General features: G+C 41.0%; 1 protein-coding gene across 8 annotated transcripts; it reads left to right on the top strand.

Annotated features, from left to right (window-relative positions):
• The first annotated feature begins 30,484 nt into the window (after positions 1-30,484).
• Positions 30,485-119,936, top strand: KIT (KIT proto-oncogene, receptor tyrosine kinase). Of its 8 annotated transcripts, none has more exon segments than NM_001266095.1 (21): positions 30,485-30,637; positions 68,437-68,706; positions 71,248-71,529; positions 72,596-72,732; positions 76,246-76,414; positions 79,631-79,820; positions 82,288-82,403; positions 96,344-96,458; positions 105,052-105,245; positions 106,455-106,561; positions 106,653-106,779; positions 107,060-107,164; positions 107,248-107,358; positions 108,572-108,722; positions 110,578-110,669; positions 111,122-111,249; positions 112,320-112,442; positions 115,727-115,838; positions 115,950-116,049; positions 116,403-116,508; positions 117,654-119,924. In NM_001266095.1, coding segments are annotated over 21 exon segments (2,931 nt in total). In that variant the 5' UTR covers positions 30,485-30,570; the 3' UTR covers positions 117,783-119,924.
• Positions 119,937-144,179: the final 24,243 nt, after the last annotated feature.

Raw genomic sequence — 144,179 nt, 5'->3', positions numbered from 1 at the left:
ATTAATTGGTTAAATAATGCAGTGATTACAAATCATTTTCTGTATGCAGAGCTTTCACTAAGTAATTCTGCATGACTTACTAAATGACTGAACTGAAAGCAATGAAAGCAATGGAGTGAAGTTCACATTGTTTTTTTTTTTGTTTTTTGTTTTTTTTTTGCTATATAATGAAAGCTAACAATTATTAAAAGGTTTATTATATACCAGGTGCTTAGCTTAGATGATCTCGTTTAATTTTTCCCAACAACCCTAAGTTGTCAATACTTTTGTTTTTCCCATTTTAGAGATGAGGACACTGAGGCACAAATAAGTTAAATAACTTCCAAAAGTCTTGCAGTCAAAAGGAGCCGGAACGAGGATGTGGACTCTCATAGTTCATTTTTAGAGTTGATGCTTTTACTCATTCTGCCATAATGCTCACATATGTCTGTAAGTCTCTCAAACCATTGCAGGAAAGTTTTGACAATTTTTTCTTTAAAACATTCAGTCCCACGGATGAAATAATGAATAACTAACACTTATTGAACAATTACTATGTACAACTGCACATATTAAACCATTTAATTTTGACATTAACCCTATGAAGTTGGCACCGATATTACTGCCAGTTTAAAGATGAGGCACAGAGATGTTAAGAAACTTGTCCAAGGTCCCACAGCTAGCAAGTGTCAGAGGTCACAGCTTTGAACCCTGGGCGGTCTAGGTTTCGAGTTCATGCTCTTTATCAAGAAATATGCCCAATAAATGACTGAAAGTGTAGGGAAGCATGTAGAGTGCTGTTAAGGACTCAAGGAGTAGACTTGGCCACCAAACTAACTGTGTGACCTTAGGCTTGAGTTTCTTCATCTGAAAAATAGATGTTCTCCCTAACCCTGCCAGCTTTATAATTCCATAACTTAACATGTATGCATTTATTTATCTTTTCTTTTTTCTTTTTTTAAATTTTCTATTATTTTTTTTAGACAGGGTCTCACTTTAATTGCCCAAGCTGGATTACAGTGGCACAATTTTGGCTCACTGCAACCTCTGCCTCCCAGGGTCAAGCGATCCTCCCGCCTCAGCCTCCTGAGTAGCTGGAATTAGGTGTGTGCATTACCACATCCAGTTAATTCTTCCATTTTTTGTAGAGACGGGGTTTTCCATTTTGCCCAGGCTGGTCCTGAATTCCTGAACTCAAGCAATCCACCTTCCTTGGTCTCCCAAAGTGTTGGGATTACAGGCATGAGCCATCACACCCAGCCACGTCTGCATTTAGTAATAAGAGTCCGGAGACAACCATTGCAGTTTCAGAAACAAATTGGGTAGAAAAGATCAGTTTTAGGAATTTGAAAAGAGGCAGGAAGGATACACAGGTTTAGAGTTTCATTCAGGAGCCCTGGGATGCCGGAATCCAGAAGTGCTAAGGAGACTTCAAGGAGATGAAGCCACTTGGCAGGAGAACAACATTTTGATTCCAGCAGGAGAGCCAGCTGGTGTGGCTTATGGAGATCTGAGCAGAGGGGCCCCACAGGATTCACCTAGAACAGAGGTGCCAATGGAGAGGAAAGGGAAAAAAATTACAGTTTAGTAGACAACACTGCCATTGTGTTTTGTGAACTGGGATGTAATATTGGGGAAAGAGTAGTCACAAATCCATTATTCTTAAAATTCAAGGTTTTATTTATTTTTATTTTATTTTATTTTATTTTTGAGACAAAGTCTTGCTCTGTTGCCCAGGCTGGCATGCAGTGGTGCTAACCCTAATCCTACTCCAGGTTCAAGCAATTCTCCTGCCTCAGCCTCCCAAGTAGCTGGGATTACAGGTGCACACCACCACGCCTGGCTAATTTTTGTATTTTTAGTAGAGACAGGTTTCGCCATGTTGGCCAGACTGGTCTCGAACTCCTGACCTCAGGTGATCCACCCGCCTTGGCCTCTCAAAGTTCTGGGATTACAGGCATGAGCCACTACGCCTGGCCTAAAATTCAAGTTTTATGGTCAAGGCAGCATATAAAGAGCGCCCCTGAGGGCTTTGCAGTGGGAGAGACATGGTTCGTATCCGTCCTCCACCACTTTTTAGCTTGGGATACTGAGAAAGTGCCTTAATATTCTCCTCGGTAAAATAAGGATCATACAGACACCAAAGAGGGACTCAATAAATGCTATTTTCCATCCCAGCAGGCCAGGATGGTTTCTATCCAACCCCACCATAAACCTAAGAAAATCAAAACCCAACTAACTCCTAGCAGTGAGGAAAATCTTTGATCTTGAAGAGGACTGAAGATGTTATGTTTACTCCTGTTGCTCTTTTCAAGTTGCTGTAGATTTCTCAGAGAGCTTAGCCCTGATCTCAGAGAGGCAGGGATGGGAATACAGTGATAGGCAGCAAAACAAGCAACCCAAAATTAAAAGAGATGAACTTACTCCCAAAGGTAAGTACAGGAGGGTTCTACCAACAGCGTCGGAACAGGGGTTTCCCTTCCTCAGTCCTGTTTCCTCACCGCCACCCCAGGTAGAGTCAGCTAGGCAGATGCTGGCCAATGGCTGACCCACTTCAAGGGGCTATTCAGAGAATGATATTTGCTTATGCAACTTCTCAGGGTCCCCCAAATGGAAGAAACATCAGGCTTAACGTCACTCCAGGGCAAAAGTGGGGAGATGAGGTGTCATGTACATAGATGCATGAGAGCAAGAGGGAGACAGTGGGAAAAGTCGACCTACATTTGCTTCCTATCGTTGCTACAACAAATTACCACAGACAGTGGCTTGAGACAACACACATTTATTATCTCATGGCTCTTGAGGTCAGAAAGCTAAAATGGGTTAGCAGGGCACCACTCCTTCTAGAGGCTCTAGTGGGTAACTCGTTTCTTTGCCTTTTCTAGTTATTAGAGGCTGCCTGTGTTCCTTGACTATGGTTTTCAACCATTCCTACCTCTACTTCCTCTTCACATCTCTGACTCTGACTCTGACTCTTCTGTTTCCCTCTTGCAAGAACCCTTGTGATTCCTTTGGGCCCACCTGGGTAATCCAAGATGTCTCCCTATCTCAAGATCCTGAATTAAATCACATCTGCGAACTTCCTTTTGCCATGTGAAGTTAACATGTTCACAGGTTCTGGGGATTAGGACACAGACATCTTCAGGGTACCATTATTCGGGCTACCACACTACCTACATTTTGGTATCCAAAAATTTGGTTCATCTCCCTATTAACTTTATGACCTCAAACAAGTCACTTCTCTCTAACCTTGCCATCTATATCAGTAGCAGTATTTTACTTGATTTCTTTACTTTGAGGGTTTATGGGGCAATCCATATAAAATGTCTACCACTGAGCCTTGCATGGTGTGAGTTCTACTTCCCCTTTCCCTTCTCTACCACATGAGTAGACATTGTGGAGATGATGGTTGGAAAAGAGCACTGGGATTCTTGCCAGCTGTCACAGGCTGAATTCCTGAGAAAATTGACTTTGCAATGGAGATATGCGTGCAGAAACTTTATTAAGACCTGGTCTTAAGATGGACACCTGTACAGGGATATGAAAGAAGCAGGTCTGGGCAGAGGGAGAAGTTGGGCTGCCATGAAAATGCAACAAAGGCCCATGGGGAACCCAGAGTTGACTCAAGTTAGGACAAGGGGCCAGGCCTTTTATATCCCTCCATGAACTAGTCATTATATGTGAGTTGCCCAGAGAGGGCCATGACATTGGCCAAGGTGGCTCTCTCCCATGGAGACAATCCTGGGTGGGGGGTCTCATCCGTGACTCACACTTCCAGCAGCTGGGGGAATGCATGCCCCAGTCATGCAGCAAAGACCTGGAGAGTGTCCCATGGCATCCACTACAGCAGCTAACCCTCTTGGCTCATTAAGTGCAGATCAGAGAGAAAACAGAAGGTAATGTCCTAGCAAGGCTATATACCTCAGAGGCTCAGCGGTTTTGATCCCAAGCAGGTAAACCTGAATTCAAATCCCTTCTTCCCATTGTATGAGTTGGGGCATGCCCTTTAACATCTTTGTGTCTCAGCTTCCTCATCTCTAAATTAGAGGATTTATCTCTTAGAATTATTGTGAGGATTAAAAGGATAGTCAGTATCTCTGCACCCATGAACAGGGTGTCCCGTACATGTTAGATTTTGTGGTTAATAATATTCTCAGAACCCCTTGCCTACTCATCCTTTTTGGCTCAAATCTAGATGTTTAAAATATGGACTGGAAAGAAAAAAGAAGACTCCTACAAGAACACTCATCATGATTTAAGACATGTATCAGTAAAGACAGGGATTGGGGGTTGGAAGGTGGGAGAGGGGGTGTTAAGAGCACACAACCTGGAGCCAAGCCGCCTAGGTGAGATTCCCAGATGTGCCACTAACTAGCTGGATGACCTCGCAGGTCATTGTGAGAACTAAATGAGAGAAAGCAAGTAAATCTAGTAAGACACTACCCGACACATACTAGGTGTCATATGTGTTGTAATAGTATTCTTAAACTACAATATAATCCACAAAGGCAACATTGAGGGAAGACTCCAACCTCAAAGATTCTCCAGGAAGTTTAAAACACTCCAGACACACAAAGTGGATTCCTAAAGTTGGCTACAGACCCTCTGTTTCATCTGTTACCAGGTTAATCCATTGCTACACCAATTCTTTGGATTATGTATTTAGTCATTTACAATTACAACAGAACAGTCAAAGAGGATGATGTTTTCTACAGTTTCAGGGGGTATTGAGTGGAGAAAAGAGGTTCAGGAAAAATGATTCCAGGGATCAGCTAAAGGAATTTGTATTCCTTGAGAATCCTGCCAGCCCCCACCCCCATAAAGGTAAAATAAAAGTGTGGTAAGGTAGGTTCAAGTCTCCATGCATTATGTATCTTTTCATAATTGTTTTTTTCTACGTGAAAAATTAAAACTTGTAGGCTGGGCGCAGTGGCTCACGCCTGTAATCCCAGCACTCTGGGAGGCCAAGACAGGTGGATCACCCGAGGTCAGGAGTTTGAAACCAGCTTGGCCAACATGGTAAAACTCCGTCTCTACTAAAAATACAAAAAATTAGCTGGGTATGGTGGTGCATGCCTGTAGTCCCAGCTACTTGGGAGGCTAAGGTGGGAGATTGCTTGAACCCAGGAGATGGAGGTTGAAGTGAGCTGAGATTGTGCCACTGCACCCCAGCCTGGGTGACAGAGTGAGGCTCCACCTCAAATAATAAAAAAAGAAAATTAAAACTTGAGGAACTGAATTCAAACACCCTTACAAACCTGCCATTTGCCCCAGTATTCGCTGTCTCCAATCTTTTTTCTCAATCCATCCCTGCCTGGCATACCCATGCTGGACAGGGCTGCAGAAGATATGAATTATCAGAATAGAGCTGGACGTATACTACTGGAATTGACAGACATAGAGAACGGATTTAAGAGAACACTCTCCTCACAGATGGCCCAGGCTCCAAGCTGAGAGCACTTGCCCTAGCCACTCTCCTCATCTTGCCCTTCGTTCTGCAACAAGTTGAAAAAAAAAAAATCAGATGTTCACTCTGATTTTCCTTTTCAAATGCTCTTAATTTTCAAGCCCAGCTTCTTTGGAATACTAGGCCCAGGCTGGCTTTGTGGACTTCCTACTCCACAGAGTGAAAAAACAAGTCACAGGAATCCCAAGTCACATAGCAAGTCAGTTTTTTTTTTGGACTCATTTAAACTTTGTTCAAGATTAACTTCTCATTCGTTTTATTTGGTTAACGTTTGCTATGAAGTTTCTTCTGCAACTATGGTGTCTTTTTTTTTTTTTTTTTTTAGCAAGTAGGTAGTAGAACGCATGCACTAAGTACTTTCTTAAGAGGGGCAACTATGCTGTTTCTATCTTTTATAATCTGAGTAACTCCTTGTGACACAGGGTTTGGACATTAAGGGAGATATTTAGCAGACAGGATCACACCCCTGACTTTCATCTGTATGGACTTAAACTCAGTGAAAGTCAGTTCACAGAGATGTTTTTATTAGGCTGGAGTGGACTGTTCATTTCCTGCACTGACTTTTCATATCAGAAGACATTGTTGACTTTAAATCTTGTGATTTTTATTTCCTAGAAAAAGTCAAGAACAGCCTAACAGAGAGTCATGGGACTTGAGGAAAAAGCTCCTAAACAAACTACATCTGACATCTGTGCCCTTCTCACTATCTGCAATGTCACCATCCTAGGGCAGTCAGCCTTACCTCTTCCTGAGGTCACTACTTATGATGGCCTCCTCATTGATCTCCCTGTGTCAATGATTGCCTGATTCCTGTGTGCCTTCTGCACACACAACAGCCAGGAGGATTTTTCAAAAAGTGTGAATTAGATCAAGTCATTCCCCAAGTAAAACTCTCTAGGAACTTCCCTTGTGCTTAGGGTAACCTGAAGTTCTTACTGTGGACACGTGGCCATGTGTGGTCTGGTTCCTGCTTGTCTCTCCATCTTCTAGCCCCACTGGATTTCAAGTCCTTGAGTAGCTCTTTCAGGCCTCAGGACCTTCACGCATGCTGCTCTACTTGGAAACTTTTTCTCCACCCCATCCCTTTTTTCCAAGTGACTTTCTCCTTATTCTTGAGACTTCAGCTTAAATAACATTTTCTCAGGGAGAACTTGCCTGATTTCCTATTTCAACTAGACTTTTCATTCTTGTCATTAGTCTATTTTAGACTTTTTCAGAGCATTTATTATGATTGTCATCATTTTTACTTTTTCTTTTTTTCTGATTTATTTTCTGATTCCTGTGGTTGAATGTAGAGAGCCAAGATCATGATTTTGTCTTTTGCATTTGTACCCTTTTTGTCTAGGAAGTCACTTGGCACAAAGTTAGGGACTCACCAAATAATTGTTGAATAAAGAAACACTTTATTCTGATAGAGAAAACGGCTGCATTTTCCAAGAAGTAGTCTTATTTTTATTTATTTATTTATTTAATTTTTATTCTTGGTTTTGTTGTTGTTTTTAGAGAGAAGATCTTGCTCTGTTGCCCAGGCTGGAGTGCAATGGTGCAATCATAGCTCATTACAGCCTCGAGCTCCTGGGCTCAAGCAATCCTCCTGCCTCAGCCTCCCAAGAAGCTAGGACTACAGGTGCGTGCCGCCATGCCCACCTATTTTTAAAAATTATTTTGTACAGACAGGGTCTTGCTATGTTACCATAGCTGGTCTTGAACTTCTCCTCTCAAGCAATCCTCCTGCCTTGACCTCCCTAAGTGATTACAGGTATGAACCATCACGCCTTGCCTGCTTTTAAAGCTTTAATTTTATTAAACTCTATATGACATTCTGAAGTGTCAAAATTGTCTAGTTATAACTTTCTTTGAGATTTTTCCCATCCAACTCCTTATGTTTTGTGGTCTTGTCTATTGTGAATTCTATGAATATGAATGTAAGCTTCATTTTGTCTGCCGTATCTCTAGTATCTATAACAGCGCTTGGCATATAGTAGGTGTTATATATGTACTGATGCTACAGAAAAGCTATCCAGGATGAAATTTCTAAATTGATTTAGCACTAGGACCACAAACTCACAGGGCAGTGATTCTTAGAGAATTTGCAAACTGGTAGCCTAACGGCTAGCAGTGTCCCAGAAAATTGTATTATTTGACCTGGGTAATATTTTAACTTATATTCAATCAGTTGCCAATATATTAGAATTGGGAGACTTCATATAAAAATCCTGATGTGACTTTTCTTAAAAAGCCAGAAGATCTGGTCATATGGGGCCCTCTGTGCCATGTGCCACAGTGGAGTCAAGCTGCCCCTTTTGGAGGTGCATCTCCTCTTCATTTGCATTTTCTATCCATTTGTGTTGATGAAAGAATCATACCCTGTTACGATCATCCTGAAAATAATAGTGGGGGATTTTAAAACTAGGTAAATATAGAATTCCATCAGAAAATTCATCAGAAATGAAGAACTAACTCGGGGAATATTTGTGCAAGACTGAGATAGCGTCAGGCCTGATTAGCTCTTCAGAGATTTGTTCGAAGCGCTCTGCAAGTGGTGCAGTAGGTAGTGGCTGGAATAGAAATTATTTACCCTTGAGATCTTCTATCTTGTTAAATTCTGGGCATGGAGTAAGAAGTTAAACCAATTTCTTCCTCTCAGGAAAAAACTAACTTGGCTCATAATTATTCAAGGACACCACACCCCCAACTTCCAAAGAAAGGAGGAAACAATATAAAGGCAATATTCAAATCTACTCAAGGTCACATGCCTTGAAAGTTGTCAAACAACTAGTGCATTGACAAGTCAAAGTGCACATTCCATCAACTGAGGATGAGTTAGCAGGAGCACAGAATCACCTTCGTCACCATCACCATCATCATCATCATTATCATTTTGGAAATCTGAGTTTTAATATGGACCTTTGGAAACAAGTTGCTATAAAAGGGGTGAAGTTTTGTTTGATCAGAAAATATTTTGGCCATGTGGGCAATAGGGTCAAAATAAGAAATGATCTATGAGAACTGGCGATGAGTTATTGGCTCAAGTAAATTTAGGCTGACTTCAAAATGATAATTAAGTTTATTATAATTTTGCTTTTAGAATTTTATTTTTTGTTTCCATTTACTTGTTTTGGTCATCGTGGGAAAAAAAATAGGCCTGATGAGGGTAAAAACATCCAGTAATGCTGAATTTGATTTGGCCTAGCAATTAGATACATTCTTATAAGTGCTACTAATTGTCCCTTAAAATAAACTGGAATGTCACAGTCTAAAATTACTCATCTATTTTGAAATATAATTCATAGCTTCCACTGAAATGTTTACAGATTATAGTAAAAAATAAGAACTATCAAAATTATAAAATGTTTAAGTATAACTTTGAGGAATTTATCATTCATGATTTAATTAAGCAGTTTTTTGCAGCTGTTCAGATTCATTCCTGGGTAAAAATATCTTGCTCCAGCAGTACTACTGAAAACCAGAATTTTTCCACAACAAGGTTTGCTCTTTTTTTTCTTTAAAAATGTAAGAAAACAAGAAGTTAGGAAATTAGAAAATAATTCTTTTTAAATGTGGAAAAAATTAGCTGGAATAGTAGCACACTGCACCACGTTAACGGACCACTACCTTGGATTGGGATTAATCTGCAATTTCTGGTCCACCTGGGCCCTTAGAGTAGAGCCGCTGAGCTTCAGAATCACTGATGGAGTTAATTAAAAGCATGTGTGTCCCTGGAGCCTCTGATTCCTTCATTCTAGGTTGAAACCTGAAAATCTGTATTTTTGTCAGGTGTATCTGAGGATCACCCATATTAGGCAAGTACTAGGCTAGTTTCAGAGGATTTCGAGACACTAGAGGGACCTGAAATGGATTTGTCAACTTGTTCTTCAAACTCAAGTGAGCCTGGAACCCATGATCTGAACCAGACAAGAGCCCCTCAGTCTGATTTGGTCCTTACATTCCAATAGTCTCGGATTCAAATGCTTAATCTGAGTTGAATGATTTCAGGGGATTGGCAATCAGAAGACTTGGTTCTAGGCATCTTTTTGCTTATAACTGGCGGTATGAAATCAATCTTTTCTTTGGCATTACCATCTTGTAACTGTTATAGGTTTGTTGGCCAACGTGCAGTGATTCAACACACTAAGACACCAGGGTTTGCAGCAGAGAAAGACTTTCATCGTCGTAGGGCAGCAAAATGAGGAGATGGGAGGCAACCTCAAATCCACCTCCCTGAGAGGCTGGGGTATGAAGGTTTTAAGGGGTCTGGGTGTGTAATGGGCTAAAGTGTAAGGATTGCTGATTGGTCACAAAGTAAGAGGTGAAACTGTTGGAGAGAGAGATATAGAATCTGCATTCTTATGCTGAGTCAGTTCCTTGGCAGGGTCTTCAGATGGGTTGGTGTTTGCTGGAATTCATAGTCTGAAAAGCAATTTTGGGGAAAAAGGTCCAGTCTAAGATTCCATCTATAGGAGCAATGAAGGACCAAGTGCTCAGCGAGCTACCTGACTCTTGATTAGTAGGCAGCTGCAAGGAAGTGGGTCAAAGTGTATCAGCACAGCCTGATCAATGCCTAACTAAATCTGCCTAAAGCCTGGATTGTAATTCTCATTAACCATGTGAGGGTAGTTTCAATCTGTAAAATGAAGAAGGTGGGATAAATGGTCCCTATGAAAAGGATTACAGAGCAGGGTCCCGAGGGCATATCCAACCTGCAGACTAATTCTAGTTGGGCCTACATGGTCTTTGAAAATGAATTTCAGTTATGTTCCAAATAGGGATATCTCACCCTCTAAAAATCTGGATTTTCAGATTCTCTTGGAAAATTTAAAATTCTGGGCAACACTGGGCCTCCTGTTCTTATCTTGTAACTATGCTGGGTAGAGTAGTGTTTGTTCCCTTGAAATAGGCCATGAGTTCTTATATTCCAACAGTAGCTTCCGCTCTTTCCCAGCAGCCTGCTCATCCATTTATGTTTCCTGCTCAGCGCCTGGAGCTGCTGGAACTATTGACTTGCCCCTAGGTCAATTTCAGGGTTAAGGTTTCTGGATTCTCCAGCTTACATCTAAGAGCTGGGTCCTTTAACCAGGCCTGGCCTGATTGGCACCCTCCTTAATTTTTGAGTCTGAAAAGCAATTTTTGCTGTTTCTTTTTCAGGGTACAGTGAGTCTTTAAAGAAGAGGTGGCCCTGTGCGGTGGTTCACACCTGTAATCCCAGCACTGTGGGAGGCCGGGGTGGGCGGATCATGAGGTCAAGAGATTGAGATCATCCTGCCCAACATGGTGAAATCCTGTCTCTACTAAAAATAGAAAAATTAACTGGGTGTGGTGGCACGCACCTGTAGTCCCAGCTACTCAGGAGACTGAGGCAGGAGAATTGCTTGAACCCTGGAGGTGGAGGTTGCAGTGAGCCGAGATTGTGCCACGGCACTCCAACCTGGAGACAGAATGAGACTCCGTCTCAAAAAAAAAAAAAAAAAAAAAAAGCGGAGTTGGGGGGCAAGAGAGTAGAAGACTGAAGGAACGTGGTTGCTGCTTTTTCAGAAATGATCCAAAGAAACTAGAAAATTTCTACGTTTACAAATTCCTAAGTACAATATACCCAAGTGGGTCTTATTTGGGCCAAATGTTTGTACCATGGGTTATATGAAGTTCTAGCAAGAGCAAAGAGATTAGTTAATTGCCAGACTTTTGCAAGTTATAATGAAAATTGTATGTCACTGAGTCTAAAATCTTTGTACCAACATAATAATTGCTGGATGACTAGAATTACTGAAAGGAAGTGGCTTTTCTAGGGAAACAAAAAGTGGGAAATTTTTTTAGCTTTTTCAGAAGCATCTTAAGCCTAAAGGTGGGGCAGTTAGGGTTGAGGGATATGTGTCTGAGATGCTATTAAACTGATATAGACCTGCTTGTGAATTAATCAGATCTCAGAGTTATCAAAGGGACTGACTTACCAGGACGTGCCCTTCACACCACTTCCACTTAAACTCAAAATATGCCAAATGCAGAGTGGGTAGAGCAGATATTCTTAGCTTCCCCAAGGGAAAGTAGTGTCAAAAGTACACTTTCTGTCATCTCTTACCTCAAATCAAGCATCCCTGGTCCCCAGTAATGGGCATGATTCTGCATTACAAAAGATGGATACAATTTGAGCCCAGAGCTAGTGTATGTTACAGATACCTACGCACGTGACAAATTTTTTTTTTTTTTTTTTTTTTTTTTTTTTTGAGACAGAGTCTCACTCTGTTGCCCAGGCTGAAGTACAGTGACGGCATCTCGGCTCACTGCAAGCTCCACCTCCCGGGTTCACGCCATTCTCCTGCCTCAGCCTCCCAAGTAACTGGGACTACAGGCACCCGTCACCACGCCTGGCTAATTTTTTGTATTTTTTTTTAGTAGACATGGGTTTCACTGTGTTGGCCAGGATGGTCTGGATCTCCTGACCTCGTGATTCGCCTGCCTCGGCCTCCCAAAGTGCTGGGATTACAGGCGTGAGCCACTGCGCCCGGCCAACGGTTGAATGTTTTAAAGGAGCCCATTTTTGAGAAATAAACAATGTGTTATGTAAATAAGAGAAGGATATCATTTAGATTGGGCCTGGAAGGATGAGTTGGGTGGTGAAATGACAAGGAGCATTTAGGCAAAGGATCTGTCAATAGCAACATGTGTTTGGGGGACCCCGAGTGATCTGCTGTGATTGGAGTTGAAGCTTCTTGGATGATGAGAGAAATAAAAAGGAATGAGAATTGGCAAGAAACAAGGCTAGAAAGCTAATTTATAGCCAAACTGAGTACAGTCTTGAATGCCATACTATGGCATTGGAATAGTATTTTTAGGTAATAGTGGGTGTCATTGAATGTTTTTGAGATAGGCATCAGAAATACATTGTTTTTGTTTTTGAGGTGGGGTTTCAGTCTGTTGCCCAGGCTAGAGTGCAGTGTTGTGATCATGGCTAACCGCAGTCTTAACCTTCCAGGCTGAAGTGTTGCTCCCACCTTAGCCTTCTGAGTAGCTGGGACCACAGGTGTGTGACACCACACCTGGCTAATTTTTAAATTTTTTACGTAGAGACAAGGCCTCGCTATGTTCCCCAGGCTGGTCTTGAATTCCTGGGTTCAAGCAATCTTCTCACCTTGTCCCCACAAATTGCTGGGATTGCAGGTGTCAGTCACCATGCCCAGCCTGAAATATCATATTTTTATTTTAGAAAAATAACTCTCCCTGCAGTGTGCAGCATGGATTGGAGAGGCAAGTATGATGGAAGATGGGTGGGGCGAGGAAGAAGCAACGTTCTATTGAGGTTTCTGACTTGGGTTTGTCATTATCTTCTGCATTAAATCTAAAAAAAAAAAAAAAAAAAAATTCATATTTCATTCATTAACATTTGCTAACTGTTAATTTAAGGTTAGATTTGAATAACAGTCCTTCCAGTAAATTGAATTATTCTGTTAAAATAAAAATATATATTATTTTATTCTAATATACTCTTTCATTAAAAGCATACATAAAAAATAAGCACAGCTTAATTATTTAGGGATTCCTCTCACCCCCTTTATGAATTTCCCCTTTATGTCTTTCACTGTAGTCTAAGCAATTTTTTGGTACTTTATGAGCAATACAACGAAGTTTGGTCACTGAATCAGTAATGGGAATTCGAGGTTTGGGCTGGGGAGCTGAATGATTCTGGATATCCCTTCTCTCATTTGCTGCCAAAGCTGCAAATGTTGTAAGACATATAGAATGGAAACTATTAAGTCATATGTGGTTATAAACCAATAAGCAAGAAATCTTATTATGACAAGAAGTAACAATGAAAAAGATGCATAACCCATTGAGAAGGGGATGAAACATACATATTACTATTTCCAGCATGTTTTACATTGGTCCATTATATATGGGACCTGTTTCAGCCTCATAGAAAATGGATGATTTTCAGCAAAATCTACCAATGGCAGGCCTTTGGGGACACTGGAGGGAAAGGGAGCCCTTGTGTATAAAATGCAATTATAACCATGCGAAATGGCTTATTGTTGGGTCTGGTATTATTGTACTGCTCTGGTAGAGACATACTTAAATGTTCTATTTCTATAAACTGTGGGAAATGATGGCTGATAAAGAACATAAGGCTGTTTCATGAATTTCACATAACTTCAGACACATTCTGCCCACCGATATGCATGGGAAGAAGAATTCCATGGAATGAGAAAAGACTGAATTTGTTATTTTTTACTTTGCTAATACTTTTATTATTTTGGAGAATTACTTATAAACTTTATGCACGCCTTTATTAAGTAGGAGTGTTACTAATTATAGATTAATATTATCTTAGTAAAAATAATACAATCTCAGAATATTTTGGTTGGAAAGATGGCAAAGAGCAATTAATACACTCATAGAAATTACACTTTGAGCTAAGAGAACAGATGGAGTTGAAGACACCTGCCTCCAAGTTCCTATACTGTGACAGTGATGGACTCTAGGAATTTATGGCAGCAATTCTCTGTCATGTAATCATAAAAGTCACAGTGTAACACAAGATTATTTGCTGCTTTCCTGCCAATACAGGGCGGTCAAGGTTAAGACCTCCAGAGTCAGACAGGATTGCTCTGGAAACTGCTGTGCTGCTTACTAACTGTGTGGTCTGAAGCAACAGACCTACCTAGCCTTTCTGTAACTCACTTTTCTCGTCTGTAAAATGGAAATGACACTATTCTAAGGTTGTTTTGGGTTTTAAATGAGATAGTTCATTGAAAGCAGGATTTATCAACTTCAGCACTATTGTGATGTGGGGCTGGATAATTCTTTGTTGTGGGAGGTTGTCCTGTGCATTGTAAGATGTTTAGCAGCACCCTGGCCGCCATCCACTGAACGCCAGTTTCACCTCCCCACTCTCCTCCTCCTCTAGTTGTGACAACTGAAAATGTCTTCAGGCACTGCCAAATGTCCTCTGGTGTGCAAAACCACTCCTCCACGGTAACCAGTGATTTTAGGAATCTACCTGGCACACAGTAAATACACACAAAAAATTAGCTCTCACAATTATTATTATTTTGTATTCCTATTAAGGAGCAGTAATTTTGTACTTACAAAATCTTTGTTTCTTTTCTTGGCCTTCATGAAAATGTGTAGAAAAATGGTAAAATGCAAGGCATAGGGAAAAGATGAGCCACAAACTGTAGAACCAGCTTCTGAACAGTTTTGTTAAATGTAGTGATTATCTTTTTTTCTCATTCTCTAAGGAGAAGAAGGTGACCCCATACCTAACCCTTGGGTACTTTCTGATGTGTTCCAAATTTTACCATGCCCTGCAGATGCCTGAGTCAAGGGAATGTTGTCACCATACCAAGCCTGATGTATGAGGAAAAGAGGAAAAGATAACATGGTTAAATCACTTGCATGCTATTAATACAAGTTGCGCTCTGGTGAGCCAAGCCATCCCCGAATGTAATTTCTGTGTATTTCTTCACCTCTCACCTTCTACCATTGCTATTACTTAACCCACTGACCCAGATAGCTGCTTATTAACATTTAATACATGTTGAAGTGTTAGTGGGCTTTGAACAAAACATGAAGAAGTTTCTGATTTGCTTTTAGCTCATTGCCCTTGAACCATTACATGAGTCATTCTTTAAAGTCCTGCTCTGTCATTGCTATAACTGTGGGATGCATATTTTCTTTAAGATAAAAATGAACAATTATGAAAAAGAATTTCCTCCCTCCCCCATGCATGCAAGCTTTCATTCATTTAACAAATGTTGATGAGTTCCTATTATGCTAGACATTCTAGGCTGGAGAGGTCACAATGAACAGACATGGTGTTTATTTTCCAGTTGCTTGTAGTAGGGGAGGTTGGAGGCTGGGAGACAGGAGCACATAAGAGGGGGATTACAACACAGTGTGAGAAGTACAAAGACATTCAAGGTGTGTGTCTGTAAGCACACAGGGCACAAGTGGAACCTGTCCAAGGGCCCCTAACCAGTCTCAGGGGTTAGAAATATTTTCCCCATTTAAAAACAAATGAAAATAGAAGTATCCTCCCTCTCCTCCTAAATAAATAAATAGTCACACTGAGAAAAATACAGGATTCAATCATGTGGGAACCTGAAAGTCTGTGACATCTGAAGTGTGTAACCCTCATATATGCAAAATGCAAGAGCATTTGAGAATAGGAATGTTTAATTTGACATAAATATTTATTAATTCCTAAGTTCATTCCAGAAAATATTTGCCATAGCTAAATTGGGCAAATAGCAACTTATTTTTTTTATTTCTTAAAACATAAAAGTAATACACGAACGTGTTTGAATAAAAGTTCAAACATTACAGAAACAAACAAAGGAAGAAGTGAACTCCTCTACCTAGCCCCCTCCCCCTCATTCCTTAATGTTACCCTCCTAGCCAAAATGAGCAATTAACAGTTTGGTTCATGTCTTTTCAGAGATATATAAAGTCACATTATCAGCATCTTGGTATGATTCAACCTAATATTTAATCTAATTCAAATTATCCTACGCATATGAATTTTGTGACTTTCTCTTTTCTTTCTTTTTGAGACAGAGTTTTGTTTTAGTCACCCAGGCTGGAGTGCAATAGCGCGATCTTGGCTCACTGCAACCTCTGCCTTCCAGGTTCAAGCGATTCTCCCGCCTGCCTCCCAAGTAGCTGGGATTACAGCTGTGTGCCACCATGCCTGGCTAATTTTTGTATTTTTAGTAGAGAGGGGTTTTCACCATGTTGGTCAGGCCAGTGTCAAACTCCTGACCTCAGGTGATCCGCCCGCCTCAGCCTCCCAAAGTGCTGGAATTACAGGCGTGAGCCACCTCACCTGGCTGACTTTCTCTTCTTCTTTAACAACATATCTTTAAACTTTGTGTGAAAAAATAGAGATTAATCTTATTTCTTTGGCACATAACATCTCTAAAAGCATTATTAAAAAATACTCTTGAGAAGATAGATTAGTGCTACAGCAGAGATGCCAATGATGGAAGAGCTGCTGGAAAAATTACGAATAATAAGGGACAATTTGAAAAATAATTCCTGGTCACCTGAGGTCAGCCCAGAGGCCCAGTTCTTTCCAAAAGGCCCAGTGTACATGGTTAAGAAGCTTTTCAGTATGCAAACAAAAGAATGCCCCTGTCCCCTTCTCTCTGCTGGGCTGGCTTTTGCTGGCTGGTGTAATTTACCTTCCAGCCACCCAGCGCTCTCCAACTGCACTGTGCCGGGCTCCAAGCTGTCTGGGAGATCGGCTGGCTGGCTCCAGGACCCAGAAGCCACAGTCTGAGACTCAGATGAAGTTTTTGTAGTTAACAACAAATGTTAACTTATTTTCTGATGACTGCTGGAGTCTTGGGATATTACCTGATCCTCCTAGATTGTTGTCTAGTATAATTTTTCATAATTTGCTATTTTTCATAATAATGCCCTAAGAGGGCAATTTGAGTAGAAGTAACATTGGATTTATGGTTTAAACATTGCGTTTAAACATCCACTCTCTCCACTGTTTATTAAAACAGACAGACTGGCTAAATCGCATATCCTCACTGAGCCACGATTAGTTTTAATAGCTATAAAACTAGAATAGTAAAAAAAATATGTATCTGTCATTTATTGGGTGCCTCCTATATGCCAGGCACTGCTTTTAGCACTTTACATATATTAACTCATGTAATAGTCATCATAGCCCTAGGAGGTGGTTATGACCCTATTCTCACCCTATTTTACAGATGAAAAAATTGAGGTACAGGGAGGTTAAATAACTTGCCCAAGGTCACACAGCTAGGGAGTGTTTGAAGAGGAATGAAGAGAGAATTAGGAGTGGTTTCAGTAGCTCCACTTGGCCACCAGAGCTAGCCAGGACAAAGAGGGAACTTTCTTTTTTCCTTTAACTTTTTTTTCTTTCTTTCTTTCTTTTTTTTCTTTTTTCTTTTCATTTCTTTTTTTTTTTTGAGACAGATTCTCACTCTGTTGCCCAGGCTAGAGGGCAATGGGGTGAGCTCAGCTCACTGCAACCTCTGATTCAAGCCATTTTCCTGCCTCAGCCTCAAGCCATTTTCCTGCCTCAGCCTCCTGAGCAGCTGGGACTACAGGAACATGCCACCATGCCTGGCTAATTTTTGTATCTTTAGTAGAGACGGGGTTTCACCATGTTGGCCAGGCTGGTCTTGAACTCCTGACCTCGGGTGATTTGCCTGCCTTGGCCTCCCAAAGTGCTGGGATTCCAGGCATGAGCCACCGCACCCTGCCTTTTCCTTTAACTATTGCCCTCATATCAGATAATTAAAATTTTAGAGCTGGATGGAGCCTCAGAGATAAGAGATCGTCTGGGGCAAGCCTCTCATTTTAAGAGGGACAACAGTAAGTCCAGAACATTGAAGGGACTTGGACAAGGCTCAAACTTGCTGACATGAGTGCAGGGCAAAGATTTTGCTGACTATGGTCCTGTCATTCCCTTGGTTTTCTCCATCTGGTTAAATACGTCAACAATTTAAAACTACTGTTTATTGTGGAAAAAGTTAAACATCTAGAAAAGTATAACGAACCTCTGCCTCCTGCCTCCCAGGCTTCAGCAACCATTTGGCCAATCCTGCTTCATCTATCTTCCTTGTCACCCCTCATCCCTGCTACACTGGAAAATTTTGAAGTGACTCCCAGGCACCATAGGATTTCATCATAATTACTGAATATATCACCAAACTATAAAGACTCTATTTTTAATGTTAGTACAATGCTACTATCACACCTTAAAAATTATCTTGCTTAAAATTATCAAATATCCTGTCAGTGTTCAAATTACCCCATTTGCCACACGTATTTTTTTTTTTTTTTTTTTGTGACGGAGTCTCGCTCTGTCGCCCAGGCTGGAGTGCAGTGGCGCTATCTCGGCTCACTGCAAGCTCCGCCTCCCGGGTTTACGCCATTCTCCTGCCTCATCCTCCCGAGTAGCTGGGACTACAGGCGCCCGCCACCTCGCCCGGCTAATTTTTTTGTATTTTTAGTAGAGACGGGGTTTCATTGTGTTAGCCAGGATGGTCTCGATCTCCTGACCTCGTGATCCGCCCGTCTCGGCCTCCCAAAGTGCTGGGATTACAGGCTTGAGCCACCGCGCCCGGCCCACACGTATTTATTTTTATAGTTGGTCTGTAGGAAGCAAGTTTTGAACTTGTATTCAGTACAAGACACCGTAGAGGACACAGATATGGCTAAAAAAACAATCCCTTTGGTTCTAAACAGTAAAGTGTGAAGTTGAAAACCTACTATTAAAATGGAACAATAGTGCACTATAGTCCCATGGTGCAGAGGGAGGCAGCAGTGTGGAGGTTTGCCTGGGTCTATTCTATTCTTCTTCTTCTTTTTTTTTTTTTTTTTTTTTGAGATGAAGTCCCGCTCTGTCGCCCAGGCTGGAGTGCAGCGGCGTGATCTCTGCTCACTGCAAACTCCACCTCCTGGGTTCAAACAATTCTCCTGCCTCAGCCTCCTGAGTAGCTGGGATTACAGGTGCCCATGACAATACCCAGCTAATTTTTGTATTTTTAGTAGAGATGGAGTTTCACTATGTTGGGCAGGCTGGTCTCGAATTCCTGACCTCAAGTGATCTGCTGGCCTCGGCCTCCCAAAGTGCTGGGATTGTAGGTGTGAGCCACGAAGCCCGGCCTATTTTACTTTATTTTATTTTTGAGATAGAATCTTGCTATGTTGTCCAGGCTGATCTAGAACTCCTGGGCTCAAGTGATTCTCCTGCCTCAGCCTTCTGAGTAGCTGAGACCACAAGCATGGTCCCAGCTGGCTACCTGGGTTCCAAACCTACCTCCACCACTTCCTAACCAGGTGACCTCAAGTAAGTCACTTGACCTTTCAGTGCTTTCCTTTCCTTATCTGTAAAATGGGGCTAATGATAGACCTACCTCAAAGGGTTGTTTGAAGGAGAAATGAGATTATACAAGGAAACACTTCCATCAGCACATGAACCATCAGGATTAATTAATAAACATTAGCTAGTATTATTTCTTGATATGGCTATGGCCCATAAATAAGTCTTAAAGTCACTTGTGTAGTAAAAAGATGGGTATTCTGATCATTATACCATGAATATACAATTACGTATTATTATAATGATAATGAGAATGATGATTATTTTGGCCAGGAATTTTATTTTTAATATGCAAGTCAATACTATGGTGTTTTTCTTTCTTTCCTTTCTCTCTCTCTCTCTCTCTTTTCCTGGAGAGAGTCTTGCTCTGTCGCCCAGGCTGGAGTGCAGTGGCATGATCTCGGCTCACCGCAACCTCCGCCTCCTGGGTTCAAGCGATTCTCCTGCCTCAGCCTCCCAAGTAGCTGGGACTACAGGCACGTGCCACCGCGCCCGGCTAATTTTTGTATTTTTAGTAGAGACAGGGTTTCACCATATTGGCCAGGCTGGTCTCGAACCCCTAACCTTGTGATCCGCCTGCCTCGGCCTCACGAAGTGCTGGGATAACAGGCGTGAGCCACCATGCCCGGCCCCCTATTGGTGTTTTTCCACTGGCTTAAGCTCTCTCTCTCTCCCTGACACCCCATAATCTTCACAACTTCCCCCCAAGCTGAGGTCAAAAGCATCAGTACTTGCAGCCACATTTCCAGGGCATGTCTGTCCTAAAAGGCCTTAGGGATAGAAGAGACCTGATTCCTAAATGAAAAGGGTGGCAGCAGAGAAGTTTCCACAACCCCTATCCTGAGGATAACCATTCATCTTGGAGTGCCTAGTTTATGCCTTTTGTTCTTTTTCACTACTAGAAGTGTCCTAGTATGGATGATAAATTATATGATCATCCTACTTATACACAACTCAAAATATCAGGAGTGTTTTAAAAAACACAGCTTGTAGAGTCAGCCTTTCCTTATTTATCTCCTTCCTCTTGCCTCGGGGCCGTGCCAAGTAAATATCCCCATCTTGAGAATATCCCCATCTGGAGGCCTGTGGTCAAGCGATGATCAGAGACTCCTTCTGTCGCTGGGAATGGTTTATGCTACAGCACCTGTATAATAAAGGCCATGTTCCTAGCAGGAAGGGCTACCGAATTTTGTCAAAGGCCTTTTCTGCATCTATTGAGATAATCATGTGGTTTGTCTTTGGTTCTGTTTATTTATTGATTTGCATATGTTGAACCAGCCTTGCATCCCAGGGATGAAGCCCACTTGATCATGGTGGATAAGCTTTTTGATGTACTGCTGGATTCGGTTTGCCAGTATTTTATTGAGGATTTTTGCATCGATGTTCATCAGGGATATTGGTCTAAAATTCTCTTTTTGTGTGTATGTGTGTCTCTGCCAGGCTTTGGTATCAGGATGATGTTGGCCTCATAAAATGAGTTAGGGAGGATTCCCTCTTTTTCTATTGATTGGAATAGTTTCAGAAGGAATGGTACCAGCTCCTCCTTGTACCTCCGGTAGAATTCGGCTGTGAATCTGTCTGGTCCTGGATTTTTTTTGGTTGGTAGGCTATTAATTATTGCCTAAATTTCAGAGCCTGCTATTGGTCTATTCAGGGATTCAACTTCTTCCTGGTTTAGTCTTGGGAGAGTGTAAGTGTCCAGGAATTTATCCATTTCTTCTAGGTTTTCTAGTTTATTTGCGTAGAAGTGTTTACAGTATTCTCTGATGGTAGTTTGTATTTCTGTGGGGTTGGTGGTGATATCCCCTTTATCATTTTTTATTGCATCTATTTGATTCTTCTCTCTTTTCTTCTTTATTAGTCTTGCTAGTGGTCTATCAATTTTGGATCTAGAACTAGAAATATCATATGACCCAGCCATCCCATTACTGGGTATATACCCAAAGGATTATAAATCATGCGGCTATAAAGACACATGCACACGTATGTTTATTGCAGCACTATTCACAATAGCAAAGACTTGGAATCAACCCAAATGTCCATCAGTGACAGACTAGATTAAGAAAATGTGGCACATATACACCACAGAATACTATGCAGTCATAAAAAAGGATGAGTTCATGTCCTTTGTAGGGACATGGATGCAGCTGGAAACCATCATTCTCAGCAAACTATCGCAAGAACAGAAAACCAAACACCACATGTTCTCACTCATAGGTGGGAATTGAACAATGAGATCACTTGGACTTGGGAAGGGGAACATCACACACCGGGGCCTATTATGGGGAGGGGGCAGGGGGAAGAGATGGCATTGGGAGTCATACCTGATGTAAATGACGAGTTGATGGGTGCTGATGAGTTGATGGGTGCAGCACACCAACATGGCACAAGTATACATATGTAACAAACCTGCATGTTGTGTACACGTACCCTAAAACTTAAAGTACAATTAAAAAAAAAAGAAAATAAATGATTTGACATTTAAGAATTGCAAAAGAATTCATATGGGAAGAACCATAGACTAGAAATAATCTGGATGTGGATAATGCTGGATGTGGAACTCTGCAAGATGCTATAAAAAATAGTGTGATAGGATACGTAAGGATTTGCTAATTGGACTGGGAATTTGTGAGAGAGAGGAGTTGATAACTCTGAAGTGATTTGGAAAAGAATATTATGTCAGCATTATAATAAAATGAAAAAAATGGGTCAAAAACAAAATAAATAAGTTCATGTTGCTATTTTTCCATTGTGTTAATAGTTTCTGTCAATCAACAATGAGGGACAGGTGGCTCATGCCTGTAATCCCAGCACTTTGGGAGGCTGAGGCAGGCAGATCATGAGGTCAGGAGTTCGAGACTAGCCTGGCCAACATGATGAAAGCCCATCTCTACTAAAAATACAGAAATTAGCTGGGTATTGTGGTGGGCGCCTGTAGTCCCAGCTACTCGGGTGGCTGAGGCAGGAGAATTGCCTGAACCTCGGAGGCAGAGGTTGCAGTGAGCCGAGATCACACCACTGCACTCTAGCCTGGGCGACAGAGCAAGACTCCGTATTAAAAAAAAAAAAAAAAAAAAAAAAAAAGAATGAGAGGCAGTCCCTAATCTGAGATCATTTAGTTGCAAATGTTAAGAATTGCATAGAGATTATAAATAGTTCTGTCTGCCCAGTCCCCCACCAATCAGGAAACTTGATTTATCTTTACTCTTTCTTGTGTTAAACACATATTTACTCCTTGTATTTACTCAATCACTTAAGACTTTTGTTCTTAAGAATAAAAAGAAGGGCTGGGTGAGGTGGCTCACACCTGTAATCCTAGCACTTTGGGAGGCCGAGGCAGGTGGATCACCTGAGGTCAGGAGTTTGAGACCAGCCTAATGAACATGCAGAAACCCCGTCTCTACTAAAAATACAATTAGCTGGGCGTGGTGGCACATGCCTGTAATTCCAGCTACTCAGGAGGCTGGAGGCTGAGACAGGAGAATCACTTGAACCTGGGAGGTGGAGGTTGCGGTGAGCCGAGATTATGCCATTGCACTCCAGCATGGGCAACAAGAGCCAAACTCCGTCTCAAAAAAAAAAAAAAAAAAAAGAAAAAGAAAACAACAACAACAACAAAAAAACTAGAAAAAAAGAATAAAAAGAAGAAAATCAAGTTTTTCTCCTGCAGCAATGTAATGTAACTTCTTTATCAGATCAGAAGGAAAATAATAAAAAGTAAAAAGAGTCATGGTGTTCACTACGAGATTAACATAGATTTGGATTATACAAATTTATGACAATAATAATAATATATTGGATTTCCTGGGGCCAAAACAAATCCTGATGAAGTAAAAACCACAGGGAAAAGCCTCCAGATGCATAATTTGTCAGTAATTATGGTTTTATAAACACAGTGCCTATTGGGTGCCTGGCTTGTCTGGCTGTGTTTTGGGCAAGCCCTTTGTTTGAGACTCACGGTTGACTTATAGTACAATTTCCTCAAATAATTTATTATTTAGTAAAGATGCTGTGACGAGATTACAAATAATTGTTATATAAGCCAAAAAAAGATATATGACTTAAAAGATGTCTGAACCATGTGCTAAGGAGATTTATGGAACTCTAAAGTTTAGAAATACTCCTAAATCTGGGAAGCAACACGGATTTAGATAAGATGCCCTATTACTTTACATATGTATGTATGTATGTATGTATGTATGTATGTATGTATGTATTTCTGTGCAGTGCCTCTGTTGTAGGAAGCTCTCAGGAATGATTGTTGATAATTATGAAAAAGTTACCTATTAGTATCATATTTAAATACTCATATATATATATATATATATATATAAAATGGGACTCTAGGATTTTTAAATTCACCCTACACACTTCTCCCATTTCTCACTGGCCTTGTTCCTTCTGGTGTCTAATGTTCATTCTTCTATCTTGGCTTTAGATTGTGTTTCCATTTCCCTTTTCAAATCTCCTCCCCCCTTACCTAGATCTTCGAGATTCGTTTTTTTTTTTTTTTTTCCTTTTTCTTTTTCTTTTTTTTGAGACAGGGTGTCACTCTGTTGCCCCAGGCTCAATCAATTCTCCTACCTCAGCCTCCTGAGTAGCTGAGACTATCAGCACACGCCACCAAACTCAGCCAATTTTTGGATTTTTTTGTAGAGACGGGATTTCGCCATGTTACCCAGGCTGGTCTCAACTTTCAGGCTCAAGCCATCCTCCCACTTCAGCCTCTCAAAGTGCTGGGCTTCTGGGAAAGAGCCACTGTGCCAGCCCAAGATCTCTTTTCTCTGGTGCTTTCAGTAGAGCCTACAAACGCGCAGGGCTCCCCAATCTTCCCTTAACCTCTTTCCTCTTCCCCTCTTTCCTCATACCACCAAACTTGAAAACTTTCCAAGGAATAAATCCCTGGGCCTAACTCTTCACTTCTAACATATTGCTCAACCCCTTACATTCTGAATTCTGGCCCCACACACTGTGTATGTGTGTAGATGGGTATGTAGGTGTGACAATATGTGTTTAAAGTTACCAAAGACTTGTAGGTTTAGGGACGTGAGATATTACAGTAATTAAGCACAGGGGCTATGTCAAGGGTTCCAATCCTGGCATAGGATTCCAATTTTGTGCAAGTTACTTAACTTCCTTGTGCCTCAGTTTCCTCATTTGCAAAATGGGGAGAACAAGAGTATCTACCTGGTGGAGTTCTTGGGAAAATTAAATGAGTCAGTGTACATAAAAGAATTTAGAACTTTGGTAGACCTTGTCAGTTCTTATTACGATGACAAATTCCCACTGATGCTTTTCTGCCCTTATCTTATTTGACCTCCCTAAGAGATATGATACAGTTGAACACTCCAGCTTTCCTGAAAATCTCCTTTTGCCACAGCCGTTTTTTGCCTTTCTGACCCCTGCTTATTGGGATCCTTAAAGGAGTATTCTTTGTTTTTTTGAGACAAAGTCTTGCTTTGTCGCCCAGGCTGAAGTGCAGGGGTGCGATCTTGGCTCATTGCAACCTCTGCCTCCCAGACTCCAGTAGTTCTCCTGCCTCAGCTTCCTGAGTAGCTGGGACTACAGAGGCCTGCCACCACGCCCAGCTAACTTTCGTATTTTTAGTAAAGACAGGTTTCTGCCATGTTGGCCAGGCTGGTCTCAAAGTCCTGATGTCAAATGATCTGCTGCCTTGGCTTCCCAAAATGCTGGGATTACAGGTGTGAGCCACCATGCCTGGCCCCTTTATGGGGTACTCTTTGTCTGTCCCTTATGGGTATTTCCCAAGGAGAGGACATCTTTCCTCTGCTTTCTTTGTAATGTACATTTTATCCAGAGTGACCTCGTGCAAATCTGAGGCTGCAGTCTCCTCTCTGCAGCCTGGTCCAGTGCTGAGCCCCAGGCTTGCGGATCTAGTGTTAAGAAGTCTGGCCTGATGCAGTGGCTCATGTCTGTAATCCCAGCACTTTGGGAGGCTGAGGTGGGAGGATCACTTTAGCTCAGGAGTTTGAGGTCAGCCTGGGCAACACAGTGAGACCTCATCTCTTTAGAAAAATTAGCCGAGTGTGATGGCATGTATCTGTACTCCCAGCTACTCAGGAGGCTGAGGCAGGAGGATGGCTTGAGCCCAGGAGTTTGAGGCTACAGGGAGCTATGAGGGCACCACTGTACTCCAGCCTGGACAACAGAAGGAGATTTTGTCTCTGAAAAAGTCAGCTGGGCACAGTGGCTCATGCCTGTAATCCCAGCACTTTGGGAGGCCGGGCTCAGGAGACTGAGACCATCCTGGCTAACACGGTGAAACCCCATCTCTACTAAAAATACAAACACAAAATTAACCGGGCATGGTGGTGGGCGCCTATAGTCCCAGCTACTCGGGAGGCTGAGGCAGGGGAATGGTGTGAATCCGGGAGGCAGAGCTTGCAGTGAGCCGTGATTGTGCCACTGCACTCCAGCCTTGGTGATAGAGCGAGACTCCATCTCAAAAAAAAAAAAAAAAAAAAAAGGTCCATGAGCATCTCAAAACCAACAGGCTCAACTCCAAATCCTTGACTGTCCGCTACCAACTACCTCCATGTCTTGCTGGATGGGAGCACATGTAGCTCCACAATACTTTTGGTCACACAGGCCTATTGAGTCTTCTTAACTTTCTTATTCATCCCCTTTCACTATTCTCACCTCTGTGGACTTAATTCAGTTCCCCGTTTCTCCCGTGGATCACTGCATTAGGCTCCTTACCATTTTCTTCCTGCCTTAAGTTTTGCCCCCTTTCAAGTCACCCTTCACTGAGTTTCTTCACTGTCTTTCCAAAAACGTAAATCTTATCACAACAGGCCATAGCTTAAAGTCCTTTAGTGACTCCCCATAGCTCAGAGGATGAGGTTCTCATTTCTGAGTATTTACAGTTCTTGTCTGTGTCTGTGGCCTCGACTCTCCCCACTCCCCTCCAAGCCCCGTTTCCTTGACTGGGCAGCACTCCTTGTTCTTCCTATTCCTCACGCTGTTTCCGGCCTCTAGCCCTGTGAGTTTGTCCTTTCCACTGCTGGAACATTCTTCTCTCCTTTCCCTTTCCCCTACTCCTGATCCTTCAGAGTCTAATGGCCACCTCTCTGGGAGGCCACATGAGCTCACCGGACAGGTGCTCCTCTGTGTGCAAACATTACTGTGCATAGCTCTGTTAGAGTACTTCATGCCATGTAATTTTTGCCCCTTTATTAATCTCTCCCCTCATTTGCTGGAAATCCCATGAGGGCAGCATCTGTGTCTTGTCTAACTTGGTATCCCTGGCACCTAATATACTACATCTGACACAGAGATGTTCATTCAATTAATACTGAATGAAAGCTGGAATGAAGACCATACATTATCTCCTTTCAGACTCACAAACTGCGAAGTGGCTATTGTTAGTATAGAATCTAAACGGGGGATTGTATTAATCTATTCATTTCTTCAACTTTATGGACAAAAGACTTTCAGATGATTGCTGAAAACCAAGAAAAGCTATTAAAAAGCAAACTTGAAAAGGATTATACTCTTGGTGTAGTAATTCCAACCCTGGGTAGGAATGCATACTTAATAACTAATCAGGAGCAGGCAAGTTTTATTCACCAAGACATTAATCATCAAGTAATTTATGATAGTAAAAAAATTGGAAAAAAAAGAGAAATGATTAAACACCCAGAATTATGGTACATCCATACAACTGAACATTATACTGCCATTAAACAGTATGTTTCCAAAGGATTTTTAATGATCTGTAATAATGCTCATGTTATTTGTGAAAAAGCTGGATAGAAAACTGAAAATATACTAAGATCTTAAATTATGTAAAGGGAAAAAAACCTCACAAATAAATAGAGAGAAAAGAAAGGAACATATTAAACTCTTCAGTGATTGTATCTTGAGTGCTTTCTTTGTTTTTTATAATTTTTGATATTTTCCAAATTTTCTACAATAAGTATCTTTACTTATACTGCCAGAAATATAATAAAATATTTTCAAGTTCGAGATTTTAGCTGTGTTAGTTGTATTTGGGTGGTATTATTCCTCTTTCTTCTGTTGATGGTGCATCAGTTTTTCTTTGGGGATGCACCCCTCCCCATCTCAGGCCACTGGTGTGAAGTGGACCCCTGACCCTGGCTTCGGGGGTGGGCACATGACTCAGACATGGCCAATCAGCATACTCTATCCCTCTGGCTCCTTCCCAATGGGCACATGACTTAAGCCAGGTCAGTGAGACTCGGTTTCTCCCGTAAACTTTTATAGGAGATGTTTATGGGGGCAGGAAAGCTCTACTTCCGTTGGTACTAGTGAGCTGTAAGCCTAGAGCCGCCCTGAGTGTATACAAGGATGGCAAAACAACACAGGAAAGTATTGTTGAGGATAAAGGAGGAAAGTGTACGTGCACTTGTGCACACATGCATCCACACACACTCACCCTTCAAGTCCTGAAAACTTTGAGTCCTTGGATCTAGGAAAGTCTGAAACACTATCATCCCTGGACTTTCTGGTTATAAGAGCCAATACATTTTAGGCTTCTTTGTTTGCTTGCTTAAGTTAATTTACGCTGCTTCTATAAGTTGCAATCGAGAGTCCTTGCTAAAAGAATTATGAAAACAATGAAATACATAAAGCACAATCCCTGAACATGCCCAGGACTATCACAAAATACAGTATAGAATTAATCCATACATCCTACCTGAGATATACATTTCCATCATTGCCCATGTTCCATTGGACACTGCTGATCTATAATATAGTTCCTTATATATTACAGCACATATGTCCACTCATAGTGCCTCATATATATGCTTCCTTTCTTTATGTAACAGGCAGAGGTTATTACTAAAAACAGCTAACAACCCTAAAGGTACAAGTACTGGAGGCTCTCTGTTGTGGCCAGCATTAAAATTTTAATTCCTGGATCTAAGGAGACGTAGTGTGCCTCAAGGTTGGGTTGGGAGATGTTTTAGGGGATGGTTTTTTTTTTTTTTTTGTACTCAGTACACAAGGATTTCAATATTGTGTCAACCAATAAGGCCAAATTGGTGTGTACCGGCTGAACACAAATTCTGTTAGCAGATATTATAGTTTCTTATTTGAGTACCTATTTTCCCTGCTGGACTGTGAATTCCCCTAGGCAGAGACTTTGTCTTACTCATTTATGTAGGTCTTATGCCTACCTAGATGCTCAAAAGATATTTGCTGAATGAAAAACTGGAATGACAGTCCAACATTTTATAACTCCCTATTGAGGTTTTCTTTTTGTTTTTTTTTTTTTTTCCTGATAGAAGTTTCTTGCCTAGAATTAAATTGCAATATGGTCTCTTTTCACCCACTCTTTTGAAGATGTTATCCTCTCCAATATCAGCTGATTGAAGAAGAAAATTGTAAATTTTCTCTCTCAGGCATAATGTTGATATTTTAACTCATAGTGATTTTTTCTCAATTCAAAATGGATTTTAGAAATAAATCAAGATCCCAGAAACTTATGATTGCTTTGAGTGGTATCTTTTATCTGTCATCCTAAGAAAAACATGAGATCTGATGGCCCAGAGCACAGAGACCTTTTGTATTTCAGTTCTCCTACAGCCACATGACTCGAACCTTTTGCTGGGAGACTGGGATGTAGGTCCCCATACTTGATTATAAGGACTGTGAGGGCAGGGGCCACATCTGCTTATCTGTCTATTAATAATAGTACTCCTGGTACCTAGCTCCTCGTTGCTCCACAGCAGACACTAAATAAATGCTTGCTGAGTGAATAAATACTTAAATTTAAAGAGAGGCAATTATACACATTGATCATTTGATCATCCTCTAGTACTGATAATTTTTAAGTGATTAACTTTAAAAATCATTTTTCTTACGTCAACCTGGGTCCTCACACTATTAAACAACAGGAGAGCTTTCAACATTAAATGGAGTGGGGCAGCTGGGCAACTATAAATTTTGGATGATACTTCAGAGAAGAGTCTAGGTGTATCTGTTCTATCCCTTTTTCTCATGGGCATCTGCCACTTATTTTCCATTCTTAAGCTCTCAGGAGGGATGTCTTTTTAGTTTATCAGAATCCATAGGGAAAGCTCATCTTTCTTGGAGTAGGTCTTCAAATAAGGGTTCAAGCCCTGGGTCTTCCCTCACTACAATAATAAACATACCTGCTCTACCCTCCTCACAAAGCTGTTATGGTGAGCATGAAAAGAAGAGTCGGTGTGGGGAAGAACTATTAACCCCTATACAGATACCGTGTTGCTTTCCGTTCAAGGATCCACCATGAGACTGTGGATAAAGCACTTTCCGGGCAGTGAAATCTGGCTTAAGAGAATCATTGTACTTTTATTCTGCTCCTGGGACCGGCAAGGGCAGTTAAGAGGAACACAGGGATCCCTAGCCCTAAAACTGTCGTCTGATACAGAGGCAGATAAATCATTACTGGGGTTGGCAGCGTTGGGGGGAGAGGGGGAAATGTGTATGAAAACCTGGGCTCCCAGAGCAAACTTTGCAACGCGCCCCTCCCCACTTCACCGCCCCAATCTCCACACAAGTCCCGGCAGGGGCTTCTTGGGCGGAGGCCACGCCGACCAATAGGAACCCACTGTATTCTTACAGGTTACGAAGCAGGTGGAGAAACTGAGCAGAAACAATTAGCTAAGCCGGGCTCAGCCTTTACCGCGGTGCCACGCGCTCCTAACAGGCCTGGAGGGTAATGTCGGGGCTCAATTTCCTAACGCTCCCCTCCCCATCCCCGTGTCACCTCCACCAGCAGCGGCGTCCAGCCTCCTCCCGCCCGAACGTGCTCGAGGGACGGGCAGCCGTCCTTTATTGTCTGGGGAGCACCTGGCAGGTGGCGGGCCCGTGCCCTAACGTGCGCGTGGTGCCCAGCTTCACAAAGCGAGCGGGCAGCACCTCTTTGGTCCGGGAACGGCCTCGGGCGGGCCGACCACATCCCAGGGGTGGAGAGGTGGAGAGAGAAAGGGGCTCCGGGGTCAAGAGCTGGGAGCTAGGGCGCGCGCGCGCCCTCCTCCTCCCCGCGGGCACAGCCCCCCGGCATTAACACGTCGAAAGAGCAGGGGCCAGACGCCGCCGGGAAGGAGCGAGACCCGGGCGGGCGCAAGGGAGGGGAGGCGAGGAGGGGCGTGGCCGGCGCGCAGAGGGAGGGCGCTGGGAGGAGGGGCTGCTGCTCGGCGCTCACGGCTCTGGGGGCTCGGCTTTGCCGCGCTCGCTGCACTTGGGCGAGAGCTGGAACGTGGACCAGAGCTCGGATCCCAGCGCAGCCACCGCGATGAGAGGCGCTCGCGGCGCCTGGGATTTTCTCTGCGTTCTGCTCTTCCTGCTCCACGTCCGGACAGGTGGGTCACCGCGGCTGGCACCCCGACCGTGCGACTCCTCGGCGAAGCCTGTGCCCGGGAGGGTGGTACACGCCGGAGTGCATCCGGAGAGAGGACTGCGGGCCCTCAGTGCCTGTGCGTTCCAGTCTCCGGGGGAGACTCCAGGTGTCCCTCGGACTCTCCTGCGCCTTGCCTCGCTCACCTGCGCGAGGAGACCCCAGCTGCTAGTGGTGGGGACGCGAAGCCGGGGTTCTTCGGGAATGGGGACAGCGAGGGGAGGTTAGGCGTGAGCGAGGTTGCAGGCTGCGTGCGAGTTTGGGGTGGCTTTTGTGCCGAGGTTGCGCGGGGGGCGGAGGCGAGGGGCTCAGGGGTTCCCACCGAGCGCCTTCTCTCGCTGTGCGAGGCGCGGCCGCAGCTTCCTTTTGTTAAAAGTTGCGTGTGTGTGACCGGTGCCCAGGAGGACCTGCCTGCAGGTTCTCCGCCGCGCGGAGGGCAAAGTTAGAGAGCCCTTTCTCTCCTCTGCGGCTGCTGCCTTCCAACCGCAGGCGCTCTTTGTGCCCAGAGCTGGGGACCGACCCGCTGCCGCCTCTGCTCACGGCGCCACCCGTGGAGACGAATCGAAGCCTGCGGATTTCCCCGCCTCCGGGTTAGGGTTTTGCTCTGGGAGTGCGCGGCGTGTGGCTGTGGGGCCGGACTCCCGCGAGCCTGGAGGTGGTGGGTACGGGGACAACTTGGGCAGGGCGTGTGGAAAGCAGCCGCTAGGTTGCAGACTTTTTGCTTTCGTATATCCTGTGCTCGTCCCTTTCGGCCGCGGCGCCGTTTCATTCCTGCCACGCGCCCCGGGGCGGCTGGAGGCTGCGTTTGCCGCCTGCTCCGGGAAGGCAAGGGACAGCGTGCTGGGACTATGCGTGCCCTGATCCCGGCTGCCTAGCCGCCGGCCAGTGTGCCCGGCCTGCCTGGCGGGCTCTGGAAGCCCGTAGTCCCGGTATCTGCGACCTGTATTCGCAGGTCCTGTTTTCTTCGGAAATTTTTGAGATTAGTGACCGCCCGCCTCCCTGTCCCCGGGGAGGGGACATCTATACTTCAGGGCTGCCTGGGGGTGGGGTGGGAGATGGAGTGGAACTTTCTGCAAATCCTACTCAGTTCTTAAAGCTATAACAAAAAACCAGATATATCCGCGCGGGAACTTGGGTCTTAGGTGAAGGATTTGCCGGCTGCTGGAGCCCCTCGGTCAGATTTCTGCCTCTCGTTCCCTTTTTTCCAGGTGTCGCTGGTGCGCGCGAGTGCAGGTCGCCCAGCTCACTCCTGAAGCACTGCTCTCTCCCAGGTCATTTTTAAAACAAACCTTTAAGGTTACCTTGATGGTGTAAGGATAGAAAGTGAGTCTTAGCTGGAATCAAGCGCTTGAAAGGAAGCGGCGCAATGAACGGTTGTGAGACTGTCTACTACTGGTCAGTTTCTCTATAAAGTCTCCAGGCGCAGTCTCCCGCGTCCTGGTCTTGTAACTATTGTGAGGGCTTTCCTGTGGGGGCAGAGAGGCCTTGCATCTGGACCCCTGTGCAGCAGGAGGGGTCAGCAGGGGTCACGAGGGAGTGTTCAGATTCCCTGGAGGATTTGATCACCTAGCTTAAAACAACACATCTGGTCTTTATGTTTTTGTGCCTTGACCTTTTTAATATCAGTTAAGGTATGTGAACTAGACCCCAGTAGGAGACTAGAAAGACCACATCGAATATCTCCCTTTTACAAAATTAAAAGAATCAATGGTTTTCTTCTTCCCAATAGATTTTTGGCAAAGGGAATTTTAAGTCTGTCTCCTGGGGGGGCAGTGTGGTGTAACGACAAAGCCTTGATCTGTCCCCTGGGTTCTCCTTTTCTCTGCCATTTCTTGGCTGCGTGCCCTTGGGCAGGTTGCTTAAGGCAGGTTGCTTAAATTCTGGGGAACCCAGTGTCCTCCAGAGTACAAGGAGGCATCTGCATCATGAAGGATCCTTTGGGTCCAGAATTTTCCAATGTTCTGAGTGTAGACTCAGCACTCTTTTCAACTATTCCCCTGGTCCCTGTCTGCCTCCTTGAAATTCCTCTGCCTCTCCTGCTCACGGGGACCTCATGGAGTATGGGTGCATCTGACCGTCTGCCCCTGGCTGCAGCAAGGAGCTGTGGCTTATGCTTCCCACCCCTCAATTCCCATATATTTCTCTGTATTGCCCTTTGAGGGCTAGGAGGTGCCCACTTTGTCCTAACCGTCATTCTTCTCCTCCCCCACCACCACCCCATTATTACAGCTCCTGTGCCTAACAGGATGAAGCTGCAAGGAATGGTGAATCATACCTTCCCCGCTTCATTCCTGCAGGTGTGAGGCTGGAGTCATTCTCAGCAGCTGGACGCAAGGCAGTCTAAATTATTATCCTGCTGGAAATATCCCAAATAAATATCCCAGATAATTCATTTATCCCTATTCTGTTTTTTCCCCCACTCATCCCCATATTTTTTCCTCATGACTCTCTAAATCATGTATGCTGTGCATTTATAACATGCTTTCTAATGGGCCTTAAATTTTGTATGACATGTGTGTTATACATAGTTGTTGCTCTTCAGTTGGAAACTGTGTGCCAGGCCTGTTGCTTGGGGCTTTACCTGCTATTTCCGCTAGTCTCAATGAGCCTAGGAAGTAGTAGTATTATTACCCCTAACATTTTACAGCTGGAGAAACTGGCTAAGGATAAGCGCCAAGTCATCAGTGGTGAAGCCTGATGAGATTGGCTCTATGTGCCCAGCTCTATAACCATTCACATGATTCACCGGGATCTGTAGTAAGACTCATTCAAAAATATTTAATGAGTTTTTACTATGTGCCAGGGATTGTTGGAAGTTCTGGGAATGCAGAATGGCCAATGTCACTGCCTTCCCAATTTTGGTGAAAAATATTTAGAATTGGGTGTCTTATGAAAGGGGAGTATTTGTGGAGGGAGGATTAATTAAATTTTAGCTTGGAGGAAGGGTTGTAGGCATTTGACCCTGTGGTATGCTGGCCTTAGTTGTTAGCTGTCTCATTCTAGTTAGCGTCCCTCAGAAATGAAGGTAAGCTATTTCTAAAATGATGATGCAAGCCAGTTAAAAATTCATCTCCCACTCCAAAACATAAAAATGGTCTTGTGCATAGGTGTAAAAGAGAACACCCCCAATAATGGCTGATGCCATTGGCTATTTACCCTGGACAGCATGGTGAGAAATAACGACAATATACCATCCAAAGCCATTTTTTCTCCCAAAAGAAATTCTCGTCAGAAATGTGCCAAGTATTGTGCAGGCTTCCCTTGGAGCACATTTATGTACAGATGTTGTTGTGGTGATGAATTGTGCTGCTGTTGTTGACAGCCCTTCGAAGTTACCCTTAGGGTTTTGACTCATTTCCTCAAGTCTCTTCCAGCTGATTAAAGAAGGACACAAGGAAATGAACCTCGGTGTCTCTAGCGGAATTCTCAGAGCTAGACTGCAGTGTGGGGACCCCTTCAAAGTAGTGGTCCAGGCTGTGGCAGCATTTTCTTCAGAATGAATTTAGTTTAAGAGTTGGCAGGCTAGGATGTGGGAAGTGCTTTCTTTTGCTGCATTAATGTGTGGTAACTTTTAAAAGTTGAGATTAAATGACATTTGCAGGAATCCAAATATGCAGATTTCATGTGCAGTTTTGGTAACTTGAATAGATATTGCCACAGCTGTTAAGTCCAGAATGAGGAAGGCCTGGGGGTGAGTTAGAGGAGGTAAAAGTTTGCCTGGAGGGCAAATCCAGTGTAAATCTTTGTTGTATATAGAGAGGAATTGAGTTGAGTCGGCTTGGCGCAGCAGCTCTGATTTCTGACATTTTTTGGACATGATCATGTAGCTCATCTTTTGACCTAAGACTCTTAATAAGTAAAGAGCAGTTGTAATCTGATAGCCCGCGGAGACATGTTTTCTTTGGCCTACATGATGCTTTTCAGAAAACATTGAGGCAGTATTAAGCAATCTAGAGATTTTTTAAAATCAAGATCTCTATTTATGTCTCCTCTTTAAGAATTATAGGTCATGGCTCCTGCAGATGAGGCCTGTGCTCTTCAGGTTGCATTAGGCTCTAGGGCCTGCCATCCCTTAGGCATTTCTCACTGGGCAATGGTGAGTGCAGGAATCCAAATATGCCCCTGGAACCAGGCAGATGACAAGTGGGAGGAGCACAGGCCTGCCTACCTTGTGTTGGTCTGATGGCTTCATGACTGACAGCTCGGTGGCCTTAGAGCAAATTGCTTAACCTTTTTGAGCTTTCATTGTCCATCCTAGTTTTGCCACTTATTAGCTCTGTGACTTCTGACAAATTACTTAACCTCTCTGTGCTGGTCAATGTGTTGCTACATGTAAAACTTTTGGAATGGTGCCTCATAGTAGAGGCTCAATATGTGTTAGCCATAATTATCATCTGTAAAACAGGAATTATTATTGTCCCTAAAATGGGAATAATGCCCCCTCTTTTAAGATGATTGCCCTAAAAATTAGAGATTTTTTTTTTTTTTAAGAAAATGTCTCGCCCTGTTGCCCAGGCTGGAGTTCAATGGCGCAATCTTGACTCACTGTAACCTCCGCCTCCCGAGTTCAAGCGATTCTCTTGCCTCAGCCTCCTGAGTAGCTGGGATTACAGGCACCTGCCACCGTGCTCGGCTAATGTTTGTATTTTTAGTAGAAATGGGGTTTCACCATGTTGGCCAGGCTGGTCTTGAACTCCTGACCTCAGGTGATCCGCCCACCTCTGCTTCCCAAAGTGCTAGGATTACAGGCATGAGCCACTGCACCTGGCCTTACAGATATTTGTAAAGGTTCTTAGCACAGGGTTTGGGATGGGATAGGCACCTAATAAATGAGTGAATGCCTCAGGTATATATAGAACTTGACTACTTCTCTATGATTCTTGAGCATGGGTAGCAGTAAATATGAACTTGACAGTTTTTTTGTTTGTTTTCGAGATTGAGTTTTGCTCTTGTCACCCAGGCTGGAGTGCAATGACACAATCTCTGCTCACTGCAAACCGCCACCTCCCGGGTTCAAGTGATTCTCCTGCCTCAGCCTCCCTAGTAGCTGGGAGTACAGGCACCCACTACCATGCCTGGCTAATTTTTGTGTTTTTAGTAGAGGCAGGGTTTCACCATTTTGGCCAGGCTGGTCTCGAACTCCTGACCTCAGGTGATCCACCTACCTCGGCCTCTTAAAGTGCTGGGATTACAGGCATGAGCCACCATGCCCAGCCGACAGTTTTTAAAATAAACTTTAATTTTTTTCGTCTTGTTTTATTTAGCTTTTGATAAGAGGAAATCTCTAGTCTTAGAGATTGAATAGATCTTGAACTTTTCTTTCTCTGGGGGGGAAAAAAAACAAACTACACATCTTATAAGATTTCTTCAACACAAACATTTGTGTCTGGTACTTTTCCCATTCATCTTATGTTTTAACTGTCATGCTTACATTTTGGTTATGACACACTTGTTAGACATCTTCCCATGTATACCTTTCTGACAGGTTTTCAACATTTTTGCAAAATTTAAGGTTTAAGCCAAATTATTATTCAGGACATGTGGCATCAGTTAATTATGAGCTTGGGCTCTGAAATTGACACCCTGGATTTTTATTCCAGTTCTGCCTCTTCCCTGCTGTGTGCTCTGGGACAAGACACTTAACCTCTCCTTAAGCTTCATTTCCTTATCTGTAAAATGGAGATGATGACATAGGGCCCCTGTGAGGATTAAATGAGATTCTGCATGTAATGTGTTTAGCACAGTGCCCCTCATAGAGGAAGTGTGTGGACTCCACTATCGGGCTGATTTTCTTATGTTCCCCTTTCAGCTTTGCCTCTTAGAAAACGTTGAAAATGTGTAAATAGAATATGTAGAGTGTTTTTTTTTTTTCCATATTAAGATGAAGTTGTTACATTTAATTAATATACTGCAATTAGTGGTAATGCATATTTATATGCTTGGCCCTTTGTTTAGCTGTATTCTTGGGTTACTTTCCACCAAAAGAGATACAAATTTCTTGATAAAAGTTTAGATGGGGGGAATATCTGCAAGTGGCCATTTTCTCTAGGTGAATAAGTTCATGTAGGCAGTCGAGGAGCTTTTCCTTGACTGCTCTGTCTAGGAGTTCAAGGACCAAGCTGAACTTGGCCATTGCCCCAGGCTAGACACAGTGGTTGGTGTTCAGTAAGTATTAGTTTAACATCTTTTCTGTTCTCCAGCACTTATACTAAGTTTTGAACATAATAAATGCTCAGTAAACATTTTGGATTCAGTTTAACAGGCTTATCAATCCCCATGCCTTGGTCCTCCGTTACAGGCTGGGGGTGGAGGAGGGCCAGGGCAAGAGCACAGCCCCTGATTTGAGGTAGAATTTGGTTGTCTTACGTGCAAAGTGCTCTGGGCAGGATTTTCAAGGAGATGAGCTTAAATCTTGATGGGCAGGTAATAGAGATCAGGAATCAGTAAAAACATCCACATAGGAGATAATATTTGAGATTAATTTCTGAACCTTAAAGGAAGAGGGCAGTGTAGTTGTGGCTTCAGCTGGAAAAAACTGCAGTACATGGAGCAAGGCATTAGGATCTTACTTGAGGATTATCAAACTTTTCTTTTGGTATGATGGCTGGAGGTAGGGAATTGGCTGGGAAGGTAAGACTCCTCTTATTAGCCTCAAGGAGCATGGAGGGAATGTGTATTTAGTGCTGAGTTTGGTCTAGGTTATGAAGAAGGCTTTGAAGTCAAGGCTAAGGTGAACTTGACCGAGGAGTGGCCCCCCAGGCTTTGCTTACTAGTCCAGGGCTGCCTATTCCACCATTCTGTCCAGTTAGACACACTCCCCAACCTGTTTCAATAGTCTGATGAGGCCAGAGGCCACGCCCTGCCTTAAAACTTGGACACTCCCTTGCTGTGGGCAACCAAGACTAAGGGAGAGTCTGTTTTTATTATTCATTTATTTATTTATGAGACAGGGTCTTGCTCTGTTGCCAGGCTGGAGTGCAGTGGCACGATCATGGTTCACTGCAGCCTCCACCTCCTGAACTCAAATGACCCTCTCATCTCAGCCTCCTGAGTAGCTGGGACCCCAGGCGTGTGCCACCACATCCGGCTAATTTTTTAAATTTATTTTTTGTAGAGAGTAGTCTCGAACTTCTGAGCTGAAGCGATCCCCCAGCCTCAGCCTCCCAAAATGCTGGGGTTACAGGTGTAAGCCACCACACCTGGCCTGTTTTTTTTTTTTTTTTTCTTAAATAGTAAAACATACATAATGTGAAATTTACTACCTTAATCATCTTTAAATGTATAGTTCAATAGTGTTAAGTACATTCACATTGTTGAACACTTTCATCTTGCAAAACTGAAATTCTGTACCTATTGAAGAGCAGCTCCCCGCTCCCTCCCCCAGCTTCTGGAAACCACCATTCTACTTTGTATCTCTGAATTTGACTATTCCAGGTACCTCGCAAATGCAGAACCATACTGAATTTGTCTGTTTTTTTTTGACTGGTTTATTTCACATACCGTACCATAACATCCTCAAGGTTCATCCCTGTTGTAGTATAAGTCAGAATTTTCTTCGTTTTTAAGACTGAAAAATATTCCATTGTATGTATAGATCACATTCTGTTTACCTATTCCTCCTTTGATGGACATTTGGGTTGCAAACAATGCTGTAATGAACATTTGCATACAAGTATCTAAGGGAGATTTTTTGTGGAGACTGTTCAGGAGCGTTAAATTCACGGCTACGAGTTATGTGTTGGGGAGCTGGGGAGAAGATGGGCTCTTTAGATTATCTCTGGGTGAAGGGGTATAGGACCTGGGTATTAGGGTGCATGCTTTGGAAAGAAAGTGCCCTTAAGACACAAGAGGAGGATAAAGGTGCAGGTCTTCACTCACTCGGACTATTTATGGGCACCTTCATCAGGCACTGTTGAGACTGAGGGGAAGGAGAACTGGAATTATCATGGGTGTAGGTAACTGAGAGTAATGTTGGTACTATGGAATTAGTGGAAATAAAGCCAAGAGGAGTGGCCTATTTGAGGGAGAGAATATGATGTTGGACTCTGCTGTTTGTTCATTGATTATTTGTGAGCTGCATTTTCTTGAAACTCAGTTTCACAGACACGGAGGGAAGATGTCAGTGAAATTCTTCTTAGGGTCAGGTCTCTGTAAGAAATAAAACTAAACCCCAAAGTCACAGAACATGGTTCTATAATATTATGGTAGCATTGGGGATTATAAAGAATGGTGTGTTAACTGTGAACCAGTCATACGGTGAAAAGTAAGTTTTCATGAAAAGAAGTGTATACTAGGAAGAGAATCCTGGATTCTTCTCTGCATTAGGCCATGTTGAAGGTATGTTTTTTGTTTTTCTCAGAATAAAATGGCCATATTGGGTATAGAGGAGGACATAGAATTGATGAAAGCTTTGGAAAATAGGTCCTTTGAAGGCAACTTAAAGAAATTGGATTTATTAAGCCTGGAGAAGTTAAGGTGAGGGAAGTTTTAGTGAATGACAGTCTTAAAATATTTTTAGTGTGTGAGTGAAGAGCAGAACAAAATGAGAGTCATTTAAATTGCCCCAGAAGGAAATTGAAATTTTTTGTTTGTTTGTTTGTTTGTTTGTTTTTGAGACAGAGTCTCACTCTGTCGCCAGGCTGGAATGCAGTGGTGTGATCTCGGCTCACTGCAGCCTCCACCTCCCGGGTTCAAGCGATTCTCCTGCCTCAGCCTCCCGAGTAGCTAGGACTACAGGCTCACGCCACCATGCCCAGCTAATTTTTGTATTTTTAGTAGAGACAGGGTTTCACCATGTTGGCCAGGATGGTCTCAATCTCTTGACCTTGTGATCCACCCGCCTCGGCCTCCCAAAGTGCTGGGATTACAGGCGTGAGCCACTCGGTCCAGAAATTTTTTTTTTTAATGGGAAAATTCTTTCATTGGAAGAGTTGGCAGAGACTTTATTCGGTTATAGGGCCTTTGCTGGAGCTGTGAGGAAAACCAAGTAATTGTCATTTTGAAATGGTTCTTAGGTCCTCCCCAACTCAGTTGGTTTGATGGCCCTTTAAGGGCCTGCCTGAAATCGTTTGGGAATAATTCAGAAATGGGAAAATAACCAATCGTTTTTCTTTCCTCACTGCCTTGGCTGTGGAGCAGAGTTTCTCATAAATGCTGACTAGATTCTAACATAATCCACTACTATAGTCACAATTTCGGCTATATTGAGAACAGCCAGTAAAGAACCCACAGCCTCAAAATGGGTTATCGATCTGTTAGGTGTGGCGGGATCTAACCACAGAAGAAATTGTACTGTGTGATAGCTTAAACTGAGTGTCAAAATAAGACAAATAAAAGGAAGCTCAAGGTCTACAGAAATCCATGATTAATCACTTAGCCCTACCCTAAGAATCGCTGTGCTGGAACGCAGCACGTAGCCAGAAAGTCTGTAAGGATGAAGGACGGCTCCCAAAGTCCTTTTCTCTTGATTACTCAGGGGTGGATTGGTTACCCACCACTCTTGACTACCCTTTCCATCTGTCCTTTCCCTCTGGTCATTTTGTGGTCATGGCTCAGTGGCACGTTTGAGATCAGCCCGTGGTCCAGTGGGGAAGGTGGTAGAAATGAAATTGCAATTCAGCAGCTACTGGTTGATAACATTTTATTAATACCTGTCACTTCGAAATTGATATCTAAGATGGGATCCCTGCCTTTAAGGAGCCTAGGACCTATAGGAAGATGGTCCTGGGTAGGCGCCAATGTTACAGGATTTGTAATAAGATTTAAATGAACAATTCGGTCCTATTCATTACCATTGGTTTGGAGGACATAGGCATCACTTCTTGAATTGAATGGCCAATTCAAAGGAAGATAGGGGCCTGAATTAAATCTTAGAAGAGTGGGGTGGAATTTGGTCAAGATGTGAAGAAGAGAAGCAAAGGTTAGAGGTAGCCAGAAGGCTCTGCTCCCACTGACGGAACGTCTGTAGAGACTAGTGGGAGATGAGATGGGATAATTTTTAGAGCACCTGGATTTTTATTCTTCAATAATTGAAGTCTTTTCTGCAGTGCTATATGTGATGAGAGTTTTGTAAATCTAATCTGGCTAAGTAGTTGCCTATTCAGAGAAATAACTTAAAAATGGAAAAGTATGGATATCACTTTCGCATGTATTACCTATTCAATGTGTTCAATGTACATCCAGTATAGATACGTATTTTTAGTTGTTTTTAAGTCCAAGGCTAATTCTGCTCCCTTCTCCCTACCCACCTTCTCCACCCCAGCCAAGATTAGAGATTTTGTGGGCTCAACTTCTGATTGTGGCAGTAGATGACCTTTCATTTGCTTATTAACATATTTTAAATATTTAGCAAAATAATACACCTTATTTATGTCAGTTCATTCATTGAAGCAAAGACAGCAATAAACAAGCCTGCAAACCTTGATAAGGGGCCTGTGTGGTTTGGAACATTTTGAGATTCTTCCCCGGATCCCCCCAGTCCTGTTTTAGAAAGCTATTAGGGACACACTGGTGGCCGCCCTCCCCAACCCAGGGAGTCTGGGGAGGGAGGAGGAGGCGGCTGTTTGTGGTGGGCAGAACTCTGTCACTTAAGGAAAAGGCGTGTCTGATAGCACTTGCCAGTAGTGAATGCCTCATTCTTGACCGAGAAGAAAAAGATAAGAGGGAAAATGAAAAAGGTGAAACGGTTCTCCTTTACCTTGTATTTTTAAATTGCTTAGTGAGGCAAAATATCTACCTTCATTTGGCTTTACCCCAGGTAACTCATTTCTGAGGGTGTTAGAAAATTCTTCCAAACAACTCCGGGACTCCAAGTAATTTAAATATAATGGCCTACGTAGGTTCTTAAGCAGAGGAATTAGTTGACAGAGTTAGAACAAAGGAGAGCATTATCACAAAGAGCTCTGGAAGTTAATGTGTCTCTTTTTATTGGAAAAGAAGTATTTCTAGAACGGGATTCAATTGGCTTCTGGGGAAAATATTTACTGGAGATTTTAGAAGTGTGAAAGGTGGCAGGAGACGTTGGCTGTCTATTATTCTACCTGGCTAGTGCATGCTTAAAAATAAGACTATGTTAAAAAGATCTTGAGAATTCTACTTGGAAAGACTGAAGTAAAGATAGTACAGGTACTTTTCAAAGGATATAAATTTTGGCTCATAAAGTATTTTGAATGCGATTCTATCCTAACTTTCACAATGCAGACTTTCTTTTTGTGGCTGATGTTGAGAGAAGGTATCTGAGAAAGATTTTCAGTTCAAGAAATGGGTGATATTTATTTGGCTAATAAAACACCACAGGGACTGGTTTTTAGAATTTTTGTCATTGTTAAGCCAGTATTCTTAACCTAAAATATATTAGGATAGTTAATGAAAATACTTAATTGGAATGTTTAAATGTTTCTCTACTTATTTTAGTATAGTCTGTATATGTGCTGCTGGGAAATAGTATATACATTTTTAGCCAAACCAAAAAGCATCACTTTGATAAAAGAGGACCCCCCTCCCTTTGCTTTTTTAAAATAAACCAGCATATGTAGAAGGGTTTGTGAGTTTTTTTAGTAGATCTGAATGTGTTGCCCAATTTACATTCCAGCATTTTCAAGGGATATTATTTAACAAGATCATCTTGGTTTCAGAACCACTGCCTTTCAAAGAGGCTGGCTCAGAGCATGTGTGTGTGCCTGCAAGTGAGGGGGGTCCCCCACGGGGGCTAGTGGCTTTGCACCATCCTGGCCACTGGGAACACCAGCTCTGGCCGTACAGCGGGGGCACTTAACATTACAGCGTCATTCTCCATTCTTTTGGTCCCGTCTCATATGTTTAATCTGACCTTATACCAGAAATCCATAGATTTATTCACAAATGAATAAATTTGAAGCATCAGAGGTGTAGCAGTGAACATACCAGGCAAAAGTCTTTGTCCTCTCTTGAGGCTTATGTTTTAGTGAATTATTTTTCTCTCCAGGAGAGAGAAAAGTCCAGGAGTCCAGAAAGAAAAAAAAAAAAAAAAGAAAGATGTAATTTGAGGTGCTCTCATAGAAAGCAGTTTAATTTAGACTTATTTCAGTTCCACATTATGGTTAGTTAAGGAAGAAAGAGAAAGGTTATGCAGAAGGTCCAAGGGCACCAGTTCAACAAAGAGGAAAGCCAGAGAAGGCAACTAGAACAACAGGAAAAGGAGATTCAGGGGCTGGGGGAGATGGGCAGGAGTGGAGTCAGGGAAGCTTTGTGAGGCGCTTTTCACTACCTGCCACCAGTCCTGCCCTCCAGAGGGCTGAGCACCAGCTCCATCCCAGCATGTCCCTGCCCCAGTTTCTGTAACTTCAGAGCAGCAGGCCTCTTGATTCAACAGGTGTTTTTGATGGAGGATTTACCAAAGAGGATTGACTAGTGACAGGTGTCTTCACTTTCAGGACCTTTGGCGCCTTTAATGTGTTTTAGTCTGCAGGTTTGGAACTGTTTGTTCTGGAATGTGTTGGAATGCTCTTTCACAGCTGAGAGAGATGCTTCAGGGTCCAGGCTAGATGCTCTTTGGTATCTCTCCAAGGACTGGAGGTTCTGCACCTCTTTTTAAAATTCATTCATGTTTTTCTTAAAATATGACCGAACTCCTAACTCTTGCTAACCTTACCTCTGGGATTCTTAGGCCCTCAGCTGAAGAACTTGATGAATTTCAACTTCAAAGAGGTTCTTCTAACACTTGGCCATTTCAACCAGGCTTTGCTATAAAGTCCTGTGGAATTTGGGGACTGAAAGCCAATTACTTAGATCACAACTTTGCTGTGAAAACTGCAAGGACCGGCTGTCAGGGCTCATTAAACCCCAAAGCATGGCACCCTGGCATGCAGACTACCCTGACCAAGAAGAGACTGGAAGCCAGGTCTTTGTCCTCTCCTGGTTCCTGCACCCTTTTCTCCCCCAGAGTGAGTCACAGAAACCAGAATTCTTTTTCCCCAAGGCAGGTCATAGAAACTAGAACTCCTTTCTCCCAAAGCCAGGCATAAAACCTAGCAAGGTCCCTCTCTCCCTTCTCCCTGGAAGACCCTCATTCCCGAGGGGTCCTGCCCCATCCCTGGGGGAGGGGGAATTGTCCGGAGCAGTCTTGCCGGGTTTCCCCACTCCATCCATCACCTTTAGGCCAGATCCTTTGTGTCCAATCACATTTCTGCATGGCTGGTCATTCATCAAACCTAAATATAAAAATAAAGGTTTTCCCTGGGGGAAAAATATGACAGACTTCAGTTTTAATCATAACTGTTGTAGTAACTGTCGGTCTGTTTGACACGGTGCTGTTTAGCCACCATCAGCCCTACTGCATGTCAAGTTTCGATGCTTCTGTTACTGTAGCTGGCCTGGGTGAGGTGCCCGCAGAGAGGTGACGGGGTGACTTCATCCGACTTTTTGCATTTTCACTTTAGGGTGGCCTTTCACAATTCCATGAAGTGATAAACTCTCCAGTTTCAAATGAAGGACGCCTCAAATTGAGAACTGACAGCATTGCATTCCTCAGGAAGGGAAAGTTCCTTCTCTGTCAATTCTTGGGCACTGGAGTAGGACTCTTGCTGCAGACGGTGTTGTTCTGGTTCTCAGGAAGGAATCCAAGATAAAGTCTGTCTGGGGATAGAAAGTGGTACCCTCTTGGAATATGGGCAGGAAGGCATCCCCAGTGACCATAGCCTTGGTTGAAGGTATTAAAGAGGAATCTTGAGGTGCTTGGCAGGGTGTCAGTTGACAAGTTCAATGAAATTAGCAGCATTAGGTCTGTAGGTGGCTGCTTAACTAATTATGAACTCAGCTGCTTAACTGTATTTGCTCCAGGTTTCACAATTCCTTTTGTCTACAGTAATTATCACTGGTTAGCACCTATTGTTTTGGGTGAGAATTTCAGGGTCTACATTTAAGTAGACCCTATTTAAATTTATTATCAGTTGACTAGGGAAGGGTTAAAGAAGCAGTAGGGAGTCTATGACTTCTAGAATATTCCCTGGCTTGTTTGAAAATGTGTTAGCAGCCATTTTATTTCAATATGAAAGAACTGAACTTTAAAAAAAAGTGTATTTTTATTTATGGCAACATTTCAAATAGGATAGTGTAATGAACCCTCATATAACCATCTAGCTTCAACACTTACCAATACGGCCTCTACCCACTTTATCTCCCATTATTGGGAAGCATGTCTCAAGCATCATAGAATTTCATATATAAATATTTTCAGTATGTAGTCCTCAACTACAAAGACCTTCTTTTCTGAACATAATGATGATGCCAATATCAAACCTTTCCAAATAAATACAATTACATAATGTCATTGAATATCTAGTATTCACATTTTCCTATTGAAGGTAAATAAAAATATAAACAAATGTTTGCACGTTTAAAAGAAAGCAAACAAGATCTACACATTGTAATTAGTTGATCTGTCCTTTAAGTCATTTCTTTTCTGTAGGTGTTAGCTCCTTTTTTGTTAAGGAAACTGCAGTTGTCCTGTGCAGCTTTTCATTCTGATTGCATTCCTTGGTCTTCACCTGTACCATTTTGAATATGTCCTGTAAATTAGTGACTTAGACGTTTGATCATATTCAGTTTTTTTTTTTTTTTTTTTTTTTTTTTTTTAAATGAGGGTACTGCGTAAGTGGTGTGTTCTCTTGTTTTGCTTTCTCTTTTTGGTGTACCTTTGGTTATTTGTGAAGATTCATATTTTTTGTTAGATTTGTATTTTTGGTTTTAATGATTGCCTTCAGACTGATGCCTTTCAATAATATCCTTGTCTGCTCTTTCTGAGGGGGCTATTTTTCACTGGTTTGCTACCATAACATTTAAATTAGCCAGCGTTTGTTCTTTGCTCTCTCTTTACTCTCCTGAGCTGGGGATTGGAAGTAATATTCTTTCACTTCCAGTTAATATCTAAAAGGCAATCAGCAAGCATATTCTACTTTTCGGAACTTCACCTATTCCCCATTTTTCTGATGGCTGTACTCATTTTTCAGAGCATACAGCAGTTATATATTCTGCTATCTCCCTTGTTACCATCATTTAGTTTTAGCTGTACAGGTAAATATCTGTTTAATGCTGGGGGCCAGTCCTCATATCATGGCTTTCCTGGCATTTTCGTTTTCTGAAACGCACCCTCTAATAGATGCCTTATGGGAAGTAGTTCCTGAATTATATGTCCACAACGGCGAGTGTGTGGTCTCTATATTTAAAGGTCAGGTTGGCTAGTATAAAATTGCTGGCCCATCTTATCTTTGCTCAGATACCTTTATTATTTTACTGTATTGCCTTTTGCCATAAAGTGGTGTCAAAATCTGATGATGATCTTATTTTCTTTCCCTCACATTTAACTTGGTGTGTTTGCCTAGATACCCAAAGGAATGTTTTTCCACCTTTATTCTTTAAAGTCCACTAGTTAGTTTTATAGTATTGGCTGCTGTAGGTTGATTTTTTTTCCCTGTAGACACAATGTGCTGCTTTAACGTGTAATTTTAAGAGTTCTTTTTTATTTCCTCTCCAGTAAAGATTTCATTTACGATTTGTTCTGTTCTTTGTTGGCTTTAGGAACTCCCGTTATTCATGTTAGACCTTCTTTGCCTATATTCTGTATCTGCCACTTTCTCTCAAATCCTTCCAATCTCATCATAATTCGTTTGAATTAAAAAATTTTCCTCCTTTGTGTCTTCTGGTTCATTTAAGGCACTGTTCATATTTATTTGCTCTCGTGTTATCTTTACCTGTCATTTCTGAAATGATTATTTTCTTTATTTTTAATTCTTAGTTCTTTTGCCTCCATTTTTAAATCTTCATTTTCTTCAATCATTTCTGAGTTTTAAAAATTCTGATTTATGCTGTTCTTCATGGCATCTTTCATTTAGTTAATTTCTTTTAGCTTCTTCTGAAATATTAGGTCATAGCTTTCCTTTGTGCCCTTCTGGCCTGATTTTATTGTTTACACGATGGATGTCATTCTGCTCCTTAATTTTTCTTTAAAAATAACTATGTGGAATTCAACTGTGATTCTTTTCTGTTGTTAACTGAGTTTTTCTATACTTTTAGGAGAGCCAGTGTAGATTTCCTAGCATCAGAGATCTAGGAGACTCTTAGTTGTTTTCATTTTATTTTATTTTATTTTTGAGACAGAGTCTTGCTCTGCCTCCCTGGTTCAAGAGATTCTCCTGCCTCAGCCTCCCGAGTAGCATGCGCCACCACGCCCAGCTAATTTTTTGTATTTTTAGTAGAGATGGGGTTTCACCATGTTGGCCAGTCTGGTCTTGAACTCCTGAGCTCAGGCAATTCGGCCGCCTTGGCCTCCCAAAGTGCTAGGATTATAGGCATGAGCCACCGCGCCCGACCTCATAGTTGTTTTCATAAAGTGGTAATAAAAATATGAACTCTACTTTCCTATATCCTAAGACTTTTTTTTTTTTTTGTCCCTACCCACACTGCTCACCTGAGCAGACTTTCCCTTACCGTGCCCCTATTTCCTCATCTTAGATCTCATCCCCAGGAGCTTCTCCCCAGTGTGGGGCTTTGCCTTGGCTTGTTAATTCATAGGAATCGGACCTCTCCCACTCCAGAACATTCTGGCACATTGGACATACAGGTGGCACAGCCCTCTCCACACTCACTAATTAAACTGGACCTTTTTTCTCCGTCTGCTCTCAGGACGAGCCTCTGAGCTTTCCAGTGAGTGCCTGACGGTGGTTCCTGCAGCTGATGGTAGTTTGTCATCTAGAGTTGTTGTGGATGTTGTCCATGGTTTTTGAGTCTGCTCTTTGTCAGTTTTTATGGTTGGGGAGAGTCAATAATTATACTGCCACCACCATCTTCCCAGAATCTATATTGACATTTTAACATAAAATTTGGCAACCTTTGGGTCGACCAAATCTGGACTGAAGTCCTGTCTTGAAATCTCAGCTCACAAGTAGCTGTTTTTCAAAATAATTTGCTTCCAAAATAAGTTATTAAAAATTTCTAACTATCTGAAAACTGATTACCATGGAAATGAACACTGTATGGCCTACCTAACATTAGCTTTCTAAGCTTATTGTTTATGACAAAATATAGTGGCTGAAATCATCCGAGTGCCAGGAAACTCACTGCTGAGCTATTATTTCTGAGGAAAATTTGTAAGAACTGACATGCTTTTGTCATCATTTGTTTGGTGTGAGATTCCTTGAGTTCTGAAGGAGAGAGTGCTGTTTTACAGTTTTAAAAGTATTAAACCACATTTATACTTAATGCCATCTAATAAAGATAACAGCATTTCTTAATTAGGTGTATTTTTCTCTGATTCTTTTTTCCCCACTGAAAAATTTGCATATCTCTAATTATAATCATTTCTGGAAAAAATGCTGCTAGGGATTGACATAATATTAATTTAGATTTCCAAAAATACTAAATTTCCTTCCTCCAACTTGAGTTTTCCTCCAATTGGCCATTGATTTAAATTACCTACTAAAAGGTTACAGTTTTAGAATTGACCTCTTTACCCCTTGGCCATATAAAGAATAAGGAAAGATTTCTCAGTAGAAATAGTGGAAACTTTTGTTATTTAAATTCTGGAAAATAGAGCAAGATTGTTTTTAGACATTTCCTCTTGTTTTCCACAAAGAGATTGAGAAGAAATCATTTCAAACACAGGGCTGGTCGTTAAGAATTCTTTGCAAAGGGAAACAGGCTTAATGTATTGCTCTAAGTGAATGTCACCCAAGAAAAATTAAGGGAAAAGTGAATACTCATTAAGCAAATTGACCAGCAAGCGTTCTGATGAATGTTGAAACAAATTTGAATAAACTAATTTTGTCCATTAGTGTGCTTTTAAACCAATGTGATTGTTTGGCCTAATTATTTTCTATTTTGCTTATTCAAATGTAGAATGGTTGCAGAATTAACTATTGCAGCAATTATCTGATTAGCAATTTGGAAAATTGGTGAATGGTATCTGACTACTCACCAAGAAATATCTGGTATTTCATAGGGCTGTGTGGAAGAACAGACTGTCCAAGGAGGATGGTTGCTGTTTTTCACTCACTACAAATGACAGCTCAGAGACTCTTGCTGGATTAGTATGGACTGTGGATGTGGGCTCCGGGCTCTCAGATGTAGTGCACCAGATTGAGGTCTGATGTGCTGCAGAAGTTGTATTTGCCACCCGGTGTCACTATTCTGGAGTCCCGTAGCTGTGACTGGAGAATTCTGCAACATTTCCCACTTCTAAAGCTTGGGGATTCGAGAAATCTGTGCCCGACTGGCTGCCAAAGCTTGTCAGGGGGACCCAGTGCTAGGCCGATTTCTAGGTGTAAAAGCCAGGCAGATTTGCTCACTCAAGAAAATCTGTTTTTGCAGGTTTGCTTTGAGTTCCAAGATACAGATCCTGGTAAAATTGTTTGCTGCGTTAATGCCCTGGGTTTCTTCTGGTAACCGGGTTCCCGAGTGTGGTCAGGACCAGCAGCATCAGGGTCACCTGGGACTTGTTAGAAATGCAAACTCTCCGCCCCTACCCAAGACCCGTTGAGTTGGAGACTCTGAGAGCAGGGCCCAGCAATCTGTTTTAACAAGCTCTCCAGGTGATTCTGCTGCAGGCGAAAGTTTGAGAACCACTGGCCTTGAGTATAAAAATTACTGGGCTTTGTCACAGCTGTCAGCCGTGCTAGTTAAAAAGTTAAAGCCCTCGTGGATTCTTCAATCCTCTTAATGTCAGAACGTCAGACCAGGGTGCAATTCTCAGCTCTCCTCCTGTCAGACGGAGAAAGATAGATATGCGTTTCGGTTAGTCCAGACAGGACAACAGACAATTGGAGTACTGTAGGACTGCGCTGCAGTAGAGGCTTCGAGAAACCTGCATGGGTGGAGGGAGCAGGGGAAGAGTGGTATTTTAAAAGGACAAATACAATAGTGTCCCACTCTGATTAAAACCTTTCAGAGACTGCCCAGTGCTCTTGGAATAAAGTCTGACCCCATAGATCCCTTTCAAGCCTCCAGCATCTCCTTTTGATCTCCATTTTGCACACAGCACCTGCCTCATTCTTGGCTCTAAGTGCACCCTCCACCCCCGAAGGTGTCCAGCTCCTATCCACCCATCTGTGGCCTCTGCAGGAGCTGCCCTTCTGTCCGCTGTCAGAGGCCCCATGCTTCTCCCTGGCCTCCTAGTGCACTTCACAGCCCAGCTCCCACCCCTCCTTTGCAATCTTCTCTGACCTCCCAGGGTAGGTCAGATCAGTTCTCATTGTACAGTGTGCTTGTTCGAACGCATCACATTGTAATTATCTAATTGTAAAATTATTGGTTTATTGCTGATGTGGAGTTAAATATAAACTCGATGGGTGAGGGGTGGGGAAGTCTTGCCCTCTTGACTATCCCAAGGGTCCAGCACACAGCAAGCTTTATTATTGGATGAATGAATGGTGGGGCAGTCCCCATCTTTGTTCTTAGGACACATGGGCTGGTTAATATATTAAATTTTGAAGTGTCACCTGAGGTTTAGACCTCTCCATCCCTCCCACCCCCGTCCCCACCCTCGTTCTGGGAGCGTTTGCCACCACCATCTCATTCTATGGGAAAGGCAGGTCCCTGGCACAGTGGCAGTGAAATTTCATAACTTGGTTCTAACTTGGGGTCTGCCCTGTGGGACACCAGAGAGAAGTTCTTGAGTGTCAGTATTTCAGGGATATGGGGAAGGAAGAACTCCTTTGCTTTTGCAGACATTTATAATACATGGATCAGAAGCCAGCAGCCTGAAGAGTAAAGGTGGCCCCTGGAAGGTTTTCAGGGAGAATGACTGTTGCCTCCTCTTTCCTCAGGGCTTCCAAGAAGTGCTGCCTCCTTCGCTCACAGAAGTTGATGGCAGGCAGGGGGTTGTGGGTTGTGTTTCTTCCCACCCACTTCCACATCTATTTGATAGAAGATACGCACTCCTTTGCCTATTTTAGTCAATTTACTTTGGCCTGGTTAAAGCCAGTGTTTTTTATTCCTGTTCTAGAAGGTAAAGGCATGGAAGTTGCCCTTCAGAAGCAACAGCTGTGCAACATTGGGACATTTGTCTAAAATAAGAAACTCAGCCTTGCTGATTTAATAGAAAGCTTGACAATAGCTTATAAAAATACATACATTGAGAATGAGGGCTCATTTTTTGTGAAAGATTGGGGTTTCAAGACCTAGAGGGTAAAGAGGCTGATGTGTTTATGGGAATCTTGCTTTTGATGGAGGAACTGGTAATCTGTTGACTATTTACACGTTGATTGATTGTTGTGTGGTTTTTGTTTTTTACATTTGAGGCTCAACATACTCTCTCATACCTATTGTAAATTAGATTAAGTAAATGTAATAAAACAGTAAATTTGGGAAAAATTATAAACACAATTCCTCAGTCACTGTCAGAATACTGTAGCTACCATCTGCCAGCAGTGTTGATAGCAGGAAGAACTATAATTTTGTGCTGTGTTATCTGTTTCCTTTATCTTCATCAGGTGCCATTTTTCTTCATAGCTTCAATGCATTCCATGGCTGGCTCGCTCCTTCCTTTCTTCCTTCCTTCCTTCCATCCCTCCCCCAATCCCTGTGAGGCAGTCTCCCTTGCTCCTTCATGTTGCCTCACCCCCTTCTCTTCTTGCTGTAATTATAGTACAGTAATTATAGTAGTAGTAACAACAGGACCATTTTATTTTAGTATAAAGCATTTTATTTTGAAGCATGGATTTGAAGGTGACGTGAAGATTCCAACCTATTTTACCCCCATAGATGTCAAAACTGAAGTTTGTAGAGGTCAAATGAGTTTTCCCAAAGTCTCACATTGCTTAAATTGGAATCCATGCATGTCTGACTCCAAAACCCACACCTGTTTTCATAATATTCCTGTTGTTTTCACCTGCTCACCCAAGCTCAGAGAGACACCATAATTTCCAGTGTCTGATCCTCCTCCTAGACTTTCCAATATTGCTGAATAAAGTTACAAAGCTGGACCCACTTTTTGTTTTAAAGCTCCTTTTTTGGAAATAATTTCAAACTTACAGGAAAATTGCAAGATTAGTACAGAGAACTCCAGTACACCAGTTGTTAACATCTTACCACATTTATTTTGTTTTATATACATATTTTTTTCTGAACCATTTGAGAGTAAGTTGCTAGCATGACCCCCTCCCCCACCTTCCCTGTGCCCCTTTGAAGACCCACCAAAGGAGACAGCCTTGTGTTCCATGAGAACACTGAGACCACCCAGGGTGAGTTCCTCTGTCTCCACCCAAGTGCAGCCTTTACCCTGTCCCTCTAGAGCTGAGGGCCCTGCTCCAAGGAGTGACATTGTGAGCTGCTCACTTGTGAGCCCTTTAAATTAAACTCATATTCTAAAACACGTGCACTGCCTTCCTGGAATTGGCTCTCTTTAGCACTTAAAAAACAGATCCTCCTCTATGGCAAGGTAACACAAAGGCAAGTGAAAAGGGGCTCCCTGAACGTTTCTACCAACTCCAGAAGGAGGGGAGAAAGGACAGTCGCCTCTGCTTGTTATCCGGAGCTGTAGGTAAACTGTTCTGCTGCTGATAGTACAAGTCTGTTTGCAGAACAGTTATCAAGGGCAGTAACCTTTTTTCTAGCAACGGCCTCAGATAAAACTTGTTTTTCTTATTAATAATTTTGTTTTTACTTCCTTTGGTATAAACCATCCCTGTGGCTATAAAGTGACAGTTTTGAAAGTGGAAATAGACGGAAAAATGTCCTCTCTGTTCAGTGTGTGGGATGGAGGGGAAGGTGCAATTTTCCCTATTTGACAGGCCCATTAAAAGCAGGATTTCAGAGTATATTCACTAGCAAAATGTACTGATTTATCCATTATAATGAAAATTAGCTTAAGTATCTAAGTCAAGTATAATTTCTAGCATTTTTAAGAGCTAGAAAATCAGGCCTTTCCAAAACGTAGATCATAATTGAAGACAGGTTTTAAAAATGCCTTAGGGAAATAAAATGTCAAGACGAATAGATAAACAAAAATATAGCATCCACACAATGGAATATTATTCAGCCTTAAAAGGGAAGTCAACTTTTACAAATGATACAACATAGATGAATCTTGCAGACATTATATTGAGTTAAATAAGCAAAGAAAAGGACAAATACTATATGATTCCACTTATATGAGGTACCTAGAATAATGAAATCGTCCAGACAGAAAGTAGAATCATGGTGATCAGGGGTTGGAGGGTGTAGAGAATGGTGAGTCATTATGCAATGGGTACAATGTTTCTGTTTGGGATGATGAAAAGGTTCTGGAAATGGATAATGGTGATGGCCGTACAGCAACATGAATGTACTTAATGCCCCTGAACTGTATACTTGCAAGGTTAAAATGGTAAATTTTATGTCATGTATATTTTACTATAGTAAAAAATTTCTTAAATGCCCCAGTTGCCAGATATATGTGTATATATACATGTGCACACAAATACGCATATGTGTATGTATAAATGTTAATCAGTCTCTCACTTATCTATGTTTCATTTGATATCATTCAAATTAGATGCCATACGTTAGAACTAGAGTTTAGGATTGTCACACTTTTTTATGTCTTGAAGTTTTCATTCATTCGTCCTTTTTTGTTGTTGAGAAGGAGTTTCGTTCTTGTCGCCCAGGCTAGAGTGCAGTGGCGCGATCTCGTCTCACTGCAACCTCTGCCTCCCGGGTTCAAGCAATTCTCCTGCCTCAGCCTGCCGAGTAACTGGGACTACAGGTGCCCGCCACCAAGCTTGGCTAATTTTTTTGTATTTTTGGTAGAGATGAGGTTTTGCCATGTTGGGCAGGCTGGTCTCGAACTCCTGACCTCAGGTGATCTACCTGCCTCGGCCTCCCAAAGTGCTGGCATTACAGGTATGAGCCACCGCGCCAGCCTTACTTGTCTTCCTCAAAACCCCGTTTTCCCTCCTGAGTCTGCCGGGAATTGACATTTTGCAGAAGTCTGCGTTGCCTGATAGGAGGAAATTTGGTGATTAGTGAATATTGGAGCTCACACTCGCTCACACCCGCACACGTCCAGGACAGTGCTAACATGAAGGCAGTTTGCATTTGACAGGTCCTCCTGCAGGATCTTCTTGCGAGGATCCGGCTACCCCCATCTGTTTGTAAAGCGTGCAGCCAGGAGGATCTGCTGGGAGGTGAGACTGCACCAGGGCTCCCTTATTGTATGTCCTAGGTCTGGGGCGGGGGTGAAGCCTTTGACTAGTGTGACTGACCTCTGCCATGCTCTTTTGACCTGTTTCTTTTTACTTTGTTCTGAATTGTTCTTTAAGTGAAGGAAGCGAATGTTCAAAGAAGGGACGAGCTCTCTACCCCCACCCCAAACTTCACAGATGGTGAGGGCCTTGTTCTGGTGTTTATTGGATTCCAATCCTTAGTGCTTTTCTGGTTCACGTTTCAATATGTGCTTTCCAGAAATCAAAACACAGAAATCTACGTATTTACGGCGGCAGCGGGCAGGTAGAGAAGACTGTGCTAGGCTCGGAGCGGGAAGAACCCGCTGGAAATGGGAAGGTTCCTCCTTTCTACTCGGGTGGATCCCAGCATATTTTCCTTGTCACATCCAGACCTTATGCAACTCCCCAAAGACTGACTTCATAACGGCAGAGAAAGGTTTCTTCTTAGTCTGTCTCTGAGATCAAAAGGGAAGGTCTTTCCTCAAGCCTTAGGTTGTATTTTTGTTAGGATGAGTGAGTGAGAAGAGAATATATTTAGTAGTCCTACGAAGGTCTTTGCTGCTGGTAATGTGTGCGTATCTAGGAGAAGTTTGACCACATAATTAGCTGAGAAAGGTACGTCTTTGAGTGTCGAATGATACTTGCATCTTCACAGTTAATTATAAGATGTCAGAGCCATAAGTCAAATTTCATGTTTAGGTCCTTATTCTAATTTTGTGTCCAAAGAGTAGTGTAAAAACAAAGTAGGCCTGGCATGGTGGCTCACATCTGTAATCCTAGCACTTTGAGAGGCCGAGGCGGGTGGATCACCTGAGGCCAGGAGTTCGAGATCAGCCTGGCCAACATGGCGAAAATCCGGCTCTACTAAAGATACAAAAATTAGCTGGGCATGGTGGCGGGTGCCTGTAATCCCACCTACTCGGGAGGCTGAGACAGGAGAATTGTTTGAACCTAGTGGGGACAGAGGTTGTAGTGAGCGGAGATCATGCTACTTCACTCCAGCCTGGGAGACAGAACAAGACTCTGTCTCAAAAACAAACAAGTTATATATTTTATATATATATTATAAGAAATATAAAAAAATTTATATATTATAAACACATATATATTTAGCTGTATGTTTATATTATAAGGGAATCACTGCTACTCATTCTTGCCCCAAACATTTCAGTGCTTTCTATGTACAAGAACTGAATTTTCTTTTCTTTTTCTTTTTCTTTTTTTTTTTTTTTTGAGACTGGGTCTATCTTTGTTTCCCAGGCTGAAGTGTAGTGGCACGATCACAGCTCACTGCAGCCTCAACTTCCTGGGCTCAAGCGATCCTCCCACCTCAGCCTCCCAAGGAGCTGGGAGTACAGGCACATGCCACCATGCCTGACTAATTTTTGTATTTTTTGCAGAGATGATGTTTAGCCATATTGCACAAGCTGGTCTCAAGCTCCTGGGTAAGCAGTCCTCCTGCCTTGACCTTCCAAAGTTCTGGGATTACGGGCGTGGGCCACCATGCCTGGCCCAAGCACTGAATTTGTATTAATGTAAGAGATTTATCTGGTTTTTTTTCCTTTTTTTTTTTTTGAAATGGAGTCTCACTCTGTTGCCCAGGCTAGAGTGAAGTGGCACGATCTTGGCTCACTGCAACCTCCACCTCCCAGGTTCAAGTGATTCTCCTCCCTCAGCCTCCTAAACTGAGATTACAGGCACATGTCACCATATCCAGCTAATTTTTTTGTTTTTTTTTAGTAGAGATGGAGTTTCTGTGTTGGTCAAGATTGGTCTTGAACTCCTAACCTTAAGTGATCCATCTGCCTCGGCCTCCTAAAGTGCTGGGATTACAGGTGTGAGCCACTGTGCCTGGCTGATATTTCTTTATCTTGATGGTTTTTTTTTTTTTTTTTTTTTTTTTTTTAAGACAGAGTCTTGCCCTGTCACCCAAGCTGGAGTGCAGTGGTACAATCTCGGCTCACTGCAACCTCCGCCTCCCTGCAACCTCCGCCACCCTGGTTGAAACAATTCTTGTGCCTCGGCCTCCTGAGTAGCTGGGATTACAGGCATGTGACACCACACCTGGCTAATTTTTATATTTTTAGTAGAGACAAGGTTTTGCCATGTTGGCCATGATGGTCTCAAACTTCTCAAGTGATCCTCCTGCCTCAGCCTCCCACAGTGCTGGGATTACAGGTATGAGCTACTGTGCCCAGCCTATCTTAACCTTCCTATGGCCTATATGTTAAATTCCAAACATACAATGTAGAATGATTAAATCAGGATAATTGGGGTTATCCCATCACCTCAGCATTTATTTCTCCTAAGCATTTAATTACAGATCTTAGAATTGTTGGTGGCTTTAGACTAAATATTTACTTCGTCAGATGAGAAAAATGAGGCCTAGATAACCTAAGTAACTTGCCTAATGATTTAGAATCCAGAACTGCTATGTCTCTACCAGTATATTTTTCCCCTTCACATCCTTCACTAATTGCTTAAAATTGTGCAGTTATGACCGGGCATGGTGGCTCACACCTGTAATTCCAGCACATAGGAAGGCAGAGGCAGGAGAATAGCGTGAGCCCAGGAGTTCGAGATCTGCTTGGGCAACATAGCGAGACCTCATTCTCCACAAAAAGGCAGGGGGCGGCAGCGGGGGGAGGACAAAAACCCCCAAAACCCAAGTGTAACTACCTGCAAAAGTATGCTGTTATATATTTCATCTAATATATACAGATATTAAATATTTACCAGACTCCAAGCATTTAATAATTTTGCTTGTCTTCTCCAGCCTGAGAAAAGCTGTGACAGATGTCCTGTCTCTAAAACTCACTCATTGGAAGCTTGAGTCCTTGCTGCTGGGTCCTCTTAGTAAGTTTCCTTAGAAGCACACAGAACATTTAACATGTTCTCTCTCTTGGGAGTGCTGTTCAAAAAGCAGAAGCAGCCTGAGGGCATCGTCTCTTGCCACCAGGTGGCACGCTTGTGAATTGGGAACTGGTGGAAGGAATGAGTCAAGGTGAGGGTTGCACTAAAATGAATATCCTAGCTGGGCAATTTTGAGGAATATGAGTGGGAAAATGCTTCATTGCAGAGAATGAAGTCCGTCTGATTTGCCCAGAGATCACAAAAATAAAAGACAGAAAAGCACAACATGAAAATGCTACAGGAAAGGTGGGATCGACACAAACGATACCTTGGCACTATGTCCGTGTGGTTTAAGGCAGAAAATTGAAGGGCTGACTTGGCCCTTCAAAAAGCCCTGAGGAGGAAACTACTCAGTAGCAGAGGCAGGAAGGGCCCAAACCACACGTGAATCCACCCAGGTTGAACGCCCACACAGAGGTGCGCGGGTGGGGTGGGGTGGTGCAGCCTGACTGCCTCCACTGCAAAGGATGTGCCTTTGTGTGCAGTGCGACATCCCTCTCTAGCCTTGGGGAGCCTGCGAACCACTTCCTCTCACATGTCCTTGGAAACGTGGGACCCACATGTACCATGGGCTCCTTTGTACCACTGAGAGTCTCCTGAAAAGAGTAGGTCCAAAAAAAGGGGGTCTTGAGCCCAAAATGAGCTTCTGCACCTTATGGACACATGCATCAACTCCTGAGGCTAGCTGCAGCAGCCTGGGTCTTGGGCAGGTCATCTTAGGAGCCCTTCTAGTCACCCCTCTGGCTATCCCTCCCCTCAATTCCTTCTTTCTTTATTGCCATCTTTCTCTGTGGATGTTCATCTCCCTAACTCTTCATTCTGAGCCCTCTGGGAGCACCCTGTGTCTTCATGCCACCACCAGGCACTGTCCCCCACACTCACTGATTTTGAGGGTCCTCCCTCTACCTCCTCCCCCAACCTCTTCCCTGACACCAGCCAGCCCCCGCGGTTGCCGCTCCCCCAGCAGCACGACAAAGCTCCCTTCTTCCATGTCCCACTTCTGCCATCCCAACGGCCAGGCCTGATTCTACTGTACCAATCGCCACGCCCTGCATCTAGAGATCCTGGTGTGACTACTGTAGGCAAAACTCTGGTGGTTCTGACATGCAGCTGGGGTTGCTAATGAGTGTATGAGTTCTGTGATTGTCTGTCCTCACTGCTGTCAATGGCCAGTCCTGTGCCCTGGAGACTTGGGGGTGGGTTCGCCATCCTTCTCTGCTCCCCCACCTGCTGCCTTGTCCTCAGAGATTCTAGTGTCCATCTGTTTTGCCATTAAAAGTAATGGCAAAAACCGTAATTACTTTTGCACCAACCTAACAGAAGGCCCTGTGCACTGTCTGATCTTGAATTTCCTGGTTCTCCTTTAGCAATGTAGTCATTGTCATCTCTACCCTACTTCAGCCACCCTGGGCCTTGTCATTTCCCTCTGGCCCCTCTGTTCTTTGTAGTCTCCACTCCCTCCCTGGGGGATTTCACGGACACCACTACCACCCTCTGTGTGCCAGTAAGACTCCAGAGTATATCTGTGGCCTCGACCTATCCCCACCTCCTGCCTCCAGTTTCCAGAACCTTTATGCTGCTGCCTGCTGGGCCAAATGCCTCAAAATCTGTTTTACCCCTCCAGTCTATTGGCACCCCATCTCCCCATCATGTAAGACAAAACCGGGGATATTTTTCTCCTTCTTGCTTCTTCACTGTCCAGGGCCAGCCCAACCAAGGTCCTAGGTTCACCTGGCATATAGCCACCCTTCCCCTTCACCCCACTGCCTCTGGTTGATGCCCTTGTCAGCTCTTTTCTGGATCACTGACTGGTTGTCTCTGACTGACCTTGTCTCCGGTTCTTTTCCCCTTGCGCTGTCCTTCACTGCTCCCAGAGGAGTCCTCCCAAAACGTACATCTGCAGCTCACCCCCTTACCATGGTGGAGGAGGCCTCCGGAGGTCCTGCCCTCCGTCCCTCTCTGGCCTCACACCTGCAGCAACTCTGAATGATTTTGTGACTCCTAGGCACTGACTCTACTAGTTCTGTGATATTTGGTCTTGAATGTCTCTCCCTTCTCCCCCAACCCAAGTGATAGACTTTTCTCCTCTTCTACCCCTCAGCCTGGCCACATGCATCACTTGTTTTGAGCCCTAGGAATCTTTTTCTGAGCCCTCTCCACTTGCCCACTGCCTTAGGTTCCCAGCTCAGTTCTCCATAACACTCTGCCCTGTGTTTTAGCCTATACTTGCTTTATTGTATGGTAATCAGATGAGTCTGTCTTCCACACTGGGCTGTGAGCCCCTTCTTTGTACTCCCAGGCCAAATGATAGGAGCTCAATTCCCATTTCATCAATGAGGACATGTTACAGAAGTGCTTGCTTTGTTACTGATCCAGCCTTGTTTGCCATTAATTACTGACACTCTAGCTTTAGCTTTATTTCTCTGTTCTGTGATTCCCCTGTGTCAATTAGTTCATCATCTTTAGACCAACCTTGAAATATACTTAAGGAGCTATTTAAAAAAAAAAAAAAAAAAAAACTAAGTATGCTGTAATGAAGTCTGTTATTTTGTGAATTTTAAATGGCTAATCATTTTAAAATGGTATAGTGCTATTGCTTGAAACCTTAAACTGTCCAAATTCTGTAAAATCACTAAATATCATGTACATAATACAGTACTGAGACCTGGCATGCAGATAGAACATTTCTTTAATTTTTAACAGCTAAACAGAAATTTGCTTTGTCTAAGGGAACTGGTTTCTCAGGCCTGGACGTGGGAGTATTACAATGAAAGGTAAGGAGGAAATGATGTCCAACAGTTACCTATCATTCACCTCATGACTAAACCTGAGAAGGTTTTTTGTTTTTCTTGAAATGGGGCCTTACTCTGCTCCTCAGGCTGGAGTGCAGTGGCACAATCTCAGCTCACTGTAGCCTCGACCTCTTGGGCTCAGGTGATCCACCAACGTCAGCCTCCTGAGTACCTGCAACTACAGGAGTGTGCCACCACACCCGGCTAATTTTTGTATTTTTTGTAGAAATGGGGTCTCACCATATTGCCTAGGCTGGTCTATAACTCCTGGACTCAAGTGATCTGCCTGCCTCCGCCTCCCAAAGTGCTAGGATTACAGGTGTCAGCCACCACGCCTGGCCCTGAGCAGATTGTAATCATGAGTTCTGCCTATATACGTGCTTTAATCTCTGTATTACTGGATTAAAGATAGATCTGAACTTTCTCTTACCCAGAAAAATCTTTGGAAATAGAAAGTGTGATCCATCCAGGCATGCTCTCAAACTTTTCCATGGAATACTTTTAAAGATTGGAGGGACCAGGGGTTTGAGTGGGACGTTTGGGAATGTGTAGTTGTAAAGTAATTCAATTTCTTCGAAAACTCATGAATTTCCTCCTGAAAAAAATATATTTGATTTTACCTTCTATATTACAATATGTAAAACAATATGAAAGACTGTTTAAAATTATTTACCACTGAGTGAAATCGACCTTCAAGAAGTCTCATAATCAACTTTGGGAGGCCGAGGCGGGTGGATTACCTGAAGTCAAAAGTTCAAGACCAGACTGGCCAACATGGTGAAACCGCATTGCTACTAAAAATGCAAAAATTAACCGGGTGTGGTGGTGCACCCCTGTAATCCCAACTACTTGAGAGGCTGAGGTGGGAGAATTGCTTGAGCCCAGGAGGCAGAGGCTGCAGTGAGCCGAGATCGCGCCACTGCACTCCAGCCTCGGCAACGACAGAGCAAGACCCCGTCTCCAAAAAAAAAAAAAAAAAAAAAAAAAAGACTAATAAACATCCTCAGTGAAAAAGCATTGCTCTGTAGGGTGATGCCACAAATTATTTAACCATTCTTTCCTTTCTGCCCCTTTGCATTTTCTGTACCGTAGGAGATTCCTTCCCTCTGCACTTACTGAGCACGTGCCATATTCCTGGCACTGGACAGAGACCTTACTTTGGATTGTGAGAGCTCAAAGCTTGGTTGGGTTGGCGTCCCCATAGGACTAGCTTTTCCTGAAGCCCTGCACCCGTTCATGCTTTGAGAACTTTGTCTTTGCCTTCCTTTTCCTTGAATACACGTAGAAACACATACACATGCAAATACATATACAAAGTCTTCCTGGCTCAGCTCTCCCCTCCACCCTTTCATGATTCTTCTGGGCAGCACAGGCCTGTAGCATGTGCATCACCTCTTGATATTTTTATTTCATTAGCAGTTTGTCTTTGCACAAGGCTGTGAGTTCCCCCATGAGCACTCGTTCCGGTTACACAGTACATGCATGTTGAAAGGTCACACTTTAATGATGATGGTGGAGTGGGCTCCCCACAGTAGAACAGGGACAGTTTTGGGACTCTGTTGCATGACTTCCTTTGGTTCATGTGGGTGATCCAGAGTTGATTTAGTCTCCTCACTTCTGGGCAAGAGCATTTTGAGGACTCGTGTGGTTTTCACTGAGTTCATACTCCCCCTCCCCCATCTGCACGCTATTTCCAGTATCATCTCTTTGTTTGTAAAGCCTCATGGGAGTTGTGGGCGATTACTGGGATCCTTCCATCTTGGTTTTCATCCAGTTTATTCCTATGGGGATATAAAAGTATATCAGAAACAGTATGATATACAAATCATTAGCTTTTTTATTACGAATTGTGGTTAAACACTATGTGAACCAAAGAGTAGTTGAACTGCAATGCACAGGCTGTGCCCTAGTCACAGTTCTTCCTGCTCTACTTCCCCAAAACTAGAATAGGTCTCTCTAATGTAGTGGATTTTCTTTTCTTCCCCACCATTATTTTATCTAGTTCCTTATATCTGTGTCTAAAGGAAGACAGGTTTAGAAAGGACTTCCTTACTTTTAACCTCAGCTATCAATCCAGTTGTTGGAGCTTTAGCCTTTTGTGAAGGATAGAAAGACCTTGCAGTCATGGTTGACCTGGGCCAGCCACTGCTGAAATTGCCTGGGAGCACCCTTGGGCTCCATCAACAGGTCTCTCCTACTTCCACAGATCACTGCGCCCAGAATTGCAGTCTCAACTAGTCTGGGAATTGATGTGTTAAAAAAATACTACAGGTGTGCTTGAATATTTTATTTTTACTTAAAAACAGAAGATGGACAGTTGCCTATCTTTTGATGGAGGTCCAAAGCCGCCTCTTTGAGTTTTGGTTGAGCGATGGTCTTTCTCAGGAAAGTTCTGAGCTGCCATTCTTTCCATACACCACACCCACAGTGCAGGATTTGTGATTCCTTATTTTTGTGTCCTTAAATGGAGTACTTGTGAAACAATCCAAATGCAGAACCCCCGCTAAGGAGGCCCTCCCCTGATTTGCTAATGTTTGCCACATTAATTCAATAGTAGGCTTTCTTCAGTTGAGCGACCCGTAGAAAGCCTTTCTTAGTTATGGAAGAATTAGCAGCCTTCTCCCCGTAAGCACACGCTCATTTTTTACCCATTTCTTTAATGTGCACTTTATACATACAATTTATACATAATAAAATATCAAATACAACTCCCATAAGCAGGTTTGGGGATAAAACCACATGACTCATGGTATGAGTAGAAGAGCAAAGATACACTAGAGAAGAAATTAAGAGCATTGGACATTAAAAATGCCTTGGGCAGCGTCAGTGTGGTTTAAAATAAGAGCTAGGTCTTTCCGCTCAGAGAGTTAAAAGACCTTCCCCTGCCAATGCTTATTTAGTATAAGCTCAACTGTATAGAAAAACTAAATAAAAATAGTGAAGCAATTAATTTTTTAATGACATGATTTAAAACAACATTGAGGTGTTCACAGAGGCTAATAATAGAGGCCAGTGTGATGAGATTAAAAAAAGCGTCCAGATACCTGAGGCAAGTTTTAGGTTTAGCTGGGCATTAAAGAATTGTTGAGTTTTAAAAAAGCTAATTGCGGTAAAATACATGTAACTTAAGATGTACTATTTTTAAGCGCCCCAATTCTGTGTGTCACCAAGTATCTTCACAATGTTGTGTAACCATCACCACTAACCATTTCCAGAACTTCTTCATATCCCAAACAGAAACTTATTAAATAATAACTGTCCATCCCCCTCTGTACTCCCTCCCCACACCTTGGTAACCTGTTCTACTTTCTGTCTCTGTGAATTAGCCTATCCTAGGTACGTCATATAACTGGTATCATACAATATGCCTTTGTGTCTGGCACATTTGACCTAGCATACTGTTTGCAAGGTTCATTCATGTGCGGCATGTATAGAGTGCTACTTTTTTTTTTTTGGCTGAGTAACATTCCATTGTATGTATATGCCACACTTTATCCATTCATAAGTTATTGGACCACATTTGGGTTGTTTCCACCTTTTGGCTATGGTAAATAATACTGCTGGGAACATTGGTGTACAAGTACGGGTTTGAGTTTCTGCTTTCAGTTATTTTGGTTGAATTTTATACTACTAGTGATGAGGGAGACATAGCAAGTATCTGAAGAGGTTATAAGCAGAGGGTTTGTTGGCATTTCTTTTTTTTGAACTACCACTAAAATCTTGCATTGTTGACTGTTCTTAAGTGTCCCCTTCCTCCTTAAAGCTCTTTGAAAGCAAAGGCCATTTTCTAGGTTCAGCACTTATCAAGTACCTGTATTTACTGAATAAGTATTTATGGAATAGTTTCTGGAGTTCCTAGCTTAGAGCCATCATTCCTTATAGTACTAGCTGGTCTCCAGAGTGTTGGGTTTTGCCAGCTATCCTTTTTTTGGGTTCATTAATTAACCTATGTTCAGGGAACATAAAACAAACCTTAATATTAGCCTCAGCCAAACATAATTGGGGAAGTACATTTGCTAATGCAAAAAGTCCTGATGCAGATAAAACACAATTCAACAAACATTTGTTAAGAACTTGCTGTCTACCACACACTTTTCAAAATTTGGAATTTCAGAGCAATTTCAAAGCTAAGTTGGAATACCTTTTTGAAAGGCATTCTCTTAATATGAAGCTCTACTCTTTTAAACAAATCTTTACAGTTTTTAACAATTGTGAGACTACTATAACAATATTAAACACAATTTAAAAAAGAGAATAAACATTGCAGTCCCACCCTAATAAAAGCCCTATTTTCATTTTATAATGTGAGTTTATAAATCGTTTATTTTGAAAATAAAACCCTGAATACTTCTGGTGGCAATTAATTATTTTTTAAAACTCTAGAAGTGAAGCATGAACTCATGATCTTGAATTTAGAGGGCCCTATTTGGAGGTATGCATGGCTTTTTGATTTAATGAAGCCAGGCTTTTCTTGGTGGAGCAGCAGAATTGACATGGGTCATCTTTTGGGGATAGATCTGTAGACTGTTGACATCTGTTACAGGGACTGGGTGTTTAGGAGCCTGTCCTCTCTTTGTTTTTTCATATGTTCAGGATTGAAGAGAATGTTTGTATTACTGTGCTAGAGGGAAAAGTAAGATTTAGGATCCTTACCTGCAGGATCTAAGACCTTGGAGTGAGTGTAGGAGATATGGATACAGTTGAACATCAGTACAAGGCAAATGAGTGATAGACTGCCTTTGTTGGTGAGATTTAGTGAGGACAGGTTATCGCGACATGGAGTGGCTAGGGAACAACATCCATGAAGAGGCTGTCTTCAGCGAGGCTTTACGCAAGATAAGACGTGTCCAAGGGACACAGGCAGAAAGAATGATGGGCATGACAATGGATGAAGAATATTCTCAGGATCCTTAGCCAGTCAGCCTAAGGAGAGGCAGGTTGGGTCTGGGGAAATCAGCTAGAAGTTCACCCCATAGCAGTTCCTTTAAAGTTGTAAGAGCTGCTACTGTTAGCTGCTGCTGCCTCTGTTGTGGTATAGAGGCTGGGGGTGGAGTTGTTTTAAAAAAAAAAAAAAAAAAAAGGATATTGTTTTAGGCTGGACCTCAGCTTTGAGGGAGGATGAGTTGGGGTGGGGTGGGTGGTGGCTGGCGAGGAGTCTTTTAGGAGAGGATGTTAGCTCTGTGAAGTAGTTGGCTGGTCTCGGGTAGGACAGCAGGAATGGAAGGGATACAGGGTGTGTGGAGGAGGCTCTGAAGGAAAGAATGCTAGGATGTGCTGCCCGAGATGGGGAAGTCAGGTAGGAACGTGTTTGGCAGATGATGGGAACTCGTCCCATACATAGGAAGTGGGTGAGTCTGGACTGGAGGGCCAATAAGAAGTTCCATTTCTGGAATAAGTGTGCCTGACATTATGTGTTTTCCATGTACCCAAGCATAGTTCTAAGAGCTTTACATAACAGCCTTATAAAATAAGTACTGTTACTATCCCCACTTTACAGATGAGAAACTGAGGGCAGAGTTGAGTAGGAACTTGCCCCAGGGTTACGCACTTAGTATCAGAGCCCAGATGCAAGTCTAGACAGTCCTAACTCAAGAGCCAAGCTCTCACTTGGTATGCTGAAAGGCTTTCCTGCTTTTCTATGATAGCATGTATTAAAAACTGTCCAGTCCTGTTTTAATCTCCTTGCATGTGTTACTTCACCTGATTCTCAGAAGAATTCTATGAGATGAGGGTATTTTTATCCTCATTTTCCAGGTGTGGAAAGTTGGACACAGAGTTAGGGTGATTTGCCTGTGTCACACAGCTAGACTTAGCTGCATTGGCCTGGTGTGTCTCAGGAAGTCAAGGATGTTTCCTTGACTGGATTGTAATTATCTATATCCATCAGATCAACCCATGAGAAAATGGAATTGATTGAAATAGATTGCAGTATAAATCTTTAAGAATTATTGGGTCAAATTTGCTATCAATATCATGCACATTCATTGGGAACTGTTCCTTTTTTAAAAGGAATAAATAATAGAAATAACGTCTCTATTTATTGCTGCCTCTGTTTTTATTATTTAGTGCTCTGGACAACTCTGAAAATAATCCTGGCCACTGCGTGTCCATATTCTTGCTGCCACATTTAGATGCTGCACCTAGCAGACTCAGCGTCTCACTCTATAGCCTTTATCACGTTGTTGGTGCCTAATAATATTTAGTGTTTATAATTGGCCTTATTGTCTTTTGATCTGGGTTGTACTTTGCTTGACATAATGGGCCTACAGTGGATGCCACCACAGGCAATATTTGGCTAACAAACAGGAATTGAGACTGGTCATCTATACACACACCTGCAGGAAGCAATTTCCACCCTCCTATAAAGCACCTTCAGTCTGTCCCTACCCATAAGTGCTCTTCTTTCTATCTCACATGTGAGAAGGTCTCCTGTTTTCTTTACCTTTAAGCCTGGTTCGGCTGCAGATCTCTATTTCCATCTTATACTGCCAGAACTACCCAAGGGAGAGCTCTGCATTTGCAGCCTGTAACCCTGGAGCAAATGACACTTCCCACTCAACTGAAATTGTACTTTAGAATTTCCAGCGGTCTCTTTGTAACCAGATTAGGGGTCTTTTGTTCATTTCCTGCCATCTTACTGTGGCATCTGCCCTTAGAGCCACCACCCTCTCTTTGAAACTTTGTACTGCATTGACTTCTTTGCCACTTAGCCTCTCTCCCCTTTCTTCCTGGTGGTTCTTTTTCTTAAATCTCTCATGACCCTTTCCTACCCCCTCTTGGCTGGAAGATCCCTTTAAGATCAGTGCTTGGTTGGTTCCTCAAACCCGTTTCTTTAATGATCTGATCTTGTTTTTTAACTTCACAAGGTGTCACTGGACCACCATCATCTGAATTCCAGGTTATAAGCAACCCACTGCTGAGAAGTCCCATTACCAGCCAGGTTGTACCTGTGAGCAAATTACACCTCTCACGTCCCCTCCCCTCAGACTATGCCCCCATCCCCTGTCCTCAGCCATGCTGAACTTGTGTGGCTCACTCAGATCAGTCGTCATCTGCAACGTTGCATATGGTGGCAGGGGACATAAATCTGATGTGCATGAACCGTTCCCTGAACCATTCCCCTCACCATTCTGCAAGAGGTCACTGAGAGCCCCCAGGGAGTCTTGTTATCACACTGCCCCAGCCCACCTCACCTGGAGACCTTGCCTTCTGCCTCCTCACTGAGGTCCTCCCTGAGTCAACCTTTTGCTTTTTCATCCCACTGACATGTCCTTCCTCTGACAATCTATGGTGTCTTTTCCTCTTTATTCTGAATTCCTTACTGTAGGTTCTCATTACTTCTGCCTGCGACTAGCACTTTTCACTCACTTCTTTGAATCTAGTTGATTCTCTGGGATTTCACTGTGCATGTCACTTCTCTGCTGAAAAACCTGGAGTGAATCTACAGGGTCCCGAGGTACATTCCCAGAATTTACACCCAGAAGTTCAGAACCCTTGGTGGATCTGGTTTCACTCCATGTAGTCTCACCTGTCACGTGCTCCACAAGGTACCGTTTTTTAGCCAGGCCAGTTTCTGAATGACTCTAGAGGCTCTGTGCTCACCTCACTGCCAGCCCTTTCTTCATGCTGTCGTCTTCTCCTTCTCCTCCTTTGCCGTTATGATATGGTTACACTCCAGCCCACCTCTTCTTTTTCTTCAGATTGACAGCAAATCTCATAGCTGTGTTTTACTTCAGTAGTTTGTTCTGTTTTTTTTTTTTTTTTTAGAGAGACAGAGTCTCACTCTGTCACTCAGGCTGGAGTGCAGTGTCGCAATCACAGTTTGCTGCAGCCTCGACCTCCTGGGCTTAAGTGATCTACCGCCTCAGCCTCCCATGTAGCTGGGAATACAGGTGCCCACTACCATGTCCAGCTAATGTTTTTTCTAGTTTTTGTAGATGTGTTGGGGGGGCGGTCTCACTGTGTTGCCCAGGCTGGTCTCGAACTCCTGAGCTCAAGCAGTCTTCCCACCTCAGCTTCCCAAAGTGCTGGGATTACAGGCGTGAGCCACGGCACCTGGCCAGCAGTTTGTTCTTTAAACCCTGAAATATATGTGAGGATCATGCCTCACACTAGCATGAACTTTTCCCCAGCATCTATCATGGTGCTTTTGTAGATGATAATGAATAGGTATTTGATTACATGGCGGCATGCATGACTGGATGAATTGGCTGTTGTAAAATTTCTAGAGTTCAGGTTTCATATTCAGAGCCTAAAGTTTGCATCTTTATAAACTAAATAGTTTCCTATCTAGGAAACCTATTTAGGCATTAGGGTGTTAAAACAGGTGTATCATTTTCTGCCTTAGTATTTAGAGATTTGTGAATGGTTCTCCTTCTGCTGAACATTGCCATGTAAAGGGAATTATATAGAAATCACTGAATTCACACAGTTTTAAGGAAAAGCTATTCTATGTCATGGTCATGTACGTTCTGCCAAAGAGAGTGACAGGCCAGTAGTTCCCCGCCCACCATAGTGTGAGGTTTTGTTTCTGTTGTATTCTAAGCTAGGTGTCTGCATGGCCACACTGCGAAGATGGCCCATATTCAGAATGAAAACTTGACCCAGTTGTATGTTTAACCCAGAGAAGGCTGTGGCATCCAGCACATCCTGGCTTGGGGACCAAATGTGACCCTCAGGATTCATTGAGGGTTGGAGAAAATAACTTAATTTTCCAGATGAACTTAAGAAATTTTAGGCAGAACTCTCTTTTCAACCATAAATAGCAGGGCAGCTTTGTCCTATTTTTATTGTAGAGTACACAGAAGATGGAACTCAGTATTGGAAGAAGTGCTTTATTTCGCCAAGGAAGACGATCATACTCAACACGATTCTGTTTTTCTTGGCAGGCTCTTCTCAACCATCTGTGAGTCCAGGGGAACCGTCTCCACCATCCATCCATCCAGCAAAATCAGAGTTAATAGTCCGCGTGGGCAACGAGATTAGGCTGTTGTGCATTGATCCAGGCTTTGTCAAATGGACTTTTGAGATCCTGGATGAAACGAATGAGAATAAGCAGAATGAATGGATCACAGAAAAGGCAGAGGCCACCAACACCGGCAAATACACGTGCACCAACAAACACGGCTTAAGCAGTTCCATTTATGTGTTTGTTAGAGGTAAATGCTTGGCTTTCTGCGATGCTGTGCTTTCGAGAATTTAATATCCTGCTCTTAATTTTGGATGACATATGGATCACTGAGCCATAGATAAAATATTTCTGGCTGGGTCTAGGAAGCCTAAAACACATGTTTCTTTACTGTTCTCCCCCATCTTTTGATATGATACATAGTGGCTTTGGGTATGACCCCAGCTGGAGGACTGCAGGACTGTAGGACTGTGATACTTTTCCTAATGAGATCACAGTAGGTTTAGCCCATTTGTGCTGGTGCTTTGAGTAAACCCTGAGAATCAATTAGGCCCTTTGGGAGAGCTGCATTTTAATGCCTTGAGATACTAGATACTCCCACTTAGTAAAAACACTTCAGGGAACCAAAGGCCTCTCAAGGCCTAACCAGACCGACACTTCAAAAGATGTGGCCCACTCTTAAGGAGTAAATTTCAGAAAAATAACTTGGTCAGCTAAACATCCCATGTCTGTCATGGGTTCTTTGTAGAGTTATCCATAGAAAACATTGTGACCTCTTATAAACAAAAGAAAAATAAATATGGTAGTTGGAGTTCTATGCCTCATTTCCTATGACAAGTTCAGTGATTTGTCTATGATTTTAATAGGCTTGTCAAGAATGGGCATGCTGGGCAGCAGTGTATCTTGTAGTTGATGTAAAAACTGATCCACTGACAGTTTATGGGGCATATCCAAGTGACGGGAGGAGAAATAGAGTCCTGTTTTCTAGTTCTCAGTGTCCCTAGACTAGGGCTGTCTTTGAAACAGGCCGGAGTGAGAGGCCTTATCCATGGTATTACGAATGAATAATGGATACTTTTATTCTAGATTGGAGATCGTAGGTGCCTCCTGAGTTCAGTTCCTTACTACAGTATTTGGATAAGATGATCCATTCTGTCTTGTCTTCCTTACATAATTGTTAGGGAGCCCGGATGGTACAAATTCTAACATGCTCCATCAGGAGCGAATAAAGCTGACTCTAAAGCTTGACTGTGCCTCTCCGCTTTATCAGTTGTTCTTTCCTAAGTAGGTAGCTGCAAAGAGATATACCCTGGTAAGTCACCACTTCGCCTCAGGGCATGCTTCTGTAATTGCTGAGCTAACCCATGTGCTGTCCTTTACATTCAGGAAGGCATTCTGCAATTTCCAGGTGGTGATGAAGTAGCATGACAGTTGAGTAAATGAGGAAAACTGTTGAATTAGTTAAATCACTCTAACAGGGCTCACAGACTTTCTTCATAGGGAAAGTCATCTTCTGTGTCTTGGAACTATCCTTAATTATAACAAATGTAAGATGTTTGAATATTTAAGTAATCTGTGTTAAGGCAATGAAGGAAGGTGGAGCATCGTTGTAGGAGCTAGACTCAAGTGACCTACAAAGAGTAGATAGAACAGTAACTAGCTATGGCCTGGGACCATACATAGTTCAACCATCATGAAGTCATTTATTTGCAGAATAAATTAGTAAGGCTGGGAGATGCGTAATTTATCTTGGAAAACTTTTTTTCAAAATTGGTCAAGGTTAAGGATAAAACACAAACCTATTTCAATGATGTCAAGTTCATGTTTGTGAAACACCTGATTTTCAGATGGAAAGGATAGTTTAAAAACAGATTTTAAATGTAATCTGTGGGCCTAAACATGTATCTGTATTATCATTACACTGTAGAGGGTGTCAGCACATTGTGTATACGGAATTAGGTTTGTCTGGCTTCTGTGAGGCCCCAGTCAGCCTGAGCCACTCCCAGTCTGTGCCTGGTGTCCTGTCATAAAGACTGATAGCGTTCACTTTCACTCACAAGCGTCCTGGCGGGCTACGGTATTTGTCACAGCATTCCTGAAACTCACAAGCTCCCCTTGTGCATTTGAAATCATTTGATTTCCAGAAGTTACATTTGCATGTTTCTTCAGAGGAATATCAATCGAGTGAGGCTCACCTATCATGGGTACTAGGTGGCCTGGTGAGAGTTTTCTGGATTCTCTTTAGAATCTGAAAGACTCTGAAGACGGGAAACCCTGGAAAGGGCCCTGCACCGAGGGGTTAGAAGGAGGAAGCCTTTCCTGCTCTCACTAGGAATCATCACACTGGCTTATTGGCGGATGATCCCTGGAGTTGTAATAAAGTTTTCCCAAAGTTTTAAGAGCTCAAATGCTGCTCTCTGTTGGACCTGGGTTTGAGTTCCAATCAGCCATTTCCAGGTCATGTCACTTTAGGAGGGTTGCTTTTATGACGGTGCAGTTTCATCTATGAAATGGCTATAATGATAGTACTGATCACGGGAGGGGCAATTTGAAGATTAAATGAGATTAAGTGTAATGGTGTCCAAGCTTAGTGTGTGATACATGGAAAGCGTTTAATAAATGTTAATTCTCAATAGTACTAGATGGATAAATTTTGCTTTTGTTTACACAGAAAAAAGCAGCCATTTGCGCCACTAGTCATGAAAGGCAACATATTAGATCTTTTACAAAGTGTTTTCAGTGTCTGTGACCAGCCATTCCAACTACTAATTTTGGATATGCGCTTCTACAGATCCTGCCAAGCTTTTCCTTGTTGACCGCTCCTTGTATGGGAAAGAAGACAATGACACACTGGTCCGCTGTCCTCTCACAGACCCAGAAGTGACCAGTTATTCCCTCAAGGGGTGCCAGGGGAAGCCTCTTCCCAAGGACTTGAGGTTTGTTCCTGACCCCAAGGCTGGCATCACGATCAAAAGCGTGAAACGCGCCTACCATCGGCTCTGTCTGCATTGTTCCGCGGACCAGGAGGGCAAGTCAGTGCTGTCGGACAAGTTCATCCTGAAAGTGAGGCCAGGTACTGGCTGTTTCGTATCTGCTTCTGGGAGTTGAGAACTCACTTACCTAAGGAAGACTTCTCTTCTCGTTGGTCCACCTTAGTGTAGTCAGTCAGGGAGCTGGCTCTTCATAGTTCCCCCAGCTTCAAAAAATGTCATCTGCTTTTGAGTTTGTTTATTTCATGGTCCTGACCCCGTGTGGCGGTTCCACAACTGCCTCTCATAGAGGCGAATGTATCTGCCATCGATTGGCATTTAGACTGGACTGACTTAAGTCAGCCCAAAGTTTCATAATTGCATCAAGTATTCCTTCCAAGAGAAACCCATTGGGCAGCTTCAATTATGTTGGTTGAAAAGATTAGCATGCAGATGATTCATTCTTTGATTTACTATTGACATGTGAATTGGCTTTCCCTTCAGCTGATCAATTGCAATGCATTCTCAAACTGTTTGAGATCTGAGAAGGAAAATTCCAGTTGACTGTGGAACTTGTTATTGTTGTGCCATTATGTAGAATATTTCGTTAGCTGGAAGATAATCTAGGTTTTAAATCTCAGGGATCATCTAATTCAACACCAGCTGACATTCAGCTATTGAGTACAGTTTTTACTAAGGCTTTTGAAAAAGTATACTTATTGAAATTAGGGAAAATTTGATTATTTAAAGCCTGGGATTTCCAGAAGTGAGCAGGGTAGGATTTGCATGAGAAAGATGCCTGTTTGCTTGAAAGAATATAAGTAGTTGTTCGTCACATCCTCATGACACCATCAAGGTTGTCTGAAGTAAAGATTAAAGCAGCTTCCCTATGCTAGGGCTTCTCTTGGTTTTGAAAAAGCATTTTCCAGAAGCATTATAATCTCACAGTGGGCATTTCTGTTATTTTCACTCAATGTACTTGAAGGAGGCATGATTTAATTGCTGATACCTTCAGATATGCAAGTAGTACAGATAGGTTAGCACCATGCTTTGTATTTTATTTAAAAGATGACAAAGTAAGCTGTACACATTTGAGGAGAAATGGTAAATCAAAATTTCATGCTATAATACAACAAATTATTTGAGGGGCCACATTTCTTTTCATTCTAGCCTTCAAAGCTGTGCCTGTTGTGTCTGTTTCCAAAGCAAGCTATCTTCTTAGGGAAGGGGAAGAATTCACAGTGACATGCACAATAAAAGATGTGTCTAGTTCTGTGTACTCAACGTGGAAAAGAGAAAACAGTCAGGTGAGTGAATTGCTTCATTCTTCTCAACATAGTGTTCTGTCTCTGTGGGAGATGATAAGGTTTCTCTTTAAGAAAGGTCTGTCCTGGAACTACCTCGATTAGTGTAGTGGATTGTCTGGGAGAGTGTTGGGATTGCATATTTCCCCCTTTCATACCTCCACATGGAGATATATACATTTATTATTAGTAACAAATTAATTTTATACATTTATTTTGAGAAACTTGAGGGAACTTCAGATTCATGTTATTACTTCATGCTGTTTCTTTGAAAAACTCTGTTAGGGACTTAAAAAACATGGTTAACTTCATGAATACTTTGATTTAAACTATTATTGATACTGTTTAGGCCAGACTATTTAAAATATTGAAAAGCGTTGCCACTTCCATACTTAAAAAGAATAGACAGTCTCAGATATTCACCAGAAAACTGTATTTTCTTTCTCTTCCTCTTCCTCCTCCTGCCCCATATTCAACATTGGCAACTTTATACCTGTTTAAAAAACTCTTTGCTAAACAAATAACCATGGTGATTACCATAATGCAAAGACATTGTGATGATATTCATGTAGACCTGTGATGGATGATATCTTGCTAAATGAAGCCTGCCATTGACTGGAAGAATGGATTGTACCGTAGACTATTCTTTCAAACCAATGACTCAGAGAAACATTTTAGTTTTTGTATCATATAATGTAATAAAAACAATAGCTTAGGTATGGATTTTTGGCTAACCTTACAGAATACAATCCCATATTAATTGGCTTTCTATAATCCTTGATTTCAGATGAGAGAACAATTTAGACTGGGTATGCATTTGAGCCTCTGTATAACTTGAACATTACCCTTTTTTGAGATGAGAAATTAAATTGCCCCAGGCAGTTTTGTTCTGAACCATTTTTCCCAGGAGCCCTGCATGCCATTCCCAATTAATCCACTGGTGTTGGTAGATAAGCCTTCAGTGTTAGGAGCTCTTTGGGGAAATCCCAGTGTGCACCTCCAAGGGTTAAGGAAAACCAAATCACGTGCAAACAATATGTAATGTGTGACTTGCAGATGGGGCTCATGGCTGTCTGCCAAGTTTCATCCATGAATCTTTTATTGATATCTTTTGGCTTAATTTGGAATACTATTAGCACTCTCAAATTATTCAAAAATCCATAATATTTTATTCTGACCCTTTGGAATAAGTTTAACTCACAATGTAATTTAGGGTAAAATGACTTTTTAGCATTGTTGCCATTGTTTGTTTCAGCGCAGGGGAATCCTGGAGTTTGTTCAATACTGTTAATCTTGGTTGGTTAGCTTTCTTAATGCCTCTAAACCCTCGCATTTTTACTTACTTATAATTAGAATCTTTGACAGTATCCTAAGTTATGGGCTTTGGGTTTGGATGTTCAGGCTGCATCTCTTGTGACTGCACTATTCCTTTGGGCGCTGACAAGTTCAGTGTTCCTGTTTGAGTTCTGCTGTGGACTCTTGGGCTCTTGAAAGAACTAGAAGGAAGATACCTTAAATCGAGACTTTAATATGTTATCTGTCCATTGTCACTCTGCCTTTGTAGAGAAGTCTGTAAAACTATGAACTGGGAAAAGCCAGTTTGAAAATGTTGCTTCACCTTGCTTTTACATCTTCTTGACAATTGATCTTATGCTGTGAAATGGTACATTTCTGCCAGTTATTAGAAGACTCTCTTAGAAGGGGGTAGTAGGAAATCTACAAAGTGTTACACACTGGAAAAGTCTTTAAAGATAGTTTTGTTCCCAAATACCCTTTTGGAAACAAAAGTCAAGCCTAGTGATGCTCTTGACTTACCTAAGATCTCACAATTAGTTAACAGCAAAGCAGGTTTCTGTTCTTTTTAAAAAGTTTGAAACATTCAGCTTTAGCAGTCAACTTTTATGTGTGGTTACTTCAATGTAAAAATATTTGTACAACCATAGTAACATTAAAAAATAGGTATAATCCCACCATCATAGATAGCAATGCTGTGTAATAGAAATACATGAACCTTATATGTAATTTTAAATTTTCTAGTAGGCACATTACAAAAAATAAAGGTAAAATTGATTTTAATAATATATTTTATTTGACCCAGTGTGTCTAAAATATTATTCCATAATGTAATGAACATAAAAATTATTAATGAGATGTTTTACATTTTTTTTAATACTAAGGCTTCAAAATCCAGGACATATTTTATATTTACAGCACAACTTACTTTGGACTACCAGATTTCAACTGCTCAGTAGTCCCAAGTGTCTAGTCCTTATAAATGCTATATAGTCTGCATTTTTTCATATTTTTTTCTCTTTTCCCCTATGCATATATATTATCACGTGATTGCAATTTTAAGGTACATTCAATTTGTGCTTTTTAAATAGGTAAACACCTCTCTTACAGTCATAATGCTATAGTTGATATACATTTAGGTCGTTTCTGAGTTTTTACCACAACCAACATGTTGGAGCTTTTATTTTCTGTTGAGCAATTTCCTCAAGTTAAATTTGCTAGAGTTGATCAGAGGGTATGAACATCCTGGCACGCTCCTTTCCAGAAGGATTTTTCTGATTTATAATACTGTCAGATGCTTTATTAGGTTTACCAAAGCCTCGCCAAGGAATCACTCTTGGTCTCATTCCATGTCAATATTAACTCCTTTTACTTTACTTAGTTGTTTTTTTTTTTTTTTTCCCCATTGTGATAGGAGTGTGTGTACATTACAGAAAATTTGGAAGATGCAGAAAGCTATATTTGACTTTCTTTAATCTTTTCAGAAAGCTGTTGTAGCTTATGTTATGGTTTCCCCCATGACTTTTTAAATACGAGAAATCTCTCCATGTCTCGTCTGCAGACAAATAATGAGTGAGATGGTGTTATCACAAGGGTAAATGCACAACCTTTTCTTTTCAGCTCATGCTTAAATAATTTGGGCCTTGTTCTTAGATGTCTGTTACACCTTGAAACTCCCATCAGTGGTTCACAAGATTCTGCTGGGTGAGAACTGCAGGATGAGTTTCCAAGCTAGTTGTTGATATTGTGATTCTGTTTTCATTCTTGCAAATAATAAATTTTAATAAAATAGAACATTATTGTTATTAGCAGTGTGTTTGCTCTCAGTTGTTGGGACATAGAATAGAAAAAGATATAACAGGACATGACAAAAATATGTTGACTCATATTACAAAATATCAGTATCCCATAATATTTCATATATAGCAACTTTTAAAATTTAACGTTGCATAGAATTTGGAATTATACATACTAGGGTTAAGAAATGAATTTTCATTTTTTTCCCAATCATTAATAATGACTGTCTTTCAATATAATCCTGTAATATGAAGTGTTCCAATGACAGACTTGTCATGACGCTTTATTATTCTTACTTAAGTAGTGTATAATGAAAGCTAATATGGAGAAGTTAATTGCTGCTATTTTTAATTTATCTAGGAAAGATTCTGAATATAAATTATATGGTAATCTTTATTTTTTTTTCTCCTTTTCTGAAACCAGCAGACTAAACTACAGGAGAAATATAATAGCTGGCATCACGGTGACTTCAATTATGAACGTCAGGCAACGTTGACTATCAGTTCAGCGAGAGTTAATGATTCTGGAGTGTTCATGTGTTATGCCAATAATACTTTTGGATCAGCAAATGTCACAACAACCTTGGAAGTAGTAGGTAAATACCTCTATGGGAATGTTTAAATTACTGGCAGTAGTGAAAGAAGAAATTACTAGATAGTTTCCTTTTTATGTAAATGGAATGTTGAACAGATTCTTAGAATTTTGTTATCACTGAATGAATGAATGAAAATTATTGTAGCCTCTTGCAATGAAAGCACAAAACCAAATTCTACCAGTTTATTGGAGGAAAGTGGAAAGCTGTTACTAAAATTGTTCAAACCTATTATTCTCTGTGCACCCCACCCTCCTTTCCCCACCAAACAAACAAAAGTTGAGGTTTTTCAAAAAAGCTAGTGCTCGCTGAATGACTTGAGTTTGGAAATGGATGTAGAATTTATCAAGGATCACAAATGCTTAGAGCCTGAAGTATTTCTCAGAAACTTTTGGTAGGGGCTCTGCCCCTTGGTTTATTGTTTTGCCACTCATCAGCTCTAGTTCCTTGTAGTAAGGACTGAATTCGACTTTTCCTCCCTAGTATGCCCTACCTCCTTATCTCACCTGTTCTCTAAGCATAAAGATAATAGCATAAACCTTCAGGAAGGAGTGACATTGGGACACAGGTCATTGGTTCTACAAAGCATAAACTACAACATGGTAATCTGTCCCCGGGCCCCATCATATCTGGTATGTACAATTGGTTTAGCCTTATCTTCTCTACTCTAGAAATTTCACTAAATATTTATTTTCTAGTTAAAGAGAGCAAAGCAGAGTGAGTTTCTTCATGCTTTTGATTTACTGAGATTAATAAGTATTTTTAAATTACTTTGTTTACAATTTTTTTTGTCTTTTGAGTATTGTTTGAATTTAATCCATTTTTCTGTCTTCTTAGTACAGCCATGTTCCTAGTGCTTGACTTTCGTTAAATGCTTCTAGGGTGACAAAATTCTTTATCAAAAACAATAATAAAGTGATGCAGTATTTGTTTTCATCTCTTTCCTCGCCTCACCAAATTTCTTCAATAATTTATGTGGCAGTATTAAAGCTTTATGATTATCCCACAATAATCTCGTAAAATTTTGGCGTTTCTGCCCATGTTATAATGGACAGTTTCTCCCCAGACTGAACATGGAAAAGATACTTTACTTGCAATTATAGTCAGCACACAGAAAGTGTACTACTTTGTTCCTAAACATGATTGTGAACCATTTATTAATTTGAATAGAAGGCTATGCTTTTAAAATATTAAACTCCATAAGCACTAATTTGCTAAGTTGATTAGGGAGCATGTTGATATATCAGCTTCAGCTCCAGAAAGCAATTAGTAAGGATGTTTTGAGAACATTGTTGTATGTAATCGGATTTTTAAAATCCATTCATCACTTTCCAAGAATTATCACTGTATGACTGGAAGGACTTGTGGCTGTGAAACCTGAATCTGGTTTTGTATTGTTTTGAGAATGGTTTGGGGTGGAACAGGAACAGGAGGAGACAAAGAGAAAAGTAATTTTTTAGTGGCTGGGAGGAGGATTTGGATCCATCATGGAGTGATGAAGAAAACAAGGCTTTGGGATCACTCTTTTTTAAAGAAATAATTTTTTTAATTATATATTTTTAAGATACACAACATGATGTTATGGGGTACATATAGATAGTAAAAAGATTACTGTAGTATGAAGCAAATTAACATATTCATCATCTCACAAAGTTACCCTTTCTTTGTTTTTGGTTTTGTGATAAGAGCTGTTAACATTTTACCTGGTTTTGAATTGGGGCCTCTGCCTGTAATCCCAGCACTTTGAGAGGCTGAGGCGGGCAGATCTCTTGAGCCCAGGAGTTTGAAACCAGCCTGGGCAACATGGCGAAACCCCATTTCTACCAAAAATACAAAAATTAGCCAGGCATGGTGACACATGCCTGGGTTGCAGCTACTTGGGAGGCTGAGGCAGGAGGATTGCTTGAACTCAGGAGGTCGAGGCTTTAGTGAGCTGTGATTGTGCCACTGTGCTCCGGCCTGGGCAACAGAGGGATACCCTGTTTCAAACAAAACAAAACAAAACAAAAAAACAAAAGACTAAGTGTCACAATTATTAAGTAAAAGGTATGCTAAAGTACTTAAAGCAGTTCTTAGGACATAGTAAGCACATAAATGGTGGCCACAAAGATAATGTTAGCAATTACTTTATTGCCTTCTTTTTCAAGATCTTTTTAATATTATTATATAACCTTTTCTAAGGACTCCATTACTTATTTAACTAGTTCTCTGTTTTGCCAGTTTAAAAATTATAATAGTGTATGATAGTGTAAATAGCACTTTTTTTTTTTTGGCCTATAGCTATCTATCTCATTTTAGGAAGAGTTCTCATATGGAAATTACAAGATTTAATCAAGGAATAGATAATTTTAAAAAATCTATATTGCTAAATGCTTCCTAAAAGAATTGTGCCAATTTACAGTGTGTAATTCAGCATGCTACTTTTACCACACTGGCAAATTATTGAGTTTAGTTAAAATTAGTTTTGCTATTTTTAATAAGTGAAAAGTGATGTCTTATTTTAATTACTAGTTTAGCTAAACATTTTTTCTACATTTTATTCTCCTCTTTTTCCTGTTACATTATTTTACTATATAGACATTTAAAAATATTTATAGATTTAAATTTGTCTTTTATGATGTTTTTCTTCTGTTGCTTCTAAAATGCCTAGAAAACTGCCCGCTCTGTAGAAGTTTCATAGGAGTCAATTCTGTTATTAAGTTAAAAATATCATTTTATTGTTAAAATGCTCTTTGATTTATCTGTGATATATGGTAAGAAGACCTAAGGTTATTTTTCTTCAAATACTAAAGAACATTCTTTGAACATGTTTATTAAACATTAGGGGTCCCTTTTTTTCCCTTGATTTATGATACCTTATCACATATACAATTATGTCGGGTCTGTGTATGAACTCTCTATTTATTCCAAATATTTTTTAACCTAATAAACATCAAGACTAGTAGATTTAGAAGACTTTTAAGATGGTAACAATCTTTAAGAGGATTGCTTAAGAGATGGAGATGGGCGAATCAGTATTTCAAATGTGTATCCTTTCTCACTTGTGACAGTGATTCTACAAGAGCAGAATAAAATGGAAAACGGCTAGTTAAAATGCTTTTACTGCCAGTTAATACTGGAAATCAATCAATTATCTTTGTAATTCCAAGATGAGGTTCTGTTTTTTTGTCCAGTAGTTGTAGGTAATGGTTTCTTTCTGTCTTATTTCATTCTAATTAGATAAAGGATTCATTAATATCTTCCCCATGATAAACACTACAGTATTTGTAAACGATGGAGAAAATGTAGATTTGATTGTTGAATATGAGGCATTCCCCAAACCTGAACACCAGCAGTGGATCTATATGAACAGAACCTTCACTGATAAATGGGAAGATTATCCCAAGTCTGAGAATGAAAGTAATATCAGGTAAGAAACAGACCTTGCCCTAGGGGATTACACATTACCCCCTTTTCCACTGGGCTTATCAGATTATTTCTGTAACCCGTAAATCCACAAGAAGATACCTGGTAAAGAAGAAATTCTGGGGCTGCTTCCTGTGTCCTCATCCTAGTATTCCATTTTGTTGTGTGTTTAGAGCATGCACATGTGTGCACACATACACACCTGTGGGCCTCAGTTTTCTCACTTGTAAAATGGAGGACAGTTTTCTAGAGATCTGAGCTTAGCTCAAAGCGGTAACTGGCATGTACCCGGGATACAGCAAGTCTCTTAAGAGAAAAAGGGAAGTTAATACTTATAATTCTTTTTTTTTTTTTTTTTTTTTTTTTGAGACGGAGTCTTGCTCTGTCACCCAGGCTGGAGTGCAGTGGCCGATCTCAGCTCACTGCAAGCTCCGCCTCCTGGGTTTACGCCGTTCTCCTGCCTCAGCCTCCCGAGTAGCTGGGACTACAGGCGCCCGCCACCTCGCCCGGCTAGTTTTTTTGTATTTTTTAGTAGAGACGGGGTTTCACCGTGTTAGCCGGGATCGTCTCTCGATCTCCTGGCCTCGTGATCCGCCCGTCTCGGCCTCCCAAAGTGCTGGGATTACAGGCTTGAGCCACCGCGCCCGGCCATAATTGTTTCTTAAAGCTCTAAGAAAACTAAGAGCCAAATAGCTTCGCTTCAGGCAATGAACCCGTGTTCTTTTACATTAGACCTCTCATTTGATCCTCAAAACATTATAGTAATTATAGTAATTACTATATAGTAATTATAGTAAAAATAGTAGCAATAGTAATACTTCAGGTAAGACATAAGTGCTTTTTTCTGAAGCATGGTTCTAAGTACTTTACATATATTCACCCACTGACCTGAAGCCTCACAGACGTTGTGAGTAGCCATTCTTATTTCCCACCATTTTTATAGAAGAGGAGACAGAGGTACAGAGGGGTGAAGTAACTTGACCAAGACGGATGGCTAATAAGGGCTAAGTACCTGGATAGGGTTTTGCTCTCTTTTTCCAGTCAGGACTGTTGACTGTTGGAAAAATATGGGTGAGAGATGATAGCGTCCCGGGCCAAGGGCTAAAGGTTGGAGGGAAGAGGATAGATTTGGGAGGTCTCCGGGTGATTGAGAGGGCAGGAGAGGCAGGGAGGAGTTGAAGATGGCTTTAGGTTGGGTGGTGAGAGACCATACCATTCAGGGAGAGGAGGAGAAGGCAGAGGGGCAAATTTCTGAGGAAAGACAGTGACTTCAGTTTGCGGTTTGTTGGATTTCAGATTGATAGTGGGATCTTGAGTGGGATTGTTCATGTAGGAAGTATATTAGGTCAAACGCCCTAGAAGCAGAGCCTGAGACAGGGATTCTGAGACAAGTGACTTATGCAGGGAGAGAGAGACTGACCAGGGAGTAGGGGAGGAGGGGTGGGGGGGAAGGGAGGCAAATAAGGATGTGGCTCAGATGACCCCAAACCTCAGTCTTATCCAGGAGCTGAGCGGGGCTTTTGCACCTCTCTGGCTGTCAGTCACTTACTGGCTGTAGACCTGGCTGTACAGTCAGCTTCTTCCAAGGACCGCGCAAGGGCAATCCTTGGGAGAAAGCTGCAGTCAAGGGTTTGGGGCCGTGAAAGTAGCTCTGTAGAGGAGACATGGTACAGAGAACCCCGCACTGGAGGTAAAGACGTGAAGCCTGTGGGCCAGCAGCAAGCAGCTCAGTGTGAGAGAGTGGGCTGCCCAGGGAGCTCGCACAGTGTGAGAATCGGAACACCGCCTATGGCAAGTTGGTGTTGTGGCCCATGTGGATCGTGTGTGTCATGGGCTGCCCAGGGTGACACATGTACGTCGGAGCCCCTGCCAGTAACCCCGACAGGATGGTAGGGTGCTCAGTGTACACAGCCCTATATGGCAGCCTTGCAAGAAGTCAGAAGCTTGAGCAGCAAATACTACCAGGAGCACTGAGAATCTCCGGGGTGGAGGAAAACCAGGAGATGGGGGTGTTGCAAGAAGGAAGGTGAGCAGCGTGGACCTCGCTGAGGGCCCAGAGTGTCTGTATGAGGGCAGTGAGCATGTGCGTGCAGAGCAGGCAAGTTCAGGACACTGTGGAGAGCAGGCTCCTGCAGCACCATGGGCAGGGGAGGAAGTGGTATGGGGACAGCCCGGAGTGGTGGGGGAAGGGGGGAGGTGGTGGGCCAGTGGAGAGACTGCAGCCTCTGTCAGGTTGCCTTTGTGCTTAACTTTCTTCACTCTGTGTTCTCTCACAACAGGCGTTTGTCCCAGATGGAATATGTGTGTGCGTGTGTGTGTATTTGTTAATGTGGATTTTGCTAATATTTACTGAATTAAATGAGTTATATTTTTCCTCAAACAGGCATAGATTTCCAGGTAGAAACTGAAAAAGACATGCCTTCCAAGGCAGACTATCCACAGGTGATTGATTAATTGTCTTTTCTTTGTAGATACGTAAGTGAACTTCATCTAACCAGATTAAAAGGCACTGAAGGAGGCACTTACACATTCCTAGTGTCCAATTCTGACGTCAATGCTTCCATAGCATTTAATGTTTATGTGAATAGTAAGTAACATGAAGGGCTCCTTATCTTTTAATTCTTTATTCTTTTAAAGTTGTGGCTCGTGTTTGTAACAGCTGCAAGGACTCAACTTGTGTTCTATGTAAATAACATTTCATGATAATCTTGACCTTCACAGAAACTTTGTGGTTTGGTGGTTAGAGTGTGTCAAAAAACCAGTTCCTTGTCCTACATTTCACTGACCACAGGACCTTGTAGAAGTTGCTCAAATTCTGTGTGCTGCCTTTGAAGTAAACAAAGGAGCCATAGAAGTTGACCATAACAGTTGTTTGAGGGAAAATGTATTATTATTGATTGTTGGAATGGGGGGCTAGTGGTTGAATAGGAGCTGAATTACTGTATTAGGAAAGAGATGCTATCGAGCCCTGACATGATTTCTTTGTTTCAGTGCCATCTCTTTTGAGGCTGTGATGTTATTTGTGTTTAGATTGTTCTTCCACTGAGACAAATGCAATATTGACAGGCCCATGGCTCACTACTGAGTACCATGTGGTATGTGGGAGAAGGTAGCAGATGGTTTAAGATGGGAGATGGGCATGGCCATGGGCATCTGTGAGGTCCCACCCACCCCACTCCTACAGCCCACCACTTCTTAGAGAAATGTCTGCTCTGAAGTTGAGGCCAAGGGAACCCGATTATGAGCTAGAGCTTTTGCCAAGTGCAGGGCTTCTTCCTGGCTCCACTCTGGGCCCTGTGTGCATTTCCAAGGAAGGTGCCTGCCACACCATACCTGCTAGGGCAGGGGAGGCCCCCAAAGACTAGGAATTCCAAGGAGTGGCCCAACAAATGACTCTCAGAATTGGTTTTCCTGGGTGTGTGGAGGATGAGGAGACACCTGGAATATTTCATAGAGAAGAGCTTAGGAGCTGGGCACTTTATGTGTGTTGGGCTATAGGGAGTTGTGGGAACAAAGGACTGGGGCCAATTCCTTGTCTTAAAGGAGCTTACTTTCTGTACAAAGTGTTGTGGTTTTGGTTTTTTTTGTTTTTGAGACAGAGTCTCTTGCTCCGTCTCCCCAGCTGGAGTGCAGTGACATGATCTCGGCTCACTGCAACCTCCACCTCCCAGGTTCAAGTGATTCTCCTGCCACAGCTTCCTGAGTAGCTGGGAGTATAGGCGCGCCACCACACCCAGCTGATTTCTGTATTTTTAATAGAGATGGGGTTTCACCATGTTGGCCAGGATGGTCTTGAACTCCTGACCACAAGTGATCACTTGCTTCGGCCTCCCAAAATGCTGGGATCATAGGCATGAGCCACCGCTCTCAGCTAGATGTTTTGTTTGTTTGTTTGATTTTGAGACAAACATGTTTTTGTTTTCAAACATGTTGACAAACATGTTGAGCCAGCGTCTGTCTCTGTCACCCAGGGTGGAGTGATCATAGCTCACTATATCCTTGTACTCCTGGGCACAAGAGATCCTCCTGCTTCAGCCTACCAAATAGCTGGGAGTACAGGCATGCACCACCACACACAGCTAATTTTTAAATGTTTTTTAGAGACGGGGATCTTGCTTTGTTGCCTACACTGGTCTTGTCCTCCTGGACTAAAGCGATCCTTCTGCCTTGTCCTCTCAAAGCACTGGGATTATGGGAGTGAGCCACAATGCTCAACCTGTATGAAGTGATTTTACATAATTGTCTTATTTGATGCTACAGCTCAGGAAAGATGGTAGGGTGGGTGGTGTGAACCATTTATAAATGAAGAAAAGAAATAACTGGACAGATTTTTGATTGCTAATCCAGAGTCTTTTGACTATATGAGCATTTCAAAATTTGTGTTTTCTGAATAAGACATTCATACGAGTTTAGATGAAGAAGGTCACATTCATGTAATTAAACACATACCTTTATTACTGGCCTTCCCAGAGTCCTAATATGCTGATGTGACTTTGCCGGAGGGGGCCATGGGATAGGAAGTATATATCCCAAACTTATTTGATCACACAGTTCTCCCTTTTCAAGGGAAACATTAATTATTATCTGAGTTCCAGCAAACAGTTTTGATTACATAGCATTTCACTGGCCCTCAATTCAAGTATCTCTAGATTAATTTCAATGTGAATCAGAAAGTAATAGTATATAGAGGCTGGACGTGGTGGCTCGCACCTGTAATCCCAGCACTTTGGGAGGCCGAAACAGGTGGATAACCTGAGGTTGGGAGTTCGAGACCAGCCTGGCCAACATGGTGAAACCCCTTCTCTACTAAAAATACAAAAATTTAGCTGGGTGTGGTGATGAGTGCATGTGATCCCAGCTACTTGGGAGGCGGAGGCAGGAGAATCACTTGAACCCTGGAGACAGAGGTTGCAGTGAGCTGAGATCGCACCATTGCACTCCAGCCTGGGCGACAGAATGAGAGTCCGTCTCAAAAAAAAAAAGTTATAGTATACAGAGCTTAGTATATTACCCATGGACAAAATTACTTGCTTCTGAAAAGTCTTAATGTTCATCTCGTTTAAGAGATGACTGGAGGTAAATCCATATCCTTGCAAGCATAATATGCATATTCATACAGAATTTTATTGTGGCTGCTCTTGTGTGATGCATCTCAACCTTTCTATGGTAAAAGACTTTCTTTTCTAAGATTCCCAATTCATTGTGGATCAATACTTCTTGTAAAATATAGTAAAAACCAATTACTAGAAAAGTGAAATGAAAAAGAACAGCGATATACAAAATACAGGCTCGGGTTTTTCTATGTTTTAGATTCAATAGATGTAAAAATTACTCTCTGTCAAATTGCTCCTCCTCAGGGCTTCTTCTGAGTTTCTTATTTATCTCCTATGCACCAGCAACAGCAGACCGTGGGTGGGGCCCACTCCACAGACCTCACTTTGAGAGCTCAGTGGTTGGGAATTTTATAAAGCAAGGTGCTTTGTGTTATCGCTGTTTCCCTGGCTTTAAGTCCAAAGGGGCGTTTAGATGTGTCTCTTTTCCTCCTTTTTCATGCTTCCATTTGCCAGTGTGTGGTCTGCCAGTTGGTCATGAGATACTGACCTCAGGAAGGTGTTTCTGACTTTTCTGTGGCAGGGATAAAATTGCTACCATTTTACTTACCAGGCTAATTTGCCATTCCCGCAGTCTCAGTTTTAATCAGTGCTGCTGGTGAACCCGTGCCTATTTGAAACTAGATAGGATATGTTGTTAACCTTCCAAAAGGATATCTTCTTGGATTCCCTGTAGGTAGGAGGCCTTTTCTGCATTCTGGAGTGTGGTTCTCTTAATACCCACCCAGCACTTCCTGAGGTCCCACTGTATTTCACTGGATATACAGATGAGGATCATGTTGGTCCTGACCTCAAGTTAAGCTCTTCAGAAAGTCTCTTCCTTGATGTCAGTTTGTTACAAATAGCAAACTGACAAAGGCATTTATTTCACTTACTTAACACGTTGGATTTCTTGATTGCCAAACGTTTGGACAGAGGTAGTAGCATTTACGTTTGAGCTTTAAACTGTCTCTGAGGTATGTCGCAGTTGCTCTTCACAGATATGGTTAGCTGATTTGTTTGTTGATTTTTTAATTGAAAAAAATTTTAGTTAACATTATTATGTGGTAGTATTCTTTTAAATTTTATTTCAATAGTTTTTGGGTTTTAGTTACATAGATAAGTTCTTTCATGGTGATTTGTGAGATTTTGGTGCATCTGTCACCCAAGCAGTGTACACTGTACCCACGTATAGTCTTTTATCCCTCACCCTCCTTCCACCCTTCTTCCCAGGTCCCCAGAGTTCATTCTATCGTTCTCATGATTTTGCATCCTCATCGCTTAGCTCTTGAGGTAGGATTTTTTTCATGTTAAATTTTAAAATCAAAAGCTAAAATAATTTTACAGTTTTAAACTTAGGATAGTTGTGGCCTTGTTGGCATCATGTTAGCTGAGCCAGTTACATATGTGGGTGTACTGTATGGTTTATTTTGTGAATAAGCTCAGCCTCAAGGACAAAAGGGATTGTGTTCTGCAAAAATCAGAATAATGAATGCATAGTGTTAGTGCCGAAATTCAGCCTACTTTTACTCTGTGACACTAGTGCATAATTGCTTAATAGATTCATCTGCAAGAAATGCTAGTGAAATCCTTGATTTGGCCTGGTTAAATGTTTGGCGGTTAAAAAATCTATTTGTTTTGAAAATTCCACATGAAAATTTCAGTATATTGAATGTGGGGAAAGGGCATGTTTTAATTGCTTATATGGTAGACTTTAAAAAAAATATTGTGCTCTGACAATTTATGTTAAGAAAACCAGTATATAACAACTTGTTAAGCTTAAATGTTCTAATACTGTTTCTAACCTCTCTAATCAAGCCATGATTTACATGGACATGTTGAACTGACTCAGTGACATTTAAGGTGGTTTATAATGGCCAAGAGCTATAACATGGTTGCCATTTTTGAGAACTTCTAGTGGAAACTGATAGGAATTTTCATTAAAAAACAAAGCAAAACCAAAAATTAGTGATTATATCTGCATTGAATTTGCATTACTCTAATTACTTTTGGAATTGCTTATCCAAGATGTGTAAAGAAATCAAGTTCTTAGATCTGAAATGTTTGATATCCTTCAGTGAAAATGGTGATTTGTTTTTCTTGGAAGTGAAAATCAGGAAAAAAGTAGAGTTTTGAAACCTTACCTCAAAGTGCTTTCTTAATAGGCATTACCCTTTCCAAAATTATTGGAAATATTAGAAAAAATGACATTGCCAAGATGCTATGGGTAGCTTATGCTACTTATTTAGGAACTGATGGCCTCTTTGGTTATATTAAATGTCACACAATGAGGTTTTTTGCCAGATCCAGGACAAATAAAAGGCCAAATATGCACTTTAATCCTAATATATCCATTTGGCCTGTTTTCCCACTCCATCTCGTATTTCTTGAATAAATAACAAACTTTATAGTGGACTGAAAGGATAATCACTAAAGTAAATATTTTGTAGGTTTATTTTGGCTTTAATTTTAAATACCCATGTGAATCCCGAAGTAATTTACATAATTGTAGAAATAAATTATGATTGATATGATAAGCCAGTTGTTTTTCAAACCTTTGGAATGATTTTAAGAAGATCCTGTAACCTCAAAGTGGATAGTTCAAAACATGATTTGGTAGCATTTCCAGGGCGGTATTATGCATTTAAAATATGTGGCAAATGGTATTTAGGGATCATAAGTAGATCTCTTTCCCATCTTAAAGGCTTATCCTTTAATGACGATTTCGGCCAGTGCAGTGGGAGTACTGTGATCCTCACGTGGTAGTGACGGGGAGGCAGACATTGAGAACTGAAGGGCTCCCTTTGATCATTAGCCTTACATAGGATGCATTTAATGTTGAGCTAGATTGAAACCCAAATGGCTGCTGAAGTGCACCAAATTAACTCAGAAGTCACCAATTTCACTGAATTTATGGAAGGGTATTAACAGGGAGTTGAGAAACAATTTAAGGAAATGTTAAATAATGTATTATTTCTAAATCACTGCATCATATAATTAACATCCTATCTGTTGTTAGCAATTATTTATAGGTCATACAGTATACCAAAATCAGCCAAAGCAATAAATCACCCAGAATAAGGCCTCTTGATGAGAAAGATCTCCCCTTTGACCATGTTTGCAAAGTCTGGGCTGCCTTTTAGTGTTTTCGGATATAGTTAAATTCAGTTATGGATGGCTGAACCAATTCTAGTGAGAAACTCCTGCAGATAAAGCACATAGCCAACTAGCTTTTGGCCAGTCTACCAGAAGTGATCACAGGTAGACTACTGTCAGTGCATTTGTATTGCTGTTAAAAAACAAAACAAAACAAAAAAAAACCCGAGGCTGGGTGATTTATAAAGAGAAGAGGTTTATTTGGCTCAGAGTTCTGCAGGCTGTAAGAAACATCTGCTTCTGGTGAGGGCTTCAGGAAGCTTCCACTCGTGGTGGAAGGGGAAAGGGAGCAGGCATCACATGGCGAGAGAGCGAGAGAGGAGAAGAAGGGTGCCAGGTTGTTTTTAAAACTCAGATCTCGAGGGAACTAATAGTGCGGTAAGTCACTCATTCCCTCTAGGACAGCACCAAGCTAATCATGAAAGAAAGATCTGTCCCCATGACACAGACACCACCCATCAGGCCCCACCTCCAGTATTCAGGATCAGTTTTTAAACATGAGATTTGAAGGAGACAAATATTCAAACTGTATCATAGACCTGGGAAGCCAGCCATATAGATGACTTCACCTGTTTGCCAGCTCTCCGGGTCACCCACCTGACTGGAATCTCCAAGTACCCTTATCCAGAGTAAAATAATAATGGCAGTCTTGCCTGCAAGGACTGCTCAGATTTGGTCCTTAAGGCCACTGTGCTATTCAGGAAGATCCTCACAAAAAAGAGCGAAGTTACTAGAACTTCAACTTTTTTGGAAGATGGAAATGTCTTCCCACCACTTGACCTATTAGCTTTTTATTTCCATTTTTTAAAAAAATGGTAGGACCTTTCAAAAACATGCGTGTCCAAACCATACTTGTGTTAGAGGCCACAAATTTGAAGACTTGATGTTGATTTTTGCTTGAAAGTCTTTGCTTTTCAGTGTTTTCCCCCATTAGGTGGATTCTGTTAGAGTGACTTCCTCTTATATTAAATAATTAGAATTTTTAAACATTAAATAAAGTGCTGAATAGGACTCCTTTCTGATTTATTTACTTGCTTTTGAGAGTTTGCTCTAAGGCTGCAACAGTAACTGGAACATAGCTTGGTTTGTGTGAACATTTGTATACTGCATATGTTTTTAAATTAAAACAATTTTTTCTTATTACAAAAGCATTATGTGAAGGGTAGAACAATTAGAAAATGTAAATAAGTAAAAATAAAAATCATTTTAAGTTTATTTTTACTTTTTATGTTTCTTTACTTTTTATGGATTACCATTACTAATATTGTTTATTATATATTCCTCCAGACCATTTTTTTAATAAAAATGAGATCATATTGCTTTATAACCTAGATTTTTGGCGCTGCACAACAAAAGCATTGTGAATGTCTTTCTATAACATCATTTTGGCATCTCAGTGTATGGATCTTTTATAATTTCTCTAGCCCATGCGTGATGCAATTTTGAGACATCCGGGAGTGAGGTGGGACTTTGAAATGATGTGACTGAATTTTAAAAGAAACCCGTCAGATGATTATTTAAAGTTTATAATTATCTTGTTTAATCTCTAACGAGTGACCTTGCTTAAGTGGCTAGAAGTTAATAAGGTTATCATCTGTCGTTATTTTTCATGCTCTGTGTCTTCAATATATGATATGGTAGATATACTGTGCTATCTTTCAGGATAGTTTTAAATTAAGGAATAATTTTCAGATCTTCTTAGTGTGGTAACTAATCTATGTAAAAATCATTGCTTGTCTTTTCACATTAATCTTTTTATAGATAATGTGTGTTCATTTGAGATATCTGACAGTGTTTGAACTCTGTTTTTATTTCCTCTTCCTGAACTTGAAATGAGATTTTGTTCTCAAATTGCTTGGGAATTATGAATGTTGTTTTTGATGTGACACTCTAATATCTCTTTCTCCTTATAAAGAGGATCTCTGTGGAGGCAAGAATTGTTATAGATGTTTAAATTGGAAAAAAAAAAGATATAATGGCAACCTACTTTTAAAGTAGAACTTGATTCTCTTCTGTTCTGAAAAAATGTAGCAGATGTAGCTCTGAACTAAGCTAAACATCTTCCCCTCCTCAAAGGTTGGTGTCATTACTGTTCCTCCCTATCTCATAAGAAAGTTGGTCTGGTGGATGTGTTGCTAATTTAGGGGCCCTGATGTAAACACTGAACCTGTAAGAGAACCAGGTAACCTATCTGGATCCATAGCCCTTGGTTGCCCCCGTTTGTGTGGTTTGGCTATTTTTTTATATTGATGGTGGAAAAGCAAGAGAAACAGGTTTAGGTATGTAGCCATATAAACTGCTGGAATTGACTCTAAACTTGGATACATAGACTTTGCTAAAAGCATTGAGTGGCCCCTTTTATATTGTGGAACTTCCACTTTGTGGAGATTTTCTTTTCAATTGAGCCACTTGTTTTTACATCAGATTAGCTTCCTTCATTTACAGGTGTATGCAAGGTCACCTGTAATGTAGTGAAATTTAAATTAATCCAAGAATAGGGACTTAATGTTTCCATGGGCATTCTGTCAATACTCGTCTTCTCCACTTCTGAATTATGTGGCAAAGTGAATTAGCTACTTTTCCAGAGTAGGAAAAAGGAGACTTTGTCCCATGCCTGCACTGCTCGGCAGCAAGCAGAGTGGAATTGTGATGTGTGTACAGGTCTTCTTCCCCACGGCTGGGTGATACAGCAACAGTGCTCCTGTAAATTGAACAGTGATTATGGCTGAAGAAATCTCTGTCCAAGTAGTTTCATCATTTTTCAACATAATCTCGCAATTGGGATATCTTTTTGATTGCTGTTTAGAACAGGGGTTGGTAGAACTATAGTCTGCTGGCCAAAATTGGCCTGTAGCTTGTTTTTGTTTTGTTTTGTTTTTTTGCTTTTGAGACAGAGTCTTGCTCTGTCGCCTGAGCTGAAGTACAGTGGCACAATCTTGGCTCACTGCAACCTCCACTTCCCAGGTTCAAGCAGTTCTCCTGCCTCAGCCTCCTGAGTAGCTGGTATTACAGGCACCCGCCACCATGCCTGGCTTATTTTTGTATTTTTAGTAGAGACAAGGTCTCACCATGTTGGCCAGGCTGGTCTTGAACTCCTGACCTCAAGTGATCCTCCTGCCTTGGCCTCCCAAAGTGCTGGGATTACAGGCGTGAGCCACTGTACCCAGCCTATAACCTGTTTTTGAATGGCTCACAAACTAAGAACGTTATTGAATTTATTTTTGAGTAGTTGAAAAAAATCAGGAGATTTCATGAGACATGAGAGTACAACTCAAATGTTAGTGCCCACGAGGAAAGTTTTATTGAAAACAGCCATGCCTATTTGATTATATGTTGTCTATGAGCACATTTGTCCTACAGCTGCAGAACTGAGTTGCAGGAAAGACCTGATGACCCACAAATCTAAAATAGTCACCTGGAATATTTATCTCACCCCTTTAGAGTAAAACTTTGTTGAGCCCTAGTTGAGAACATCACTTCATTAAGAGAATGATTTTTTCTTTTTAAAATGACAGTCACTGTTAAAGTCAAATAGGTACAGGAGATTGTAGTTGAGTTTTATTTTGTTTGTTAAATAAACTTCTGTTAGTGTCCATATGCCAGTTTCTGGATATCTTTAAGAATGTATAAGACACAGTGTATGTCTAAAATATCTATTCTGGGAATTTTTTAAAAAGTGTAATATTCCTTTTATAAGTAAAGTTGAGTTATTTTTATACTCCAATTTTAGCTGACTTAAATTTCTTTATTATAATGGTATTATGGCATAAGTGTAGGTTTTACACAGACCCCAAGACTGGGATAGTGACAAATTCTGGAAAAGCACTGCTTCATTGCCATTAAACACCAGCAAACCTCAAACTTTAAAAACAGAAATTCATTCTTATGATCCCTCTTCATTTAGTCTTTTATTATTTGGATACTTAAGTGTTTGTGTTTTTTGTCCTGCTGATTATAAAATGTGGTCAAATGCTCATTTATAGCGGAAGTTGGTTAAAGTGGCTGGGGTGAGAGAACTCTACTCAAAAAATGCCTCCCTGCATTTAGATGAAGAAAGCAAGACCCCTTCTACCACTGGCTTGTGTATTCCCTTTCAGCCGCCAGCCCTCAGCTTTGTTGTCTGTATTGTGTTCTTAAAATTCATTTTGTTCTTGCTTTCCACATGGACTGGATGGTGATGAAAAGGAGTATTTTCCAAGATCACAAATCTGTGGGGTAAATCACTGGATGTGTAGGAGTTTTAATTGCAAGAGCAATAAATTCTCAGCAGAGTTACAAGCATCTGAAATCTGCCTACAAGCTGATCGGTGTTGTTGGAGATATCCGAATGACTCAGGTCCACAATGTTTTTAAAGGCAAAAAGGCTATTTTTTTTTTTTTTATCTCCACAGTAAATGCATAACTTATATACCTCTTAGGCTTATCTAAACCTCCAACTTGGGAGGAATTAGGGAATGTGTCATTTGCTATACTGCTTATTGCAGAATATCTAAGAAGCCACAGCTCAGATTTAACCTGGAGAACTGCAGAGTTATGTATCTTTAAAAGCAAGATGTATATTTAATGCCAAACACGGTGCATTGAGGCACTTACAAAATGCAAATGAGCTGAGATTTTCATTTTTAGGAATTAGATTTCTACCTGGCTCATTCTTTATGCATTAAATATTTTCATAATGCAACTTGCCATATACAGCTCATGCCGTACTAGTATGTCTCATCCTTTTCAGAAGGAGGTCTCTTAGCACCAATGTTAGGGAGAGGGCTGGACCGAGGTGAGGCAAGAAAGGCACCTAGAGTGTGAAATGTAAGGAGGTACTCGCACAGGTACCCACTCGTAGGCCTTTTAGGGTTAGTGCCCTTCTTATTTTTATGCTCGGGGTGCTTCTCTTGCCCTACTCTAGTCCTGGCTTTGATAAGGGTTCCTTAAAGGCCCTTTAAAAAAGTACATTGCTGGCTCATATCCTCAGCTTACCAGATCTCTGGAGGTGTGGCCCAGGAATGTGCATTTATCCTCTTCCCTTAGAGAGTCTAAGGCATATTGAAGATTTAGGACCCTGTGAGCTTGGTTGGCCAACCTCAGGCCAACAGGACAAAAGCTGCTCAATTAGCCTTCGGTTATGACCCACCTGGGATAGGAACTTAACAAAACTGCTTAATTAACCGGCACATGGGAACAAGTAGGCCAGCCAGACCACACCGTTGGCAGCCATGGCTGTTGTATAACTGCTACCAGGTGTCACGCTAGAAGGCTTGGATGTTAGAGCACACTTGTAACCAAAGCTAAATGGAATTGATTATGTAATTTTGAGCTGTTCCAATTTTTTAATTAAACAATGTCTTATAGGTTCACTTTCAGCTACCCATTCATTGAAAAATAAAATTAGAAATAAAAGAATAAAATAGAAACTTTTCATAACCCTACTACCCAGAGATAATCATTGTTGACATCATCTTAAAGTGTGCTTTCAGCCCTTCCTCCACCTATTGAGTTAATATTTAATTCCACTAATTTACCATGTAGTGTTATAAGCATTAGGAAGTATGAGTGTTAAGGGAATATAGGTATGAGTACATCTGTTTGTGAACTTAGCTCCTATTTGAGTCCTATTCAGTTATCTCTACCATCTTAGTGTAGACTGATCCCACTCATCATTCATCTCAGTGTTATAAAGAATTCATGTGGTCAGCCACTAGGATTTCTTATCTCATGGCCCTCTATTGCAAAAATAATAGAAATAGTGCCGTATTTACAAAAGTCACCATTAGGCTGTTCTCACAGTTCGCTTCCTGTGATTCTATAATTGAATGCCTTTGGAATCTTAGAGACTTGTTCCTTTGGGTGGGGTCTTCATCATTCAACAGCTCTTACTGTGCGCCTGCTGTGGGTCACACTGAGCTAGGAGTTACAAGTATACTCAATCCATAAGATGTCATTTCTGCCCTGGAGAACATCGAGTCTGATGGAGGAGGCAGACCAAGATCTTGCATACCAGCATCAGGTGTTCATAAATGCTTTGGGAATAAGGAAAGGAGAGAGACCAACTTGGCATCAGAGAGTTTAGGCTTGCTTAGAAAAGGAGGTGACACTTAAACTGAGTCCGGAGAGACCCACAGTATGGCACCTAGAGTCCCCAGCAAATAGCATTATCCTAAGGGTCTGCTGATTTTTTGTGTTGTGTCCTACTTTTCAGCTTGATCACACAGTTGCCCATGATAATTAAATGAAACTTGCCAGATGGATGCTTTCGCAAGACGATGGCTTGTCTTCTTGCTCTATTTGTGAAAGCTGGCACTGGATCCAAACTCTCAAGGATGCCCCTACCTTGAGATTGTTTTGGAGAGTTTCTCTTTTGTGTATATTAGCCAAATGGCCTGCTCATCAGCAGGGCCAGGTTGAGTGACAGGTGGGTGTGTCATGCATGTGGATACTCTGATCTCTGCCTACTCATTTGCCTCCAGGGAGGTGAGATGCTGAGAGGTTGTTCTACAAAGATGTCATTTATCAGTGTTACCTTCCTTTGGGGAAATAAACTTCCTAAGTTTCTGATCTGTCAATCTTTCCTTCTCACTGCTTTTATTTTCCCTATCAGTTGTAACATAATTGATGTTGAATTCCCTGTGCATTGGGTTAAAATATATACCTTATCAGACTATTTTAAAGAAGGAATTTTTAGATTATTGAGGAGAATAGAGTGGCAAATACAGTTCATTTCATTTGTAGTGAAATTAATTATTCAAGAAAGGTAGATATTCTGATTATAAAAGAATAACTCAGGAATAATAGTAATAAAAAATTTTCTTTTTGAGATGGAGTCCTACTCTGTCACCCAGGGCTGGAGTGCAGTGGTGGTCACTGCAACCTCTGCCTCCCAGGTTCAAGCCATCCTCCTGCCTCAGCCTACCGAGTAGCTGGGACTACAGGCGCATGCCATCATGCCCAGCTAATTTTTGTGTTTTTAGTGGAGATGCAGTTTCACCGTGTTGCCCAGGCTAGTCTCCAACTCCTGACCTCAGGTAATCCACTGCCTCAGCCTCCCAAAGTGTGCTGAGATTGTAGGCTTGAGCCACCGTGCCCAGCAATAATAATAATAAATAACTGTTTCATTTCTATAAGTCATTCTTAGCTCTCTCTATGTGCCATCTCATTTAATTGTCTCAATATCCCTATGAGACGGGCACAGTTATTATTCCCATTTTACACATAAGGAAACAAAAATTTAGAGAGATGTAGAAACTTACTCAAGTTCAAAGACCTGAGAAATGTAAGAGCTGGTATTCAGATGTGTCCACTATGCATGGGGCTCCCGTAATTCTGTGCTTAGACTTGGCACAATCAATGCTGTACTCCAAGTACAGGATGAGCATATCACCATCCCTGCCATCCTGATGCTTCTGTTGAGCTTATTTATTCTCAAAGGGTTAGAATCCTTCAGATGTATTGCTATCGAAACCACCGAGTGCATCTTCCTTTCACTTTGTAAATAACTTCAAAAATTAGAAATTCTTGAGTATCAGCTGGTTATTGTAGTTACATAGAAATACCAAATTAGAGCATTTCTGCTGTTACAGTGAATATATTCAGATATATATATATATATTCAGGTTCATATATACATAAATACATAAATCTTGGGCTGGTTTTCTCTTCTAGTTTTCTGTTCATATTTTGCATTTGAAACAAAGATTTGAAGTAAAGCCCATATTGTATTTTACTCTTTATGTTCTAGCTTCTGTGTAAATAGAGTGATGCAGCTTTTAATCAGCACCACCCTTCCACCCCGGAAAAGGAGACAATTCTTGTAAGAGCAAAGAGTGGGGCTTATCTTTTCCTCTAACAACTCCTAATTTCATCCATTCCAGTTCCCACAATAACTTGAAATTCCTAGGGCAGGTACAGTTGCTTGAAATCCCATTGGCAGGAATCCTTTAAAGTGGATTTTTACCTATAGAGCCCTTTGGAGTCCTGGAGTCTTGATTAGAAGCAGTCTTTCAGATCCCCACTCCCTGAAAGCAGAAACTCTGCAGTTGGCCCTGCGACCTCTGCCTCAGCCATCTGCTCTGGCGCTGGGCCACTGTCGCTGGGAAAGCCTTTCTGGGTTGGACCCTGACAGCCGCCTCCTTGTACCTTCCACTCCCTGGTTCAGATTCTGCCCTTTGAACGTGCTCCCTCAGCCTCCTCAGCAGCCTCAGGAAGGTTGTAGGGATTAGACAGGGAGTGAAGTGAATGTCGCTGAGGTTTTTCAGCACTCTGACATATGGCCACTTCTGTTTTCCTGCAGCAAAACCAGAAATCCTGACTTACGACAGGCTCGTGAATGGCATGCTCCAATGTGTGGCAGCAGGATTCCCAGAACCCACAATAGATTGGTATTTTTGTCCGGGAACTGAGCAGAGGTGAGATGATTATTTTTGGCACTGTTTATAATGCAGAGAGGAAGGACTGTAGTTCACTTGAATTTCAAATATGTTTTCTGATTTTTTTTTTTTTAAAAAAAGCTTTGTTTTGATTATTTTTTTTTTTTCTAGCCATGTGGCTTTTTAGAAGGGATAATTGCTGTATTTTTCTTGGTAGACATTAATTTTGTTTGCTGAAAAATGATTACTGAATGACTTCTCTATTTTGGTGGTTATCTTTCTGGATTTATCATGCAATTTCTAGCCTGCAGGTAGATAAAGCAATTTTGCAGGACAGAGTAATTAGATTTCCATTCTATACACAGGAGGTAATGTGTGTGGGAAATGTGACTGTAGTTATCATGAAAAAATTACCTCAGTAGTTAATTGCCAAGTTACCAAAAAGTAATGATCGCACAATTACAACATACATATGGCGTTTGCAAGCGACCGCTTTTAAAAAGGGTTTCTTCTTGATTAGGTGCCCAGCCCCTGAACAGAGAACATCTGGCACTGTGCTGCTTGCCCCTCACCATCCACACTTAAGCCTTAAATTGTCCTTTTGCGTTACCTGAAGACGAAAATGGGGTCACTATAGCTGTTTTCATCCATCAATTGCTATTTTATGCTCAGGCTTTAAAAGCCCAGGTTAACGTCACAATTGAATAGTCAGTATGATCGCGAAAATTTTATTTTTCATGGAATAAGCCTCTTTATCACAACAAGTTGGAAGGGGTTACATCAGATTGCTGTTTTCAGCTGGATTTTAGGAGAGTGTTTTCTTTCTTTTTTTTTTTTTTAATTTATTTATTATTATTATACTTTAAGTTGCAGGGTACATGTGCATAACGTGCAGGTTTGTTACATATGTATACTTGTGCCATGTTGGTGTGCTGCACCCATCAACTCATCATTTACATCAGGTATAACTCCCAGTGCAATCCCTCCCCCCTCCCCCCTCCCCATGATAGGCCCCTGTGTGTGATGTTCCCGTTCCTGAGTCCAAGTGATCTTATTGTTCAGTTCCCACCTATGAGTGAGAACATGTGGTGTTTGGTTTTCTGTTCTTGTGATAGTTTGCTAAGAATGATGGTTTCCAGCTGCATCCATGTCCCTACAAAGGATGCAAACTCATCCTTTTTGATGGCTGCATAGTATTCCATGGTGTATATGTGCCACATTTTCTTAATCCAATCTGTCACTGATGGACATTTGGGTTGATTCCAAGTCTTTGCTATTGTGAATAGTGCTGCAATAAACATACGTGTGCATGTGTCTTTATAGCAGCATAATTTATAATCCTTTGGGTATATACCCAGTAATGGGATGGCTGGGTCATATGGTACATCTAGTTCTAGATCCTTGAGGAATCGCCATACTGTTTTCCATAATGGTTGAACTAGTTTACAATCCCACCAACAGTGTAAAAGTGTTCCTATTTCTCCACATCCTCTCCAGCACCTGTTGTTTCCTGACTTTTTAATGATCGCCATTCTAACTGGTGTGAGATGGTATCTCATTGTGGTTTTGATTTGCATTTCTCTGATGGCCAGTGATGATGAGCATTTTTTCATGTGTCTGTTGGCTGTATGAATGTCTTCTTTTGAGAAATGTCTTTTCATATCCTTTGCCCACTTTTTGATGGGGTTGTTTGTTTTTTTCTTGTAAATTTGTTTGAGTTCTTTGTAGGTTCTGGATATTAGCCCTTTGTCAGATGAGTAGATTGCAAAAATTTTCTCCCATTCTGTAGGTTGCCTCTTCACTCTGATGGTAGTTTCTTTTGCTGTGCAGAAGCTCTTTAATTTAATGAGATCCCATTTGTCAATTTTGGCTTTTGCTGCCGTTGCTTTTGGTGTTTTAGACATGAAGTCTTTGCCCATGCCTATGTCCTGAATGGTACTACCTAGGTTTTCCTCTAGGATTTTTATGGTATTAGGTCTAACATTTAAGTCTCTAATCCATCTTGAATTAATTTTCGTATAAGGAGTAAGGAAAGGATCCAGTTTCAGCTTTCTACTTATGGCTAGCCAATTTTCCCAGCACCATTTATTAAATAGGGAATCCTTTCCCCATTTCTTGTTTCTCTCAGGTTTGTCAAAGATCAGATGGCTGTAGATGTGTGGTATTATTTCTGAGGACTCTGTTCTGTTCCATTGGTCTATATCTCTGTTTTGGTACCAGTACCATGCTGTTTTGGTTACTGTAGCCTTGTAGTATAGTTTGAAGTCAGGTAGCGTGATGCCTCCAGCTTTGTTCTTTTGATTTAGGATTGTCTTGGAGATGCGGGCTCTTTTTTGGTTCCATATGAACTTTAAAGCAGTTTTTTCCAATTCTGTGAAGAAACTCATTGGTAGCTTGATGGGGATGGCACTGAATCTATAAATAACCTTGGGCAGTATGGCCATTTTCACGATATTGATTCTTCCTATCCATGAGCATGGTATGTTCTTCCATTTGTTTGTGTCCTCTTTTATTTCACTGAGCAGTGGTTTGTAGTTCTCCTTGAAGAGGTCCTTTACATCCCTTGTAAGTTGGATTCCTAGGTATTTTATTCTCTTTGAAGCAATTGTGAATGGAAGTTCATTCCTGATTTGGCTCTCTGTTTGTCTGTTACTGGTGTATAAGAATGCTTGTGATTTTTGCACATTAATTTTGTATCCTGAGACTTTGCTGAAGTTGCTTATCAGCTTAAGGAGATTTTGGGCTGAGACAATGGGGTTTTCTAAATATACAATCATGTCATCTGCAAAGAGGGACAATTTGACTTCTTCTTTTCCTAACTGAATACCCTTGATTTCTTTCTCTTGCCTAATTGCCCTAGCCAGAACTTCCAACACTATGTTGAATAGGAGTGGTGAGAGAGGGCATCCCTGTCTTGTGCCAGTTTTCAAAGGGAATTTTTCCAGTTTTTGCCCATTCAGTATGATATTGGCTGTGGGTTTGTCATAAATAGCTGTTATTATTTTGAGGTACGTTCCATCAATACCGAATTTATTGAGCGTTTTTAGCATGAAGGGCTGCTGAATTTTGTCAAAAGCCTTTTCTGCATCTATTGAGATAATCATGTGGTTCTTGTCTTTGGTTCTGTTTATATGCTGGATTATGTTTATTGATTTGCGAATGTTGAACCAGCCTTGCATCCCAGGGATGAAGCCCACTTGATCATGGTGGATAAGCTTTTTGATGTGTTGCTGAATCCGGTTTGCCAGTATTTTATTGAGGATTTTTGCATCGATGTTCATCAGGGATATTGGTCTAAAATTCTCTTTTTTTGTTGTGTCTCTGCCAGGCTTTGGTATCAGGATGATGTTGGCCTCATAAAATGAGTTAGGGAGGATTCCCTCTTTTTCTATTGATTGGAATAGTTTCAGAAGGAATGGTACCAACTCCTCCTTGTACCTCTGGTAGAATTCAGCTGTGAATCCATCTGGTCCTGGACTTTTTTTGGTTGGTAGGCTATTAATTATTGCCTCAATTTCAGAGCCTGCTATTGGTCTATTCAGGGATTCAACTTCTTCCTGGTTTAGTCTTGGAAGAGTGTAAGTGTCCAGGAAATTATCCATTTCTTCTAGATTTTCCAGTTTATTTGCGTAGAGGTGTTTATAGTATTCTCTGATGGTAGTTTGTATTTCTGTGGGGTCGGTGGTGATATCCCCTTTATCATTTTTAATTGCGTCGATTTGATTCTTCTCTCTTTTCTTCTTTATTAGTCTTGCTAGTGGTCTGTCAATTTTGTTGATCTTTTCAAAAAACCAACTCCTGGATTCATTGATTTTTTGGAGAGTTTTTTGTGTCTCTATCTCCTTCAGTTCTGCTCTGATCTTAGTTATTTCTAGCCTTCTGCTAGCTTTCGAATGTGTTTGCTCTTGCTTCTCTAGTTCTTTTAATTGCGATGTTAGAGTGTCAATTTTAGATCTTTCCTGCTTTCTCTTGTGGGCATTTAGTGCTATAAATTTCCCTCTACACACTGCTTTAAATGTGTCCCAGAGATTCTGGTATGTTGTATCTTTGTTCTCATTGGTTTCAAAGAACATCTTTATTTCTGCCTTCATTTCGTTATGTACCCAGTAGTCATTCAGGAGCAGATTGTTCAGTTTCCATGTAGTTGAGCGGTTTTGATTGAGTTTCTTAGTCCTGAGTTCTAGTTTGATTGCACTGTGGTCTGAGAGACAGTTTGTTATAATTTCTGTTCTTGTACATTTGCTGAGGAGTGCTTTACTTCCAATTACGTGGTCGATTTTGGAGTAAGTACGATGTGGTGCTGAGAAGAATGTATATTCTGTTGATTTGGGGTGGAGAGTTCTATAGATGTCTATTAGGTCTGCTTGCTGCAGAGATGAGTTCAATTCCTGGATATCCTTGTTAACTTTCTGTCTCGTTGATCTGTCTAATGTTGACAGTGGAGTGTTGAAGTCTCCCATTATTATTGTATGGGAGTCTAAGTCTCTTTGTAAGTCTCTAAGGACTTGCTTTATGAATCTGGGTGCTCCTGTATTGGGTGCATATATATTTAGGATAGTTAGCTCTTCCTGTTGAATTGATCCCTTTACCATTATGTAATGGCCTTCTTTGTCTCTTTTGATCTTTGATGGTTTAAAGTCTTGTTTTATCAGAGACTAGTATTGCAACCCCCGCTTTTTTTTGTTCTCCATTTGCTTGGTAAATCTTCCTCCATCCCTCTATTTTGAGCCTATGTATGTCTCTGCATGTGAGATGGGTCTCCTGAATACAGCAGACTGATGGGTCTTGACTCTTTATCCAGTTTGCCAGTCTGTGTCTTTTAATTGGAGCATTTAGTCCATTTACATTTAAGGTTAAGATTGTTATGTGTGAACTTGATCCTGCCATTATGATATTAACTGGTTATTTTGCTCGTTAGTTGATGCAGTTTCTTCCTAGCCTCGATGGTCTTTACATTTTGGCATGTTTTTGCAATGGCTGGTACCGGTTGTTCCTTTCCATGTTTAGTGCTTCCTTCAGGGTCTCTTGTAAGGCAGGCCTAGTGGTGACAAAATCTCTAAGCATTTGCTTATCTGTAAAGGATTTTATTTCTCCTTCACTTATGAAACTTAGTTTGGCTGGATATGAAATTCTGGGTTTAAAATTCTTTTCTTTAAGAATGTTGAATATTGGCCCCCACTCTCTTCTGGCTTGGAGAGTTTCTGCCGAGAGATCTGCTGTTAGTCTGATGGGCTTCCCTTTGTGGGTAACCCGACCTTTCTCTCTGGCTGCCCTTAAGATTTTTTCCTTCATTTCAACTTTGGTGAATCTGGCAATTATGTGTCTTGGAGTTGCTCTTCTCGAGGAGTATCTTTGTGGCGTTCTCTGTATTTCCTGGATTTGAATGTTGGCCTGCCCTACTAGGTTGGGGAAGTTCTCCTGGATGATATCCTGAAGAGTGTTTTCCAACTTGGTTCCATTTTCCCCCTCACTTTCAGGCACCCCAATCAGACGTAGATTTGGTCTTTTTACATAATCCCATACTTCTCGCAGGCTTTGTTCATTTCTTTTTCTTCTTTTTTCTTTTGGTTTCTCTTCTCGCTTCATTTCATTCATTTGATCCTCAATCGCAGATACTCTTTCTTCCAGTTGATCGAGTCGGTTACTGAAACTTGTGCATTTGTCACGTATTTCTCGTGTCATGGTTTTCATCTCTTTCATTTTGTTTATGACCTTCTCTGCATTAATTACTCTAGCCATCAATTCTTCCACTTTTTTTTCAAGATTTTTAGTTTCTTTGCGCTGGGTACGTAATTCCTCCTTTAGCTCTGAGAAATTTGATGGACTGAAGCCTTCTTCTCTCATCTCGTCAAAGTCATTCTCCGTCCAGCTTTGATCCGTTGCTGGCGATGAGCTGCGCTCCTTTGCCGGGGGAGATGCGCTCTTATTTTTGGAATTTCCAGCTTTTCTGCCCTGCTTTTTCCCCATCTTTGTGGTTTTATCTGCCTCTGGTCTTTGATGATGGTGATGTACTGATGGGGTTTTGGTGTAGGTGTCCTTCCTGTTTGATAGTTTTCCTTCTAACAGTCAGGACCCTCAGCTGTAGGTCTGTTGGAGATTGCTTGAGGTCCACTCCAGACCCTGTTTGCCTGGGTATCAGCAGCAGAGGCTGCAGAAGATAGAATATTTCTGAACAGCGAGTGTACCTGTCTGATTCTTGCTTTGGAAGCTTCCTCTCAGGGGTGTACTCCACCCTGTGAGGTGTGGGGTGTCAAACTGCCCCTAGTGGGGGATGTCTCCCAGTTAGGCTACTCAGGGGTCAGGGACCCACTTGAGCAGGGAGTCTGTCCCTTCTCAGATCTCAACCTCCGTATTGGGAGATCCACTGCTCTCTTCAAAGCTGTCAGACAGAGTCGTTTGCGTCTGCAGAGGTTTCGGCTGTGTTTGTTATTGCCCTGTCCCCAGAGGTGGAGTCTACAGAGACAGGCAGTTTTCCTTGAGCTGCTGTGAGCTCCACCCAGTTCGAGCTTCCCAGCAGCTTTGTTTACCTACTTAAGCCTCAGCAATGGCGGGCGCCCCTCCCCCAGCCTCGCTGCTGCCTTGCCAGTAGATCACAGACTGCTGTGCTAGCAATGAGGGAGGCTCCGTGGGTGTGGGATATGATCTCCTGGTGTGCCTGTTTGCTTAAAGCGCAGTATTGGGGTGGGAGTTACCCCATTTTCCAGGTGTTGTGTGTCTCAGTTCCCCTGGCTAGGAAAAGGGATTCCCTTCCCCCTTGAGCTTCCCAGGTGAGGCAATGCTCGCCCTGCTTCAGCTCTCGCTGGTCGGGCTGCAGCAGCTGACCAGCACCGATCGTCCGGCACTCCCCAGTGAGATGAACCCAGTACCTCAGTTGAAAATGGCCGGGCGCGGTGGCTCAAGCCTGTAATCCCAGCACTTTGGGAGGCCGAGACGGGCGGATCACAAGGTCAGGAGATCGAGACCATCCTGGCTAACACGGTGAAACCCCGTCTCTACTAAAAAATACAAAAACCTAGCCGGGCGAGGTGGCGGGCACCTGTAGTCCCAGCTACTCGGGAGGCTGAGGCAGGAGAATGGCGTGAACCCGGGAGGCGGAGCTTGCAGTGAGCTGAGATCCGGCCACTGCACTCCAGTCTGGGCGACAAAGCGAGACTCTGTCTCAACAAAAAAAAAAAAAAAAGAAAATGCAGAAATCACCGGTCTTCTGTGTCGCTCGTGCTGGGAGTTGGAGACTGGAGCTGTTCCTATTCGGCCATCTTGCTCCAAGAGTGTTTTCTTTTGGGGAATACTAAGGAGCCCCTGGGAGGAATGACCACAGCGGAAGCAAGCCCTGTAGTTACAGGCATTAATTCAGTAGATACACAGGGAGTGGCGAGTGTGTACCAGACACTGTTCTAATGGACAGAACATACCCAAGTCTTTTTGCCTTTATGAGTTTATATTCTAGTGCAGGGGTGTTCAATCTTTTGGCTTCCCTGGGCCACATAGGAAGAAAACGACTGTCTTAGGCCGCACATAAAAAACAGTAACACTAATGATAGCTGATGAGCTAAAACAAAAATTGCAAACAAAACTCATAATGTTTTAAGCTTTATGAATTTGTGTTGGGTCGCATTCAAAGCTGTTGTGAGCCACATGTGGGCTGCAGGTGGGACAAGCTTGTTCTAGTGGGTAGAGACACATAATAGATGGAATAAACAGTGAATGTATGTAGGTGTTAAGAAGGGAAACAGGAAATAGCTAGGTGTTTAGAATAGGGAAGTTGGGGTCTGGCTCATGAAAAGATCCCTTGCAGTGGTGGTCTCAGCCACTTGCAGTACAACTAGGCCTTCCTGCTTAGAACTCACACTTCGGTCATCACTCTGACTATTTCCTGGTCTACATTCTTGATTTTTTTGTTGTTGTTGAGACGGAGTCTCACTCTGTTGCCCAGGCTGGAGTACAGTGGAGTGATCTTGGCTCACTGCAACCTCTGCCTCCTGGGTTCAAGTGATTCTCCTGCCTCAGCCTCTGAGTAGCTGGGATTACAGGTGCCTGCCACCACGCCCAACTAATTTCTGTATTTTTAGTAGAGATAGAGTTTCACTGTGTTGGCCAGTCTGGTCTCGAACTCCTGACTTCAGGTGATCTGCCCGCCTCGGCCTTCTAAAGTGCTGAGATTATAGGTGTGAGCTACTGCGCTCAGTCCCTTGAAGATTTTTTATGATTTCCTCCTCTATGCTATTTATTTTCAACCATTCATGTACCCTTTTGAAGCTTGTTTATTTTAGGGATCTGCTGTGTACCAGCATATATGCCTGCCATTTTATTGAATTCCTTTCCAGTCCTTTCAGTAACCCTCTGCAATGGGTATTACCATCCCCGTTTTACAGTGGTAGAAACTCAGTCTTTAACTCATCAGGATTCAAACCCACATCTGACTCCAAAGCCTCCTCTGCCCTTTCTTCTCTTCCCCAGTGCTTTTTTCACTCACTAGGTCACCAAAGTGCTTATTCTTAGACACTTGTAAAAGGACATTTTCTGTTGATTATGAACCTCTAACTTTGTTTTAAAAGTGTGCCACGTCCCAAGGGTCTTATGTATTTATTTATTTTCCTAGAGTAAACCTGGGCTTTTGTTTTCTTCCCTTTAGATGCTCTGCTTCTGTACTGCCAGTGGATGTGCAGACACTAAACGCATCTGGGCCACCGTTTGGAAAACTAGTGGTTCAGAGTTCCATAGATTCTAGTGCATTCAAGCACAATGGCACGGTTGAATGTAAGGCTTACAACGATGTGGGCAAGACTTCTGCCTATTTTAACTTTGCATTTAAAGGTAACAACAAAGGTATATTTCTTTTTAATCCAATTTAAGGGGATGTTTAGGCTCTGTCTACCATATCAATCATGATTTTAAGTTCATTCCAACATTGACCATGTCATTTCTGGTAATACGTACATCACACCATACTGTCATCAAACTCGCTATGTTTCATTTTGTACTAGCTTGTTAAGTATATGTTTTTACCAGAGCACTTTTAACCATGCTACTTTATATATTTTATATGTATGTGCGCCTCTTTTATATTAGTTGTATATTTACAATTGTCTCCATTAAAAAGGGGTAGAGAAAGCAAATGGGGGGGAATATATTTACCTTACACCCAAACAGAATTAGAACAATCTAACATTTAAATTCAATTAAAAATTTCAATTATTTAAAGTGAATTATTTTAACACTTTGCCAGACACTGTATCCAAAAGTTAACACTGCCTTTATGAAGTCATGTTAGCAAGTTATTTCTTTAAAATATTTAAAATTTGATTCATGTGTGACTAACTCTCTTAACATAAGTTAAAAGTTCCTTGTGGGCAAATTGCTGAATTGGTACAAAGTGGGAAGACAAAGAAAGTGGGCACTTACTTTTTAGGCCTTCTTGGGTTTTGTTTGTTTTTTGTGTTTTTTTTGTTTGTTTTGTTTGTTTGTTTGTTTGTTTTTTTGAGTCAGCAAAGACTAGTGCCAAAAAGTGGCGTATTTTCTCAGGTTTTGAGTAATGAGGGGAAGAATCTTCCATTGTTCTACATCATCGATTTTTCAGACGGGGCAACGAAAAGCATACCTTAAAAATGGTGTTTTTTTTTTGTTGTGAAAGACATTCATGCTCAGTGTAGAAAATTTAGAAAATACAGGAAAGTGTAAAGAAGAAAATATAAACCATCCATAAAGGAAGCTTCTTTTTAAAAGTTGTACAAGGCAGGGATTTGATTGAAGTACAAAGTGCATTCAGATGTTGCTTTTCATTGAAAAACAGCATAAATTATTCCTTTTCTACAGAAATCTCAACTTCTATTCTGCAGTATTCTGGTTTCAAGTTATATTTTTAAAGATTCATTTGAATAACAAGAGTACGATGTAACCAAGGTGAAGCTCTGAGAGTCACATAGCTTTGCTTCCTGCCATGGGCTGTGAGTTGGGAGGTCAGTTTGGGAATGAGTGGCTGTGGTAGAGATCCCATCCTGCCAAAGTTTGTGATTCCACATTTCTGTTTGATTTTAGAGCAAATCCATCCCCACACCCTGTTCACTCCTTTGCTGATTGGTTTTGTAATCGTAGCTGGCATGATGTGCATTATTGTGATGATTCTCACCTACAAATATTTACAGGTAACCATTTATTTGTTCTCTCTCCAGAGTGCTCTAATGACTCCGACAATAATTCTTAAAAGGTGATCCATTTTCCCCTTTCTCCCCACAGAAACCCATGTATGAAGTACAGTGGAAGGTTGTTGAGGAGATAAATGGAAACAATTACGTTTACATAGACCCAACACAACTTCCTTATGATCACAAATGGGAGTTTCCCAGAAACAGGCTGAGTTTTGGTCAGTATGAAACAGGGGCTTTCCATGTCACCTTTTTGGGTACACATAACAATGACTTTAAGGAACTCCAGTAGCTTCCTTTGTTTTGTTCCACCTGAAACAATGAGTTTTCTGTGAAATTGCACCCCTTTTGATAGGTTTGGCATAGAGAACATTGTAGGAAAATGTCTCTAGACAAAATTGTTTTTAATTCCTTTATTGATTTTGAAACTACATAAATGATCCTTCAATTCCACCACCAGCACCACCACCACTTACCTTGTTGTCTTCCTTCCTACAGGGAAAACCCTGGGTGCTGGCGCTTTTGGGAAGGTTGTTGAGGCAACTGCTTATGGCTTAATTAAGTCGGACGCGGCCATGACTGTCGCTGTAAAGATGCTCAAACGTAAGTTCCTGTATGGTACTGCGTGCGCTTGACATCAGTTTGCCAATTGTGCTTTTTGCTAAAATGCATGTTTCCTATTTTAGCAAGTGCCCATTTAACAGAACGAGAAGCCCTCATGTCTGAACTCAAAGTCCTGAGTTACCTTGGTAATCATATGAATATTGTGAATCTTCTTGGAGCCTGCACCATTGGAGGTAAAGCCATGTCCAAACTGCCTTTTATTGTCTGTCAAGTTATCAGAACATGACATTTTAATATGATTTTGGCAATGCTAGGTTATAAAGTGCTTGGAAGATTTTTTACCCAGACTATTGTTCTCTCTTGCTAGATTTTGTTTTCCTTATTGTTCTTAAGAATGCAGGTTTTAATTTTATCATTATGGGGTAGAACAGCCCAGGACATACACTAGTTATTGTCGTGTTTGTAACATCAACAACATTGGCCTCTTGTATATCTTATCCCGACCAGAAGGCTTCTCTTATCTTGTAAGCTTTATATATTTCTTGATCATATTTAGCCACTGAAAGGGTTAATATTAATTTGCATACTATAATTTAAAATAGGCCCCTAAGCCTACTGGTTCTCAAATATACACCAAATGAGGCAAACATTTCACTTCTGTAAAAAATAAGTTTCCAATTCGAAGCCTTAGTTGAGGTTCCCATCGAGGATGTCTGTGATGTTCGCAGAAAGTATTTCAGTTGAAAGAAACAAAGATGTGTAAAATGAGCTGTTTCTAGAGATCCATGGTAAAGTTGACAGCTTTATATAATGTCTTCAAACAACCCCCATAAATGTTGCTTCACCACATCATGAATTGTTCATGAGAAAATTTCTTTCCTAAGTTAATTAGTTGCCTGTTACTTCCAAATTACAGTTTTAAACATTCATAACACCAAAATTTTTTTCAACTAGTAGTGCTCAGAACACAGGTCATTTTAGGTTTTCACTCACTTTCCAGTCTCGTCCCAGCTGGCTGCTCCATGTGACTGATTTTCCCACTATGCCGCAGTTTGTGCCTTCGTTATTTCCATAATAACGTTACAGCGAGTGTGTGAAGCCCTGCTGTAAACAGAAGTGAATCAAAGGATTCACGTAGGAAGCTTGATAATAGTAGAACCTTTGAAAGCAGTAACTTCTGTCTGTCAAATCAGCAATCACGCTTGGCCCCAAATACTAATGTCATTTGGAAATTCAGGTTAAAAGAGACTTGCTTGTTTTATGTTACTCCACATAATGCTGCTTTTTTGATAAGCAGTGTTAATATATAGGATTGTATTGGGACTAAGTAGGCTTATCCACTGAAGCTGAATATTAATGGCCATGACCACTCTTGGGTATTTTTATGGGAGGCAGAATTAATCTATATATCTCACCTCTTTCTAACCTTTTCTTATGTGCTTTTAGGGCCCACCCTGGTCATTACAGAATATTGTTGCTATGGTGATCTTTTGAATTTTTTGAGAAGAAAACGTGATTCTTTTATTTGTTCAAAGCAGGAAGATCATGCAGAATCTGCACTTTATAAGAATCTTCTGCATTCAAAGGAGTCTTCCTGGTAAGACTGATTTACATAAATAGTTAGCTGTTGACAGGCAGTTCATGGGGTCATAAGGGTTTGCAATCAAGGCTGATTCTCTAAAAAATGAACTGAGGTACTCTGAGGTATGAAATCAAAATTATTAAATCATTTAAATGTGATTAACAGTTTAGAAAGTTCAAATTGTGTTTTTAAAGATTCAAACTGTGTTAAACCTAGATTTTTGCTGATTTTTAAAAAATGCATTTTTAGTTTTTTTCTACACTTTAGTTTCACGCAACTGAATGAATTCTATTTCTGTTTCTCTTACGGTTCTGTCCTGCATGTATTTCCATTTATACCGTTGAGCTTGGTACTGTATGCATGTTTCCAGTGAGATACTGTTTATAGGGGAAATGCTAAAGCCTCTCAAGTTGCCACAATAAAGTCCCTTTAAAACCTTTAGCAGAATGACAAAGAGCTCTGAACTTATCTCTACATGTAGGCTTTTTGCTATTGACCTCTGGATTATTCCTATATACCTTGCCTCTTGCCCCTTTTAATTCATCATGCTATTAAAAGTCGTAACTATTCCAGCACGTTTTTAAAAATTCTGGACATTATTTTCATCTCTTTCGTCATTGATGCCATTCTGAATTTGAATCATGTATAAAGAGCTTCGAGTTTGATTTACAACCAGAGAAGAATTCTTCTCATACCTTGCCTATTCTTTCTTTGGAAATGCTGTTAAGAGCCACCATTTGAGAAGACTTCCTGGATGTACCCAGTCCAACAGAAGTCATGGTTATTTCACCCAGTCCCCTATACTGTATATTGCTGCAGTTGTGTGGTAGATTTTTCCTAACCTTTTTATGCACTTTATATCCACTGCATCTTGCGATGACAAGACATTGCCTCCTGAACTCTTAACACCAGGCCCTCAAGGAGACCTCAGTAAATGTTATTGATGGGCAATTACCTCTTAAAGCCATTTTCTGTACCTCTGACTGAAGTTTAAAACCACAGGTGAAACTTTTATGTTTTTTTAATCCTATAAACTTGAGTAATGTAAAGTGGTAGTAGAAACTGTACAAAACCACTTTTTGTTAGTTTCTCCTGGGCATGTGCTCATTATATGAAGAAACCCAATGAGCCATTTTGCTTCTTTCCGAAACCTTGGCCCTATATATATCCTTTAACTTTCTGATATAATGGCCTAAATTGTTCAATCCTGTGTGATGTTCTTTGTGCTTTGGGATCCCATATGGGATTGGAACCACCAGCACACTCTGAAGGAGATTGTTGTCATGGTGTTTCTATGCTAATCAGAAGCAGGAAGTACTAGAAATCTTGAAGAGTCTCCAGCCAAATGTTGCAGACTGAAGAGGTCCAGATGGTTCAGAAAATCATCCAAATTATTGGTGTTTATCTGAACCAACTTGATTTTTTTTTAAAACCTTTTTCCATCAGTCACTATATGTTAACGATCTCTGCCTCCCCCATAACACATCTTGGAAGCTCTTCTTTGTCTTTCTTTCATCTTGTCTCCTGGGGCTCATTTAGAGAGTCTGAGGTGATACAGGATAGCATATTTGGCTCTCTGTCTCCCATTAAATTCATTGTGTCAAGAGATGGGAAATTTCTAACCTGAGTCCTCTATATGATTAAACACAAAAAGGACACCTAGTTTCTGGGCATGGACCCCAATATCAAATATTAAAAAGTCATATCTTACAGAATAAGATTTTCAAACTCTATTCAAACTTTACATGGCTTTCTTCAAATTGGTCCAGTCTATTATGTAGCAAAGGGGATGAGGAGGTAGAGCCTGACCCATGAGTGCCCTTCTGCATGTCCCACTTGATTGAGTCATGACTTGTTTCATCTCTCCCAGCAGCGATAGTACTAATGAGTACATGGACATGAAACCTGGAGTTTCTTATGTTGTCCCAACCAAGGCTGACAAAAGGAGATCTGCGAGAATAGGTGAGTTCCTACCTATCAAGCAACAAGAGCAACTTTATTTACAAAGAGTATATGTATCATGCTAATGTGGAATATAACATCATTCCCAGTAGCAACGATGCAGACCAGTTCTGCTTTACGGTAGCAATGCCAATGGTCAATGGCAGTTAGGGTTGTAAGTGGGAATTTGGGGTCAGAGCATTTGTTTTTGTGCCTGAGCATCTTACTATAGATACGGGATCTTTGTATTAATTCGCCATCCCTCTCTACGGATTTTGTAACTCAGCCTAGGATTGTTGAATATTAACTTTGTGATTCAGCATCTACCTTTGCTGGACACGAGGGAAGTGATCTGCCTGCAAGTTCACATTAGTTCATTCATGACCAGCCTTTGGTATTGTCATTGCCACTGTCTTTTCCTGTCCTAACCTTTATGGTTTTAATCGCTAAGAAAAATCCTCTCTTCCTCACAGGCTCATATATAGAAAGAGATGTGACACCCGCCATCATGGAGGATGACGAGTTGGCTTTAGACTTAGAAGACTTGCTGAGCTTTTCTTACCAGGTGGCAAAGGGCATGGCTTTCCTTGCCTCCAAGAATGTAAGTGGGAGTGATTCTCAAAAGAGTTTTGTGTTTTGGTTTTTAGATTTTTTTGATTTTTTTTTTCTTGAGAACAGAGCATTTTAGAGCCATAGTTAGAATGCAGAGTGTCATTTTGAAGTGTGGTAACCAAAAGCAGAGGAAATTTAGTTTCTTCATGTTCCAACGGCTGTCTCTTTGGAATTCCTGTTCTAATTTGTAAGCTTTAAAGTGCAAGCCTGTCTAAATGAGTTTTTCTATGAATATTCTTTTATATGCATTGAAATTCATTTAAAACTTTTGGCTTTTAGGATATAGGATATGTTCCTAGAGAACAGAATCATTTTATCAGTAAAAGCAGAGGGCACCTCATAGTTACAAGGCTTAGGGTGAACCATAGGCTTGAGTTTTATTGAAGTTAGATCCAAATATTATATGTGTGGCTTAGGAAGTATCAGGAAATAAGGGGTCAGAGAGAATAATAAACACTTGGGAGAAGGATAGGAATGGAAAGAGAATGATGGAATGAAAACAAGGAGCATGGTCTGTGGAAGGGTGAGAGGGTTCCTTAGGAAGTAAGATTAACCAAACAGAATGAGGTTACCAGTCCTACCCTTAAATGTCATGGGTGACATTTCCCAACAATTACCAAACTAAGAAAGGATATAGGATGGCTGAAATAAAGACCTTCTTCCGTGTGTCCTTGGGAGATGTTAGATTGAAGTTGCAAAGGCATGTTAGGAACTCTGTGAAAGGACATTCAAAGAAATGCATGCAAAATGAATTTTCAGTTTAAACAGTATGATATGACTATTTCTTATGTATTTCCCTATGAATGAAAGCAGTCCTGAGAAGAAAATAGCATTTATTAGAATTGCTTTTGAAAGAGATTATAGTAATTAGACTCTTGATTATGTGAACATCATTCAAGGCATACTTTTGATTTTTATTTTTGGTGTACTGAGTACTTTAAAACAAAAGTGTTGGATTTTTTATAATATAAGCAACACTCTAATATTAAAAAGTTAGTTTTCACTCTTTACAAGTTAAAATGAATTTAAATGGTTTTCTTTTCTCCTCCAACCTAATAGTGTATTCACAGAGACTTGGCAGCCAGAAATATCCTCCTTACTCATGGTCGGATCACAAAGATTTGTGATTTTGGTCTAGCCAGAGACATCAAGAATGATTCTAATTATGTGGTTAAAGGAAACGTGAGTACCCATTCTCTGCTTGACAGTCCTGCAAAGGATTTTTAGTTTCAACTTTCGATAAAAATTGTTTCCTATGATTTTCATAATGTAAATCCTGTCCAGGGATATCACACATTTTAGCAGTCAAATTAAGTGTACTTCAGCAAAATTTGCATGGTATGCTGAACATTACTACAACTAACAGTCAATAATAGAATTCCTAATTCTAATTGTGTAATTATGGGGCATGGGAAGGAAACAGAAATAGCCTTAATTTTCATTATAGCCTGAGAATGGCAATGAACTTGATTTTGCTCAAGTGTAACAAATGTAGGTCATTGAAGGTCACAGCAGGATAAATTTTGGCGGGATTGACATGCCGTGTGAAAAATACTAAAATCTAAGATCGTGTTCAGAGTTAGCCATATAGAATGTTGGATCCTAGAATACACGGAGAGCTATTAAATAGGTTCATAAGTAATAGCGGGTTTGTAGAACATAGTAAATGTTTTTCAAAGTGCTGTATTTCATTGCCAATTACTGAATCCTCAGAACAAACCCTCGTCCTATAATTGCAGCACCTTCCTATTTTAAAAGTTGGAGAAACTAAGGCATAGCATATTTTAGTGCTTTTTATCTGAGGTGACACAGGGCAGTAGAGACTGAAACCAGAGCCTGTGATTTCCAGACTGGCATCTCATCGCCATGGAAAACCGTATCGCCCTTTATATTCTTCTGTGCCTATCTTCCTGGGCTCATTTCTACCGTCAGATTTATTCCTGGAGGTGGAATTGGGCCCCTTATGAAAATGTAGTGTCCCCCTCATCACTGCAGTGTCTCTATTGGTAGCCTGTACCCGACTTGGTTTTGTAAGAGTGTTGCTGTGTTTATCTCCTGGCCAAAGCATGAATTCTGAAAAGGCTGCCCTGAAGCTAGATATTATCATCAGGAGTGGTAATAAAAACAACTTCTCTTCATCCTTGTGCAATTTTGGAAGGAAGAATGATAAGTCGTTAATTATCCAGTCCTCTGAATATTGACCAAAGGGAGGAGGAGGAAGGTGGCAGTCTCCAGGCCCAGTCTTGATGAATTCTGTAATCTGTCTCCATTATTTCCTGGCTGTGTAATTTTGTCAAGAGTTATCCAATAACTCTGAATCTTTGTTTTTCTCCCCTTGGGAATAATAGTGATTCCTGACTGAGAAAGTTATGAGTTAATATATGTAAAGTGCTCAGGACAGTGCCAGACATATTGTTACTATTCTTTATAGATGTCTTATTTACGATCTGAATAATCGTGATGATGGTTATATACTGTCTTGTTATTAGTTAGTGACCTTAGTTTGAATTGACAGAGGGGTTGGCTCCATCAGGCTTCCAGACTGTAGAGTCCAGTTCAAGTCAGTTGAACTAACCAATCACAGACGTCGCTTTCACCTGTCTAGTGGGTAAGGAGAATTTCTGGAACAAGATAAGAAACTCAAACATGTTACTGCCCTGCATTTATGTCATCATCATTTGAGATCTCCTTGTTACGTCAGGTTCTCTGAAGTTCTTTCCTTTCACGTGAGTTCTTCATCATTTTTCATGTCATGGCCCCTTTTAGAGTCTGGTAAAGCCTATGGAACCCTTATCAGAACACTGTTTTCGACGCTATGATGAAATATGTAGGATTACCAAGGAAAACAGTTAAACCGAAATAACTATCACGTTATTAAGTAAATTTGTGATATGTCAGTACATGTGTTTACTACAGAGAGTAACAGGCTCTGTTAGGTTGGTGCAAAAGTAATTGTGGGTTTTGCTATTACTTTTTTCTAAAAACCACTGTAATTTTAGAGTGGTGATTAATGTAAATATGATTTTGAGATGCCTGTAAAGACTTAATAGGATATGAAGATGTTCATGAGAAAGTCGCAGGTACAGCTAATACTACTGTGGTTTATCACCTTTCTTAGTAATTTGAAGAAATGCTAAATTTCATCTAGAAATTAGCAAAAGTAAGGATGTCATTTTTCCTTTCCAAGTTCACAGGCCCCTGAATTTGACACCCATAGATCTCAGGTTAGGAGCCCTCATAGGAACTTTAGCACAACATCTAGGAAGAGAAGGGATATTGGAAGTTTGTTTTGTCTTGTTTTGTTTTTTTAAACTGACTAAAATAACTTTAACACCAAAAAAAAAAAAAAAAAGCTGTCCCAGATTTCAATCCTAAATGGATTAAGAGAAGGATTGATTTAGCTTTTTATGGCAGATTAAGATTGGGAATCCAGAATGCATCTAAGAGGAATAGTTACAGAAAGTTCATCTCAACTTTAATGGAGAGAGTTCTCCAAAGAGTCATGATCACAAGCCACTACTGTTTATTGGGTACTTGCCTTTATTCTAGGCAGTTTTTCAGATAGCACTGAGTCAGATGGTGCTAAGCATTTTTACCCACATTGTCTTATTTAATGGGACAATTCATAAAATTCATAAAGGACAATTCATAAAATTAAAAGTGTTCATTTTGTTTTACAGAAGATACAGAGGTTTAATTACAGATATTTTAATGACTTCCCCAGTGTATTAGAGTTTTGGGTTTTGACAGAAAACCCAAAATAAAAGAAGTCTAAGGGTAGCAGGCCAGGATTGGTATAAAGATTCCATGGAGTACCTGGGCCAAGTCTTTCCCTTCCATGCTTAGCAATTCCTGGGTGTAACCCCCATGTCCATGGTCCAAGATGACCACCAGGTAGATAGCCAGCCATCACATCCAGAAGGCAGGGGGCCCTTGCACTACAGAAGAGAGGGCAGAGGGCACATGCCAGCTATATTATAAGGAGGTATTCCTGAAGCTGCCATATAGCACTTACAACTTGGTGGCCAAAACCGAGTCACCTGACTACAGCTAGCTAGCTGCAAAGGAGGCTGGGAAATGTAGTCCTAATTGTGAGAGGCCATGTTTCTGTTTTTAAGGAAGGAGAGGGACATATTCAGTGGAAACTAACAAATCTCTGCATTACCTAAGGCCCATGATAGAGCCAGAGCTAAAATGTCTGGCTGTCTCTGATGTTTGTGCTCTTAATCTCCATGCCGTACTGACATAGTGTTCACATCTTAAAATGGGGATAATGAACTTGTGAGCCATGTATTTCAGAGGTGATTGGGATCATCTGAGATTATATAGGTAGAAGGTTTTTGTGAGATGGTACTTAAGTTATCATCTCACATTTCAGCAACAGCAGCATCTATAAGAATATCTTCTGTTCAGTTTTGTTGAGCTTCTGAATTAACATTGTTGACTCTGTTGTGCTTCCATTACAGGCTCGACTACCTGTGAAGTGGATGGCACCTGAAAGCATTTTCAACTGTGTGTACACATTTGAAAGTGACGTCTGGTCCTATGGGATTTTTCTTTGGGAGCTATTCTCTTTAGGTAAAATGATCCTTGCCAAAGACACCCTCATTAGACTCAGAGCATCTTCTTGAGGTTTCATTAGTGTCCTGCTTCCTTGTGATTAACACTGCTTTGCAAACTGTGTCTCAGGAAGCAGCCCCTATCCTGGAATGCCAGTCGATTCTAAATTCTACAAGATGATCAAGGAAGGCTTCCGGATGCTCAGCCCTGAACATGCACCTGCTGAAATGTAAGGGTCGAAAAATTTTTCCTTTAGATCACATTTTCCCTTTTATTTTTCTTTTTAAAGACAGAAACCCAGATGTTGAGGGTTTTCATAACACAGTTTGAAATGTCACTTGGTTTCTTTATGACACGCTGGTCAAGTGTCATTTCTGTAGTTTATTTTCATAATCTCTTGTCACCAAAAATACAGAAAGTTTCAGCAGCATTTCATACATGCAGTGTTTTATGTTATCCATATGTCAGTCCATATGTCCAGTTGCATAGCCCTGGAATTATTACTGAAGTTGCTGGATGCCATACATTTGAAAACAGACTGAGGGTGTTGAGGAGGGATAGTAAATGGCCCTTGTCTCGCAGGTATGACATAATGAAGACTTGCTGGGATGCGGATCCCCTAAAAAGACCAACATTCAAGCAAATTGTTCAGCTAATTGAGAAGCAGATTTCAGAGAGCACCAATCATGTGAGTATACTCTGGCCGAATCCCCCTTCTCCCAGTTCCAGGTGTGTCCTCCTCCTCAGGTTTTAAGGTGAGGACTAACCTCCCAACCCCTTCTCTCCTCATCTTAGGTTGCAAATTGGGCTTCAGGTAGGGGAAGTAAAGCAATGGAAACCAGTTCTTTCTGCCCAGCCCTCCTGTTCTGAGCCAAAGAAGGATGTGAGATGGAGGGGGAAGGGTGGAGAGTTTTGTGCTCAGTGGAAGTAGAAGTTTCCGTAAGGATTTGCCATGTTTCCTCCCCTATCTCAAATGCTGGTCATGGGGTCAGTATTTTCTCCCTCTCACGTGTCAGGGCCATTCATCCTTTGGAGGGTTGGGGTGATGTGAATAGAATAAACGCATAGAAAAGACAGCTTGTTACTGCAGTGAAATAAGCCTTCTGATCAAACAAGCATAGCCAGAAAATGGCAGATAGCTGTCATGCCCACAAGCCATATAGAATGAAGAGCTGTTTGAAGTTGGGAGATCCCTCCCAGTGATTTGGGAAGTGGGGGGGAATGAAAACTCAAATCTATTATTTCCTCTCTTGCTTTTAAGGAAGAATTAGTGATACTTTGACTCTGATTTTTTTAAGCTGCTTTCTTTACTGGGCTGTGTGCTTGGAGCTATCTTTTCTTTCCTAATAGCACACCACTGATAATTTTTGGGTTAAAGCTTGTTCTTCTGGGTTTCAAAGCGTGTTTCAACTTAAACAGCATTTTTCACCCAGTTACTTTGATTCTTGACAGGAGACCCCTGGAAGGGCCATGGGTTTCTCAGCAAATTACATTGGTTGTTGGGTTGTAGTTGGCTGTAGAGATTTACAAGCCTTTTTAGATAGGTTTGATAGTGCTTGCTCCCTGGTGTGCCCCATTAGAAGAGCTAAGCTTGTGCATGTTTTGTCCCTACTTCTTGTATGAAGTTATTTCCTTTGGAAAAATGAAGGGGCAAACAAAGCTTATATTTGTTTTGTCAGTATGACTTGGGTTTTGGCCATAAAGTTCTTGTAAACCACTTCTCTCTTAAGAGTTTCCATCAGTTAGTGGTGATCTTGACACTGTAAGTATGCCTTTTGTTGCTGTGTTCATTGTAGGGACCTGGTGTATTGACTATGCGCTTGTTTTCCCCAGATTTACTCCAACTTAGCAAACTGCAGCCCCAACCGACAGAAGCCTGTAGTGGACCATTCCGTGCGGATCAATTCTGTCGGCAGCACCGCTTCCTCCTCCCAACCTCTGCTTGTGCACGACGACGTCTGAGCAGAATGAGTGTTTGGGTCACCCCTCCAGGAATGATCTCCTCTTCTATTGGCTTCCATGATGGTTATTTTGTTTTCTTTTGACTTGCATCCAACTCCAGGATAGTGGGCACCCCACTGCAATCCTGTCTTTCTGAGCACACTTTAGTGGTTGATGATTTTTGTCATCAGCCACCATCCTATTGCAAAGGTTCGAACTGTATATATTCCCAATAGCAAAGTAGCTCCTACCATGAACAGAAAACATTCTGATTTGGAAAAAGAGAGGGAGGTATGGGCTGGGGGCCAGAGTCCTTTCCAAGGCTCCTCCAATTCTGCCCAAAAATATGGTTGATAGTTTACCTGAATAAATGGTAGTAATCACATTTGGCCTTTAGAACCATCCATAGTAGTATGATGATGCAACAAGATTAGAAGCGGAAAACCTAAGTCCTTTATGTGGAAAACAGAACATCATTAGAACAAAGGACAGAGTATGAACACCTGGGCTTAAGAAATCTAGTATTTCATGCTGGGAATGAGACATAGGCCATGAAAAAAATGATCCCCAAGTGTGAACAAAAGATGCTCTTCCGTGGACCACTGCATGAGCTTTTATACTACTGACCTGGTTTTTAAACAGAGTTTGCTATTAGAGCGTTGAATTGGAGAGAAGGCCTCCCTAGCCAGAACTTGTATATACGCATCTATAAATTGTCCGTGTTCATACATTTGAGGGGAAAACACCATAAGGTTTCGTTTCTGTATACAACCCTGGCATTATGTCCACTTGTGTATAGAAGTAGATTAAGAGCCATATAAGTTTGAAGGAAATAGTTTATACCATTTTTTAAGGAAACAGTGTAACCACAAAGCACAGTCTAAAAATCTCCTCTTTTAGCTGATGAACTTATTCTATAGATTCTGCGGAACAAGTCTATCAGCTTCAGAATGGCATTGTACTCAATGGATTTGATGCTGTTTGACAAAGTTACTGATTCACTGCATGGCTCCCACAGGAGTGAGAAAACACTGCCGTCTTAGTTTCGATTCTTATGTAGCAGGAAATAAAGTTTAGGTTCAGCCTCCTTCACAGGCATGTCCTGGATGCCGGGCCAGTATCTATATATGTGTGTGTACGTTTGTATGCGTGTAGACAAATATTTGGAGGGGTATTTTTGCCCTGAGTCCAAGAGGGTCTTTTAGTACCCAAAAAGTAACTTGGCTTTCATTATTAGTACTGCTCTTGTTTCTTTTCACATAGCTATCTAGAGTAGCCTACCAGAAGCTTCCATAGTGGTGCGGAGGAAGTGGAAGGCCTAAGTCCCTATGTATTTGCAGTCCACCTGCACTTAAGGCACTCTGTTATTTAGACTCATCTTACTGTACCTGTTCCTTAGACCTTCCATAATGCTACTGTCTCACTGAAACATTTAAATTTTACCCTTTAGACTGTAGCCTGGACATTATTACTGTAGTTTACCTCTTTTAAAAAACAAAACAAAAAACTCTCCTTCCTCACTGCCCAATATAAAAGGCAAATGTGTACATGGCAGAGTTTGTGTGTTGTCTTGAAAGATTCAGGTATGTTGCCTTTATGGTTTCCCCCTTCTGTGTTTCTTAGACTACATTTAGAGAACTGTGGCCATTATCTGGAAGTAATCATTTGCACTGGAGTTCTATGCTCTCGCACCTTTCCAAAGTTAACAGATTTTGGGGTTGTGTTGTCACCCAAGAGATTGTTGTTTGCCATACTTTGTCTGAAAAAATCCTTTGTGTTTCTATTGACTTCAATTATAGTAAGAAAAGTGGTTGTTAGTTATAGATGTCTAGGTACTTCAGGGGCACTTCATTGAGAGTTTTGTCTTGGATATTCTTGAAAGTTTATATTTTTATAATTTTTTCTTACATCAGATGTTTCTTTGCAGTGGCTTAACGTTTGAAATTATTTTGTGGCTTTTTTTGTAAATATTGAAATGTAGCAATAATGTCTTTTGAATATTCTGAAGCCCATGAGTCCTTGAAAATATTTTTTATATATACAGTAACTTTATGTGTAAATACATAAGCGGCGTAAGTTTAAAGGATGTTGGTGTTCCACGTGCTTTATTCCTGTATGTTGTCCAATTGTTGACAGTTCTGAAGAATTCTAATAAAATGTACATATATAAATCAAGTGGAATCATTTGATTGTTGAGATTCGTGAGATTAAACTTTAAAGCATTAAAGTGCATTCATCCTGACAACATTTTGTACTCAGTTTTCATAAAATATGTGCAAGACTATCAGATCATACTAGGATTTACATACTTAGAGATTGAACAGATATTAAGAATTTTCATCCGTGTGATATTTTCTCATTTTAGTCTTACAACCTGAGGTCTCTATTTAAATTGAAAAATAGATACAGTGAACATTCTAAGAATTTTACACATAGCTATGATCACTATTAGATTGATTCATGTGAATTTTTGGTATTCACGTGAATTTGCTGCCATTTTTGGCAGCAAAATAATGGTCAAATAACAGCAACTTCATGTGGCTTAATTTAATATGACTGGCATGTTTCCTCCCAGAAGAGACCGTCTAAAAACATGAACAGTAAAATAATAGACCAAGTTAACATGAGGAATCCCAAGAAAGTGGCTTGTATTCTTGTTGGCTTGGGTTTTGAAGACAGGTCATTTCAAAATGAGATATTCATGCTCCACCTGAAGTCCTTATTCTTACTTGCTTCTGGAACAGAGTTAGGTTCCACTTCTACTTGGAGGGAGGTGCTTAGTATGTATGAACTGGGTGCCGTCATGCGGGTGAAACATTCTGCATGCCCAAGTGATACTGTCCAGACCACTGGAACCCAAACAGAGGCTGAGAGTCCTTCAGCTTGAAACAAAGGAGGCACCCTGAATCACATAATCCTATTAAGAATGAATTAGGCACCCACACACTCAGTCATGACTGCCTTTATTGATGTGACATCTACACCTGCAGAAATGTCTCCTGAGAGGAAAGGGAAGGAGTGAAAAGTGACCTGTAATGAAAAGGAATCCTTTTAAAATCAAGAGGGAATTGTGTGGCAAAGAATGCGTCAATAATCAGTGAAAAACACCCACATTTCAGTCAGGCGATTCCCATTATTTTATTACAGACAGGAATGAATGCTAATTGACCACAAAACAAAGAAGTCTTTTCTTTCCAAATGTTTTCGCTGTCATTTAGCCTTTGTCATGTGTGAGGAATTTGCGTTAGAAGCGGTTGACAGGCCCCTGTGTTAGGAGTCTAGCTAATTTTCCTCACCAGCCTAGCTTTTCAAAGGAAAGTAATACCAGGTCTTGGTGCCCAGGCTCAAACTTGGTTCAAATCTCAGTGCCACCCCTGTCTCTACCACTTACTGATGTGTGACATTAGGCAGATTAGCTCTTGAAATCTCAGTTCGTGGGAGTAGTGTCTACCTTGATGTATTAATGTGAAGCTGTCGAGACCAGCTCGTTCATATGCCTAATAAGTTTTGCCATGGCCAATTCACCTTATTAAGCAGGGAGGGTGGTGCTTCTGTACTGACACAACTCATATAAAATTATACAATCAAAAACTTGCTTCTAATTTTCTTAGGTGCAAACAGTATTGTACAAGTGTGCTGCAAAACTTGACGTTGCTATAAAGATTTCTGGGTGGTGGTGGTTTTTTTTTTTTTTCTTAAATCCCGGTGTTTGGCCAGGAATTCAAAACTCTCTATTCTTGCTCCAGCCTTCCTTCCTACTTCTCTCCCATTATCTAAGGCCCATGAGTGTGTCCCATGCTCTTCTCTGCTTCCATTCTCAGACTGCATACTGTCCCTTCTCTCCAGCAAGACAGACCCGCAAAATCATCTCGATGGGAAGTTGTCGCTGAACTCCCACAGCACTCTTTACTTTTTATGGCTCTTACAATTGATTTTCCAATTATTTTGGCTCTTGTCTTGTCCCCATCCCCACTATATCCAGACTTAAAATCAGTTAACATAAAATTCCCGTATGTGCCAGGGTTACTGCATTTACTTGTTTAAATATTGAATTGTCCAGACACTCAGGGGTTAAATTGCCCAAGAGGTTGCAAGAGTTTACGTTTTGCCCAAGTTCACTGAGCAGTACATGAAGCCAGACTTAGAATCCAGATCTGTACCTCAGTGATGGCAAATACCTGGTCTTCCCACGCTGGTGTCTCCAACCACCCTGGCCATGCAGACATCACTCATCTGCCACCACACCCTCCAACTGAGCCCAGGTGCCTTAGAAGTCACAGTCTTCTCCAACAAGCTGATATGAATCAATTGGTGTTAGCCTGCAGAGAGACTTACCTGTCCCCTTTAAATGATGACCAAGTTTCCATCTTCCTGAGGGACAGATGTTCTTCATCTCAGACACCCCCAAAGCTGCTAGCACAGTACTTCAAGAGTGGTTCTTTTTGAACAAATAATTAAACATCCCATCAGTGTTTGGAGTGGGAGAGAGCCATTTGGGAGGAAATGGGCCCAAGAAAGAGGGGAAATAGAAGAAGACAGAAGGCAGTGAAGTTAGCTTAATTTCACATGAGGGGGTGGCACTTTGGGGAGAAGGGAAAGGGGAACTAGAAACATTCCTTTGGACAGCCTTACTGAGGCCTATACAGAGGCTTTGTGGGAACAAGGAGAAGAGAAGAAAAGGAAGGCGTTGGTAGACTGGGAAGGGTGGAGAGGAAGGGAAAGTGGCAGGAGTGCTCTTCCTTATTCAGAAGCAGGGAGAGGAGCTGAAGCTGACAAGCAGTTTCTGGGCTTGAGGTGCAGAAGCTGAAGACAGGAAGACCGTGCCGCCCCACACTTGGTCTTGGAGAAGGTCAGCAGCACTGGCGTCTGCATGAGAAAACGCCCCAGCGGAGAGGTCTCGGGATGAGCAAGGCTTCAGGAAGCACCAGCTGGGCAGCCTTTGAGTGAACCTTTATGAAGAAAAGTGTATGGGTTTGCTAGGGCTGCCATAATAAAGCAGTTGAAACTGGCTGGCTTCCGTATGGAAACTGATTGTCCCACAGTCCTGGAGGCTAGAAGTCTGAGATCAGGGTGTTGGCAGGGTCAGTTCTTTCTGAGCACTGTGAGACTCTGCCCCATGCCTCTGCCAGCTTCTGGTGCTTTGTCGGCAGTCTTTGGCATTCTTTGTACATCTCTGTCTTCAACTTCAACTTCACATGGTGCTCTCCCTGTGTGTGTGTCTGTGTCCAAGTTCCCCCTTTTGGTGAAGACACTAGTCATATTGGATTAGGGGTTCAACCTATTCCAGTACAAGTTCATTTTAACTAATTACATCTCCCAAGACCTTATTTCCAGTAAGGCCATATTCTCAAGTACTAGGAGTTATGGATATGACTTCAACATAGGAATTTGGAAGACACAATTCAACCCAGAACAAAAAAATCTCAAAACCCTCTTGATTGCAGGTGACCTGGTCTTCCCTAGAGTACTGAAATGGGCTCTCTAAAAACTCTTGAATGATCTCCAAAGTTCCAATTTCAGAGCCCTCTGTTCAATCATTGCATTACCTAGAGCAGTGTTTAGAACAGAGTCTGGTCTGTAGCAACCACTCAATTGTCAAATAAATGAAGCTTTATGCATTGAAATACTCCTCCTTGTAACTTGCCTTCTTGCCTGCATTCTCTGCTCCTCCTCTTTGTCTTCCTCCAGCACCCTTTTAAAAGTGGCAGTTCCAGAGTTTGGTCCTTTCTTATTTCAGCTGATACGTTCTCCAATCTCTGGTCAATCTCATCTAATCCCTGAGATGTGGCTGCCATCTACCAACCTACAATTTCCAACTCTGTCTCTGGCTCTGACATCTCTCCCTTTGTGTAGACTAGAATTGCCAGATAAAATAGAGGACATCCGTTAAATTTGAATTTCAACATTTAATATAAGTATGTACCCTTAAGTATTTAGAACATATGGATCCTAAAAAATTATTGTGCACTTGAAGTTCAAAGTGAAACTGATGACCAGTATTTTGTTTACTAAATCTGATAACCCTTGTCTAGATTGTGAGACTCTTGAAATTAAGGACGGCACTTAATTAATTATTGGATATTCTAAGTCCAGCACATGGAAGAAATGCAGTTTCAAAGACACTAAAATATGGAAAAGGAACTTTATTTTATTGAAGATCTGCAAGTGGCAAACCCTTTACTTTTTGATGTCTAAATTGTCATTTCACCTTCATTCTTAAAAAAATATTTGCACTAGATATAGAACTCAAGGATGGCAGTTATATTTTTCAGCACATTCGTTTCCACCCTCTTCGAGTTTCCATTTTTTTGCTATTGAGAAGTCTGTTCAGATTGTCATTCTCCTGAAGATATTATTTTTTTGTTTTCATTATCGCCTCTAACATTTTCTCTTTGTCTTTGGTCTTTACAGTTTCACTATGATATGTCTAAGCTTGAATTTCTCTTTACTTATTTTATTTGAAATTATTTGGACTTCTTGAATCTATAGATTGGTGTCTTTAATCAATACTGGAAAAATCTCAGTCCTTTTAAAATTGTTCAATCTTTAAAAAATCTTTCTTCTCCATCTTATTTCTCGTCTCCTTCTGGTACTCCAATTCAATGCATCTTAAAGTCTCACTGCATCCTCCATATCTCTTAATCTGGCTTTCGTATTTTCCTTCTTTTTGTCTTTCTGTGCTACACGCAAGGTAATAACTGTTCTTCCTGTTATCCGAATTCCCCTTCAGCTCCTGTCCATGGAGAACCATTTTAGTATCTTTACTGAGGTATAATGAACATAGCATAGACTCCACTGGCCATTGTAAGTATAAAATTCAATGATTATATTAAATTACAGAATTGTGCAACTATTCCCACAATTCAGCTTTAGAACATTGCTGTTATCCCCAAAATTTCCCTTATGCCTGTTTGCAGTTAAAAGGTATTCAAATAATTTTAATGGATTAATTTTCAGTTACTTTTGCCCTGTGAGATGATACCACATATTTGACTTTCTCTTATATTACTCACTCATTGAGTCATTTATTATCTCTAGGCTCTTTCTAGATGTTTTGGTCATATAAATAACAGTGATAATCAACAGGTTGCCTTGGTTGGAGAATTACCAGTGGTGATAATACTGATGATAATGAGAGCTACCATTTATGTAATGCCTATTATGTCCCTGGATCTTTATTGGGTGTGTTATACGCATTACTTTATTTGAGCCTCACAACAATCCTGGAAGGTGGGTATTATTTGTCTCCATTTAAAGGTGAGAAAACTTGGCCTCTGAGAGACTTGCTATCTTGCCCTAAACTTCACGGTTATGGGCAATGGAATTGAGAGGTAAGCTCTAGTTTGACCCTTGAGTCATAGGATTTTAAGCAGCAACTTCACCAAAATGAGCAAGCCCTTTCTTTTTCTCAGTGTTGGATGATCTTTTAGCCATTTCATTTCACTTTTAAAAATACAAGAGAAGGCTGAGCATGGTGGTTCACACCTATAATCGCAACACTTTGGGAGGCTTTTGCTTCAGCCCAGGAGTATGAGACAAGCCTGGGCAACACAACGAGACCGCATCTCTATAAAAAATAAAAGTAAGATAAATAAAAATACAAGAGAAGGTAAGGAAATCAAATCAGCCACTTTGCTACGTACTACTAATTCCTCTAAAATGCTGGTGAGAATGTAGTTGAAGTAAATGCTAATATAGGCTCCAGAATTATCTGTTGATGTCACAGGTTTGTGATCTGCCCACTTCCTGGTGTGTCATGTGAACTTCCCCATGTCCTTCAGGGACATTTATCCCTCTGTTTCAAAGAATAATCTTTTTCATTTGAGCCTAGTGAGAAAAACAAAATGCTGGATTTACAGAGGGGTATGGAGTCTGAAGTGTGGAGAGGAGCACTAGATAGAGCCAATCAAGAATTTCAGATCAACGAGAGTGTGGGTGAAAATACCGCCTTTCTCTCGATCCAACAGTTGTTATTGTTGATTATAAATTAACAAGCTGTTACCCATATGTCTCCTCCACTGTCGATTCCATGTTCATTGGTTGAACGCGGCTTCTATGATGTGGGTTCTTCTATGAAGGGTTTAACTTCACAAGGGCTAAGTCCTCAGGGTAAATGCTCCTAGTTGAAATCAATGTTCTCAAGTGACTCAGCTGTGTGTCTCCATCCGTGGCTGACTTTGAAGTGTGCGTGCCTTTTTGAGCACATCAGCAGGACTATGGTGTATTTTATGATACTGACCTTTTTCTTTGTGGTCTGTGGCTTAGCAGCCACTTTTGTTCTATAGCAAATGAAGAATGAGGACAGGCAAAAGGACTTTCTTCATGGCTGCTTGTCTCAGGATATGAATAGGCATCCTAGGGAAACTGAAAACACTTGTGTCCACACAACAGGCCACCTGGGTGGCCTGAGTGCCAAACCCTCTTATGTGGCATAATTTGCTTCTAATCAGGGTGCATTTTACTCCTATGGAGTGTTTGGTATAGAAAGCGGGTATGTGTGAACTGAATTTCTCTACTGCTACATTCAGATAATCCAGCTGGCATGATAGCATGATGTGACAATAGTTTTTATTGAATGATCTGGTTCATTAGCAAAGACATGAAGTGACTTTGTTGACAAGGATACAGAGGCTTCCAACAGGTTCAGTGAGAAAGAATGCTGTGGTTAAGTTCTGTCTGCTTGGACATAGGCATGGGGAATTGTATTTTGTGTGCTAACTCTTACATAGCACCCATGTATAGCTCGTATGTTCTCAGTGCTTTACATACATTCATTAGTCTAATCCTCTCAAAAACCATATGTAATAGTTATTATTTTACAGATGAGGAAAATAAGGCACAGAGAAGTCAAACAGCCTGCCAAATGTTACAAAGCTAGTAAGTGGCCAAGACAGGACTGGAATCCAAGGAACCTGGCTTCAGAGTTTGGGTTCTGAACCACTATGTCAAACTGCCTCTCTATGTACTTATTTTTCCATTCTAATCAAGACAGACTACCTAGGTCAGCCGGATTCCATACAGGCCTCATATTTTTCCCTGGCCTAGGATGCAAGAGGGGGTCTTCTCCACACGGATGCCTCCTACACATGAGTTTCATGGGACTTGAATGCCCTTCTTTTCTCCTAGGCTGACAAGGATTTAGATTCCTGACTTTGCAAAATGAGATGGCTTTTTCAGGCAGACAATGAGGAAGCTCCAAGGATAAATAGGCACCCAGAGCACATGTTGGTGACAATTGAACTGTCTCTGAAATGCATGATATCTAAGGATGACAGGGAAAGTAGAAGACAATGGTACAGTGTAAGGCAGCAGTCCTTAACCTTTTTAGCACCAGGGACCAATTTTGTGGAAGACAATATTTTCATGGATGGGGTGAGGAGAATGGTTTCAGGATGAAACTGTTCCACCTCAGATCATCAGGCATTAGATTCTCATAAGAATTGGGCAGCCTAGATCCCTCGCATGTACTGGTTAACAATAGGGTTCATGCTCCTATGAGAATCTAAAGTTGCTGTTGATCTGACAGGAAGCTGAGCTCAGGCAGTAATGTTCCCTTGCCCTTGCAATGCAGCCTGGTTTCTAACAGGTCATGGACCAGTACTGGTCCCTGTTGGGGACCCAGGTTGTAAGAAGTTCCAAGCCCATCCTCTTGCCCTAGTTGTGCTACTATTTACCACTTACCTGACCTCCTTTCTTAAGCAACCATTTATTAAGCATTAAACACTTAACTTGCATTATTTCATCCCATCCTCACAACAGCCCTAGGAGATAGGGAGTTATCTGTATTGCAAAGATGAGGAAACTAAGACTCAAGGAGTTTAAGTAAATTTTGTTTAACTCCAAATTCCCTCTCAATGGAAGCAGAAAATTTCCACTGTTGTTACTGCTGAACCCCAAATTAAGTCCCAATAAGCAAAATAGACAATAGCGATAGGGGTCCCTGAAGTCCACTTGCCCGCCCAGCTCTTCCTCCACAGCTACCCCTCAGACTCTAGTCTTTCACAGACCACATTTGGGAAACCACTGGAAGTTCCCTGCAGTTCAGCAGCTTAAAATCCCACCTTGTAGTGATGTGGTTGACTGTGGCTGAGGTCTCCTCTTACTGAAAGACCTCCAGTCCCTGGGGTACCTTGGGGGAATTCCCCAGTCTCTTAAACTCAGCCTCTTCTATTGACTCAAACAGGAAGACATGGAAGGAAGCACACCTTCCCTGTCTACAAGTTTCCGAGATTTCTCCAGCACTAAGGCTCTTGTTTTTAAATTTCTTTTTAATTTTTATGTAATATGCTATTATATTCAAAAGATCTGCTCAGCTCTTATTTTCCTTTAGGTAATCAATGTTAACTTTGATATAATATCTTTCTGTTCTTGTGCATATATTTATATCTATTATTTAAAGAAATGGGATTATTCTATTAAGGAAGGCAAAGAATTTTTATCTGAGGAATGTGAGTCCTTTCTAACTTTTAGGCCTAAAAAGTCATTAAAATGAGAAACAATCACATCCTACTTCCCTGCTTTGTGAGCTATGCATTCATCCACTGAACCTGCTTGCTATTGCCTATAAATTAATCTAATAATGCCACATCAAACACTATAACCCACACTCTATAGTTTAACAATGTATAGCCAATCACTAATCAATGTTATTTCTGTAAACCAATGAGAATTCCTGACAAACTGAGTGTCCTGTCAGCCCACTCCCTGTCTCTCTTTTTTTCTTTTTCCTTTAAAAATCCATTTGTAACTTCCACTAATTGAAGTATACATTCATGGCAACTTGAATCTATGCTTCCGAGTTGCAGTCCTCAACCTTGGCCCAAATAAATTCTCTGCTTATATTAATTTTGCCTCAGTTTCTTCCTTTCCTTTTATGTCAACATTATATATATATGTTATATATATACACACATATATATGCAACTAACATTGCATTGCATATATATATGCATTGCATGTATATATTCTGCAACTAGCATTTTAACTTACATTGTATTATGATTATCACTCCATATCATCACATATAGATTAAATTTACAATTTTCCACAGTATGGATCTACCACAAACCTGATATTTTCAGGTAAGAACTTGTCACATTGGCTATTGGCAGTCTAAGATCTTATCATTTTTGGTCCACTTCTACCAAATGCAGAGGATGGCATACATTTGTTTGTATGGACTAAAAGCTAAGTTAGGGGGAAGTATGTGATATTCTATTTTGGTCAGTTTAGTAAGTAAAGATAATTTATATGAGAGGGCCTAGTGCAGTGCCAGTTGAGGCACATGTGCTCATTAAATGTTAATTAAATCTCAAAATACAATGTGCTTTGGTAAGTAAGAATAACTGAGAAAGTAGAAGGAATATTAGTGTGCCTGGACTGATTTTTATTGAATGTATTTTAGAAGTAAGATTATTAGTTTTTGTAGATGTCTAAAGGAAATGGGAAGAAAAGGAGTTATTTTCCCATCACACACATACTTCTATAGATTGTCTGCCTATGATTAAAATAGAGCCAAACCACACCAGGGTTGTATTAGACATTCACCCTTCAGATAACAATAGGTTATCACTTTCCTTTTGAACTGCTCTCCAATGAATGCAACCCCCCTCCTCCCAAGAATGTCAATCAATCCTTACTCCAGTTTGGGCTGATTGGTAAAGCATTAGCCTGCTCTTAACCGCAGTGAAAATAGCTGCACTCCAGGTACTTGTCTGGCAGTATAAGCTCCAACTCCCTGGCATTCAGAATCCATCAAAAGCCTGGTTGATAGAAACAATACTTATGCACAATTGTCTAAAGAATAATCAGTTCATCTGCCCTCTCTTTTGAAATTCAAGTTCCATTCATGAATGTAAGAAAGCTGTGTGTATGGATTGGGTTATATTGTACCATAACCCCAGAAATGCTTTTGCCAAATTATGCTTTGGGTTTAATCCATCAGCTTTCACCACAGATTAAAGAAATTGTTGAAGAAGGGCATTATTATGATTAATGTTTATTGTTTGGAGTCCAGAAGAGTTGAGTTTTCATTCCACCTCTGCCATCTATTAGCCATAAGTCTTTAAGGAAGTCATATAATTCTCTAATATACAGAATTTAAAAGGAACAACAACAACAACAACAACAAATACTCACATTCACAAATGGGCAAAGGACATGAATAGACATTTTTCAAAAGAAAACAAATAAATGGACAAGAATATGAAAAAATATTCAATATCACTAGTCATCAGAGAAATGCAAATTAAAACTACAATGAGACATCATCTTATACTAATCAGAATGACTATTACAAAAATGACAAAAAATAACAGATGTCAGTGAGGATGTAGAGAAAAGGGAACTCATACACTGTTGGTGGGAATGTAAATTAGTACAACATCTATGGAAAACAGTATGGAGATTTCTCAAAGAACTAAAAAGAGAACTTTCATTCTATCCAGCAATCCCACTACTGGGTATCTAATCAAAGAAAAGGAAATCAGGCCAGACTTGGTGGCTAATGCCTGTAATCCCAGCACTTTGGGAGGCTGAGGCACGTGAACTGCTTGAGTTCAGGAGTTCAAGATCAGCCTGGACAACATGGTGAGACCCCCATCTCTACAAAAAATTAGCCACATGGTGGCTCTCACCTGTGGTCCCAGCTACTTGGGAGGCTGAGGTGGGAGGATCACTTGAGCCCAGGAAACGGAGGTTGCAGTGAGCCGAGATCATGCTACTGTACCTCAACCTACACTGAATGAGACTGTTTCAAAGAAAGAAAAAGAAAAAGAGATTACATCAAAAGATACCTGTACTCATATGTTTATCTCATCACTATTCACAATAGCAAAGATAAGTAATCAATCTAAGTGTCCATCAACAGAAGACTGGATAAAGAAAACATGGTATATATACACAATTGAATACTATTGCGCCACAAAAAAATAAAATCACATGTTTTGCAGCAATGTGGATGGAACTGGAGGCCATTATCTTAAGTGAAACAGCTCAGACACAGAAAGACAAATACCACATGTTCTCACCTGTAAGTGGGAGCTAAGTAATGTGTATACATGGAAGCAGAGTGTGAAATGACAGACAATGAAGACTTGGAGGGGTTGGGGTTTGAGGGGGTGGAGAGTAGGAGGTTGCTTTGGGGGATACAATGCACATTGCTCCAGTAATGGATGCACTGAAGGTCCTAACTTCACTGCAATGCAACATATCAATGTAGCAAATTGTACCTGTACTCCATGCATATATACAAATAAAAAAATTTTTAATGAGGAAAATACTATTTAAAAGCCTAGAAGAAATATATAATCAAAATGCTTCACAAATTATGTAATTTCACACTCCAATTTAAATAAACTGAAATTCAAAATCATAGATGATGTATTGTGGATGTGATGTATACAAGAAAAATGGCACCATAGTTCAAATCAGAGGACTTTTAATCAAAGAAAGGGCATTGAAAGACTGGAGAATGAATGTATGTTCATAGAATTAATTTAAATAAAAGGTTTAAGGTATTACTGAGTGTTTTGTGTTTTTTTTTTTTGGCTTTTGTTTTTGTTTTCAATTAGTCAGTGAGTTACTAGACCCAGATAATTTTTATTGTATTATTTTCACTAACAGCACTTTTAAGACTCATGAAAGAAATCTCATGAAACCAAATGTTTTGGCTTATTGGATTTCGTGAATCAAATAATGTTTTTTTCTCTTTGTAGTTACTCCTAGAAAGCTTGGAGCCAAATGAGCGATTTACCCCTTGCAAATGGAGACCATCTGATGATACACATTTTGTATTAATCTTGTTTCCTCCCTCATTTCATTTTCCTTTATTTGTTTTAAAGATTTATGTTATTTTATGTAACTCTATGTATCATGCAAGATACAGATATCAAACCTGCGACCTTTCTATCTCAAGCAGAGAGGGATTCAGTGTAGAATTAGGTGCTTAATCAGGGGCTGGAATGGTGGGCTCTAGGTTGGTTCTCCAAGAATATCTTCCGGAAAAACACTGCTAAACTGACCACAAGGGCTGCTGCTGCCTCTGACACAGTCAGGATATGAAAATTGGGAGGCCACCACTGGAATCGTTGATCTCAAAAGCTCACCTCATAGCTGTATCCCAAAGGTGAGGAAACTACTGTTGCTTAGGTTGCTGCCTCTGCTTTCTCATGCCCATAAAACCAGGAGCTGGGCAATGTAATACAAAAAAACTCCCTTCCCAGTGCCCGTGTTTCCCAGCAACAGCAGCTGAAGCAGGAGGGGAATTACCGCCTCGCCCTCACTTCCTCCTGCTACACCTCAGATAAGTACTGCTGACAGGTGGAATTGAATTCACAGTAAGAACCCTAGCTTCAAGAGAGTCCAGGAAATACTTTCTTGTCAAGCACTCTGCAGCACTGCAACCAAACTAGAAGAAGGCTGCAATGAACGCTAAGAGCCAATCCAACTATAAGTATTTTTGTGAGTCGCCATAAATCCTTTCCAGTCTAAGGTATGGTGGGTAGGGATATAATTAGAAAGATGCTCCAAATCCCTTCACCTTTTAAAAAATAAAAGTAGCATATCCCCTCCTTACATTATATCCAACATACCTATTTTTTCCCTCACACAAATATTAAGAGTCACACTTGGAGAAAAGAGGAGACTGGAAATTAATAAACTAGAGCTGAGCACTGATTCTACTAGCCATGGGACATGAAACAAGGCTGAGAACCAGTTTTCTCACTAATATAATGAGAATAACAGTAACACCTTCCCTAACTACCTCACATTATATTCTAGGGATAAAGATCTCTTTATTTTTGCCTTTAAAAGACATGTGGCATTTATGTTTCTAAATCACATTTTACCTGCTGTACACCCCCTATCCTACCAAGCTGGCAAGATATTTAATCTAAGTCATTATTGGGCTTCCTCTCTTCCCCAGAGAGGACTTACACAGTAAGACAGGAGAGAGGGTTCTTCGCCTTTGGTCCGTAGTAGTCGATGTAAGATCCTCATTTAAAAGTCATGCATGCATTTCTGTTGCTCCCGTACCAGCTGGGGAGCCAGGTCTTTGGTGCCAGACATACATCGACAAATGAGGCACAGACAGCGTCCTTAAGAAGTAGATGGGCTCCTGGGAAATAGAGATCATAAATACATAATTTATTACAATGGGATCGGGGTAGGTATACAGAATGCCTTAAAAGCATAGAGCAGGGATTGATTAGTTTTGTCTGGGGAGTCAGAAGAGACTTTATGGGGCCTGTCATAGAGTAGCTACTCAATAAACCTGGGGCCTGGCTCTTCTTTGTTTTTCAGAGTATTCCTAGAGTATTGAGGTGTCACAATGCATGAGCCCCACTTAGCTGCTGCATCGCAAAACTCCTATTTCCTTGCGAGTCTCAGGAAATTTCCCCAAATATCCCTTATCCCCTCTGAGAAAACCTAGCATAATGCATTCTATAAGCCCAGGTTTTAAAAAATGAAGGCTACACAAAGGAACAGGTGTTGTCTTCTGGCAACTTCTGCCTGCCACACAAATTAATCTCTCAACAAATTGTACTGCCACATCTGAAAAAGAGTTCTCAGACGTGTCAAGTGTTATATAAACGCATAGAACATAACTCAAGGCCTTGCTGTTTGTCTAATCTAGTACAAGGCTGGTCCTAACAAGTAGCGGCATTTTGGCTGCAAGATTCAGAGAATGCCCTGAAAAATTGTACAGATTAGAAAATATACAGCATTATTTTAATTGTTATTTTTAGAAGATTAGAAAGGAAGCAGAAGGTCATAATGAAGGAAAACCTTCTTCAGGTCTGTCTAATCCCACCGATACGCTGCCAAGCAGCTGGGGGACTTTGCACAGGTCATTTAAGGTTTGTGGGAGCTGGATTTGTCATCTTTGAAATGAGATGACCGTGATATAGCAATGGTTTTCAACATATTCAGTGGGCATGAGGACGGGCGTGGATAGATCTCTAACCTTCTTTTAATTAGAGCTATCTGACATTTATCTGGTTTATAGATTGGGTAAGAAGAAAGAATTCTGCACTCAAAGCAAGAAAAGGTTTTGAAAACCACTAGACAGATTGATCTCTAGGTTCTTTGCTTCTGTGAATGCAGGTGAATCTTCTGAGAACAGGTGGTGGATGCTGTGCCATCGAGGTTCTCTATTAGATGCCAGCAAATGATGGCTGCAGCCCCAGCCATGGGCTCAGAACCCAAAAATGCTGTAACAGGACTAACCCTCCTAGGATGTGCATAGCTCCTTGGGAAACAGGAGTTGATGGTGCAATGCCTCCTACTCTGGCTTTGCCAATCCCTCAGCCTTGTTTTATTTTTTATTTTTTTTTCTTGTAATCTTGCCTTGGGGTGCACATGTTTGAGGTAAATGAATCAGGACACGGGCAGGCAATCTTACACTTCTCTTTCGGCTGCCTTCACGGCTGCTCTGTCGTTTTCCATACTAGTCAAGTAAAGCCCACAATTCTAGAATCTGAGCCACTAGCTCCAAAGTCACAGCAGATAACATTAATTTTTTTAACCACCACAGTCTTCCATGCAACAAACATTTTCTGCATACCTGCTCTGTGTGAGGCACAAGAGTAGGTGGCAGACATACATTGATAAAGAAGTCATAGACAGCGTCCTTAAGAAGTATATGGGCCCCTGGGAGATAGAGATCATAAATATATAATTTATTGCAATGGGATCAGGGGTAGGTATACACAATGCCTTAAAAGCCTAGAGAAGGGAACAATTTCTTTTGCCTGGGTGGTCAGAAGAAACTTTATGGTGCCAGTCATATAGTAACTACTCAATAAATATTTATCAGTGAGAAGATGTTTGAGGTGATAGACTTTGAAGCTAGACTGCGTAGAATTGGATCCCAGCTTCATCACTTTATCAGTTGTGTAACTTTGAGCAAGATATTTAAGTTTTCTGTGTCTCAGTTTTTCTATCTGAAAAAATGGGGTAAATTGTACTGGGGTCAAGAGTTGTGGTGAGGATTAAGAGTTAATGTAGGTAAGGTACTAAAACAGTGTCTGACATGTGGTAAATGCATTGCATAGGCTTGCAGCTTACTGTGGGCATTGAACTGGAGTTTGCAGGATAGAGAAAAGAAGGACAGATAGTGCCTGGGATCCAGATTAAACACAGAATTTTTCTTTTCCTTTTTTTTTTCTGTAGATTAAGAATTTCCCATGTTTGTATTATTATTATTATTATTTTTTAAATTATACTTTACGTTCTAGGGTAAATGTGCACAACATGCAGGTTAGTTACATATATATACACGTGCCATGTTGGTGTGCTGCACCCATTAACCCATCAATTACATTAGGTTTATCTCCTAATGCTATCCCTTCCCACTCCCTCCACCCCACAACAGGCCCCGGTATGTGATGTTCCCCTTCCTAACACTGCATGTTCTCACTCATAAGTGGGAATTGAACAATGAGAACACAAAAACAGAATTTTTCAATAACTCAGTGAGGAAACTTGCTCTTAGTGGAATTAAAGAAAAGGGGTGGGGCTGGGGGGGGGCAATGCGGGAGCCCCAGCTCCCTGTACTTGTCCTCCCTTATTCTCTGTCTCTGGCCTCCTGCCATCTTCTTCTCTATCTCTCATTTTTGGTAACGTTTTGTTCTCCTTTCTTTCCTTCTCCTTTTTTTGACCCCAATTCCCTTTTCCCTCCTCCATCTTTCTTCTACTCTTTGCTTTCTCCTCTCCTTCCCTCTATCTCTCTTTAGCCTCCTGAGACCTCCTCTTTGCATCCTCTGTTTCTTCCCCTTTTTAATTTCCCTGAATCCCTGTTCTTCCTTCCCCTGCCCACTCAACCAAGCTGGCTCTACAGATACTTTTCCAAGGCCTGAAAAACCAGACCTTCTTCTTCTCTCTGCCCCCCTGCCCCTGGCAAGAAGCACAGTAATAAGCTTAGGACAGACAAGAACAGAGAAGTAAATCTTTTTTGTTATTGTTGCTTCTCAGAGAATGATACCAGTGGTTGCCCCTTTGTTCCAACATAGCCAGGGCTCTCTTTATGACATGTGTAGTTTGGGGTGATCATGGCTTTTGGTCTTCTAACTTCTCACTGTCAAACATTTTAGCAGTTTTCAGGGTTTAAATGGCAGTCATTGATATGAACAGAACCACCCCTGCTGACACCCTGAAGGGGATAAAGCCTGAATCTTCAGAAGGAAAAATTCATGAGTTTTCTACACTCAGAAATTAATGCTTGGGCATGAAGTATAAGCCTGGAGCTGGGGCAGAAGGCCTTTGAGAAGTCTGGCCTGGGCATCTCCCGAGAGGGGCTTTCATTTTCTTTTTTCGTTCTGCAAATGATTCCTGCACATTGACTGCATTCAAGGGGATGCAACGTTGACAAGACAGACAAGGTCCTTGCCCTCTTGGGATGACTTCTAAGGGGGCAGGTAGACCATAACAAGTCAAAACATGAAAGAGTTACTTTTAGATAGTAGCACTATAGTTACTTTTAGATTACTAGTGCTATAAAGAAATTAAGACAGTTATTAACACAGGGATTTTTATGGAGAAAGAATTTGCTTCAAATCACATAGTGAAGTCCTCCCTGAAGAAGAGCCCTTTGAGCTGGGTCTTCAATAATAGTAAGAAGCCACAGAAAGACCTGGGGAAGGGAATTCCAGCAGCCAGAAGGGCAAATGCCACAGATTGGAGATAGGAAGAGTTTAGAGAAAAAAGACCCCAACAGACGGAGAGTAGGGACTGAGTGGGGAGGGTGGTATGTGATGAAGCTGGGGAAGGAGGCAGTGACCAGGATATACAAGCCCTTCTAAGTCATGTGTGTAAGTCCATTTTGTAAGTGACAGAGACTGATTGGCTGATTATATCAGAAAAGTAATTTGTTGAAAGGAGCTTAGGTGTCCCACAGGATTGCCAGGGAAGGATATGGAAAAGAGATTAGATCACAGGCAGTAGCTGGACACTTGCAATGCCAGTGTTGTACTACCACCCTTGCCATCACTAGACAGCAGCCTTGTTGCCTCTGCCCAACACCTGGATAGAGTGGTGGGAAGATTAACATTCTAATGTTAATGTTAATCTCATTCAAAAACACCTTCGCAGACACACCCAGGATAATGTTTAACCAAATATCTGGGCACCCATGGCTCAGTCAAGTTGACATGTGAAATTAACCATCAAAATGAACAAGTGCAACTGATTGGCTGAGTAGTCATGAGCCTATTCCTTCAGAATGTGAAAGCCTGGGAAAGTGAGTATATAAGGTATTCTTGAGTGAAAAGCAAAGTCTACCACCCAAAACTCAAAAGGTGGGGAATTTCCCAAGGGTAGAATGTGGATTAGGATTCTAGATAACAAAGGAAATGACAAATGTCCACTTTAACTTAGCAAGAGTTATCTTTTTATTTAAGTGCAATGGGAATTCATTGGTGGACTTTAAACAGAAAGTGATATGATCAAACTTATATTTTTAAAAGGTCTCCCTGGCTACAAGGTGGAGAGTAAATTATAAAGGGGCAAAAGTGAAGTCGGGACTCTCCTGCAAGAGATAATGTTGAGAGATGATGTTGACTTGACCAGCATGTCTGCAGTGAAGGAGGTAAGAAATGGTTAGATTCAGTTTTATTGGAGGTAAAATGAACAACACTTCCTGATGATTTAAATATAAGGGATTAGGGAATGGGGCTAATCAAGGGTGACTCTAGTTTTCCAGTTAAAACATTTGCTGGATGGTGATGCAAGCTACTGGGATGGGATGGGGAGACCGGGGGTGAAAGAGGAAGGGAAAAATCAAGAGTTCACTATTGACATGTTAATTTTTGACATGGATGAGGTTCCTATTAGTTATCCAAGTAATGATATAAAGTAGATATTTAGATGTTATAGGCTTGACTCGGGAGAGAAGTCAAGGTCAGAGATAGAAAATGGCAGGATGGGCTTTAGAGCCAGTCAGCTTTGCTTTGACTTTTGCTTCTACAAATTACTAGCTGCATAAACTGGAGCAAGTTGCATAATGTCTTTGAGTTACAGTGTCCTCAACTGTAAAACAGGAGCATATTAGTTTTCTCAGGCTACTGTAACAAAGTACCACAAATTAGGTAGCTTGAAACAGCAGAAATGTATGTTCTCACAGATCCAGGGGCTAGAAGTCCAAAATCAAGTTGTCAGCAAGGCCAACCTCCCTCTGAAGATTCTAGAAAAAAACTCCTTCCTGGCAATCATTGGCATTTCTTGGCCTGAAGCTCCAGTCTCTGACTCTGACATCAAAGGATATTCTCTTCTCCCTTTTCTGTTTGTTTTTGTGTATCTATGTTCAGTCTCCTCCTTTCTTTTATAAATATACTAGTCACTGGGTTGAGGGCAACCCCAATTCAGTATGACCTTCCTCATCTTGATTACATCTGCAGAGATCTTATTTTCCAAATAAGGTCATGTTCAGGACTTCAACATATCTTTGGTGGGACACAATTCAACTCACAAGAAGGGATATCTATTTTAAGTGCCTGCTACTAAGTAATTGCTCAATTAATGCGTGCACTTATTCTTTAAATTTTTTTTTTCATTTCCATAGGTTATTGAGGAACAGGTAGTATTTGGTTACATGAGTAAGTTCTTTCGTGGTGATTTGTGAGATTTTAGAGCAGACATCACCAGAGCACTATGCACTGCACTCTATTTGTAGTCTTTTATCTCTCACCCTCTTCCCACCCTTTTCTTCCGAGTCCCCAAAGGCCATTGTGCCATTCTTAGGCCTTTGCATCTTCACAGCTTGCTACCACTTATGAGTGAGAACATACAATTGTTTGGTTTTCCTTTTCTGAGTTGCTTCACTTAGAATAATAGTCTCCAGTCTCATCCAGGTCACTGAAAATGCCATTAATTCATTCCTTTTAATGGCTGAGTGGTATTCCATCATATATACAATCATATAACTGTGAGATATATATATATACACACACACACACACATATATATATATATATATATATATATGTATATTTCTTTATCCACTTGTTGAGTAATGGGCATTTGAGTTGGTTCCATGTTTTCACAATTATAAATTGTGCTGCTTTCATATAATGACTTCTTTCCCTCTGAGTAGAGATACCAGTAGTGGAATTGCTGGATCAAATGATAGTTCTACTTTTAGTTCTTTAAGGAATCTCTACACTATTTTCCATAGTGGTTGTACTAGTTTACATTCCCACCAGCAGTGTAGAAGTATTCCTTGTTCACCACATCCATGCAAATATCTACTACTTTTTGATTATGGCCATTCTTGCAGGAGTAAGGTGGTATAGCTTTGTGGTTTCGATTTACATTTCCGTGATCATTAGTGATGTTGAGCATTTTTTCATATGTTTGTTGGCCATTTGTATATCTTCTTTTGAGAATTGTCTATTCATGTTCTTAGCCCACTTTTTGATGGGATTTTTTTTTTCTTGTGGATTTTTTTTTTTTAATTTCATGTAGATTCTGGATATTAGTCTTTTGTCAGATGTATAGATTGTGAAGATTTTTTCCCACTCTCTAGGTTGTCTGTTTACTCTGCTGATCATTCCCTTTGCCATGCAAAAGCTCTTTAGTTTAATTAAGTTCCAGCAATTTATCTTTGTTTTTATTGCATTTGCTTTTGGGTTCTTGGTCATGAATCCTTGCATAAGCCAATGTCTAGAAGGATTTTTACAATGTTATCTTTTAGAATTTTTATAGTTTCAGGTCTTAGATTTAAGGCCTTAATCCATTTTGAGTTGATTTTTGTATAAAGTGAGAGATGAGGATCCAGTTTCATTCTCCTACATGTGGCTAGCTAATTATCCCAGCACCATTTGTTGACTAGGGTGTTCTTTCCCCACTTTATGTTTTTGTTTGCTTTGTTGAAGATCAGTTGACTGTAAGTATTTGGGTTTATTTCTGCATTCTCTAATCTGTTCCACTGGTTTATGTGCCTATTTTCATACCAGTACCATGCTGTTTTGGTGACTATGGCCTTATAGTATAGTTTGAAATCAGGTAGTGTGATGCCTCCAGATTTGCTCTTTTTTTCTTAGTGTTGCTTTGGCTGTAAGGGCTCTTTTTTCGTTCCATATGAATTTTAGAACTGTTTTTCCCAATTGTGTGGAGAATGATAGTGGTATTTTGATGGGAATTGTGTTAAATTTGTAGACTGCTTTAGGCAGTATGGTCATTTTCACAATATTGATTCTACCCATCCTTGAGCATGGGATGTGTTTCCATTTGTTTGTGTCATCTATGATTTCTTTCAGCAGTGTTTTGTAGTTTTCCTTGTAGAGGTCTTTCACCTCCTTGGTTAGGTATATTCCTAAGTATTTTATGGGGTTTTTTTTTGTAGCTACTGTAAAAGGGGTTGAGCTCTTGATTTGATTCTCCACTTGGTTGCTGTTGGTGTGTAGAAGAGCTACTGATTTGTGTAGATTAATTTTGTGTACAGAAATTTTGCTGAATTCTTTTATCATAAGTTCTAGGAGATTTCTGGAGGAGTCTTTAGGGTTTTCTAGGTAAATGATCATATCATCAGCAAACAACAACAGTCTGACTTCCTCTAGTGATTTGGATGCCCTTTATTTCTTTCTCTTGTCTGATTGCTCTGGCTAGGACTTCCAGTACCATGTTGAAGAGGAGTGGTGAGAGTGGGCATCCTTGTCTTGTTCCAGTTCTCAGACAGAATGCTTTCAGCTTTTCCCCATTCAGTATTATATTGGCTCTGGGATTGTCATAGATGACTTTTATTATGTTGAGGTATGTCCCTTGTATGCCAATTTTGTTGATAGTTTTAATCATAAAGAACTGCAGGATTTTTGTTGAATGCTTTTTCTGCACCTATTGAGATGATCATGTGATTTTTGTTTTAAATTCTGTTTATGTGGTGTATCACATTTATTGACTTGCATATGTTGAATCATCTCTGCATCCCTGATATGAAACCCTTTTCATCATGGTGAATTATCTTTTTGATATGTTGTTGGATTCAGTTAGCTAGCATTTTGTGCTAGCCATAAGTAGAAAGCTGAAACTGGATCCTTTCCTTACTCCTTATACGAAAATTAATTCAAGATGGATTAGAGACTTAAATGTTAGACCTAATATCATAAAAACCCTAGAGGAAAACCTAGGTAGTACCATTCAGGACATAGGCATGGGCAAAGACTTCATGTCTAAAACACCAAAAGTAACGGCAGCAAAAGCCAAAATTGACAAATGGGATCTCATTAAACTAAAGAGCTTCTGCACAGCAAAATAAACTACCATCAGAGTGAACAGGCAACCTACAGAATGGGAGACAGTTTTTGCAATCTACTCATCTGACAAAGGGCTAATATCCAGAACCTACAAAGAACTCAAACAAATTTACAAGAAAAAAACAAACAGCCCCATCAAAAAGTGGGCAAAGGATATGAACAGACATTTCTCAAAAGAAGACATTCATACAGCCAACAGACACGTGAAAAAATGCTCATCATCACTGGCCATCAAAGAAATGCAAATCAGAACCACAATGAGATACCATCTCATACCAGTTAGAATGGCGATCATGAAAAAGTCAGGAAACAACAGGTGCTGGAGAGGATGTGGAGAAATAGGAACACTTTTACACTGTTGGTGGGATTGTAAACTAGTTCAACCATTATGGAAAACAGTATGGCGATTCCTCAAGGATCTAGAACTAGATGTACCATATGACCCAGCCATCCCATTACTGGGTATATACCCAAAGGATTATAAATCATGCTGCTATAAAGACACATGCACACGTATGTTTATTGCGGCACTATTCACAATAGCAAAGACTTGGAATCAACCCAAATGTCCATCAGTGACAGACTGGATTAAGAAAATGTGGCACATATACACCATGGAATACTATGCAGCCATCAAAAAGGATGAGTTTGTGTCCTTTGTAGGGACATGGATGCAGCTGGAAACCATCATTCTTAGCAAATTATCACAAGAACAGAAAACCAAACACCGCATGTTCTCACTCATAGGTGGGAACTGAACAATGAGATCACTTGGACTCAGGAAGGGGAACATCACACACCGGGGCCTATCATGGGGAGGGGGGAGGGGGAGGGGGGAGGGTTTGCATTGGGAGTTATACCTGATGTAAATGACGAGTTGATGGGTGCTGACAAGTTGATGGGTGCAGCACACCAACATGGCACAAGTATACATATGTAACAAACCTGCACGTTATGCACATGTACCCTAGAACTTAAAGTATAATGAAAAATAAATAAATAAATAAATAAATAAATATTTTCATACATTTATAAAAAAAAAAAGAATTTTAGTATCTCTTTTCATCAGGGATATTGGTCTGTAGTTTTCTTTTTTGGTTATTCCCTTTTCTGGTTTGGGATTAGGGTGACACTGGCTTCATAGAATGATTTAGGGAGAGTTGCCTCTTTCTCTACCTTGTGGAATAGTGTCAATGTGATTGGTACCATTTCTTCTTTGAATGTCTGGTAGAATTCTGCTGTGAATCCATCTGGTTCTGGACTTTTTTTTGTTGTTGGTAATTTTTAAATTACCATTTCAATCTCACTTCTTGTTATTGGTCTGTTCAGGGTATCTAATTCTTCCTGATTTAAGCTAGGAGGGTTGTATCTTTCCAGGAATTTATCCATCTCTTCTAGGTTTTCTAGCTTATGTGGATAAAGGTGCTCATAGTAGCCTTGAATGATCTTTTGTATTTCAGTGGTGTCAGTTGTAATATCTCTTGTTTTGTTTCTTATTGAGCTTATTAGGATTTTCTCTCTTCTTGGTTAATCTTGCTAATGGTCTGTCAGTTTTATATATCTTTTCAAAGAACCAGCCTTTTTTCATTTATCTTTTGTATTTTTTGTTTGTTTGTTTCAATTTCATTTAGTTCTGCTCTGACTTTGGTTACTTCCTTTTTTCTGCTGTGTTTGCGTTTGATCTGTTCTTGTATCTCTAGTTCCTTCAGATGTGACCTTAGATTGTCTGTTTGTGCTCTTTCAGACTTTTTGATGTAGGCATTTAGGGCTATGAGCTTTTCTCTTAGCATGCCTTTTCTGGGTCCCAGAGGTTTTGATACATTGTGTCACTATTGTTCAGTTCAAAGAATTTTAAAATTTCCATCTTGATTTCATTGTTGACCCAAGGATCATCAGGAGCAGGTTATTTAATTTCCATGTATTTGCATAGCTTTGGAAGGTCCTTTTGGAGTTGATTTCCAGTTTTATTCCACTGAGGTCTGAAAGAGTACTTGTTATCATTTCAATTTCCTTAAATTTATTGAGGCTCATTTTGTGGCCTATCATATTGTCTATCTTGGAGAATACTCCATATGCTGTTGAATAGAATGTACATTCTGCAGTTGTTGGATGGAATGTTCTGTATATATCTGTTAAGTCCATTTATTCCAAGGTATAGTTTAAATCCATTGTTTCTTTGTTGACTTTCTGTCTTGTGACCTGTCGAGTGCTGTCAGTGGAGTATTGAAGTCCCCTCCTATTATTGTGTTGCTGTCTCTCTCATTTCTTAGGTCTGTTAGTAATTGCTTTATAAACTTAGGACCTCCAGTGTTAGGTGCATATATATTTAGGATTGTGATATTTTCCTGTTGCACAAGGCCTTTTATCATTATATAATGTCCCTCTTTGTCTTTTTTAACTGCCGTTGCTTTAAAAGTATGCTTTGTCTGATATAAGAATAGCCACTCCTGCTTGCTTTTGGTGTCCACTTGCATGAAATGTCTTTTTCCACCCCTTTACCTTAAGTCTCTGGGAGTCTTTATGTGTTAGGTGAGTGTCTTGAAGGCAGCAGATAGTTAGTTGGTGCATTCTTATCCATTCTGCAATTCTGTATCTTTTAAATGGAGCATTTAGGCAATTTACATTCAGTGTTACAGATGTGAGGTAGCATTCCATTCATCATGCTACTTATTGCCTGTATACCTTGGTTTTTTGTTTTTTGTTATTGTTTTTTAAATTGTGTTTTTGTTTTATAGGTTTTGTGAGATTTATGCTTTAAAGAGGTTCTGTTTTGATGTGTTTCCAGGATTTGTTTCAAGATTTAGAGCTCCTTCTAGCAGTTTTTGTAGTGGTCAGTTGGTAGTGGCAAATTCTTTCAGAATTGTTTGTCTGAAAAAGACTGTATCTTTCCTTTACATATGAAGCTTAGTTTTGCTGGATACAAAATTCTTGGCTGATAATTGTTTCATTTGAGGAGGCTGAAGATACAGCCCCAATCCCTTCTAGCTTGTAGGGTTTCTGCTGAGAAATCTGCTGTTAACCTGATAGGTTTTCTTTATATAGGTTACCTGGTGCTTTTGTCTCACCGCTCTGAAGATTCTTTCCTTCATCTTAACTTTAGATAACCTGATGACAATTGCCTAGGGGATGATCTTTTGGCAGTGAATTTCCCAGATGTTCTTTGTGCTTC

Source organism: Macaca mulatta, chromosome 5 (assembly GCF_049350105.2).
Source record: "Macaca mulatta isolate MMU2019108-1 chromosome 5, T2T-MMU8v2.0, whole genome shotgun sequence".
Classification (NCBI taxonomy): Eukaryota; Metazoa; Chordata; class Mammalia; order Primates; family Cercopithecidae; genus Macaca; species Macaca mulatta.
This window is presented reverse-complemented; position numbering and strand designations above follow the sequence as displayed.

Coding starts and splice junctions, on each gene's coding strand:
- KIT (XM_015138650.3), top strand. CDS start 30,571: ATGAGAGGCGCTCGCGGCGCCTGGGATTTTCTCTGCGTTCTGCTCTTC. Junction 76,415..79,630: donor AACAACCTTGGAAGTAGTAG/GTAAATACCTCT, acceptor CATTCTAATTAG/ATAAAGGATTCATTAATATC. Junction 79,821..82,287: donor GAGAATGAAAGTAATATCAG/GTAAGAAACAGA, acceptor TTTTCTTTGTAG/ATACGTAAGTGAACTTCATC.